The sequence below is a fragment of the Helianthus annuus genome, chromosome 3 (genome assembly GCF_002127325.2).
Source record: "Helianthus annuus cultivar XRQ/B chromosome 3, HanXRQr2.0-SUNRISE, whole genome shotgun sequence".
Taxonomy (NCBI): domain Eukaryota; kingdom Viridiplantae; phylum Streptophyta; class Magnoliopsida; order Asterales; family Asteraceae; genus Helianthus; species Helianthus annuus.
The window spans coordinates 80,369,073-80,513,251 of NC_035435.2; the positions used below are offsets into that span (position 1 = coordinate 80,369,073).

Genomic DNA, 144,179 nt, shown 5'->3' on the forward strand with positions numbered 1-144,179 from the left:
AAAACGTTTTAAAACCAAGTTCACTATAACCAGCGGCTCTGATACCAAACTGTCACACCCCCCAAAATACCACATGCGGAAACACCGCAGGCCGTGTGACGTACCAGGATCTAGCCACCAATCACATTGAACTCATACAAGATTTTTAAACAAACTTTCATTCATTAATATAAAGTATTACAAAATAGTAATTACAAATCATCGTATTCAGCGGAAGCATAAATCATTTGTTAAGTGTTTCATAAACCATGTGTATGATAACCATTAGGCTCGTCTCGCGATTCCATGTTTCTCGACCCATGACCACTCCAATATCCCAGACAACAAGTTCCACATCCACTCATACCTATAACCTGCGAGCATGCACACACGTGTATCAAACAACGCTGGTGAGTTCATAATTTTATGAAAACGTTAGTTACCAAGTGTTTAATTCAGTTCATTGATTACAATTCCGAAAGTAATGTTGATAATATCTCGATACTGAACAAGACGGCTCCTGATGTATGTTTTGCCTGTTCCCCAGTGCTCCTATCAAAGCACTAGGCCTGACTGGGTCATTAGTTCACACCCGCCCTCTCTCAGGAACGGGGTGAGGGTGCCAAACCTAAGTAGTGCTACCAACTAATACCTCGCTACCACCCACGATAGCAAAATATGGGACTTAAGAGATAAAGAGTGAGAATATTATCCAACATCCAGTTTTACCCAAAAGACTTATCCCTTCCCGGGATACCCACTGACTGTCCCAAACCACCAGGACGCATGCTCAAAGTAGTGAACTCACCTTAGATTTGCTCGGTATGTTTAGTTACCCGTTTACCAAGAGTGGTCAACCAAGCCCTATGATGGTTACCAAAGACAGTTAGCAGGTATGCATGTAAATCACGTAGTTCACATTCACCATACAAGTGTCGTACAAGTAGCGCACATACGTCATACAAATCGTAACAAGAAATCATGCGTCACACTGATCATAGCACCCTTTGTAACAATCATTTTCGTATTCATTTACACTACACACTCCAGTAGGTAGGTTGTGCATATTAACACCACCACAAAACGCGTAATATTCATTCGAATCCTTTAAATATTTTCCATGTCATGTTCATGTATCAAACTACCACCCAAATTACTTAGTTTGTTAATCACATACCATACACATAACGCTAGACATTTGGGCCACTTAGAAATTATATCACATACCATTACTATTTACATTTAGTTCTGTGATTCGTAACCCTTCTCACCCAAATGCTTACTGGGCCGACACACCGGGCCTCGTGCCACCCCTTGACTACCCGACCCAATAACAGGTTAACTCGGTGCAATTGAAAATTAGATTGACTGCACTCATATTTGTTTGTCACGTGAAACTTCTATTAGCTCAATAAAGCTGTTTTTGTGACTAGTGTTGCTCGGCCCAAGTTCCTTATACATTAACGTGAATATATGACTAGTACATGGGAACTGTAATGATGAGATGAAATCTCTTATTTTGATACTTATACTGACATCACGTGACATTGTGCTTTTGTCAAGAAAATTTTAGTGGCCCAAGGCTGCACATGAGTCACAGATATTAGGTCCTATAGAAATCATTTGAATTTAATATAGAGGACACTTCACATGATATATAAAGTTGACGGCACCCTTAATTCTTTCACATAAATCACTTAATAAAACAAACAAAATATCAGCTCATGTGATTTTATCATATTAATCGGCCCACTATTAATTGATCCAATCTTCAAACCACCACTCGTTCAACACAACCCAATTACCCAATTACCCAGCCTGCTTGTTGGGCCCAAACAACATATCAACGAAATATAAGGAGGTGTGCTTGGCTGATGACCCGTGGTCATGCAGCAGCCACGTCGCCTTAGGCTATGCCACCCTTCAAACCCCTCGGCCCAATTATCCTACTGTCCATCTAAGTATTCGGCCCCATCTATTGCGCGGTTCATCTAAGTTTGTGCTTTTTATGGTGGGAGTGTGTGAATGTTTTTACATAAGTGATGTGCACATGGGATTTAGGCCATTTATTTGTGTGATTGACTAGGGAATAGCCTGTCAACATGCACATGCCCCATGACTATAGAGCCCTACCCTAATCCCATAATCTACCCGCATCATCTAGTTATTTCCCCTAGCAAGACTCACAATGCACATTTAACCAAGTCTAATTAATCGATTACCCCTTGTAGTTCATGAACTTAAATTAATATATAATACTAATCATAACATTCACATGGCTTACTTTGATATTACCAAATTGAATCTGACAACTCTAATAGAATATGCACATGGCTCACTTTGATGAATGCCATAAACATCTATATTTGGTGTCAATGTCAGGTTTACGTAGCCATGTGTGTATTTGGGCCCCTTTCACCTTCGGCCCACATAATAACAATTAACAATCCAAATCTTATTTATCATTACCATACATTCAGATTACATCCAATTAGTGTTCTATCAAGAATTCATCATACAGTAGTCTTTGTTTGGCAATTCATTATGCGACGGTCATGCTTAATAAATCATCATACCACACCCATATTCTAACAACACACATCAACATATAATTATCAAATTTTAACATGATCTAGTATGGAAGTACATCGTTAATATGGCCAAGTTCCTCACTGTTGTCAATATACCAATATCTTCTAATCCAAAATCATGCAAAACACATTCATGAATAAATAGCTAGCATAGACAGGGATTCACTAACCAGTAACCTAGATCAAATAAAGTGATGTATCGAGAGGGGGGGGGGGGTTCTCCTGTCGCAGCACTTCCAAGGGGTAGGGTTTGTTATGTTGAGATAATGAGTATGGGAAAGTCACGTATACATCAATTATAAAGCCATAATTTCAACCAGTGGGCCGGCCACTTACATATTTGGTTAGATCACAACTGGGTGAGATCACAAGTGGGCCAATATTTGATCAAAATCCACTCGGGATATTTTGGGCTCGGTTCATGTTTGTTCGGGCCGAGGTGAGATGTATTGCAAGGATCACCAATGTTAGCTCCTTAGATTAGTTATTCAACACGTAAAAACGTTTACACACAAGTAGACATACATTATCGTAAGGAATATGAACGAGAAATAACAAGAAACAGGATCGCGCGAATACGACACACTGACCATGAAAGTTCGGGTTGTCACACATTTATTGTAATTGCGAATTACAATTAATGAGGAGAGAGACAAGGATGGACACGGGGCCGTGCCCAGCGGGCACGGGGCCGTGCCCGAGCTTCTGTTTAGCCTATAAATAGGAGTGTTTGGAGCCATTTCAACTCATCCCTTGGCACACCACCTCTCTCACACTTCACCCACCACCCACCACCACCATAACACCATCATCCACCACCATAACACCATCATCCACCACCATCATCCATTGTCCATCATAGAGTGTGTGAGTCGTCTCGGGATCCAAGATTGATCGTAAGAGTTCTTGACTGTTGGTGCATGCATCTGTCGACTTCGTCTTATATCGAGTCTAGAGTAGAATAGGTTAGTTCAAGGCACGAGAATCAAGAATTCATGTAAAGATGATTTCGCTCAAATGACCTGTGGTCATTGGAGCGAAACCCTTAACCCTGATTTCGCCCGAAACCCTTAACCCTGATTTCGCCCGAAACCCTTAACCTTAATTTCGCTCTTGTGTGCAATGCTGATTTCGCTCTTGTGGATCATGTATGTTAGAGCGAAATCATGACAGCTATATATAGCCTGTCATTTGAAGCGAAATCATAGAGTTAGTGTGTGTGTTTTCTTCCGGTGAGCCACGAAGTGCTGCCGAAGTGTTGTCAGGGCTGTAAACGTCATTAGTATCAATATAATCAACAGTTTAAAGGTGAATACTTGCTGAATTGAACCTGATTTGTTTGTTTCCGCCGCTCAAATTAGGAAAAGCTCTTCTGATTGACTCAATTGGGTCAGAACACGATCCTACAAGTGGTATCAGAGCTAAGGAGGAAGAGCTCTTGCCAATTCAGTTGAAATTTCTGATTTTCTACCTTTTTCTTCATTGATTTTTGCAAATTGACTGAGGAAATATGATCGAATTGATCTGATTTTTACACACATTGCTCGGAATTAGTAACTAACAAAGCCTTGAAAGTTTCATCAGATAATTCGAAGTATAACTTGTCAAAATTGTGATTTCGCTCTAAACAAGTTCATATAACATGACGTCATCGCTGATTTCGCTTCAGGGAACATTGGCAATTTCGCTCATAGTTACAAAGTAATTTCGCTTCAGGGAACATTGGTAATTTCGCTCATAGTTACAAAGTAATTTCACTTTTGTGACACTTGGTGATTTCGCTTTTGTGACACTTGGTGATTTCGCTTATGTGACATTTGGTGATTTTGCTCCAAACAGTCATCTCACTTATTGTGTTGATTTCGCTCAAAAGGACAGTTGTGAAATTTTTTTAAAATCTGAAAAATGGACGAGGAATTTTACAACGCATTCGCTACTCCGGTTAGCCCAATCACTATTGCACAGAACGCAATGCTCGAAAACGAAACAGGAACAATGCAAAAACCACCCAAACTCATGAATATAGAAGAATATACAGGTTGGGAAGGTCGTTTCGAAAATTGGGTCCAAGATAACTACCTAGATGCTTGGGAGTGTGTTGAAACGAAATATGTGAGACCATTAAATGATGATGAAGAGGAAGTTGCGATTAAAGATATGAGTGCCGATGACAAGAAGAAATACAAAAATGAGAAAATGATACTAAGTTTGCTTCAACAAGCTGTGAAAGAGGATATTATGGTTTTATTGCAGCATAACGGAAGTTCTTATTCTATCTGGAAAGCTCTTAGATCGAAGTTTGTCGGTAGTCAAGAGATGGTCAAGAACAAGAAATCACTTCTGAAGAAAGAGTTTGATTTGTTTCGAGGGTTAAAGAATGAGAGCACAAAGCAAATCATTGAAAGATATTGCAATTTGTTGGTGAATATGAAGAGGTTAAGCATTAACAAAGACAATGAAGAACTGATAGAAAAGCTAGCAGATGCTTTGCCACACGAAACATGGGGAACATACTTGATGATGCTCAGGAACAAGAAAGGATTTAGCACATTAACTTTGAGCAAATTCATTGAGAAGTTGGAAGCTCAGGAGATGGAGCAAAGAAAGATTGTTCGAATGAAAGATTTGATGGTGAACAGGATATTGGGTTGTACTACAAAGCAGGGGTGAATGAGAAGCCTACAAATTTATCTCCAAAAATAGAAAATGTGTACAATGCCAAAAATTCAACCGGAAGTTCATCAAAAGGATCAAGCAGCAACACAAGTTTCTCATCATTTCCATCTTTCGATCCAAACATTTCAACAACAAAAAATGGGAGAAAACTTCAGTGCAATATTGTTTTAAATCTTGAAAATGATCAAGATTATTCTGAGGAAGTTGCTAAAAACCACATGTCTTTATTGGGAATGGTTTTAGAATCTTAGAGTTGTTTTGTTGCAGGTTGTATCGGGAATCCAATGCTAACAAAGGAAGATAACGACCAGTAGATGCTGAAGAGATGGAACTGATGGACATAAAATGGTGTTTGGCAAGCGTGTTAAGGAGAGCTGAGAAATTCAAGCAGATCACGGGGATAGATGATCTTCGTGAGGCTAATGTTTCTACTTTAGGTTTTGACAAATCTAAAGTCACTTGTTTTCGTTGCAGGGAGAAAGGTCACTTTAAGAGGGAGTGTACCAACCACGAAGCAAGTGGAGCTCAGAATCCTTTCAACAACAACAATGATTACTACCGAAAAGCCATCTATCATCAAGTTGCTCAACAACCATCTCAACAGCATCAACATCAAGCACAAACTGCACATGGAAGAAACATAATTGAAGATTCTGGAAAGAGAGCATGTGTGGTTAATCAGGATGAAAAGAAGCCATTCAACTGGGATAAATATATCTCAGCTGATGGAAAAGCTTGTTTGATCGATCAAGATGATGAAAAGCTACCCGAGGGTTTTAGCTGGGAGAATTTCACTTGGGATAACTATATTCCTGATCAAGCTACAGCTTATACAGCTAACAAAGCTTTCATTGCAAGAGTCGAAGAAGATAGTGATGATGATGGAACTGAATATTATGCTAGAAAAATGGCACAACATTTAAAGATGATGGCGGAAAGCGATAGTGAGGATGAGAAGGCAAAGAAGAAAAAGAAAAAGGTAAAGACACCGGTTAGTAGTGACGATGAAACAGTACCGGTGGTGAGAAGAAAAGTGAAAGAAGTTCCAAAGTTCGAGATTAATGAAGAAGCAATTGCGAAAAAGAGTCCAATAACTTGTGAAAATTGTGAAGTTGTAATGAAACAGAACAGTTCATTGATCCACAATATGAACAGATTGAAAGAATCATATGATGTGTTGAACAAGGCAATGAATATGTACAACGACACAAGTGAAGAGCAGGCTACAGCAATGAAAACACTTCAGGGAGCTTTCATGGTTAAGTAAAAAGTTGTGAACAATTATATCGAGAAGTGTGCTGCTCTTGAACAAAAACTGGAACTTCAAAGGATTGAAACTGAAAGAGTTAATCGTTTGTTGACGAGTTACTCATGTTCGTCTTATGTTATTGACAGGATTTATCCGACAGCTGAAAGCTTAAAGGCATTTGAGAACAATGATGTAACTGAAGAAAAGAAAGTCTCAGAAGAAAAGATTGAAGAAAAGATTCCAGTGAAAAAGACTAAAAAGAAGAAAGGCACTGTAGAGACGACATTTGGTAAGAAACAAGGTGTCAGTTACAAAAAGTGTCCACCCCCTCTGGAAAATGGATATTTGGCTAGAAATCTAAATGATGAAAGAGTCAAAAAGGCAACAAATTTGCAGTGGGAGTCAGAGTCGTCTATCAATTTGCCAGAAAACATTGATGTAGTTTATACATCGTCTGACACTGATCAACAATCTCAATTGATGAAGATAGTGGTGGATCATGTGTTAGATAACGATGACACAGAGGAGTCAAATTCGGAGTCTGTGATAGAGTCAAAGTCTGAGTCAAGCACTCCGAGTCAAACAGAAAAACAGGACAAAATAGTTTATGATAGAAAATTCCTGTTATCAAAATCTAATTTGGATGATGAATCGTTTAAAGTTGCTTACACTTTGAATGATTCTGACAAATTATATTCTGATGAGGAATTTCCAATAAGAGGTGTTAAAACTGAATTAATTAAAAAGGTTTTCAAACTAATAGAAATTAATATTTCTGAAATAAAAGATTTACATCTTATTGAAAAACCTAAAAACTATACCTCAAGAGTACAACAAAGATTAAACAAGAAAACGGGTTACGGTTCTGGTTCTGGTTTCCAAAAGAAATCAAACCATAACGGTAATTTCAAAAAGAAAGGTCTTGGTTTTACTCCAACAGAAAAACAGAAAAATGAAAAATATATTCGAGATTTTAATCAAAGATGACATTTGTTTCAGGTACATCAGCTGAAGAAGAAAAAAAAAGAATTCTGGAGGTAGTCAAACAATGAGTTTCTTGCAAAGAAGCAAGATGAAATGAAGAAGATGACTGAGCAGAAAAGGATACGAGAACCTGTTTTCAATGCAACACTACTGGACATATTGTCAGAGACTGTTCTAAGGCAATAGCACCAAAACAGGGAGTTTCTCATAAACTGAAAGAGAAAGTGGTTGAGTTTGAACCATTAATTGATAGAACTAAATTGTTTAAAAATTTTACTTTTGAAATTGGTGAATGTTCAAACAAGTTTTATCAGAAGAAAGTTAAATCGAACAACCAGAAATGGGTTGTTAAGAAGTCTAGTGGAAGTTCTAGCGATGATTCTGATAGGTCAAAATTAGAGGAGCTATCTTCTGGCAATGAATCTGACTCCACAAAGTCAGATGAGCCACAGGTTATTTCAAAAAGTGAAGCTATTTTAAAAGATGAAAAATTAGTTCCGATTGTGAACGATGAGGATTTTCCATCACTTCGGGCTGAAAATTATAAGAAGAAAATTGGTAAAGTTGAAATTTCTAACCAATTTTATAATGACAAACATGATTTTGATGCTGAGAAGGTCTTTAACCCCAAGGTAAAACATATCTTTGGTAAGATGATTGATCGTAAAGTCAAAGGGGTTAAAGAATTTTATGAGAAGAAGAGTGGAGGTAAGAAACCGAGTGATGGTGACTCGGTGACACCCAAGGCTGGTCAGGCTTGGGTGGATATTTTCTTCGACTAAAAACCTGACTTGCCGGAGCTCCCAGGTTGGTAAGCGAGGAGCAGGTATCGGCATCGTTCTTGAAGAATCTACTACGGTAATGTCTATCATACAAACGGTAACAAGGTTTGTTTGTGTTTTACTTGCAAGTGGTTAGAAGATTTGGTTGTGCATACTTGCATATGGTAAATCAAGGACATTAATTTGTACTTGCATTTTCCCACAAGTGGTTGAAAGAATATATGATGAACCACATCCCCGAACCTATTATTGATATACCTACAAGTGGTAAAATCATCCAAACTTATTTTCCGGAAAAAACATTTTGATTAAAACAAACTTAAGTGTTTTGAAATCTAAATGGGAAAATAGTTTGTTGATAGGAGGAGTTCTGATTGTTTATGTCAAGTGAATGGCGATTTGAGGTGATTTGATGTCGGTTGTCATATTTCTGTACAGTTTGTTTTCAATTTTCTTTAATGTGTTTGCTTTTTAGGGGGAGTAGAAAATTTCAGAAAATCCAAAAACATTAGAAAATTTGAAAAAACCAAAAACATGATAAAATTCAAAAATGAGTTTGTTGTATAAAAGAGGAAATGATAGTACATCAGTGGACTGTCATAACATGCTAAAGAAATGGAAAGTAAAAATGTGATAAACAATCTCACGGCGGATATGCCAGTAGGTTTTTACACACTTAGTAAATTGTGACGAGATATAAACCTAAAAAAATTCAAACTTGCTTATTTTGTGGGTAACAACTTCTTGGATATATAGGTAACCCCTGAAATCTTGTTTGAAAGGTCCCGTATTCTGAGATACTAGGTCTTTATGCTCAGTAATATCTGGGGTATTATCCCGGGACTTCTGCTGTATGGAAGTACTGACCTAGTCCCCGGATAATGCTTTCCTGCAAAAGCTTGAAACATAGCTACGCCCTCAGTATGTCGATGAAACAATAAAATTGATAGTCACTGCTGTTGTAATCAAAAGATCCTCTAAAGGGGACACACCGAAAAGTCGAAGCCGTCATCTCTTTGCGTATACGGAAGTATCGACCTGAGCTCTCACGGCCCTCGCAATTAACCCCTTTACAGATATCATCTGTGGTATATTCACCTGTAAGACTGAATATTGGGATCTGGATACGGGAGTATATTCAAGTAAGTGGGACACGCGAATAAGTTTAAGTATCTAAGACATTAATATCATATCTCGGATCAGTTGAAATTTGTGTGAAAATTTAAGAGGACCAGTATACTGACAATCTACGTGAATTGTTTAAAACTTAAAATGAAATATAGCTTAATGGTGTTGATGATTTGTCTCATAAACTGATATGATCCTCTTACACAAACTCACAAAAATATTATCTGTAAATATTTCTTTACTGCATTTCAGTTTGGTTATTTTACAAAATTCCAAAAAGATTTTAGTGTGTTTTAGCATAATTTTTGAAAAATCCAAAAAGATTTTCGACAACTGATTTTGAAAAGCTGTTTTTCAAAATTCCAAGTGCTAAACATGATGAACAGATGGTTTGGGAGAGTGTGTTATTTTGATAAGAAAAACGATATAGTTGTAAGTGGTTCATCAGAAACGAATTGATATACTTGTTTGTGATAGTTATAAGTGATGTCTGAATGCTTAATTGTTTATCATAAAACTTATGTTTGTGATAGAGAGTTATGCAGGATGAGTCAACATTTGAGGGGGAGTGCATGTTGATAATTATGAATTTAAAGATGTCAACATCTAAGAGAAGAAGTTTGTTGGTGATAAAAGAGAAAGAGAGGAGGTAGAGATTGAGGATGTTTACAGCGTCAAACATTTCAAAGAGAAGCTCAAAGACTGATCAAGACCGAAGATGCAAAGTCATGACATTGTCAAAGACTCGACACGTGCGACTCGTCAACATCTGTGGGGGAGTCTGTTGGTGCATGCATCTGTCGACTTCATCTTGAATCGAGTCTAGAGTAGAATAGGTTAGTTCAGGGCACGAGAATCAAGAATTCATGTAAAGATGATTTCGCTCAAATGACCTGTGGTCATTGGAGCGAAACCCTTAACCCTGATTTCGCCCGAAACCATTAACCTTGATTTCGCTCTTGTGTGCAATGCCGATTTCGCTCTTGTGGATCATGTATGTTAGAGCGAAATCATGACAGCTATATATAGCCTGTCATTTGAAGCGAAATCATAGAGTTAGTGTGTGTGTTTTCTTCCGGTGAGCCACGAAGTGCTGCCGAAGTGTTGTCAGGGCTGTAAACGTCGTTAGTATCAATAGAATCAACAGTTTAAAGGTGAATACTTGCTGAATTGAACCTGATTTGTTTGTTTCTGCCGCTCAAATTAGGAAAAGCTCTTCTGATTGACTTAATTGGGTCAGAACACGATCCTACATTGACAATCAAAGGCCATGTTTGCCTAAGTCTCTTACATCACTTGGTGAAGACAAGTGTTTAGTGTAATACTTTTTATTTTTAATCTTTTGCACTTTTTAATTGGTTTTGTATTAATGACTATAATTACTAGTTTCTTATGTTGAAGGTGATTCTTCCTTATCATTTGTCCGTGGTGTCTTGGCATTATTTTACTGTCTATATAAAATAAAAGATTTTCACCATTCATATCTCCACGGTCTATATGGAGGTATGTTGGCTACCTGGTTGGGGGTTAAGGGAATGGTTTGGTAAGAGTCTTGCCGTTGTTCAGCGTTTAGAGATCCTGCAAGGGACCTGGGTCAAATTTAGTAGGACCTCCTTCAATACCCAAAGGTATTGGATGGCGGGGGTCCAAACTCTTTGATCCCCTCATAAGTTAAACTACTATTAAAACTTTAATCCAGCTACTTAGGACTGTATCCCTGCTGACTCAGACTACTTAGCTGAGGGTAACGTCGCCTTCAAAAGAGGGGCCTGCCATATTATGCATTAATAACTTAATTAATTATCTTTCAATAATCCGACCCTTTAGGATTGTATCCTTGCTGACTCAAACTACTGGGTTGAGGGTAACGTCGCCTTCAAAAGAGGGGCCTACTACAATAACTAAGATAATCTCTTAAACAAGTGCAAAAGTGCGATAATAATCAATGGTTACACTAACACACGAGTCGGATCCAAGTGATTCATCTTGTCTATCTGTTTTTTATTTTTATTTTTATTTTTATTTTATTTTCAGCATATTAGTTAGTTTTATTTTCTTAGTTTAAAATCTTTTTCTAACATTTTTGATTTGATTAGACGTTGAGGATAAACCGGTACTAAAAGCTCTTGTGTCCTTGGACGACCTCGGTATCTTACCAACACTATACTACGTCCACGATGGGTGCACTTGCCCATATGTGTGTTTAGTGTTAGTAATTATCGTGTTTTATAAATTTAAAACTTGGCTAAAAAGTGTAAAAGGGCTTAAAATACATACCTAAAATGTAACACACTTCACGCACATCAGTCACACTTTGAAGTTCATGAGAACCCATGATGACATCCTCCTAGAACATCCCAAATCAGACAGATTTCATGGTGAAAAGTTAAGATTTGATGGTGAAAATGCTAAAGAAGTGTGTGTAGATCATAGAAGTACAAGATTTAAGGTAGAAACTTACAAGAATCACGAGGAATCGAGAGAAATAGAGCCAAAAGTGTGCTGGTCGAACGAGAGTGCTTACTCCAGGATCCGGCAAGTTTGACGGAGCTTTGGTCCAGATCCGACGTGTTCGGTGCGTTTATTACGACTAAGAAAGGAGTAGAAACAGAATATGACACCGATCAATCACTTATAATCTGGTCTCTATGGATTTTTCAACACTTACAGCACCACGAGACCAGTTGGACAGCATTTCCCCTCTAGGAACCAAAAGCTTGTCCAAATGGGAACCCCATGCCCCTATTTATTGAAAACAACATATGGGTCCATCTGATCGGATTGCCATCCGTATGGATGGACCTTGACATATATACTAAACCTGTCCAACTTTCTCATATTCTATACAATATTCAACACGCGCTCTATCTAACTATTTGCACAATGGCAGACGTACGAAATATGCACCAACAGATTCCCCCTCGGATATCACTGTCAAATCGTATTTAACACTTTGAGAACCTTGAGCCATCTTTGAATATTCTGTAATCTTCAACTTTTCTGCAACTTCAATTAGGTAACTTGAAATCTGACTATCCAAATTCCCCCTCGATTGATGATTCGGGTTTGCTTTTGTCAAAGTAAAGTACAAATTCCCCCTGGAATGAATCTTCGGGTCTTTTGCATAGTTTACGACTCTCCTCTGATTTGCTAAACTGCAACCTTCACGAACAATCACCAACTTGAAACTAATCAATGCATCATCCTCTGTTTCAACTTTAACCGCATCCGAGCTCAGTTTTTGACATCACAAGTAAGCACCACGATCTCGCATTCCGCCTTCTCTGCTGGTGTATCCGTCTGTCGACTATGTCTTGTATCGAGTCTTGCGTTGTATAGGATAGAACAGGGCACGAAAATTAAGAAACTTGTATTAGAGGTGATTTCGCCCCAAATGACATGTGGTCATTTGGAGCGAAACCCCATTGTTCTGATTTCACCCGAGTGTCATTCTAGAGCTGATTTCGCTCATGTGGCAACTTCCTGATTTCGCTCCTGTGGACATCATCTGTTGGAGCGAAATCAGAATGCTATATATAGGGTATTAGGAGCGAAATCAAAGCATAGTTCTAGGTGTTGTCTTCGGGTAAGCCACGAAGTGCTGCCGAAGTGTTGTCAGAGCTTGTAATCGTTATCAAGATCAATAATACAACAGTTAAAAGTGAATACGGCTGAAATTGCACCAAGACATTAGTTTCCGCCTCTTGTTTTGGATAGGAATTCTCCCGATCGACTCAATCAGGGCCGAAAACGATCCTACAAGTGGTATCAGAGCTCAGGAGGAAGAGTTCTTGCCATTTCAGCTGCATTTATTCTAATTTTCTACACCTTCTTCAAAATTGAAAATTTTTTCTCGGTAAAATCGGCTTAAATTTTCACATATTGTTCGCAAACATGTATAGATAAACCCTTAAAGGTTTCAGAGCTAAAATCGAACTAAAAACCTGTTTTTTCTTGATTTCGCTCGAAAATACTCGATTACAAGATGACGTCAGCAGTATTTTGTGGTTGATTTCGCTCGAAATCACAGTTTATTCTTGATTTCGCTCGTAATTGACACCTGATTTCGCTCAAACAGTACTTGGGATTTCGCTCCAAATTCAATTTTGCCTAAACATGGAAATTTGTGAACTTTTGGGACATTTGAATTGTTTGACAATCTGAACAATGGACAATGAATTTTACAACGCCTTTGCTAGTCCAATGAACATAACTCAGAGTGCCTTGCTTGAAAATGAAACCGGGACGTCTCAAAAACCACCTAAGCTCATGGATATTGATGATTACAATGCGTGGTCTGAATGGTTTGGAAACTGGGTTGAGGCATATCATTTGGATGCCTGGGAACACACTGAAGAGCCATATGTTAGGCCCACAAGGAATAATAATCAGTTAACAATTAGAGAAATGAGTACTGAAGATAAAAAGAAATATAGAGATGAGAAATTGATGGTGAGTCTGCTTCAGCAAGCGATAAATGAAGATATTTTGATACTGCTTCAACATGATGGAACTGCTTATTCAATTTGGACAGAATTGGAAGCAAAATTTGTTGGAAAGGATGATATGCTCAAAAACAAAATGTCTCTCATGAAGAAAGAATTTGATTTGTTTCGTGGTTTGAAATCTGAGAACACCAAGCAAATTATCGAGAGATATTGTAACTTGGTGAGAAATATGTCGAAACTTGGTATTAAAAAGGATACTGATGAATTGATTGAAAAACTTGCAGATGCGCTAGCTCATGAAATCTGGGGAACTTTTCTAATGATGCTGAGATCCAACAAAAAAGATTATAAAAAGATGACACTGGGAGATTTCATCAAACACCTAGAAGCTCAAGAGATGGAGCAGAGAAAGATCGCCAGGATGAAGAATTATGATGGAGAACAGGACATCAGCTTGTATTACAAGAGTGGTGTTACTGGAACGACAAATCTTTCTCCAAAAGTTGAAACTGCTTTCAGTGTGAAAGACTCTTCTGAAAAGAAATCTCAGGGATCAAACAGCACAAGATTTTCATCATTCGATCCAAACATTTCTGCAGCAAAGAACGGAAGAAAACTTCAATGCAATATTGTATTAAATCTTGAGAGTGATCAAGATTAAATCTTGTGGCCGGAAAGATCGGTAATCCAATGCTCACGAAAGAGGATTACGATCAAATCGATGCCGAGGAAATGGAATTCATGGATATTAAATGGTGCATGGCCAGTGTATTGAGACGAGCCGAATAGTTTAAACAAATTACAGGCCGAGATGATTTTCGTGAGGCTCATGTTTCACCTTTAGGTTTTGATAAGACTAAAGTTACTTGTTTTCGTTGCAGGGAAAAGGGGCATTTCAAGAGAGAGTGCACAAATCGAGAAGTAAGTGGAGCTCAGAACCCTTTCGGAAACAACGACTATCACAAAAAGGCGATTTATCATCAAATCACACCACCAGCACCACATCAGGCACAAACTGCTCATGGAAGAAGTATTAAAGATTCAAAAAGAACATGTCTAGTTAATCAGGGCAAATATGATAATTTTAGCTGGGATAAATATCTTCCAACAAACAGCAAAGTGTGTTTGGCAGAACAAGATGATGAAAAATTGGCTGAAGGTTTCTGTTGGGACAATTTTTTCCCAGACCAAGAATTCATGGCCAAAGAGATGACCAAAGACACTTCAAATGTTAAAGCTTTCATTGCAAATGCTTACGATTAAAAATGGGCTGAAAAGTGCAGAAAAGTAATGGAAGCTGCTGAAGAAAGACAAAGAAAGATTGAAGAAGAGGAAGAAGAAGAAGAAAGGCTAAAAGCTGAGGCTGAAGCTGAGAGAAAGAGAAGAAATGAATTTTTCCAATCAAACAGAACAGTCAAAGACGTTCCAGAATTTGAGATCAAAGTTGATACTGAACCTGTCAAAGTTCCAGAAAAGTGTTTAAATTGTGATTCTTTAATTAAGCAGAACAATGAATTACTACACAACATAAACAGATTAAAAGAATCATATGATACAATGAACAGAGAAATCAATAAGTACACTGATTCCAACTGTGAACAAGCTGTAGCAATGAATACACTGAAAGGAGCTTACATAAGGCAACTTGATGATGTCAATTTCTACATAAAAAAGTGTGCTGAGTTGGAACTGAAGCTGGCAACACAGAAAATAGAAACTGAGAGAGTTAGCAATTTATTGCATAGTTACTCATGTTCTACTTTTGTTGTTGACAGGATTTATCCGATCGTGGAGGAATTGAAGACGTTTGAAGGAGTGAAGATTTCAGAAGAAAAGAAATCCGTGACAGAAGAGGAAGATAAAGTGGAGATTTCTGGTAAGAAACTGAGTGTTATCTATCACAGATGTCCGCCCCCGGTCGAAAATGGATATTCACCTCGAAATCCAAATTCCGAAAGAGTCAAAAAGGCAATAAACTTACAATGGGAGTCTGGGTCGTCGGATAACTTGCCAGAAAATATTGATGTCATGTACACGTCATCCGACACTGATCATGAGTCAAAGTTGATAAAAAGTGTGGTCGATCAGGTGTTAGATAAAGATGACTGTGAGGAGTCAAAACCGGAGTTCAAATCCAAGTTAAAGTCTGAGTCCCATGCGTCAATGTCAACAATCAAAAAGGACAAACGGGTTTATGATAAAGAGTTTTTACTATCAAAATCTAATTTGAATGATGAATCATTCAAAGTGGCATATACTTTGAAAGATTCTGACAAATTATATTCTGATGAAGTTTTTCCAATAAGAAGTGTTAACTTTGAAATGATTAACAAGGTTTTCAAATCATAGAAATTAATATTTCTGAAATAAAAGATTTAAATCTTTCTGGAAAACCTAAACAATACACTTCAAGAGAACAACAAAGAATTAACAAGAAAATGGGTTACAATTCTGGTTATAGTTTCCAAAAGAAACCAAACCATAATCGTAATTTCAAAAAGAAAGGTCTTGGATTTAATCAACCGAAAAATTATAAAAATGAAAAGGTTTATAAACCAAAAACTGTGTTTGTTTCAGGAAAAACATCAGAAGCTGAGAAAGAACAAGCATTCAGAAAGCAGACGAATCAAGAATTCCTTGCCAAGAAGCAAGAAGAGTTGAAGAAGAATGTTGTTCAGAAGAAGATTGAAAAGAGAACTTGTTTTCAGTGTAAAACTGTTGGTCATGTTGCTAGGGACTGTCCGAAGACGTTCAGACCAAAACAGGAAGTCTCTGGTAAACTGAAAGAAAAAGTTGTTGAGAAAACTGAACTTTCAACCCGAAAGTTTACTGGCTTTGAAAATTCAACCTTTGAAAAGGGAGAATGTTCAAAGAGTGCTTTGGAAAGAAAAGAAAATATAAAAAATCTAAAATGGGTTGTGAAAGGTTCAGGTAACAATTCTGGTGATGAATCTGATTCCACAAAATCAAAGGAGCCACGTGTTGAAAGAAAGGTTGAAAGATCAGTTCCAACTATGAATGATGAAAATTTTCCACCTTTGCGTGCTGAAAATTTTATGAAGAAAGTTGGAAAAACAGAAATTTCAAATCAATTTTATTCTGACAAGAAGAAATTTAATGTTGAAAAAACTTTCAATGGAAATCTGAAACGTATCTTTGGACAAATGGTCAATGGTAAGGCCAAAAGTGTCAAAGAATTTTATGCTTCTAAAAGACGTGTTCACAAGTCTGTTGAAAGAAAAGATGAAGAAGAAGTTGTTGTTACACCCAAGGAAGGTCAGGCTTGGGTGGATATATTTTTCAAAGAGTAAAAACCTAACTTGCCGGAGCTCCCAAGTTGGTAATCGCGGAGCATGTATCGGCATCATTCTTTAAAATGCTTATAAAATTTGTTTTGAAAAGCAGGAATTGCCGGAACTCCCAGGTTTGTAAGCGTGGAGTAGGAATCGGCACCTTGAGAATTCAACCAACAGAGGGTAATTGGTTGAAAAACAGGTTTGATGTGTTTTTTTGTTGTTTAAATAAGTGGTTCAGAATTTGAATCAGGTTGATCCTAGAAGTGGTTAATCAAGGTCATTAAATTGAACTTGAATTAACTATCATTCAAAATATTGGCAAACAAAGTGATGATTTGGTCCCCAAACTTTATAAGTTGTAAAATCAACAAAACTTATTTTCCGAAAAAACCATTCTGATTAAATCAAACTTAAGTGTTTTGAAATCTTAATGGGAAAATAGTTTGTTGTGAGGGGGAGTTCTGATTGTTTATGCCAAACGAATGGAGAATTGAGGCGATTCATATCAGTTTTCATGTTCTGTACAGTTTATTTTCAATTTTCTTTAGATGTATTTGTATTTTAGGGGGGGTATATTTTCAGAAAATCCAAAAACATTAGAAAATTCAAAAAGCCAAAAACATGATAAAACTGAAAAATGAGTTTCTGTTGCATAAAAGAGGAGATGATAGTACATCAGTGGACTATCACAACATGCTAAAGAAATGTAAAGTTAAAATGTGATAAACAATCTCACTGTGGATGTGTCAGTAGGTTTTTACACATTTAGTAAACTGTAACGAGATATAAACCTAAATTCAAACTTGCTTGTTCTGTGGGTTAACAACTTCGTGGATATATAGGTAACCCCTGAAATCTTGTTTGAAAGGTCCCTTATTCTGAGATACTAGGTCTTTATGCTCAGTGATATCTGGGGTATTATCCCGGGATTTCTGCTGTATGGAAATACTGACCTAGTCCCCGGATAATGCTTTCCGCAAAAGCTTTGAAATATATGCTACGCCGTCAGCAAGCTGATGAAACAATAAAATTGATAGTCGCTGCTGTTGTAATCAAAAGATCCTCTAAAGGGGACACACAAAAGTCGAAGCCATCATCTCTCTGCGTATACGGAAGTATCGACCTAAGCTCTCACGGCCCTCGCAATTTAACCCCTTTACAAATATCATTTGTGGTATATTCACCTGTAAGACTGAATATTGGGATCTGGATACGGGAGTATATGTGACAACTCGAATTTCCAAGATTTCTATTTCGCATTTATTGCACGTTCATTGTTCGTGTAGTTAATTATTTGCACAATTGATTGCTATGGAATGGTATACGTTTTGATGAAATAAATCGTATTGTGTGATTGTGCATGGTTGTTTGATTAATTGTGATAGACTTGTCAATTATGAAACTGTGAAACTGTGAAATGCTTGTAAGATGGTATGCTTGTGTAAAATATAATTATTCAGGGTGTATTGAGCAAGTAGTGAAAAGTTAATTATACTTAACCCTAATCCTTCACTAAACCACACACACACAAAAATCCAAGCACGTAGTTCACAATTCTCTGGCAATCATCACCAAATCATTGGCAAGACATCACAAGTTTGATTCCTTTCTTTCTCTAGGATCAACACAAGGTAAATGATTATTGTCTATTGATTTCTTGATTATTATCAATTCTTGATTCCTGATTATTGATTATGTGTTCATAGAAACCCTAGTTCTTCATGTGATAGGCTGTTATTTTGATTTGATTCTGAATTATTGATGATGATGATTAGTTGTATGATTGATAGATGGTTCCTGTAATGATTATAGGTTGATTATTGTTGATCATAAGTGGATTGATTATGATTCTGCCGTCACTGGGTATGATATTAGGGTTAGAAACCAAGAGAAACGTAACTGATTTGATTCTTTTGATTCTGTATGGAATTCACGTAGTATTACTGTCAGAGTTTCGTAACCCTAATTCTAGTTGTCTGAGTTTTGTGCATGATTGATTGTCTGAGTTTGTGGATGATAAAAGTCTGAGCTTTTATAACATTATGTTGGATCCGAGTTTTGATATTATACATCATGTCCGAGTTTCTTTTGTAACAATAGACTGTCTGAGTTTTTGTATAACTATGAAATGGTCCGAGGTTGTAACTTATGCTTATGGTCCGATCTTTAAGATGTTAATGCAGTCCGAGTTTTGTAAAGATATGAAGGTCCGAGTTATAAAACAAGCATTGTCCGAGTTTTAATGTAAGATGTGTGGTCCGAAGTATATATAGCACACATGTAGTCCGAGTTTTATTAACAAACACATAAATGTCCGAGTTTAATCCCCCTCTTATGTGTCCGAGCTTTACTAAGGGGAGGAAGTTCTGTCCGAGTTTGTTAAGGGCCACCCTAGTCCGACTTTTGTGCATGTCAGGGATGTCCGAGTTTTGGTGGGAGCTCATGGTCCGACTTCTTATGGTTATACTTGAGGTCCGATCTTTTGGAATGAAACAAGGTGTCCGACCTTTATGTGTGTTATATCTTGTCCAAGTTATTACATGATAACCTAGCCTGAGTTTTATGTTAAATGCATTGTCTGAACTGGTTAATTGATAAATGATCCGACGTTGTTGATGAACTGTCTGAATTAGATTGATTTCATGATCCGGAATGCTTGTTGTGATGCATGCACTGAATTATGTCTAAACTTAAAAGAACTGTATGATTGTATGAAGTTGAATACAACTGTATGATCCCGCATGCGTGAATAATCTATGTGATATCATCATGTACACGATTAACACACAAAACACTGTTGCTTGGATATCAAGGATTTGTAAACCCTAATTGAGTTTATATACTTATGTCAAGTATGTGCAATGTATCCTAGGTCGTGTGTAACGGACTTAGGCAATTGTTAAACCCTAGAGCATAGCATACCGAGCAAACCAAGGTGAGTTCACACCCTTACTAAGGCATGGGATTCCCAAGGGCTTGGGAATGGGATTGAAGGAATAAGGTTGAATAGATTCGTACTGACACTAATACTAGACTACCATACCAGCGTCCTCGGTTGTGCAGGACACATACGTAAACCTACGTATGCTTATACTACTTACTGTCCTCGGTTGTGCAGGACACAGGCGTAAAGCCCACATATGCATATGCTTCTTACTGTCCTCGGTTGTGCAGGACACATACTTATGTTTCTTACTGTCCTCGGTTGTGCAGGACACATACTTATGCTATTCACTGTCCTCGGTTGTGCAGGACACATACTTACAATCTACGTAGACTTATACTTATCACTATCCTCGGTTGTGAAGGATACTCACGTAAAACCTACGTGTATTTATACTTACTACTATCCTCGGTTGTGAAGGATACTTATGGTTACGAATAGTCTAGTGGTTATACAACATGGGAAGCCCCCACCAATAGAACGTACTAACGGCCTAGTAGAGCCACCTGTTACATACGAACTTACTATTACGCATTTACCTTCTGTGAACTCGCTCAACTAGTTGTTGATCCTCTGTTACATGCCTTGCAGGTCGTTAGGTACATGCAGCTTGCACATGGAGGAGCTGGTCGTTGTGGGGTTGGATCGTGATTATCTTATTAAACACTTATGACGTTTCGTACTTAATTATGTTGGGTTTTGATTATACGCTTCCGCTAAACAATGATAACTTACTTATGATTTTGGATCACCTTTCATATGGATTTGGTTTGGTTTAATGGCAATTACTTTTACTATATATATTGTTCTATATGATTGGTGGCTTGATCCTGGTCAGTCACGCTCCCAAGCGGTGATACTCCGCACGTGGATTTTGGGGGTGTGACAGTATATTCAAGTGGTGGGACACAAGGATAAGTTCAAGTGTTTAAAACATTAACATCGTATCTCGGATTAGTTGAACTTTGTGTGAAAATTTAAGAGGACCAGTATACTGACAATCTAGGTGAATTGTTTAGAGCTTATAATGAAATCAAGCTTAACGGTGTTAGTGATTTGTCTCAAAAACTGATATGATCCTCTTGCACGAACTCACTAAAAATATTGTTTGTAAATATTTTGTTCCTGCATTTACTTTCTTTCAGAAAATCCAAAAAGATTTTTGTGTGTTTTAGCATAAATTTTGAAAAATTCATAAAGATTTTCGATAACTGGTGTTGAAAAGCTGATTTTTGAAATTCCAAGTGCTAAACATGAAGAACAGGTTTGGGAGAGAGTATGTGAAGTTGTTAAGTTTACATGATAAGAGCTAGGAAAAGATCCTGAATGTAAAAATCATTATTAAATACTGCTTGCCATAGTTTCTTAAGTTTAAAGGTTTAATCTTTAAAGAAACTTATGTGTTGGGTAGAGATTGTACAGGTAAATTTGAGTTAGGTGACGATCCTGAACAAGATGAGAGCCTGATCACGATCTTGGAATGAATCTTGAAGCTGTGAATTCCAGACTACCATCCCAGCAGATTAAGAGGGGGAGTCTGAAGACAATGTTGATAAAGCAGGGAAAGCCAGTATTGATTCTGGATTTGCTGATGCTGATAAAGTTTAAAGATTCAACATTCAAGGGAGAGGAGTTTGTTGATGAATAAGAGACAGATAATGAGGATTCTTGCAGTGACAAATACTTCAGAGGATGATAGAAGACTGATAAAGACTGAAGGTTGACAATCAAAGACTCGACACTGAAGACTCCGTCAACATCCGAGGGGGAGTTTGTTGGTGCATCCGTCTGTCGACTATGTCTTGTATCGAGTCTTGCGTTGTATAGGATAGAACAGGGCACGAAAATTAAGAACCTTGTATTAGAGGTGATTTCGCCCCAAATGACATGTGGTCATTTGGAGCGAAACCCCATTGTTCTGATTTCGCCCGAGTGTCATTCTAGAGCTGATTTCGCTCATGTGGCAACTTCCTGATTTCGCTCCTGTGGACATCATCTGTTGGAGCGAAATCAGAATGCTATATATAGGGTATTAGGAGCGAAATCAAAGCATAGTTCTAGGTGTTGTCTTCCGGTAAGCCACGAAGTGCTGGCGAAGTGTTGTCAGAGCTTGTAATCGTTATCAAGATCAATAATACAACAGTTAAAAGTGAATACGGCTGAAATTGCACCAAGACATTAGTTTCCGCCTCTTGTTTTGGATAGGAATTCTTCTGATCGACTCAATCAGGGCCGAAAACGATCCTACATTCTCGATCTAAGAATGTACAAAAACTCAACCGGCAATTGATAGAAACTTTAAATACCCCACTGGTTAACTTCAAATCCGTGATTCCCCCTGAAGATCCGATATCCCGTTTACCGTGATCCACGTTAACGCACCATAAGAATGACAGATCCGTGTAAACGGTATTCTCCACAATCAGTAAATCTTCATCGGAAAAACAAATCATCTGGTAATGTAATCCGATCTCTGAAGCATTCGTCCACAATCAGATTCATTTCCTCGGATAATCTAGGTCTCAGAAGCTGTCATCCACGATCACTCTCAGATCTCCGATGCTTTCGTCCACGATCAGATATCAACACCTCGGATCCTCTTGATCTCGGAAGCTTACACTCACGATCAGATTCACATTCGCCCAATCTGAAGCTGAAACTACCTGAATACTGTTGTAGTGTCACAAATTTCAAAAATGCCTGAATTTCAACATACGACGGTGAAATTTTTATTCCCCCTCATTTTTTTCAATTTCTGACATCTCTATCACTGAATTCCCCCTCAAACTGAACTCAGTTTTCAATTCTCTTCTCCGAAAAACTTGACCAGACAAGAATATCATAATATTCACCACAGTTGTCAGTTTTTCGTCTTTGCGGATTTTACAATTTTACCCATAAATAGTCAGATACCCTGAATGACAAACATTCTGCACCAGTATCATGACTACCCCACTAATTTCCACAATCCATGATCTCATCAACAAATATATACACTGAAGCCCCAGACGATGTCCCCAAGTAACCCAGCTTGGTCGTTAAAATCCCGAAAAAATTGTCAATCACCAAATTTCTTCTTGAGACTCTCCTCGTCGTTGCGATCAAAAAATGCCTTTTTTTAGGCATTTGTTCATCTGGTCGAATGTCAAGTGTCGGATAGCACAAGTGTCGAATGGCACAAGTATCAGATAACAAGTATCGAGTGACAAGTGTCGAATAGCAGGTGTCGGATAGCTCAGGTGTCGAATGGCTATCAGATCGAGTGGTGATTCGATCGGATGGTCACTCGATTGAGATGACTTGTGCTTTAAAAATCTAAATTTCAACACCACACCAATCGGATGGTGGTGCGATCGAGTGAGATGATGACCTAGCAAAGGTAATACAACAGAATCTAGGCCAATCTGATCGGATAGCTATCCGATCGGATAGCTATCCGATCGGGTGGATGGCGTCATCTTGTGCGAAGAACACGACATAGTTTTTGCTTGATTTGATTAGGTTTTAGTCCGAATTTTTCAATGAAACTTTGTAGGATTGTTCTATGTTCAATTCCGATTCGTTTGATATGAAATTTAGTCAAATTTGTCCGTGAAATCTTGCTTAATTTTGAGTTTTTCTGGTTTTAAGGTGTGAAAATGTAAAAACTGTAAGAATAGTAGGAGAAGATGAAGAATTTGTCAAAATCTCTGGTGAGATTTGACAGAAATCTGCAAATAATGACTGAAATTCCGGTGAAATGTTGTTGCTATCTCTGATTCGGCTTCCGGTAGCTCTGATACCACTTGTTACTCCAGGATCCGGTGAGTTTGATGGAGCTTTGGTCCAGATCCGACGTGTTCGGTGCGTTTATTACGACTAAGAAAGGAGTAGAAACAGAATACGACACCGATCAGTCACCTATAATTTGGTCTCTATTGATTATTCAATTCTTACAGCACCACGAGACCAGTTGGACAGCATTTCCCCTCTGGGAACCAAAAGCTTGTCCAAATAGGAACCCCATGCCCCTATTTATAGACAACAACATATGGGTCCATCCGATCGGATGGTCATCCGTATGGATGGACCTTGACATATATTAAACCTGTCCAACTTTCTCCTATTCTATACAATATTCAACACACGCTCTATCTAACTATTTGCACAGTGGCAGACGTACGAAATATGCACCAACAGAGAGTTGTCACATCACTTAAACAATGATGTGACAGGTGCTATTTAAAGGTGAAAGGGTGAGAAAGGCGGCGTATCGGTGTGATCGGAGGTCAATCCGATCGGATGGTCATCCAGACGGATGACCATTCGATCGAATGGCCCTTCGATCGGATGGCTCGAGTGCGTTGGGTTTCGATGTTTCGTTTCGTGCGTTGAGCATTGCGATGCGTTTAAGCGAGTGTCGATTAAGCGATGCGATAGATTTAAATAATAGTCACACAATTAACATAACTAACAGACAACAACATAAATAAACTTGCGTTTCTAGTTCGCGATGAGATTGCGGTGTGATAGAGTTGCGATTGCGTTTTCGATTATTCACCACAAACATATAATAACATGCAGAAGTAACACGTAGATAGCACACACATGTAAAACAATATTCAGAACCTGCGATTCAAGTTGCGATGCGATAGCGATGCGATTAGCGATGAATAGATTAGCGATTAACATCGATTAAACTGCGATTATTAGCATTTACTCCACATAATACAACTAAAGTACATGAATTAAAGACATCGATTAACAAGTCAAAGAGTAAAATCAATAATTAAGCAAGGAGTGACAGATCGCATTAGCAATCTTTTCTTCCTTTGACTTTGACTTTGACTTGTACTTTGACTTCAAAGACGCGGGTTGTTACACGTCTCTTAGTCGAAAGTCAAACAATTTGACTTCTACTTTAACTTTCGATTCTGACTCGTGTGGTTAAGTTTAGGGCACGATTAGGATTTGTTATATGACTATAATGTTGTAGGGAATAACCCTATGAGGTTATACCTTCTGGTCATGGTGTTTGATAGGTTTATTGATAAGTCAACAGAAGATACTATAAAATGCCGAAAATACCCTTATGGCATATAAATGGTTTTAAAAGCCTACAACGGATGTAATCTAAGTTGAAACTAATTATATAACATAATAAAGTATGTTTAAACATAACGGACTTTTCATAGACCTATTCTACCACACGATACCGCCTATGCACGTATGGCTAGTTTAAATAATATAAAATATATAAACTAGTCAAATCGGGTCAAATGATTTCAAAACCATTCTAAATCAAAATGCTTGGTTAAATAACCCATATTCAACGAGGCCATGCACTCGGACGGGTATTAACCACATTCTATTCGGTCAACGCTTAATCTAGCGTAATCAAGTGTAATTCTAAGTTGTCGGTCAAAGTCCAAAGGATATATAATGACCTATGAACATTCAATAGGATAATATTTCCATTTATTCTAGACTATAGAAGCCTCTAGTAAATCGCACCTAATTAATAAACTTTGAATTACGAGAACCAAATACACTATGAGAATGCAGCTAGCACAGGTAAATACTCTTAGCCTATTTTCCTTTATAAGGGCTTGGGATACGGCTCTAGCCGCTTGGTCGGGTATTGAATCAGTGACGAATGATGTCCAAAATTTAAATAACCCGTTTTAATCTGTTTTGCTTGATAACTTAAACATTGGGGGTTAATATGACTGTGTCCTTGATATCCCCGACTCATTTAATTGCAAATGGCCACGACCTAAGCGTGGGGTGTAGGCATACACATGACAGACGCCAATGCTATATTTATATGATATTGAAAATGTGGTGTATCAATTAATCATGTACCGGCGTTTAGTTCTGGTCCCCATATGTATTGACAAGCATGTAAAACTTGTAACAAGAAATATTACTTTATCCCAAGTTATTTAAAAATGATATACCAAATGATATCAAATATATTTTGAAAAGATTTTCAAAAGAGTCTGTTAATTGTATTTATTAGTGAAATCTGACGTATTTTTAAAGATTAATCTACAAGTGGCGAATAACGAAATAGGCTGGATAGTGCTTGGTCTTAAACTATGGAATTTGCGACTCCACGAAAAGACCCAAAATAGTCTCAAGTCATTTTATTGGATCCTACCTTTAGGATATCTTTATACTTCCGCTGCAAATTGTGATTACTGCTATCTGACCGTCACGTGACCCCAAGTCCGGGCTCACCGGGAAATCAGGGTGTGATAAAGGGAAATGATATTTTTTACTTGGGATGAACGAGCGAACAAACGTGTGTAATATTTGGATTGCGTATGGTTTCTTGAGTTTAGTCAATGGGAGAGAAAATAACCAACATGTCAACCATATGACATGTCCAAAGTTAGACTTAACGAAGGAATAGTTGTTAGATGTATGGATATAAATGAAACAAGTGATAAAACTTTTGGAGGTAAATTGATAGGAGCAAAACCAAATTTCCCTCTATTAAAAATAATAATAAACAAACATCTTCTTAAAAAGAGTTGAGAATGACTCCATTGATTAATTTATTTCTTTTTTGAAAGGCAAATTTCATCCACAATGTCATCCAAGATAACAAAAACAAAACAATTATATCACATCAAATTTAGATCAACCCGGTCAGGTAACAAACTTGAATATGGATCTAAATACTAAGATATTACACCAGTATATTCTTAAAAGAGCTTGGGAAACCACTTTTAAAATATATAAAAAGTCTTTGGTTCAAATATAACAACTTACAAAAAAAAGTTTAAAGAATTATTAAGCCCATCAAACCAATCAGCCTATTTCCAAATACACTTATCTATACTTACTAATATACTAAAGCTACTCTATCTTATGTATCATTCATACAACAATTCTGCCTATTTTCTTGACATGTAGCATTTCATCCTATAGAGTTTTTTTTACTCTGTAAGTGCGGCAATCAATGGATGAGGAAGCTATTTTTTTATCCGTGCCCGCCTAACCTAATTTGAAGGTATACAAAACATATTCAGACCCTTTATAAAGTGGTTTTTTGTTCATTTGTGAAACCCTAATATTTCAACAACACTCTTCGTCTCCCATAAGCTTCTCTCTACTGCTACTAAATTGATCGATCATAACATTTTCGAGTGTTGGTTTTAACCATCATCATCTTAATCATTGAGATATGAAAGTACATTAATCGAATTACAGTAATCATAGTCTAATACTTTGGATGGTCGTTTTTTTTTTCAACCCATTTAGGGTTTTAATTATCTATTTGTTGACATCCAATTATAGTTGTATAATCGATATCCAATATTTGTTTTTTCGTTTATTTAAAACAATTTAGTGTTTTCGTAATATTTTGTTCTGATAATAGACTTATGGTTTTAGATGAACTACGTTGTGATATTAAAGCCAAAGTAAGAATTTTGATTGAAATCGTTCATCATTACCTTTAAGAATAACACTAACCTTGATGTTAGAACACTAATATTTAATTCAAACCATGATGAAAAGTGATTCTTTTTTTTAGGTTTTTTATCTGTTAGGGCCCAAGTCTCAACTGCTATGGATCCCATATTCTGAGGCGCCTTCTGGATAAATTATCCTTAATATGTAATACGGGACCTCGGAGGATCAAGGATCCTTAATATTTATTACGGTTTCTAATGATTGTTCTCGATGTTTTCTTATGTTTATGTGCAGGGAAGCAACGTGGTGGACGCTGGAATATCGGTGATAAGTTGTTGGAAGCTAACACGTGCCTATTTTTCGAAAGGTTATGAACGAAGACGTGGGTCTAGCGACAATATCACATTTAGTTGTTGTGGTTATATTCAAAGGGGTTGATCAAGTGATTTAGCTAATTCATATTCACATAGACACATACATTAGACAAATAGAACTCATACTCAAACACTCGTTGCAAACATACATTCATTGAACAACACTTGATTACCTTCCGAATTTGTATTGGATTTCAATAGCTAATATACTTGATGGTTGATAGTTTTCACCACCCGAGGTTTTTTGTCGGTGATCAACTAGTGATCAAGGGCTTTTCCTCGTATAAATCATCGTGTACCGTTTACATTTTTAGTTCTACTATCATTTCATTCGAACAAGCACACTACCTCACAAACATATTTGGTTACATTATCCTTAGAGTGTTTTTCGACTAAAACAATTTGGCGCCTACCGTGGGGCAAGTGATGCTTCAATTCTAAAAAAAATTATGTCAGTTTCAGCCTATTTTCATCAATACCATTACACTATGGCCTCCCAAGGAAAATCTATGTCAACTGGTATTACTAGGCAAGGCTCCTTGTGGTATTTCGGAGAAATTTTTGGCTAGTTGGCTTACTTGTTTTTCAATTGTTTTCATGCTAGCCTGTTGGTTCCTAAGTTCGACATCGGTTTGTAGGAACCTCTCCGCGTACCTTTTTCAGATTCGGAGAAAAGATGAGTGCTTAGGGGACACGGCCCCGTGTCCCTTGTCGAACCTTTGTTGGTTCCCCTTGTTACGGTTGGAATCCTTGTTGCTCATTTCGGGGTTGTTGTTGAAAGTTAGATCGTTGATTTTGATTTTGTTGGTTATTACCACCCGATTCCCTCCAACTAAAGTTGGGATGATTTCGCCACTCGGGATGAAAGAGTTACTTGAAGTTTCCGCTGGGCATGGCCGGTTATTTAGGTAATTTACCACTTATGTTTGATTTTCTAAATCTCTCATACAACTCCAGTTTTCATGGGGGCCGCCGCATCCTTCGCAAGCCATAACCAAAACCGTTTTATTTAATTCAAGTTTCTTTATTTTTGAAGTTAAGGATTTGATTTGGCTTGCAAAAAAGTGGTTTCATCCACTTTGTGGGTGCCCGCGGCTATGGATTTTGAACCCCTAGGAGTGTGCCATTGAAAACTATTTTGAGCAATTTCTTCAATTTGATTATAAATTTCCTCGGGGCGCCGATTCCCAAGGAGTCCACCAGAGCCGGAATCAAGGATTTGCCTTATGTGTGGTAAGAGTCCATTGTAGAAAATGGACACTTGTTGCGAACGGTCAAGACCATGATGTGGGCATTTCCTTAATAGCTCCTTGAACTTTTCCCATGTCTCGTACAATTATTCTCCATCGTCTTGAGTGTAGTAGTTAATCTTGGTCATGAGTTTGGCTGTTTTAGCGGGAGGGAAATTTTTTTAGAGAAATTTTTGGGCAAGTTTATCCCAAATGTGCACGGACCCACTTAGGAGGGTGTTTAGCCAAGCTTTTGTTCGGTTTTTTAGGGAAAAGAGAACATACAGAGCCGGATAGTATCGTTGGAGGCTTCGTTGATACGAAAGGTGTCACATATTTCCAAAAAAAAACTGGTAATATGTAAATGGGGATCTTCATCGGGTAGGCCATGAAAGGTGGCGGAATTTTGGAGCATTTGTATTAGGTGTGGTCGAAGCTCAAAGTTATTAGCATCGACATTAGGAGGGTTAATAGCGCCTCCAAGATTACCGACCGTATGCCGTAGGTGTGACAACCCTCATAAATACAGGTATTCGTACAATTAATTAATATTGATTTGTGCTTAATGATTGTGCTTAATTACAACTGGTGACTTAAACTGCTTTCTGATTTCTGTATCATATATACATGTGCATCACATTTCATATTGTCTCATCACTTATTGCATACAAACTTTAGTGACATAAACGATGCATAAAGCACAGTTAGCACCGTTAGTGGATAACTCGGAAACATGCTGACAATGTCAGTACATAGACAGACAATGTTTTGAGACCCCGTAAGGGCCAGAGACAAGGTACCACACTAGTATGGTGTGCAGGGAAGTAAGGACCATAAAACTGCGTCACTAGGTGATAGTTTAAGTGCCAGAAAGTGCCTAAAACCCACTTAAAAAGTGCAGAATTCTGCATTAATCAGCAAAAATCAGCATTTTAACATGCTAGTAACATGCAAAAATATGGTAAAATGGTCCTGTATGCTTTCCTAAGTGTCGGGAATTAAAAGTGACACCAAAGGGTACTTAAAGAACACTAAATGGAATAACTTGATACTTTAACGAACCGGTATCTAACCGAACAACCGGACATTACCCAGAACACTAAAATATTGCTAGAAACATTGTTTTATTTTTTCTGAGCTAGTTATGGTTCCCGAACACCCTAACATACTACATAATGCATCCTACACATAAAACGCTAGACTTTACACTTAACACCCTAGCTAATTACCCACTTATCATTACACGTTACATCTAACCCCCCCTCCCCTTTGATATTAGGGCCCAAGAGTGGCCCCCACACTCAAGATTTTTCCAATCTTCCTAAATCTCACTTGAATCTTCTTAAGATTTGATTATATTATGATGGTACTATTAGGAACATATGAACCAATGGGTAATACTCAAGGTTTAGGTTATAAGAGAACATGTTGGGTCATAAACACTTCATATCCTTCACCATAACTCTCTCCTCCCTCTCTTAAATCTTTCGGCCTAACCCCCTTCCACACACCACCACCATCATCAAGTCTTGTTCCATCCATTTCAAGGTTATCACAAGGTGTAAGGTGCAAGATTAGAAGGCTTGGTGCTTGAAGAACTTGAAGGACCACTCACACAAGCTTTTATCCACTCCATTTTCATCATTGTTCTTCCCTAGCTTAAAGCTAGTAGTAAGACTCTCTTGACCTTTGTTACTTCTATTTTTAGTTGGTTAAAAGATGTATTATGATGCAAATCACAAGAACACTAAAATACATGAACATGAATCTCAAACATAAAGCTTACATATGATGATATATTGGTAAAATAGTGTTGTTTAGTGTATGTTTAATACTTGCTTGTCGATTTCTTGAGATGATGATGTTAATCATCACATGGAGCTTGCTAGATGGTGATTAAACACATAATCTAGCAAGTGGGAGGATGATTATGTAACAATATAGGATGATCATCTTCTTGTGAAAACATGAACTTGATAAATGAAATGGTTTCTTGAAAAATAATAAACAAAGTAAGCTAGTAAACTTATAGATTCAAGATTTATGAATGATTTTCCAAGAAAACCAAGTTCAAAATATGATTTTTGAAAGATCATGGTTTTTAATTAAACTTACACTATTTTTAGTGGAAAAACAAGTGTCGAGATACTAGAGAAACAAGAAGATGTTATAAATAAACATTTTTTATAAAATGTGATTACAAGTTGTAAACACCTAGGTTCTTTAAGAATGAGATTTTTAAAGGGATGAACACACTTTAAAGGGTAACTAAACCCACTAAACACTTTACCAAGTCACTACAAGTTTTTAATAAAAGATCAAGTTCATATTGTTATGTAAAATGTGTAGTTTTTGCACTTGGTAAGTGCAAGATGTGTAGGGTTGATTGTTGATTATTGTGTGTTGATTTTGGAAAATAAAATGATATGCTAAATAGAATGGACACCTCCATTTTCAAAGGAAACTATGGCGAAATTTTCTAAAAGTGCAAATACTTAGAAAATATTTTCTAGACAAGTCTTACAAGTATTGGAGGTTGGTTTTTGTAAATAAAAATGGATAAATATATATTTAGAATATATATTTTATACTAAGACACTTGTGTGAATATATTTGTACACTTTATGGAATAGTTATATTATTTTAGGGTAAAATAATATAATGTTAGTGCATACATCTGTCGACTTCGTCTTGTATCGAGTCTTAGACTTAGAATGTTAGATCAGGGTACGTTGTACGAGAAAATGTCAAAATTTAAGTTGTATAGGTGCTGATTTCGCTCCAAACAGCACATGCATGTGATTCCGCCCGAAATGGTTTCGAGCGAAATCAACATGTTGCTGATTTTGCTCCAAATGTTTCTGGTGTCATTCCGGGCAAAATCAAGACCCTATATATAGGTGTCTCAGGAGCGAAATCAGTGCATGTGTTCTAGTTTCCGGTACCGAATTGCTGCCGAAGTGCCGTATGACTTGTAATAGTTGTGAAATCAATATACAAGGCAATATTTAGTGAAACAAGCTGTTTTCCGTGTCCGTTTCTTGTTTTCCGCACCTGAAACGGATTAGAACACCTCTGATTGACTCATTTGGTTCAGCACGCGATCCTACAAGTGGTATCAGAGCTCAGGACGAGGAGTTCTTGCCAAAACAGCTTCTTTTTCTGAATTCTACACCTTCTTTCATTCATTCAGGAAGATTTTACGGTCAAAACCGGTTCAAATTTTCACAAACTGTGTAAGAGGACATATAAACAAACCCTTGAAAGTTTCATTGCAAAATTCGGACTAAAAATAGCAAAAATGGACTCGTGAAGTGATTTCGCTCGAAAAGACATATTCTGATTTCGCTCGAGGGTGCCTGATTTCACTCAAGATGTTTGTCTGATTCCGCTCCAGTTGTTTGATTTCACTCCAAAGTTCTGTCTGATTTCGCTCCTAGCTACAAATTTGAGATTCCGTTCCAAAACTTGTGTCTGATTTCGCTCCAGTCAAACCAAGCATCTGATTTCGCTCCAAGTTAACTCTGTGATTCCGCTCATAGCTAAATCTGTGATTTCGCTCCTAGAAACTTGTTATTTCGCTCGAAATAGTCTGGTTGTGAAAAACGTACTACTAAATAATGGCTGAAGAGTTTTACAATGCTTTCGCGACACCTGTTGCCCCAGTGACTGCTGCTGAAACATTATATAGTGAGAATGAGACGGGTACTCATCAGAAACCACCAAAGCTGATGTACATTGAGGATTTTCAGGGTTGGAAAAACCGATTTGAGAACTGGGTTCAAGCTTACAAATTTGATGCATGGTGTTCGTTGTTGAAATATTATGAGAAACCAAAGAATGAACGGGGTATTGAAAAGGCTTTTAGTGATTATACAGAGAGTGACAAATTGCAGTTTACAAGTGAGAAAATGATGATAAGTATTCTTCAACAAGTGATTGAAGAAGATATCTTTATTTTGCTTCAACATAATGGGACAGCTAGATCAATTTGGGAGGCTTTGATTCAGAAATTCAGAAGGAGTGCTGATATGATCAAAAACAAAAAGGCGTTATTGAAGAAATCATTCGATATGTTTACAGCTTTCGATCATGAAACTACAAAACAGACCATTGATAGATATTGTCATCTGGTATTGGAAATGGGTAGGTTGGACATCAAGAAAGAGGACGATGAGTGGGTCGATAAACTGGCTGAGGCGTTACCACAGGATAAGTGGGGAACATATTTGATGGTTGTGAAACTCATGAGAAAGTCCGAGAGCATGAATTTGGCACAATTCATCCAGAAGATTGAAGAACAGGAGCTGGATATTCAAAAGACAGCTATCATGACAAATCCAAAAGCGAAACATGATGTCAGTTTGTACTATCGAGGGAACAAGTTTGAGGCCACTCCCAGTCAAAGTCCAAAGACTAGTACTGCATTCAGTGCTGATGGTTCTATAAGTCCAAATGCTAGCACTACAACTCAAAGTGGTGGATACACTTCATCATTCTCAAGCTTTGATCCAAACAACAACACACCTAGCCCTCAGAAGCAAAATTCTACAAATCTGCAGTGCAATGTGACATTGAACATTCAGAATGGTCAAAATCTATCTCCTGAAATGGTTAAGCAACACATGGCATCTCTTGTAGCCATGTTAGAGTCGTATGAGAGCTTGATTGCAGGACGAATTGGTAATCCAATGCTCACAAAAGAAGATTATGACCAAATAGATGCTGAAGAACTTGAGTTGATGGATGTTAAGTGGTGTTTGGCTAGTGCTTGCAGGAGAGCTGAAAAATTTCAACAAATTACTGGCAGAGATGAGTTTCGAGGAATGGCTACCTCTCCTCTGGGTTTTGACAAGTCAAAGGTTACCTGTTTCCGATGTAAAGGAAAAAGGTCATTTTAAACGGGAGTGTAAGAACCAAGAGTCAACTGGAAGTCAAGATAAGAGCAATTATTATCAGAAATCAATCTTTCATCAGATCGATCAACAACCTCAGCAAAAAGATCAGAAAACTGCTCATGGGAAAATGATCGAAGAAGCAAATAAGAAAGCTTATTTTGGTATAATAGATCAAGGTGATGAGTTTGTTGTAGAGGGATAATAGATCAAGGTGATGAGTTTGTTGCAGAGGGATTCAGCTGGGACAATTACATACCCGGTGAGACTATACCTGGTGTGGCTCTTGTTACCAGAATTTTGGGTGAAAACGAAGATTGTCAGAAAAGAATTCCAATATTTCCTGATCTTGGATGTGATGTTGATACTGATGATGAGGAAGAGTATCTTAACAAATGTAGAAAAAGCATTGATCCTGATAGTTTTAATTTTTCCTATGCAGATAAAGTTGAGATGCTGAACCAGAAGAAGATTGCCCGGTTGAAGAGAGAGCTAGAAGCAGCAAAGTTACTCGCTAATGAAAAGGCAAAGACAGAAGATGGAGAAACAAAAGCTGAAGCAGTTATTGAGAAAATGGTAGAGAAAATCGTTGAAGTTGAGAAACTTGTGGAAGTTGAGAAAATTGTTGAAAAATTGTTGAAGTCGAGAAACTTGTTGAAGTTGAAAAGACTGTCGAAGTTGAAAAGATAGTTGAAAAGGTGGTTGAAGTTACTAAGCCTTGTGAGAAATGTTCAGAATCTTGCAAAGTTTCTGAAGAAAAAGACAAAAAGATTGCTGAGTTGGAAAAGATTAAAGAAGATTTATTGTCTGATGTGAAGTATGTGAAAGAGTCCTATGATGTTCTAAACAGGACAGTTGATGGTCTGAAAAGGACGAATGCAGAAATCGAAAAAGCAAATGACAAAATGAGTGCAACTTTAATGACAAAGCAAAGCGTCATCAATGATTATATTGAAGACTGTGCTAATTTGAAGAAGGAGTTAGAACTTGAGAGAATTGAAAGTGAAAGGATTAACCGATTACTTTTGAGTTATACTACTTGTGATTATCTGATTGATTGTGTTTATCCTACTATTGCAGGTCTTGAAGCGTTCAAGAAGAAAGAAAAAGAAGAGGATGCTGGTAAGACACAAAGTGTCAAGTATAACAAGTGTCCGTCCCCGATTTTTGAAAGTTATTCTCCCAGAAATCCAAACGAGGAACGTGTTAACAAGGCTCTCAACATCAAATTAAAGTCTGAAATCACTGATGAATTACCAGACAATATTGATGTCACATTCACAGCGTCTGACACTGATCATGAGTCTGAGTTAGTAAAGAAAGTTGTCGATCAGGTGTTGGATATGGATGAAGAGTCAAAATCGGAGTCTAAGTCAGATAGTTAGAGTTTGTCTGGGAAGAGTCCGAGTTCGCCGGTTAAGAGGGTTTACAATAAAGAATTCATGTTATCAAAATCTAATTTGAATGACGGATCAATCAAAGTAGCATATACGTTGAATGATTCAGACAAATTATATTCTGATGAGGAATTCCCAATAAGAAGTGTTAAAACTGAGAAGATCAAAAAGGTTTTCAAATTAACAGAAATTAATATTTCTGAAATAAAAGATTTAAATCTTTCTGAAAAACCTAAACCTTACACTTCAAGAATTCAACAAAGAATAAACAAGAAAATGGGTTATGGTTGTGGTTATAGTTTCCAAAAGAAACCAAACCATAATGGTAACCTCAAAAAGAAAGGTCTTGGTTTTAATTCGTCAGAAAATTATAAAAATCAGAAAACTTATAAACCAAAAACAAAATTTGTTTCAGGTGGGAGTTCTGAAGATGAGCAAAAGAAACCTTTCTGGAAACAGTCGAATCAAGAGTTTCTTGCTGAAGTGAAGAAGAATGTGAGAAAGTCTGGTCAAAGAGTTGATAGAAGAACTTGCTTCAAATGCCAAGAAGTTGGGCATATTGCTTGGAATTGTAACAAGTTCAACACAAATCAGGGAGTTTCTTCACATTCAAAAATGAAAACAAGTGATGATGTAAAGAAACAACCAATTGAGAAACTTAAAACGAACTCTGGTTTTGAAAAGGGTGAAAGTTCAAAACATTTTTACAAAAGAAAAGGTGATATGAACAAGCAAAAATGGGTGGTTAAAACCGAAATTTTTACAATGAATCTGATTCCATAAAATCAGAGGAGTCTTTGGTTGATAAAAAGATTGTGAATTCCATTCCAGTGGTGAACGATGAGAATTTTCCTTCATTGTCAAAGGAAAATTTGATGAAGAAAGTGGGTAAGGTTGAGATCTCAAATCAATTCTGCGCTGATAAAGGAGAATTTGATGTTGAGAAGGCTTTCAATGGGAAAGTCAAACATATGTTTGGGAAGATGGTAGATAGGAAGGTAAAGGGTGCTAAAGAGTTCTATAAATCAAAATGTTGATGGGGCAGATGTGTTCCAAAGTCACCCAAGGCTGGTGAGGCTTGGGTGGATATTATGTTTAAGTAAAACACCTGACTTGCTGGAGCTCCCAAGTTGGTAATCGTGGAGCATGAATCGGCATCTTTCTTTGTATATGTTTGGTTGGTAACCTTGCAAGTGGTACAGTAGTTAATTCTGTCAATGTGATTACTCAAGGTCATTAAGTTGAACTTGATGTAATCCTCATACAAGTGATTGAATAAACAAGATGATGAACCCTAACCCACAAGTGGTAAAAACAAAACTTATTTTCCGGAAAAACCATTTGATTAAAACAAACTTAAGTGTTTTGAAATCACAATGGGAAAATAGTTTGTTGAGAGGGGGAGTTCTAATTGTTCACACCGAGTGAATGGTGATTTGAAGTGATTTGATATCAGTTGTCAAATTTCTGTACAGTTTGTTTTTCAAATTTCTTTAAATGTGTTTGCATTTTAGGGGGAGTAAAAATTTCTCAGAAAATCCAAAAACATTAGAAAAATTAAAAAAGCCAAAAAACATGATAAAATCAAAAACGAGATTTGTTGTATAAAAGAGGAAATGATAGTACATTAGTGGATTATCACAGCACGCTAAAGATATGGAATGTTTAATGTGATAAACGATCTCACTGATGATGTGTCAGTAGGTTTTTGCACATTTAATAGATTGTGACGATATATAAATCTAAATTTCAAACTTGCTTAATTCGTGGGTAACATCTCTTGGATATATGGGTAACCCCCGAAATCTTGTTTGAAAGGTCCCTCTTTCTGAGATACTAGTTCTTTATGCTTAGTGATATCTGGGGTATTATCCCGGGACTTCTGCTGAATGGAAATTCTGACCTAGTCCCCGTATAATACTTTTCGCAAATACTCGAAAAAGTGCAGCCCTCAGCAAATTGATGAAACAATAAAATTGATAGTCATTGCTGTTGTAACAAAAGATCCTCTAAAGAGGACCCACCAAAAGTCGAAGCCGTCATCTCTCTGTGTATACGGAAGTATCGACCTGAGCTCTCACGGCCCTCGCACCTAACCCCTTACAGATATCATCTAGGTATACTCACCTGTAAGACTGAATATTGGGATCTGGATACGGGAGTATATTCAAGAGGTGGGACACGCAAATAAGTTTAAGTATCTAAAACATTAATCTCGTATCTCGGATCAATTGAACTTTGTGTGAAAATTTAAGTGGACCAGTATACTGACAATCTAAGTGAATCGTTTAAAACTTAAAATGTTTAAAGCTTAACGGTGTTGATGATATGTCTCAGAAACTGATATGATCCTCTCACACAAACTCACAAAGATATTGTATGTAAATATTTTCTTTTACATTTCATGTCATTTCATTCAAAAATCCAAAAAGATTTTCGGTGTATTTTAGCATAAATTTTTGAAAAATCCAAAAAGATTTTCGACAATTGATGTTGATAAGCTGACTTTCAAAATTCCGAGTGCTAAACATGATGAACAGGTTTGGGAGAGTTTGGTTGAAGAGTTTTTCAGAGAAAAGAAATTTATTGTAAAAATGATTTTAAGAATAATCACAGTTTTTCTGAGTGTATTTTGAAAGTAGGGGAGTCAGTGTTGGTGCATACAATTTTAAATCTGTTAATATCTTATTTTTATGAATCTTATGTTTTAGGTAGAGGATGTGCAGGATGACCTGAGCCGGATGAGAGTCAGGTTCCGATGCCTGGATTCTGATTGAGAATAGCGAGCCTGGTTGCAATTCTGTTGCTGTAAAAGTCAGACTACGATCCCAGCATGTTTTGAGGGGGAGTCTGTTAGAGAGAGAATTTGAAGATGGAAGAGATAGATAGAGATTTTGGAAGCCCGAAGACTGATCAAGACTGAAGATGCGAAGACTCAACACGTCAGACTCGTCAACATCTGAGGGGGAGTCTGTTAGTGCATACATCTGTCGACTTCGTCTTGTATCGAGTCTTAGACTTAGAATGTTAGATCAGGGCACGTTGTACGAGAAAATGTCAAAATTTAAGTTGTATAGGTACAAATACCAGGAATTTACAACTCCAAAATAATACCAAAAATCACAAGAAATAAAATATAAGTTACACACTTGATATTGTGAAACCGAACGGTAAAACGTAACTTATAAAATATTCCGGAAAATACTCTTATAAATACGTTTTTGGTAAATATTATTTTGGAAACGAAAGAAGTGAAAATATGATCTTTGTACATATTACCAAGTTATATCATATTTTCCACAAAATAAAATATATTATTTTTGGGAGATAAAAATATATTTTCCTAGTATATTTAGAAGATATATGATTTTTGGGAAAAATATATATTTTCTTGGAATACATTATTTTTGTCAAATAAGTTATATATATTTTCTAAAGTGAGACTTGAAAATATATTGTTTTAAATATATTATTTTGAGAATACAAAAATACATGTATGAGATACCCCATCCTTGGGAAGGAAAAATACGAAATTAAATACTTGAGAAGTATTAATACAAAATATTGATTAAACAATTATTCCAAACTAAATATAATCTAAGTTGAAATATTAATTATTTTGACAAATAATTATACAACTTGGAATAACATTAGAAACGTAACTCCGAAACACGTAAATACAAAAGCAAGGCACGGCCCGTTCGTCTAATAGACCCTAGCACGTTGTAGGTAGTCGGGTTTGCTGAAGAGACTTGGGGTTACGGTTCTGAAGACGCATTACTGTGAGTTCATGTCCCCCTTTTCTTTTAATTGTTTTCAGTTTTATACTTCGGGGGTGAAATACATGTTACAATTATTACAAACGTTTTATACATGGTATTATTAGCTTAAGGAGGGTTTATTGCTTGATCATGTGAAAGGTGGGTACAACACTTAAGGCCATTAATCCTCGTCGTAGAACCGAGGGACATGAGTGATAGATCTATTTGGGTGTAGCGAGCCCACACCCATGGGGACCAGGGTGGCCCATAGGGTGACTATGTCTTCCAGCTGGAGGCCCGGTACAAATTTGTTAGGTTTGAGTCTTCCTGCACCATTTCACACATACCATTGGCTTTGCAACCCATTGGTGATATGTTTTCCTTATTGCTACATACCAGGGACTTTCATACATACATATATACTTTAAAGGTTTACTCATACACATACACATGAACTCGCTCAACTTTTGTTGATGTTTTTCAAACTACATGTATTTCAGGGAACTAGTGGATCTGGCAAGGGTATGCATGTGTCTTCAAGCTGCGTCGTGAATAAAAGATGTTATCCATGGTTGTTGAGTTTAGAGGCTGTATCCTAATCCTGGACGGGATATATGTTTCTAAACTCAGGTTTTATTTAAAGTCTTTTGTGGAGTCTTTATGAACTCAGTTGAACATGTCATGGTTTATAATTTAATTTGGTGTCATTGTTTTCAAGACAAGTATGTTGTGGTAATTTTCTAAACTTAATTAATGGATAAACATCTCATGTTTTTATCATATAGCGTTGTTATGATTGAATGCTATGGTATTAAGAAGTCACACCAAATAACCACGCTTCCGCAAAAGTCAGGGTGTGACAGCTTGGTATCAGAGCTTTGATCGTAGCGAACTAGTATTCTTTCTCGAGTCTAGATTACGATCATTAGGGCTCTCACGAAAACATTTTAAACATGTTTACATTGCATACACAAAATGTCCAGATCCAGGGAACAATCATTTTTACAAACAAAAGGCACAAAAACACATTTCAAGGTTATATTTATAATTCAGTCTTAGAGACTGGGGGGGTTCAGTCTTAGAGACTGGGGAGGCTCAGTCTTAGAGACTGGGAAAATTGAGTCTTAAAGACTGGGAAAGAGTGAGTCTTAGAGACTGGGTAGTCAGTTTGAGAAACTAGGGAGTTTACTCTAAGAGGCTAGGAAGTTCAGTCTGAGAGGCTGGGTGGGATAGTCTGGGGAAGACTAGGATGATTACATGCTTACATTGTTATGACTTACATGCTTATTTGATGATTATTGATATACGTGCATATGTGTGATTGTTTTGTCACAGACACTATGTCATCTTATTCTGAGAGTGGAGTATCCGATACATTAGACCCTATGGCCATAGTCTCAGATGACGAGATAGCCACAAACCCTGAGGTTTTCACTTCAGACACTACGAGCAGCGACGATGATGACTTTCAGCCGTTCGCTTTACCAGATTTTGGAGATGATATACCTATAGCTGATGGTTTTCCTGACGGGGATCTACTTCTTGTTCCGACCCCTGCTCCTTTTCCTCTTGATGCATTTCCTCTAGAGGATCTGCCTCTTGATGCTATGTCTGACGACGACATCGATCTCTTTATCGAGGGTCCCCCTGAGGATGCCCAGGATGGTGGGGCTCCGGTTGATGATGATGATGATGTCGTCCCACTTGCAGAGATTCCAGTCGATGATGACGTTGTTGTACCACTTGTCGAGATTCCAGTTGATGATGATGTTGTTATCCCTCTTGTTGAGATTCCAGTCGCTGATATCATTGATGTTCCGTTGGTCGAGATTCCTGCCGTTGAGATCTCATCTAACCATTCAGGTCCCGATTCATTTGAGTCCGTATCATCTGCTACTTTACACGCACGGGGTGTGCAACGTCATCTCACAGAAACTGATTCTGACACAGCGATGTCTGCCGCACCTATCTTTCCACATGACTTTGACCCTGATCATGAGATTGAGTTTGTCCCTGATGAGCAGCCTTTTGAGGCACCTGTCATTCCTGACGATCAGCTCTTTGATATACCCGCTGATCTTGAGTATGCTCCAGCTGACCTTGAGCCTGAGATTGCACCTGAGCCTATACCGGCGCACGACCCTCTACCTATGCATGACCCTATCCCTGTTGATGTACCTGTTGTTGCACCACCTTTGCCTGACCCTCTACCTGCACCCGCAGACCACGCTCCTTTTGCTACCCATGTAGACCCCAGATATGCTCACACCCGCAATGGGTGGATCGAGGACGACGACGACTATCCTCCTTTTGTTAGACCCGTTACTCCCCCACCTGCATCTACCCAGGCACCTGTTGATATCGCCCCATTTCACCCACATGAGTCTGACATTCACCCCACAGATCTACCGGTCACGTTCCTTTAGGATATCCCTCCTCCCTGTCCAGGGGAAGGACCATAAAGTCAGCAGCCCGGTTAGATACCTTTTGTCAGCAACCGATCATTTCATGCCACAGTTTCCACACACTGCTTCTTTTTCTGCACCCACAGGCGAGCCACTGATTTGGTTTCCGCCCAACGTGATGCCTATATCTGATCCATACCATCCCTTCCACATTGGATACTCGAGGGATGATCTGCTTTTGTCCTTGCAGCTCTAGCAGAAGATGCTGTGTAGGAGAGTCATGGAGTTAGAGAGGATCCCGCGTCCTCCACCTTGCACTTGCTAGTCACCATTTGCGACTCCGCTCCCTCTACCCCTGCCATATCCTGATTTTGATGTCCGTTTCCTCACTATGGAGCAGCAGATAGCTTACCTGCTGCGTATCGTTCATGCACTCGAGGAGGATTTAGCGCATTTGTGCAGGTTGCTTTTTGTTCCTCCACCTCCTCCTCCTCCCCCATCAGCTTAGAGGTTTTTGGTTTGATGCAGATAGCATGTTTTTGATGAGAGTGCAGCTATTGAGCCAGATTGCACAGCTTTTTGAAGACCACATGTTGACTTTTGACTTATTGACGTTTGACTGATGTAGTTTGTTAGACGATTCGGACAGGGGTGATGTGACCCTTAGTCTCTTTTGATGTATGATATATTGTGAAACATGTAAAACTGTACTTGTGGTCTTAATATATGAAAGCTCAATCGCAACATTCTCATTATATACGTTGTTGGAATTACTTGTTTGTGTTATGACATGGGATGTTATGTGCATACTTGTGTTGATAAATGGTATTACAAATGCGTGTTACATACTTACTATACTTATTATGACCTGACCAACGCAACCTTCTTATAGAAGATGCCTCCACGAAGAGCAACTCGTTTGCCCACTACTGAGGCGGAATTACAGGAACGGATTTCACAGGCTATTGTACAGCATGAGGCCCAGCGCTCAGAACATAGAGGGGGTACCTCTGGAAACAACCCACCCCATGGTAATGATAAGTCGCTATAGACACATTACGTTACATTTGGATATTCCATGTGCAATTGCTAATGCTTGTTGTGAATGATGTTACTTGTACAGGCTGTACCTATAAACAGTTCTTAGACTGTAAGCCATTGAATTTTGACGGCATCGGGGGTGCTGTAGCTTTTGTACGATGGACGGAAAAGACGGATTCTGTGATAAGGATGAGCAAGTGCGCTCCTGAACATCAAGTCACCTACATCTCAGGACTCTTTCTAGATGGTGCCTTATCCTGGTGGAATCTTCAAGTCCAAACCCTGGGGGAAGAAGCTACTTACGCCATGTCATGGGATGAATTGAAGGAGCTCATGAGGAAGAAATACTGCTCCAGGGCTGAAATCCAAAAGCTGGAAACTGAATTTTGGCACCACAAGATGGACGGCCCAAAAATTGCTGAATATGTCCAGAGGTTTCACGATCTGTCTCGCGTGGTACCATACATGGTTGATCCAGAATTCAAACGCATTGAACGGTTTATTTGGGGGTTGGCACCTCAGATTATGAGTATGGTGACATCGTCAAAGCCTGCCACAATTACTAAGGCTATCGATTTGAGCGTGTCACTAACTGAGGAAGCTATCAGGTTAAACAAGTTTTCGAATTCCGACCAGAAAAAGAAAGAAAATCATGTTGAGTCCTCAGGAGAGAACAAAAGGAAGTTCTCCAACTTTAAAAAAGCAGCGCAAGCAAGAAAAAGGATGTGAACCCACCAGCGGAAGTTAAAACTGGTGCTGAAGTCAAGGGAAAAGGATACATGGGTGCTCTGCCCGAATGTGATATATGCCAGTACCATCATTCTGGCCAGTGCAGGTTAATGAAATGTGAGTCTTGCAGGAAGACTGGCCATTCAAAGGAAACATGCTGGGCTGGTACTGGTACAGGTCGTGGTGGTCAGAGAGGTTATGAAAATGGCAATGGAAACCGCCCGCAAGGAGGAAATGGCGGAAATGGTAATAGTGGAAATGTTGGGAATCAAGCTGGAAATGGAAACCATGGAGCAAATAACAATCAAGGTGGTAATAGGAACGGTAATGGTCGAGGACCAAGTTGTTTCAATTGTGGAGACATGAGGCATTTCAAGCGAGAATGCCCAAAGCTCAATGAAGGGTTTTCAACATAGGAGCGAGAGAAGCTCGCCAAGATCCAAATGTGGTTACTGGAACGTTCCCTATCAATCAACTCTTTGCATTTGTACTGTTTGATACTGGTACCGATTATAGTTTTCTATCGCTAGAATTTAAGAAAATGCTTGGGTTGGTAGCTAGTAAGTTAGACATTCCATATTCGATAGAACTAGATAATGGAAAGCTAGTAGAAGCAAATGAAGTCATCAGAGGTTGCATGATAGAACTGGGAGAGCACGAGTTTTCACTTGATCTTCTGCCTGTCGAGTTGGGAAGCTTCGACGTGGTAGTCGGGATGGATTGGTTGTCCAGCAACAGAGTAGAGATTGTATGTCACGAGAAGGTCATTCGCATTCCAATGGCGAATGGAGAAACTATTGTGGTACATGGAGAGAAGCACGATAAGCCCTTAAGGATCATCAGTTGTTTGAAGGCTCGAAAGTGTTTGTAGAAGGGATGTGTTGCCTTCTTGGCACACATCGTGGATAAAGAAGCCGATGAGCCAAAGATAGAAGATATTCCAGTCGTGAAGGAGTATCCGGAAGTCTTTCCAGAAGACTTGCCAGGATTGCCGCCGCAAAGACAAGTCGAATTCCGCATTGACTTAGTTCCAGGCGCCGCGCCTGTAGCTAAGGCACCCTATCGACTTGCACCTTCAGAAATGCAAGAACTGTCAACGCAACTTCAGGAGTTATTGGACAAGGGATATATCAGACCAAGCTTCTCGCCTTGGGGAGCTCCAGTTTTGTTCGTTAAAAAGAAGGACGGTAGTTTTCGCATGTGTATCGACTACCGCGAGCTGAATAAGTTGACCATTAAGAATCGATATCCTTTGCCAAGGATTGATGACCTATTCGATCAACTGCAAGGTTCGAGTTTTTACTCCAAGATCAATCTCCGATCAGGTTATCACCAGTTAAGGATTCAAGAAGAGAGCATTCCAAAAACTGCCTTTAGGACTCGCTATGGACATTACGAGTTCCTGGTTATGTCGTTTGGGTTGACAAACGCGCTAGCAGTATTCATGGATTTGATGAACAGATTCTGCAAGCCGTACCTCAATAAGTTTGTGATTGTGTTTGTTGATGACATTTTGATCTACTCAAAGACGAAGGAAGAACATGAGCAACATCTAAGAGCCATCTTAGAGCTGCTTAAGAAAGAGAAATTGTACGCGAAGTTCTCGAAGTGCAAATTCTGGTTACGGGAAGTTCAGTTTCTTGGTCACGTGGTTAACGGAAATGGAATTCATGTGGATCCCACAAAGATCGAGGCGATCAAGAATTGGGAAACCCCGAAGACGCCAACCGAGATTCGACAGTTCTTAGGTTTGGTTGGGTATTATCGCAGGTTCATTGAGGATTTTTCAAAAATCGCTCAACCATTGACCTCCCTCACCCAAAAAGACAAGAAGTATGAATGGGGAGACAAGCAAGAAGAAGCATTTCAGCTGTTGAAGAACAAGCTTTGCGACGCACCGATTTTGTCTCTACCCAAAGGCACTGACGACTTCGTGGTATATTGCGACGCCTCGCGTCAAGGTTTGGGATGCGTATTAATGCAGCGTCAGAAGGTTATAGCCTATGCTTCGCGTTAATTGAAGGTTCACGAGAAAAATTACACCACGCACGATTTGGAATTAGGCGCGGTGGTGTTTGCATTAAAGATCTGGCGACATTACTTATATGGCACGCGATGCACAATCTATACTGATCACAAGAGTCTGCAGCATATATTTGATCAAAAAGAGCTTAACATGAGACAGAGACGATGGGTAGAGTTGTTGAACGACTATGATTGTGAGATTAAGTATCACCCAGGGAAGGCGAATGTGGTCGCCGATGCCCTAAGCCGGAAGGAAAGAATCAAGCCCATAAGGGTTAGGGCTTTGGAAATGATTATTCTAACAGACCTCTCATTGCGCATTCGTGCGGCGCAGAGAGAAGCTCTTAAAAAGGAAAATTTGGTGAATGAATATCTCCGTGGGATGGAGAAACAATTGGTGCCAAATGAGGAAGGAACGTTGTGCTTCATGAAACGAATTTGGGTTCCTCTATTTGGTGGTTTGAGAGACGTTATTTTTGATGAAGCTCACAAGTCACGGTACTCGATCCATCCAGGATCGGATAAGATGTACCAAGATCTAAAGGATTTTTATTGGTGGCTGATGCGTGTTAGTGTATATATGTTTTTAGATATATATATTTAAGCCCTTTTTACACTTTTAGCCAAGTTTTAAATTTATAAAACACGATATTTACTAACACTAAGCACACATATGGGCAAGTGCACCCATCGTGGACGTAGTATAGTGTTGGTAAGATACCGAGGTCGTCCAAGGACACAAGAGCTTTTAATACCGGTTTATCCTCAACGTCTAATCAAATCAAAAAGGTTAGAAAAATGTTTTAAACTAAGAAAAATAAAAACTAACTAAATGCTGAAAATAAAAATAAAGTAAAAACAGATAGACAAGATGAATCACTTGGTTCCGACACGTGTATTAGTATAACCTTTGATTATTTTCGCACTTTTGCACTTGTTTAAGAGATTATCTTAGTTATTGTAGTAGGCCCCTCTTTTGAAGGCGACGTTACCCTCAACCCAGTAGTTTGAGTCAGCAAGGATACAATCCTAAAGGGTCGGATTATTGAAAGATAATGAATTAAGTTATTAATGCAAATTATGGTAGGCCCCGCTTTTGGCGGTGACGTTACCCTCGGCTAAGTAGTCTGAGTCAGCAGGGATACAGTCCTAAATAGCCGGGTTATAGTATTAATAGTAGTTAACTTATGAGGGGGTCAAAGAGTTTGGATCCCCGCCATCCAATACCTATGGGCATTGAAGGAGATCCTACTAAATTTGACCCAGGTCCCAAGCAGGACCTCTAAACGCTGAACAAGGGCAAGACCCTTACCAAACCGTTCCCTTAACCCCCGACCAGGTAGCCAACATACCTCCATATAGACCGTGGAGATATGAATGGTGAAAATCTTTTATTTTATATAGACAGTAAAATAACGCCAAGACACCACGGACAAACGATAAGGAAAGATCACCTTCAACATAAGTAACTAGTTATTAAAGTCATTAATACAAAACCAAATAAAAAGTGCAAAAGATTAAAAATAAAAAGTATTATACTAAACACTTGTCTTCACCAAGTGATGTAAGAGACTTAGGCAAACATGGCCTTGATTGTCAAGAACTCTTACGATCAATCTTGGATCCCGAGACGACTCACACACTCTACGATGGACAATGGATGATGGTGGTGGATGATGGTGTTATGGTGGTGGTGGGTGGTGGATGAAGTGTGAGAGAGGTGGTGTGCCAAGGGATGAGAGAGAATGAAGCCAAGCTCCTCTATTTATAGGCTGAACAGAAGGCTGGACACGGCCCCGTGTCCGCTGGACACGGCCCCGTGCCCGCCTGACACTCTCTCTCTTCATTAATTGTAATTGCGAATTACAATTAATGCGCCTGCTGTACTTTCACCACGCCCCCGTGCTCGCTGGACACGGCCCCGTGGTGGGCAATGGAAGCTTCTACTGGTTTGTCTTTTCTGCTGCTTCCTGGGCACGCCCCCGTGTTCGCTGGACACGGGGCGTGTTCAGACTCTGTTTCCTTCTTTTTGCCTTGGGAGGTGCCGTTGAGGGTCCGGGCAGTCTACTTTTGTTCCTTTTCTTGTATTTATGGTAGAATTAGTGGTCTTTTTGCTTCTTTTGTGATTTTGAGCTCATTTCATCCTGAAAATACAAAAGGAAGACAAAAACACTCTTTTTCCAACATTAGTACTTAAAAAGGGTTAGTTTTATGCCTTAATTGATGTGTTTTATATGTTGCATTTTACACACATCAAATACCCCCACACTTGAACTTTTGCTTGTCCTCAAGCAAAACTCTTTAAATGTGGCTTACACTCCAAATGGAATAGGTAGAAGAGAAGTTTTTTAGCTTGTCCTAGAGTGTCGGGAATCCAAGGTTTTTATAGGTTTTATTTTTAGTTATTTACAATCCTATTCGTTATGATTTATTTTGAACTTTTCACAAGATAAACTACTTAGTTGGGCATAACATGCCTTATTAAAATTCCATTTATATACAAGTTCACATACCTTACGGGAGATCACTCAACACTCGGCCGAAGGTGTATATTTTAGTGAATCATTCGAGAGCGGCACGGAACTTACGTCTTCCATAGGCTTGCCAAGCAATCAATCCTCCTCCTTTTTAACTTTTTACCTTTGTAAATATCAAGAGGACTTTTGGGGTGAAGGCTTGGGTTTAAAGGTGGGTGGTTGGTTAGTGGTTAGTAAAAAGGGCGAAAATCGTAACAAGTGTCGGTTTTCGTAGAATACCTTGTTTTTAGTGACTTATTATTTTTGAAGTATTTCTTCAAACAAGCTTTTGTAGCTTTTGTTTGTTTTTGACTTCATCATCTTTTTTTTTTTTTTTTTTGATATCACTTGAAAGGGCAAGTTGACGAAAAACCGAGCTTGTTACTAAAATAAAGGGGAAAAAAAATGAAAAAGATTTTTGGTGGGTAAAAATGGTTTTTGGGGTAATGAAATGAAAGGTTTAGGCTCAAAGGGGCTATCTAGGGGGATTTTGGGTAGGTAAAAAAAAATGAAAAATAATGGTTTTGAAAGAAAAATGGTTAGTCCTAATGCCTCCATCATTTACTTACTTGGGTTTAAGTTGGTAAGGACCGGGAATGTATCGTCGTGGCAAGTTCTAGATTTGTAAGGACCGAGCGGCTATTCACACAAGAAACGAAAAATGAGCATTTAATCTAAATATGTGTATTTTTATGCTCAATAAAGGCTCAAAACTCACTTTTGTGGGAATGGGTTTTTAATGTGACCAAGCATATATAATCGAATTTTAAACTAGATTTGTTATGCCGTTTCATAATTTTCTTATGTTGGTTCCTTTTTTATCACGACGCTATCGGTTGTAAACTTGTAAAAATATAACCTTTTTAGACTTGTTCTTCCCAACTTAAACTAAGACAAGTAAATAAAAAAAATGAAAAAGTTTTTGAAAAAATTTGGGGTGTTTAGCGGTTCCAATAGAGTTTTGTGTAAGGCTTGTGTTTAGGATTTTGCAAAATTCCAAGGTTTTAGCATCCCCCCCACACTTAAATTACACATTGTCCTCAATGTGTCCAAAAACAATATTTTTTTTTGGGTGATTAAAATGTATAAAAGTGTGTTAAAAAGCAAAGATTTGTGTTACTGGCAGTCTGGACACGGCCCCGTGTCCACTGGACACGGCCCCGTGGTGAACTGCCAGTAACGAAAAACTTACAGAAGGTGAACACGGGGGCGTGTTGGGTGAACACGGCCACGTGTCGGGCAAAAAATTGCAGGTCAGTAGCCAAACAGCAGATCTGGGAGATGGACACGGGGGCGTGTCGGCTGGACACGTCCCCGTGTGGACAGTCTGTTAGCCAGAAAAAATAGGTTTTTCTCCCGGTTTCTTCATCCTAGGGCTGCAAGTGCTAATGTTTAGCACTCTAACCCTCGCATTGCACCTGTTTAATCATTCAATACCATCCAACCAAGCACAAACCATGCTGACTTACCATTGTCAAACATTATCCAAACATAAAATAAAAACAAAATAAAGATAAAAAGTAGTTAAGGAAAGTAAATTGTTCGACAACTGGCACGCAGGCCATAAATTGTTTGATGGATAAGAAGGGCAATCAAACCTGTGGGCTCATCACCAGCCAGCCCCTTGTTCCTCCCAGCCTCCTACTCCATGTCTTCATCACTACCATCACCTCCACCCCCTTGCCTCGCCATGTACTCCCGGATGCTACCGATATCATCTTGTATATCGTTGACGCTGCGCTCGATAGCTCCAACCCGGTGGTATGTGTTGTTGGCGAGGTTGTAGGTGTTCCTGGTGCACATAAGGTTTTCCTGCAAAAGATCATGTAAACTTTGAAAATTAGGAAAACTGCCTCCTTGAGAGGAGGATTGACCCGGATCGCCTTGGGGTGGGTATTGGAAATGTGGAGGTGGTGCATGAAGAACTAGAGCCTCCTGCGGGTTCCATGCGTAGCCTTGCGTCCTCTGAAAGCTCACCGTCCCGTCCTCCGCTTCATAAAGCAAGTTCATGGCTCGGCAAATATGATAATCGACCCGTCCCGACCATGGACTCCTTTCGAAGGACCTTGGGATATTCGTGAAGTGCTTGAAAAGACGGTACACCCATCCCCCGAAGAAGATTGGTGTAGGAGCAGAGGCAAGGCGGTTCAAGTGCATGTTTCGCAGTAGGAAGTAAGGAACATCGAGAGGCTTCTGGTTGTGGATGCAGTGAAGGACAACCAAATCTTTCAACCCAACAACGCCACTACTGTCATGGCGTTGGTTCAGCGAGTACGTGAGGAGCCTGTGGATGTAGCGGTATAGCGGGTCCCTCAGTTTGGTGCTCTTTGTGCTGCTCGGGTTGTAGATTCCTTCACCTATTTGAGCCCATGCGGCTTGGCGTTCGGTTGCATCCAAGTCTCTTAACCCCCCTGTATTTTCTTCATTTCCCGCTTCTTCATCATTGTATAGCCCAATGATGGCTCCAAACTGCACCATGGAGGTTCTATAGGTGGTCCCTCCACATCGAAATTCAACCGCCTCATGATCAAATGGTTCGCGCCTTGAGTTGAAGATGAAGGTGCTATAGAACTCCATCGTGCATTGGTGGACGACCGAAGTCGGGCAGTCAATGCTACGTGCAGTGGACCCCTCACAATGTTGTTGAAGCGGTCCAGTTGGTTTACCATGGTTAGCAAATCAGTACATGCCCGCCTTGGGTATTCTTCGGGTCTTGTTTGTAGGACCTCGTAGCGTGCCCTAGCGTCAAGTTCGTTTGCACCAAACCTTGTGAATTTCGACATCTGAAAAGAATACATAAGAAGTTAGTACGAAACCAGGAAAATCGGATTGGAAACTGCAAACAGTGGGCTGGACACGGCCCCGTGTTCAGCGGACACGGCCCCGTGTCCAGGCGTCTGTAACTCAAAAATTCCATTTTTCGTCCCGGTTTCGAAAACCTGAAAATTTTTAGCCCAATAGTAGCGGTTTCCCCCGAAAATGAAACCCTAAGTGTCATTTTTCCAAAAACAAACCATTTACCCTTTCAATTTCGTGTTTTTCGGTTCAAGAACAAGGGTTTGGGTTTTTAGTTGGAAATCGGACGAATCTATCAACAATACATGTCTATTTACTTCCTACTACTCTATTCTAAACTACTACTAACAATTTTCATCAAAAATTTTGAGTTCGATCCGGATGAACATGAAGAACCCTAGATTTTCCCCCAATTTTTGATGTTTTAACTACATGCAAGTAACTAATCTAACTACTAAGAAGGATAGAATCATACCTTGACGTTGTTAGAATCGGTGGTGACGTTCGAAATCTGCAGAAAATCGCCTCTAACCAGAGAGTTTTCGGTGAAACGGGGCGTGTGGAATGGTGTAACTGATAGGAAAAGAGGGTTTTATCCCGACAGTCGCCTCGACACGGCCCCGTGTCCAGCGGACACGGCCCCGTGCCGGACGAAGTTTTTGAAAAATATTTTTTTTTTTATGTGCTCGTGTGCATGCCCCTTATTTCCGAAAAATGGTTAGATGATTTACTGGTTTTGAACGTACACTTACCTGTAACATGTCGGGTACGAGTTTATTCGTTGACCGTTTGTAGTGCGATTTCCTCTTCCTCATCCTCAATGGATCCTCTGTAGAGTTTCAGCCGTTGGCCATTGACTTTAAATGGTGTCCCATTCCGAGTTTTAATTTCTACTGCACCGTGTGGAAAAACATGGGTAACGGAAAAAGGTCCTGACCACCTAGATTTTAACTTACCAGGAAATAATCGAAGTCGTGAATTAAACAATAGAACTTGGTCTCCAACCCGAAATTCATTAGATTTAATATATTTATCATGCAAATTTTTCATTCTTTCTTTATAAATTTCGGAGTTAGAATATGCATAATTCCTAAGTTCTTCTAATTCGTTTATTTGACAAAATCGATTTTTACCGGCAACTTCTAAATCTAAGTTTACGTTTTTAATTGCCCAGTAGGCTTTGTGAGCGATTTCTACTGGCAAGTGGCAACTTTTTCCATAGACGAGTTTGTATGGGGTTGTGCCTATGGTGGTTTTATAAGCAGTTTGAAAAGCCCATAAAGCGTCGTCTAATTTATCGGCCCATTCTTTTTTATTTATTCCTACGGTTTTTTCAAGTATTCGTTTTAAACCTCGATTAGTCACTTCGGCTTGCCCATTTGTTTGAGGATGATATGCTGTCGAGACCCGGTGATAGACCCCATACCTTGTTAATATTTTTTCGAGTTGATGATTGCAAAAATGGGTACCTCTATCACTTATCAAAGCCTTTGGTGTCCCGAAACGAGAGAACAGCTTTTTCAGAAATTTTACCACCACTCTCCCATCGTTTGTTGGAAGAGCTTCGGCCTCTGCCCATTTAGACAAGTAATCTACTGCCACAAGTATATATTTGTTTCCCTTTGAAGGTGGGAAAGGTCCCATGAAATCGAGTCCCCACGCATCAAAGATCTCACAAACGAGAATGCCATTTTGAGGCATTTCGTTTTTGGAAGAAATATTACCTGATCTCTGGCAGGCATCACATGTCTTTACAAGGTTTTGTGCATCCTTGTAAATGGTTGGCCAGTAAAATCCTGAGTCAAATACCTTTCGTGCGGTACTTGCGGCACCATGATGTCCTCCGTATGGACCTTCGTGACAATGACGGAGTATTCTTCGCGCTTCATTACCATGGACACACCTTCGGATGAGCTGGTCGGCACACATTTTGAAAAGATAGGGGTCTTCCCAAAAGTAATGCTTTACATCAGCAAAGAATTTCTTCCTTTGATGATGTGGCCATCCTTTGGCGACTACACCGCTAGCTAAGAAATTAGCGTAGTCGGCATACCATGGTTCTTGTCTACTTTCCATCATTTCCAGGGACTCCGTGGGAAATTTTTCGTTGATTTGCTCGTCCCTGGTTGTCTCCAAAGCTGGGTCTTCTAAGCGTGAGAGATGATCTGCAGCAGTGTTTTCCGCTCCTCTTTTGTCCTTGATTTCAATGTCGAATTCTTGGAGGAGTAAAATCCACCTTATCAAACGGGGTTTTGCGTCTTGCTTCTTGAAGAGGTACCTGATGGCTGCATGGTCTGTATAAACTATTGTTTTAGAAAGAACAAGATAAGAACGAAATTTATCAAAAGCAAATACCACCGCTAGTAATTCTTTTTCTGTAGTTGTATAATTTTCTTGTGCATCATTAAGAGTTTTACTAGCATAATAAATTGGGTGGAAATGTTTTTCTTTTCTTTGTCCCAAGACTGCTCCAACAGCAAAGTCGCTTGCATCGCACATGATTTCGAATGGAAATTTCCAATCTGGTGCTATCATGATAGGTGCGTTGACTAGCATTTCCTTGAGGGTTAGAAATGCTTGATTGCATTCCTTGTCAAAGATGAAGGGTGCATCTTTTTCAAGCAATTTTGTTAGAGGTCTCGAAATTTTTGAAAAGTCCTTGATAAACCTTCTATAGAATCCGGCATGCCCTAGGAAACTTCTGATTGCTCGTACGGAGGATGGAGGAGGTAATCGAGAAATAGTCTCTATTTTTGCTCGATCAACTTCCATTCCTTCGCTTGAGATCTTGTGACCGAGTACTATTCCCTCTGTTACCATGAAATGGCATTTTTCCCAGTTAAGGGCGAGGTTAGTTTCCTCACATCGGGATAGCATTCGTTCAAGATTATCGAGGCATTGGTCATATGAGTCTCCAAAGATGGAAAAGTCATCCATGAAGACTTCCATTGTCTTTTCGATCATATCATGGAAAATGGCTACCATACAACGTTGGAATGTTGCAGGCGCATTACATAGACCGAATGGCATGCGTCGATATGCAAAAGTTCCGTAGGGACATGTGAAAGTTGTTTTCTCTTGGTCTTCTGGTGCTATCGGTATTTGAAAGTAACCTGAAAAACCATCTAAGAAACAATAAAATTTATGACCGGATAATCTTTCTAACATTTGATCAATGAAGGGCAAAGGAAAGTGGTCTTTCCTAGTTGCTTCATTTAATCTTCTATAATCTATACAGACTCTCCATCCTGTGACGGTTCTCGTTGGTATTAATTCATTTTTCTCGTTAGTTATTACCGTCATACCTCCTTTCTTTGGGACTACTTGGACTGGACTTACCCACGGGCTATCGGAGATAGGGTAGATTAGTCCGGCGTCGAGTAGTTTGATGACTTCATTTTTAACCACTTCTTGAACATTGGGGTTCACTCTTCGTTGTGGTTGAATTACCGTCTTGTAGTCATCATTCATTAAAATTTTGTGCGTACACATGGAAGGGCTTATTCCTTTAATATCTACAAGCTTCCAAGCGATCGCGTTTTTGTGTTTTTTAAGTAAGTTAACTAATTTCTCTTTTTCTATACTACTTAAACTAGACGAAATAATTACTGGTAAACTACCATCTTTGCCTAGAAAAGCATATTCCAAACCTTTAGGAAGTTCTTTGAGCTCAATGGGTGGGTCTTTAGAAGACACCTTATTTTGTGGCTCATCTAGATCAAGAACCTTAAAAGTTTGTTCTATGGCTATCTCTTCTTCGACAAAGTGGTCCTCTTCGTTGGTTGTATCAGGTGGTTCAGCTTCATCTTCAATTAGGGGGTCATTGTTGCCAAAAGGATATTTCATTGAGCGCTCAAGATCTATGCTCCTTTTGAATGCCCCTAATTGAAGAGGTAGATTGTTGTACTTCCGGTTTTTCAAAGCTTTATGAGTTTGTACAAAAGGTTTTCCCAAGACTAAGGGGGCGTCATCTAGGATGACGAAGTCGGTTGGGATTACCATTTGATTTGTTTGAACCAAAACATCTTCAACTACACCGATTGATTTCATTACTTTCCGATTGGATAGAAAAATGGGTATTTGAAGTGGAGTAAAATCACTAACACTTAATTTTTCAAAAATATAGTTAGGCATTATGTTAACACAAAGATCTTTATCAATGGTGATATTACTAATAAATGAATTTTGAAAGAAACATGGAACCGGTGTGATGTTAATTTCAAAAGGGTCTTCTTTTATTAGCGAGGTTTGATCATTAGTTAACTTAACGCTTACTAAGTCTTTGATTTTAGCACTAGTGTTTAACTCTTTTAAAAACTTGGCATGAGGTGTTATTAAACAATGATTTTCGAAAGTAGGTGACAAGAGGTTAATTTCTTCAAAATTAGACTCTTCTTGAATTTTAACATTAACGGACTCACCATTTTCGTTGTTTAACTCATGTGTCGGTTTTTCACTTTCTTGTTCTTCCATTTTTACACTTTCAACTATCTCTACGTTATTATCATTTTTTAGCTCTTCTCCTGCGCGGGATTCCTCTTCCCTTGCGCGAGATTCTTTTATACAACGTTCGATAGTTTTAATGTGTTCTAATATCCTATTAGTCACTTCGGTGAGATTGAAAGAATTTGGATTCTCAAAGCTTGAATCCGGTTGCTCGATCCTAGGTTCCTCATAATACTCATATGAAGTAGATGGTTCACACCATTGTTCTTCATTGTAAGTATATGATGGATAAGGGTCGAAGCTTTGTTCTTCATTGTACTCATATGAGGTGGGTTGTTCACGCCATGGTTCCTCATAATAAGAGTATGAAGGTGGTGGCTCATATGTTGAATCTTCAAAGTATGAGTATGAAGGCTCATACCTTGGTTCATCAAAATATGAGTATGAGGGAGGAGGTTCATACCTTTGGTCTTCATAGGATGTGTATGAAGTTGATGGCTCGTACCTGGGCTCCTCATAATGGTTGTATGAATTGGATGGTTGATATGAGTTACTATATTGAACCGAGCGTGTGTTACGACAATTAGTGCAATAATTACCCCTATAATCATCCTCATCATAGGTGTAGTTGTAACCTCTTGAGTATTGATCCATAAGAATCACTCAACAGATCACAACTGAGTCTCGGGACCAGAAAACAAAAATAAGACGGAGACAGAAGCTGGACACGGCCCCGTGTTGAGTGAACACGGCCCCGTGTTCAGGGACTGTATCTGGGCGTTTTAATTAAAGTTACTGGTCACGTTGGACACGGGGGCGTGTTCAGTGAGCACGGCCCCGTGTTCAGACTCTGTGTCTGGGTATCTACTCTAAAAATATGCAGCACGGGGGCGTGTTCAGTGAGCACGGCCCCGTGTTCAGGCTACTGTAAATGCAAAACTAAACTAAAATGCAGAAAAATGCGCGCGTTTTGAAAAACTGATTAGGCCATCGATTTTAAACTTTCTTAAAATCCTTGTGTCCCCGGCAGCGGCGCCAAAAACTTGATGCGTGTTAGTGTATATATGTTTTTAGATATATATATTTAAGCCCTTTTTACACTTTTAGCCAAGTTTTAAATTTATAAAACACGATATTTACTAACACTAAGCACACATATGGGCAAGTGCACCCATCGTGGACGTAGTATAGTGTTGGTAAGATACCGAGGTCGTCCAAGGACACAAGAGCTTTTAATACCGGTTTATCCTCAACGTCTAATCAAATCAAAAAGGTTAGAAAAATGTTTTAAACTAAGAAAAATAAAAACTAACTAAATGCTGAAAATAAAAATAAAGTAAAAACAGATAGACAAGATGAATCACTTGGTTCCGACACGTGTATTAGTATAACCTTTGATTATTTTCGCACTTTTGCACTTGTAACTCTTAAAATGATTACATAAGTTTATTTGCTTATTCTATTTCTTTGTAATTGTAATGATCACTTGCACACTAAAACATTATCTACTTGTACATTTTAATTCACACGTCAATATTGACCAATACAAACATTGAAACATTGACAAAAATGAGCAAGTCGTCACGGTACCTTCGAATGTTTTTAAAATGTCATAGTTTAAAAGATATTAAAAGAATACATAAAAGAATTATAGTGGAGGAGGAAAAGTGTAATTACTACCTAATTATCCATATTTTTGTTAAAATTGAATGATTAAAGTGTAATAAAGAGAGGATTAAATTGTAATTAGTGTTTAAAATACTAATGTACCCTCATTTTAGGGTTGTACAGAAGAAAAAAATTCTTATTTTTTTGGTATTTTAAATTGTCCTCTCTTCATGCATTATAATATAGTATAGATGATAATAATGATATCAACATATAGACTGTAAACTGGACAAACGTGAACAAGGTACCATCGCTTTAATCACTTGTACTAGTATAGATGATAATAATGATATCAACATATAGAGTGTAAACTGGACAAACGTGAACAAGGTACCATCGCTTTAATCACTTGTACACTAATATATCATCTACTTGTACAATTTAATCCACACAACGATATTGACCAAGACAACTATCGAAACGTTGACAAAAATGAGTAGGTCATCACGGTACCTTTGGATTTTTTTTAAAACATTAAAGTTTATAAGATATGACACGAATATGTAAAATAATTATAAGTTTGTTCTGTAGGGAGAAAAGTGTAACTAATTATCTATAATTTTGGTAAAACAAAGGGATGTAAGTGTAATAAGATGGGGACTAAAATATAATTAGTGTTTAAAGGACCAATTTACCCTCATTTTAGGGGTGTATTTATAAATAAAAGGGGAAGAAGTTCTTGTTTTTTTGGGTATCTTAAAATACCCCTCACTCATTCATTATAATATAGTATAGATTTTTTTTTAAAGGTGAACTTCTAATGGTGACCATTGTCACATCCTCTAGTCGAGGACCCTGCCAAGATCTGTGTCCAGATAGGAGGGCCAGCGCTGGGGTTATCAGACTGGGGTCGAAGGCTTTCCCCCAGAAACCGTTCTGCCTTTACACGAGTTGCCTCGCTGGAGTAACAGCCGAATGAAAACCATGATGACGCTCAGGATCAAACCCCTACTCGATGGATTTTTCATCAACATAACGCACAAGTGTCTTACCCGTCACAGCCGGGGATCGAACCGGCGCCTCTAGGAGACAACCAGCCAATAACCCAGCTGAGCTGGGATCACGGACATAATATAGTATAGATAGATAGGGAGAGACGCCCATCCCGTTTGGCCCCATCCACTACCACTTTCTTTAGTTTTGTCTTGTGTTTCCAATGGAACCCACAATAGCAAAAACGGAAGTAAATGCCACATCACCCTCTAAATCAAGAAAAAAATGAGCTATTGGTGACGCTCAAAGTATTTTCAATTTCAGTCTATACAATGTATATTCTTGTATTTTTAATAAAAGAAATCAACCCATATAAAACCAATTTACTTCATAGGATTATAACATAACAAAATATCAAATTAAAACCATATAAAAATCATTAGATTAGATTGATCACTCATGTGTAAAATCGAGTAAATATGTATACAAACTCCCTCTGGTAATTTATAATGTTGATCAAACCACCTGAGACGAGTCGGACCATGCTTGGATTATACATCCATCATACCTGCAAACCATCAAATCCACATTGTTTGGAAACAAGAGACTGCTTACTCGGGCTTATTACTATCGCACAATCTAACGATACCTGCAAATAAAGACAAGGATTAAATATAAAGTTAAATCCATAACAAGTTGAACATAAAGATCGAAATGTACATCTGGAAAAGATGATTTGAGTTTTTTGTTTTCATTTGATTTTTAATCGTCGTATGGAATGAATTACTCTGGAATGAATTACTCGAACTAATCTAACATAAATTATCAAATGACCGAGAACAACTATTTAGCGAATATTATGTAATGATCTCCACATTCATAAAATACATAGCGTATTCAATTATCAATTGATGTCTATTCAACTATTATAAGTTACTAGAATATAATAATAGAATAGGGGATGGTTCAAATGAAAACCACTTTTATTGTGAAAACTCGAAAACTAACTAAAAAAACCCTAAAAAACACACAAATTTTTTTTTTTCAATTTTTTTTATAAAAATCGCTGGTTTTTATATATGAAAAAAAACTTTTTTTCAAAAAAAAAAAAAAAATTGTAGTACACCTGTGTAATAATACACATGTGTAGTACACATACACATGTGTAGTATTACACACGTGCACTACACAAAAAAAAATTGAATTTTTTTATATAAAAAAAACCTGCGAAAATTATTATGCAAAAAAAAAAATTGGTATGTTTTTTTGGCTTTTTTAGTTAGTTTTCGAGTTTTCACAATAACTAGTGATTTTCATTTAAACCTTCCCCTGATAGAATATTATATCTATTCAACTAAAAAGTTACTATTCAAAATATTAGAAATTCTTAGTTATTTAAAAACTAAATTTCATTAAAAGTTTTAACTTGTGTATGATAATTTCATAAGTAAGCTAGATAATTTATGTCAATAATTATATCTAACATAATGTAGATATAAATATATAATAAATTATATTTTTTAAAAGGGAAGCATCTCCATCTTGATGACATCCCTTTCTATAAACTCCTTCCAAATTTGGACTACTAGAACTTGACACGTCTTGTTGCAACTTTAAGTGCTTCATTTCCAAATACAAGTTGTTTTCTTAATAAAAGCTTTTTTTTTAACGGCAAACAAGGATAACTGACATGACAGATCACTGGGGTATTATCGTGTCACCAGCAGAATCACCCGATCACATCCATCACCACTAGGCTATAATGCCTATACACTAATTCAGGAGGAAACCTAATAAATCTGAGAAAACCCCCCTTTATAAGAATCGAACCCAAAACCTAATGGTCCCAAAACCTTATCCCACCCCTAAAATGTCACTAGGCTATATGCCATGCGCTCTTATGAAAAGCTTTATTTCAATAAACTCAAATAAACTGATTATATATTTAAAAGATGTAGATAAGTGGATAAAAACTCAAAACAAACTAAATAAGTACCTAAACACAAGACTAAATGATAAATAAGTTACTCGTAACCATTTCAGTCCATGTACTTAACAGAATAATGGATTAAAATGGTTATAAAAGTGAAACCACAGAGACTGAAATTGTTACGAAAGTGATACCACAGGGATTGAAATCGCAATTTTTAAACTAATGGACTGAAATATTGATTTTTCACAGACCACAGGGACGAAAACAATAATTAACTCTAATAAAAAATATTTGATATAAATAAATAAAATAAAAACACTAAATTTATAGCAAAAATAAGTCATTTTTACATGCACCGCTTCTTTACCCAGAAAGAAAGAAATGAGATAAGAGCAGGATAGCACCACATGCAACCCCAAGAAAAGCGCAAATTAGCAAACAAAAACATGTGGGCAATGGTAAATGACAGTTGAAGCAACAATGCTAACCTGCACACTGGGCGAAGTGATCCCAATAATCCGGATCTTAGCACTAACATCCCCCATGACCCGAAGCTCAACCCGATCATAAACAGTAACATCTCTAACCAACGCCGCCGCATCCGCCTGCATCAAATTCGTCTGATCCACCGACACCGTCGTCTCAACATTCCTCGCACTATGCGCCGCCTGATAAAACCCCCGCACAACCCCCCTCCCCACCGGAACTCCGCGGTACATGATAGTAAACGTGGAGTCCCTGTACTTGATTCCCGCAATGTTGTTGTTGCGGGCGGTGAAGAGCATGCGGAACACGAGTGTGACAGTGGCGGAATCGGTGGCGGTGAAGTTGATGTAGTTGATGGTGACTTGTTGGAGGGTGAATTGGGGGGTTTTGGGTTTGACAGCGAGGACGAGGATGAGGATGATAGCGAGAGAGAGGAGTAAGAGGAAGGAGAAGAGGAGGACCAGGCAGCAGCAGCAGCCTTTGATGGAGGCGGCGGAGGAGGAGTGATGGCCGGAGGTCATGGTGGTTGTCCGGTGGAAGAGATGAGCTGCTTAACTTAACAAGGACCCACTTTCCTTCCTTTTTGACTTGACTTTTGAGGAGATAATAAAGTGGAGTGTATTTTGAGTTTACCTTCTTTATGTAGAAACATAAACAATGTTTTTTTAAGAATATAAAATTATTTAGTCATGATATGTTAATATTGAATATCGTCGTTACATTGTTGGTTAGATTGGTTAGGCCACTCGGGCCGGTAGCGTGATGGGCCTTCATCTGGTGTACAAATTGGTTAATCGGTTTTTAAAAAACCGGTTAAAAAAAAACCCGGTTTTTTTCACCCAAAATAAAAACCGGTTTTTTTAATAACCGGTTCGGTTAATAACCGGTTTTTGAGGTCCAAAACAATAACCGGTATAACCGGTTGGGACCGGTTTTTAACCGGTTTTTCCCAAAAAAACCGGTTTTTTTCCGGTTTTAACCGGTTTTTTAATAACCGGTTCGGTTAATAACCGGTTTTTGAAATCAAGAATAGTAACCGGTATAAAAACCGGCGGTTAAAAAAAACCGGTTAAAAAAAAAACCGGTTATAAAAAAAACCGGTTAAAAAAAAACCAGTTTCGGTTTTTTTTCCGGTTTCGATTCTAAAACCAGTTTTTTTGTACACCTCTACTTCATCACGCGTGGAAAAGGAACAGAACACCGTCGCCGCTAAACCCACCACGCGTTGTATATGTAACGCGTTAGCTCCACCACGCGTTGAACTTTTGAATTTATACCGTTGCCAAATGACCGTTTGTAATATTTTTTGACCGTTGTTTTTGAATTTGATTGTTTTTTTATATAAATCCAACATATTTCAATACACAAACTCAAAAAACTCTCAACTATTCCACACTCAATACAAAAAATTAAAACACTCTCCAACTCAATCTAAATAATTTTACAAGAAATATGGAAGGTTCAAGCAAGAGAGTTGGCGGATCGAAAAAAAGAGGTTCGGGTACGAAGAAAAATCCCGTAAGGCCCAAGGTTCGAGCGAATCTTGGTGAGCCGGCGCGCTTTAGGTTGCAAGACGAACCCGACCAAGTCCCACCCTTTCAAACCCAACAATATCCACCCTTTCAAACCCAACAATATCCACCCTTTCAATCGCAAACGTACCATAACCAACCGTTCGTTCCACCGTTTCAACCTCACCAATTTCAATCGCAAACGTATTAAACCCAACCCCACACACTCGACCCACTACTAGAAGACAACACCCTCATTCATCATTTTGCAAAAGCGTGGCATGAACCACGTGAACCACAACAAAGTCTTGACGAGGACGAGGAAGAGGAAGAAGAAGCGGAGGAAGAGGAAGAAGAACAAAATGTTGAGGTTCAAGAAATCGCTCCAATCGGCCGACAACCTTGGACGAGCGAGGAGGAGGTGTCGTTGACGAAGGCGTATTTGCACATCTCGGAGAGTAAGAAACACGGGAACGAGCAACGAAAGGATGCGTTTTGGAGACGGGTGATTAATCATTTTAGGCAACTTCCCGGTGCAAGGATACGAAACATGGACCAAATGACGTCGAAGTGGACGGATTTGAACGGGAAAATTAGCAAGTTCAACGCTTGTTTCATTCAAAAGGTATGTTTTTTATTAAAGTTTAAAAAAACAGTTTTTATAAAAAAACAGTTTTATTATAAAAAACAGTTTAAAAAACAGTTTTTATTATAAAAAACAGTTTAAAAAAACAGTATTAATTTAAAAACAGTTTTTAAAAAAAACAGTTTTAATTTAAAAACAGTTTTTATAAAAAAAACAGTTTAAAAAAAACAGTTTTATAAAAAACAGTTTTTATAAAAAAAAACAGTTTTAATAAAAAAAACAGTTTTATAAAAAAACAGTTTTTTTAAAAAAAACAGTTTTTATAAAATTTTATATTTTTTGTATAACCGAAACCCACAAAGTGGAGCGAGCGAGGCGACGATCATGCAACAAGCCATCGCAGAGTATTGCCGAATGTACAAAAAGAGAACTTTTCCACACGTGGCGGCATGGGAAGTTGCGAGACATCACCCGAAGTGGGTCCCCGTTGAGTTGGTTGACACGCATGGTCCTACGGCTCCAAAAAAACGAGGCGGTTCGAAAAGATCAAAGACATCCGAGTCGGGGAACTACACGACTTCCGCGTCGGATAACTTGCCCCAAATGAACTTAAACGACGACCCTCTTGACGAACCCGATCAACCCCTTGACGAGCCCGTTGAGGAAGATACACCCACAAGGCCACGACGCAGACGAGGTGGTGAATCGTCAAGCAAAGGGAAGGAGGCGGTGGCGGGGTCGATCTTTAGAATCGAAGAGGAGAAAATGACCCAATTCAAGAAGGCCGAACAAAGAAAAGAAACAATGATGTCCCTAAAAGTTGAACGGGAGCAGGCGTACAAGGAACACTTGAAAACGATTGAAAGACAAAATGATTTAAAAATCTTGTGTGAGAACCACGCCCATCTCGACGAACCGTTCAAGTCAGTTGTCATTCAACAAAAGCGCGCGATTTGCGCAAAGTGGGGTTGGGAGATGCCACCCGTTTAGTTGTTTTTTTTATTTGCTTATGTAATTTATTTTTAAAGTTTAATGAAATTTATAATTTAGTGTTTTATTTTAATTTCTAATTTTAAAATGAAAATTAAAAAAATTGGGAGTGATAGAATTTCATCACTAGTGATTCCACCCCTCCTACATTTCTATCACTAGTGATAGAAATTTGGTTGATGACATGTCATGATTTGATTGGAGAGTGAGAGTGATAGAATCCATCACTAGTGAACCACCCCTAGTCCCCTTATAATATCGGTACGATACCAGTCTTTCGTATAGCAATCAAAAGAGATACGCCTGAATGTATATGGACACGTGTTTTACATTGGTCAAAAGCTACAAATATGAATACCGGTACCAACGATGTTTAGCTCGTATCGGTTCGATTTGTTACTTAACATTACCGTACCAACACTCGTTATAGCTTATATACTATTACGTCGAGACAACCATAAAAATAAATATGATGGGGTGTTGTTCAGACAATATCAGGTCGGTTCTCACAATAAAGAAAAAAACTACATTTGACCTTTATAGTAGATAAAAATAAGCACCCCACAATTATATATTCAAAATTCATAATACTTTATATTATATCACTAAAATAACAAAAAAGGTAAGTGTGTCATTTTATAAAAGAAAACGAAAAATAAACCATGACGTAGCTTTTAATGACATGTATATGTTTCGATCACTTGTACGTTACTATTCACAACTCGGACATTGGTACAACGTGCATTGATTGTTCACAAGCAATATAAAGTTTACCAGATCAATACAAACAGGAAAACCACGTTTGATGCAACTGTCTAATTATGATCGACCATCCTGCTCCTAAAAGATTTTTAAAAATAAAATTTAAATAGTTATATGTAATCTCGCTCCAACAACAATGCAACATTTACAAAATTATCTATTAACTTAAAGAAGAATGTCGGTGAAATTTACATGTTATATCCTTCCTGCTTATTTTCCTTTGACCCTTCAAGTTTGATTATATTTTCTTGAGTCTCTCTATGCATTGCTTCTCTATGGTTTCTTATTGTTGGTTTCCTCTATATTTCATTTCAAAAGAATCGTCAGGTTCTATGATATTTCCGCAAATTCAACAAACATATACAACTGATCTTTTGCTTTGAATAATCATAACAAGTCTAATACCAAATTAATTTGGGTTTAGGGTGTAGAATAATAATTTTAAATACCCTTTACTGTAATAATCTTTTACTTTGAATAATTTAAAAACTATTAAAGCAAAGTAATAAGGACTTGATTATATAATATACGTTTTTAACCTATGAAGTACTTTTTTTAATTTAATTTTCCTTTAGTAACTTTCGTTTGTTACCCATTAAGTATTTTCTTAATTTAATTTTCCTTTAGTAACTTTTGTTCGTTAACTCTTTTGTTTACCCTTATCATTCCTTTACTTTAAGAAGACTAATATTTTACGTTCATATTTTTATGTAAATGTATGTATAAATTCGAGTTAGTCTACGTTTTAACACAAACTTTTTCTAGGAACGTGTCAGGTCAAATATAGTACATTTTCGTTTAAAAAAACATTTTGCGTGTATATTTTTACGTACGTGTTGGTATAATTTCGAATTGGTCTACGTTTTGACGTAAACTTTTTTGGGAAATGAGTTAGTTCAAATATAATACGTTTCCGTGCTTATCTTATGTACGTTTCGTAAATTTTGTTCCGAATCGAGTTGGGTTAAATTATGGCTTCTTTTTTTCTTTTTCCCTTTTTGATTACACAAGTAAGTTTTTTTTAATACCTGTTACGTCTTCTATGTATGAGTCGAGTCACTTATGATTGTACGGCATAAATTCAATTTACTTTACGTTTTGATCCAATTACAATGGTTATATATGTTACATTAAGTCAAACGGATACGTGACATCTAAACACGTATTTTCATATGATTAACTTATCACATAACGCTTAGACTAATCCATGCGATATAGCCGCGCCGCAACGCACACGGATTCTATTACTAGTGAAGATATGGTTACGCAATGACACAAATGCAAATAATCATTCATGAATAATTTTATGAAAACACATTAATCCTAGTTTTTTAGAAAATAATGAAGATTTTTTTTTAATTCAAGCCTTTTTATAAAAGGCAAATTAGATTTAAATAATCTCAATTTTCTCAATTTAGTCGATAATAATCTCAACTAAGTTATTTACCGATAATAATCCGAAATGGTTCACTTTTGGCCGTTAATAGTTTGTGTTAGCTTAACGGAGGTAAGTTTTTTTCCGAATTACAAACCGATGTTTTAAGGATTTTGATCAGAACGAGGATACGAGTCGATTTGTGTAAGACTTTGTTGGTGCATATTTTGTATTTCCACCACTGTGCGAATAGGCTAGATAGAGCGTGTGTTGAATATTGTATAGATTAGCGTGAAAAAGGGCCGGATTGTATGAATTGAAGCCCTTTCGCACGAAAGAGCCTTTCCTGCGAAAGGAGCCAATTGCTCTTTCGCACGAGAGGAGCCCACTTGTCCCAGGTCTTTCGGACGAAAGGCCTTGTCTATATATATAGGACTTGGGCTCCTCATTTTATTAGTTTGGAGTTCCCATAGGGGAAACGCTGGCGAAATGTCTCCAGAATTTTGCCAGCTTGTAAAAGATTTAAACTCTTTTGGTATGAATGAAGCAAGCATTCAACCTATGATTATTCTGCTTCTACTCCTTTCTTATCAATAATATTCTACCGAATCGGTTCTATCGGGGCCAAAACTTCGTCTAATCCGCCGGATCCTGAACTCTCAATTAGTGTCAGAGCTACGATACCGATTCAGTCGATCTAACGGTTGATTGAATCACCTACGCTCACGAATTTTGAATTTTAAGGGATTTAGACGTAAAACATCAAATCGAAGGTCAATTCACGAATGGATTTTGAAACTGAAGACATCATTAGATTCGTAATTGATTTTCGCACATATCTGTGAAGTTTCATCGTGAAATTCGCAGAAATAATGATTTTGGATCGAAAAATGTGATCGGGAATTTTCGTGAGATTGGATCAGCCCCTGTCGCGCGACAGGATCAGTCCAGTCGTTCAAAATTATTTCGTTTTAAAATCAACCCATTTGCACGAATGGGTCAAATACCTAAAAAATGTTTGGTGATTGAAGATTTTGATCGCAATGATGAGACGAGTGTCCAGAAAAAATTTGGTAATTGAACTTCTTTCGAGTTTTTAACGACCAAGATAGGTTGTTCGGGGACACCGTCCGGAGCTTCAGAGAACAGATATGATGATGCGATCACAAATTGTGGAAAATATTGCGGTAGTCATGATACCTATGCATAATGATTATCATATGGGTTATCTGACTATTAGTGGGTGTTAACAAAAATCCGTATTGATGAAAAACTGACTTTTGGAGGTTAAAATGACGCATTTTCGACATAGTCGAGTTTTTCGGAGATTAGAGAGGACTGAATTGCCAAGTTTGATGGGGAATTCAGTAATAAAAATTTAGAGAAGTCAGAATTTGCAAAAATGTGGGGGAATAAAAATTCATAGAATATATTAAAACTCCAGCATCTTTGAAATTCGTGACATGCAATAGTATTCGGGTGGTTTCGACTTCAGATTGTCTAGGGATGCATAGGATCTGGATTTGTTAGTTCGTGATCATAGGAAGTTCAGACTCTACAGATCAAGGACAGATTAACATCTTAGGGTTTGAGTCTCGGGTCTTTGTCAAGCCAGTCAGCAGGATTAGCGTCAGGAGATGCAACTATATGGTCACACCCCAACCGATGGCGGAAACATCGGGGCGCGGCACTAAGCGAATCAGATTGCTCAAGAGAATCCACAACACTATTTGTTTCGATAATGATTAATCAAATTTCATAGATATGTCTAAAAACGTCAACCACAATTCACAACCAACAGGATGTATCAAAATAACATAACAACTCAAATATTGTTCAAAATTGTCTAATTATCTAAGATGAGTTTCTAAGCATCATCCTAGCTTGTTTTATTGATTCCATCTACTATCAACCTGCAACATGTATTAAAATACGATCAACAAAAATGTTGGCGAGCATACAAGTTTGAATACGTAGTATAATAGTTTAAAAACTCATATCCAACATGAACACATATTATAAGTTTCAACATGCTAGTTTACGTGGTTCATATGATAACCCAAGTTTCCAACGCTTTAACATGCCTTTCCTACTTCGACGCATCGAAGAGGAGGTAAAAGAATTAAACTTAACAAAACTCCCAAGTCTCTGGAGAGGTGCGTTACCCCTATAGCACTACAATTGTTAAGGCGAGCTACACATAAGAATCAAACGTTCACATAGCATAAAAGTCTCAAGTATGACAAGTATCATGTTTTCATGTTTAATATGGATAGAGTATGTTTCAAATAAGTTTCAAGTGTCAAGTATCAAGTGTTTTTGATATAGAATACATGTTGCATCCGAAAAGTGTTAAAGCAAAGAGGGATCGAGTATACTCATAGTGGGTGCTTAAAACCAAATACTGTTAGATTGGATCGAAGGGAGCGTTGGATCAGCCTGCGTGCGATGAACAGAGCATAAGTCCTCTAAGTGCTGACCCGTTTGGGAACAGAGTGTCGAATGGTGCGAAAATCGAGTTAAAGTATCAGACAGACTACCTGAGCGGATGGTCATCCGGACAGATGACCATTCAGACGATGGGCTCCATCCGATCGGATGGTCATCCGAGCAGATGACCATTCGAACGGATGGCCATTTGAACAGTGTGTGTATGTGTGAACTGCTAAAGTTTTCAATGTTGTGTTCATAGTGTCTTGTAAAACAACAAGTGTTATCATAATCAGATCATCTGGACGAATGGTCATCCGATCGGATGGCCATTCGGACAGTTGGTCAGGGAGTGAAGTTTCGTGAAATTTCCTAAGTTCGAGTTTAACAGAGACGGTGTGAAGACGTGTCAAACAAAGGAAACGTACCAAACCCAGCTCGTTCGGTCGGATGGTAACCACCTTTTCGGACCGACGAACTGTTTCTGACGAGGTTTCATGTTTGGATCCGTCAATCGGCCCGTTTTCCGGTGGAATTCAGTTTTCAAGCCGGCTTTCGACTAAGGAATGAGCCGAAAGTCTGTTTGAGTCTGATTTCACCCAAGTTTTGTATAAAGATTGAAGAAAGTCCGAAAATCAGTTGTAAAACATGATGTTCATCAGATCTAAGTCGGAAACATGTGAAATTCCATCAGATCTGGCATAAGAGTGTGAGATTTCTATAGATTTTGCTTAAAAGTCGTGAAAATCCTTTAGATCTGAAGCCGATCTTGGTTAAATGGTGCTCCACAACAGTTTGCATAACCAACTGAGTCGAAACCACCTTCAAGAGGCCCAAACCAGTTGATTTTCGAGAAAATGTTGAAGTATTCGTGTGATTCTGATGAAGAATGTGGTGTAGAAGTGTTAAATGATGAAAGTTGTACAAGGATTTAGGAGAAATACTTACGGATTGGGCTTGAATCTCGATTAAAGTGACTGAGAGTGGGTGTGGTCGAATGGCAGAGAGTAAAGGTGAGAATGAAGAGTCAAAGGTGCTATTTATAGGTGATAATGACAGCTAAGTCGGTGTAAGTGTGCAAGGGATCGAATGGCTTTCCGGTCGAATGGCCATCCGATGGTCATCCGATCGGATGTCCATTCGGACAGCCGAATCTCGTTTGCTAGTTTTCCGACTTCGGTTCGCTTTGCGAGCTAGGTTAAGTGTTGTGTTGCGCATTATTATGGGTAACCATTACATGGTATTAAATAATTAACACAAATTTTCCGTGTTTCAAGTATGCGTTTAAGCTAGTTTCTGTTCAATAAGTATCAAGTTTCTCGTTCAATAAGTATCAAGTTTCTCGTTCAATAAGTATCAAGCATAACAAGCGTCAAGTTTCTAGCATCACAAGAGTCGAGATTCACATCATTCATATATATAAAGCATCAAGATTCACATAGAGTAGAAGTTTCACATAGTTTAACACGATTTAGATTCAAATAGTTTCATTAAGCGTCATGAGTAGGAAGTATGACGAGACTTGCTAGTATTGACTAAGTATCGGAACGCAGGGCGTTACATATATTATGGATACTTATAAGATATCGCAGCCTTGTGATAGTCTAAAGTGTCAGAATGGTTAATCTTCAAGCAGGGGAATTGTTTTTCGGACTAACCGCCGGGGAATGATAATGTATGTTGATTAAGTTATTGTCGGAACAAGCAGAGAAGACTATATATCTGTTATCGTGAATAAAGACGAAGAATGTGAATCTGATCGTGAATGAATGTCTCTGAGATCTGAATGCATTACCAGATGATTTGTTATTCGATGAAGATTTGTTGATTGTGGAGATTACCGTTTACACTGATCAATCATTCAGGAGTATGTTTAAAGATGATTACAGAAAACGGGATTTTTAGATTTTCATGGGTTTTGATAGACTTGAAGTTTACCGATGTGGTGATTCGAAGTTTCTATCAATTGTCGGTTGGGTTTTTGAAGATCAGATGATCGAGTAGGCGGAATGTACGATGGAGTTGAAATGGTAAATAAAAAATTGAACGCGGAGGTGGTTAAAGCCGAAACAGAGAAGCCGCATTGATTAATTTCAAGTTGATGATTATTCGTGGAGATTGCAGTACAGCTGGTCAGAGGAGGTCGACAACTGTGCAAACAAAGACCTGAAGATTCACTTCAGGGGAATTGGTGCATAACGAAGATAATGCAAGCCCGAATCATCAATCAAGGTGGAATAAATTGAAGATTTCAAGATGTCTGATTGAAGTTGCAGAATATTTAAAACATGGCAAACATGGCTCTAGTTTTCAAAGATCAAGATTCGACAGTGATGGCCAAGGGGGAATATGTTGGTGCATATTTTGTATGTCTACCACTGTGCGAATAGGCTAGATAGAGCGTGTGTTGAATATTATATAGATTAGCGTGAAAAAGGGCCAGATTGTATGATTGAAGCCCTTTCACACGAAAGAGCCTTTAGTGCGAAAGGGGCCAATTGCTCTTTCGCACGAGAGGAGCCCACTCGTCCCTGGTGTTTCGGATGAAAGTCCTTGCCTATATATATAGGAATTGGGTTCCTCATTTCATTAGTTTTGAAGTTCCCAGAGGGGAAACGCTGGCGAAATCTCTCCAGAATTTCGCCAGCTTGTAAAAGATATAAACTCTTTCGGTATGAATGAAGCAAGCATTCAACCTATGATTATTTTGCTTCTACTCTGTAAGTCCCAAATACTTAACAGTCGGATATCATACACCAAACAAGTAGCGGAAATACAAGCAAGATGTCGAAGATTGAAAGGCTAATGTATTGATTCAAAGCTAACAAGAACACACGATTACAAGAACCGTCTAGTATCCTTGGTCGCACAAAGTACAAAATTCGAATGAGAATCAACAACCTAATACATACTAGGAACCTCTTATTTATAGTCACATAGGAAGCCCTATTACATTGGGCTAAGCCCACACCCATTTGACTACCAAAACACCTATCTAGCCCATAACCCCAATCGAACCCAAACCAAATAGACAACCCAAGACAAACGCAAACCTACACTAGTTTATACCCTTACAATATCCCCCTAGGTTTGTGTTGTCTTGGCGGCTTCATCTTTACTTGCGCTTCTTGGACTGCTTCTTCTGCTTCCTCTGTAACTCAGGGAGTATAGGCACTCTTCTTCCCACATATGGACTGAACAACTTAGTCTCAACTCTGGTACGTTGCCCTGACCACAACTTGAATCCCATGATCTAAGCTACAGCACATGTCCAGCTCTTTGCACATACTTCATATTGAGGATCGCTTTGAATCTGAGTTCTTGGCAAGAGATTTATGTCGTTTTCACCAAAACACATCAGGTCTCTTGTATCGAAAAACCTATACTCAACATTTTCACAAACAATCATCGCTTGTTCTATGATAGGGTCATATATCCAGAACTGCAGATCCTTCAAACTATTATCAGGAAGCTCTTTAAGCAATGGAAAAGTGTTGGTTTGTTTAGTAGCAGGCCACCTCACAACCTTGTATAGCTTCCTTATAGTAGGATCCACTACATCTTCATCTTCCTCAATTGTAGATTGAGCTAATTTTATATCTTTAAAATTAACCCAAGCCTGTTGTTGCAGACTATTGAAGAAATTAAACCTAATTTTGCAGTTTGGATTTTTGCACTGATCATGATTGCCCGCATTACTCAGCTCCCTCAGATCTACCGCAATCCAAGACTCAAACACCGCAGAATTATCATAATATTCCACATCACCATTCTTCCTCTTCACAATAAACATGCCTTTTTCATCATTATGAGGTAAAATCCAAGGAGAGTGATTTGTAAAACTAGAAAACACCATGACACTCGTTACAAGAAGGAGATGTGTGGGAGGGGGTTCTTCTCGTAATCACCCTCGACGTGAGAATAAGCATTGTTCTTGTAGAGAGAAAGAACAATGTATAGAGCAGAGTAAAGAGAGTTGGATCAGAATCCTTAAGCTTTTGAAGGAGTGTGGTATTTATAGCCAGATAGATGGTGAAGGAGAGAGGCTGATTGGACGAGGTGTTGGTGTCAAGGAATATCCATTAGGTCCCCTCTATCATGGTAGTTAGTGGTTGCAAAGGTTGGAGTACGATCGCACGTATTGATTGACTACACATTGGTATCTGGATATACTTGTCTCGTTTGCCATCAATTGTTAGTGGAGGTTGAGAGAAGGTGAAATAGCGCATACTGATTGGCTACCTGTCAGTGTCGCATGTACGTTTGTCCTCTGCACGATGACACATCATGGGGATCTTATGGTATAGTAGCCGGTGGGCGTTGATTGGATGCAGGTCTCTTTCACCTTGTATTATATGTTTCCTTCGTGTTGGTATAGTGCGCGCTCGCGGGAGTCGCTTGTGGTGGAACGTTGAGACCAGTTGAGTGTTTTTGAATTAAGTGTGGGTATAGTCTTATGCCCGCGGTGGCTTGGTTGCGGCCCACAGGGCATATAGGACCATACCCTTTCAATATCCAAATCTCAGAAATTAACTAGACAATATCAAATTAAAAGACAAGCTCGAGCTACTTGTAAGTTGTAATCAATGTACATTGCTTTGATTTTTGATAAAGAAGAAATATAGATGATCATATATTGGTAAGAGAGAAGTTATCGTTGCAGTATCATGCTTATTGAAAAGTTGTAAACATATGTCTCTACCTGTTTAAAAATAAGATGATATGAAGAAAATTTTATTGAAATTCAAGGATAGATGTAAAGTGGATTTATTAACATATACTAGAGCTACTATCCATCATGGTGTCCTTGAAATGATATATTTCTACAACATATACTAGAGCCATTATCCATGTTGGTGTTCTTGTGATGAAGAAAATTTATAAAATAAGTGTATAGAGTTTGTAATTGTGTAGAGTTTGCACATCACATAAACTAAATGTTATTTTAAATAGATTCCTATGCAAGCATTAAGCAAATAAAGATGAATGTTCCATCTCTTCTACCTCATGAAAAAAATGTTCTTAGTATGGTATGCCATTTGTTTAAAGACGGAACATGTATGAATTATCTCTAGTATGAAGGTCCGGAAGTGTCTGCGGAAGGGTTACTTTGCATTCTTGGCGCATGTGGTTGAGAAGGAGATCGAAGAGACAAAGTTTGAAGATATTCCAATTGTGAAGGATTTTCCAAAAGTCTTCCCTGAGGACTTGTCGGGATTGCCCCCACAACTAGGGTTGGCATTAGATCACCTGTATAAGACACTATTAGACTTGTTTACTTGTAACACCTCGCAAATTTCTATCATATAATAATGGGACACGTGTCCAAACTCTCCGTTTATTTCCGATTTGTGGAAAGAGAATGACCAATTATATCAAAAAGGAAATAGAAATAAAGTCCAAGGACTAAAGTGGCAAAAATGCCAAAATTCCATTTCTGAAGGTCCCTTACGGACCGTAAGGGGTTCAAAACCTGTAAAATCCACAAAAAGAAAATTTATAAAATAAGTGTATAGAGTTTGTAAATGTATAGAGTTTGCACATTGCATAAACTAAATGCTATATGCAAGCATTAAGCAAATAAGGGTGAGTGTTCCACCTCTTCTGCCTCATGAACAAAATCTACTTAGTATGGTATGTCGTTGAATTAATTACCCGGATGGTCCCTGTGGTTTCACATTTTTTACACTAGTAGGGTGCCCGCGCGATGCGGCGGGGGTGACACTTTGCATTACGGCACTCGTTTCTAGTAGTTTTCTTATTCGTATAATATTTATGTTAGTATTATTGTGGTGGATATATGTCATAAGTATTATACATGTCTAGTAATTATTAAATTTAGAATTTAAATTATCAAGTACTTCAAGAAACCATTGACGCAATAAAATAACACACGAATAAAAAAAAAAGTCTTAAACATAAATAAAAGTTATATAAAGTAGTACATGAATAAGGAAATATAAGTCTTAAATATAAAAGTTAAAAACTAAAAGCTCAAGTGTCAAGTACTTTGCATCATGATGAGATCAATTTAGTAATCACACGGCTTAAACATTTCAAGGATGTCATCTATATTGTCACACCACCATTTGTCATCATCGAGATCAACGTCCTCTGAAATTTATTGTATCTCTTCTTGTTTGATTGTTACATCCTTTGGATGATGGGTTTCTTCTCTGTTCTCCTCTTTAACTGATACATTAGTAGTAGCTAGAGTAGTTTGGGGAGCTGAAAAAAATGTTAAGTATTTTAGTTATATATTTTATCATGTTACTGTTAAAAATAATATAAAAACGACGTTCACAGTTAAACATAATATAAAAACAAAAAAAAAAAATCAAACAATATATCATGTTTTAGAAACATACTTACCTGTGTAAAGATCTGAAAGGATGAATATTGAAGCTCCAAAACCACTGAATAATAAATAAGATGAATGTTAGGTGTGAGCATAGAAGAGTAAATCAAAGTTATACACAACAAAAAATTGAAATACATGTAAATCAAAAATTTTAAAGAACAAGAAATTTCTTGAAGTGATAAAAATAATGAATTATACTATATATAGAACGTATAAGCCAACGAATTGAATAGCCTGTAGCTTTTTTCAACTAACTAATATTATCTATAAGAGTATTTTTGTACTTATAATCCCTAAAATAATGCAACAGAATCTGGTATTTAGTTTTTGAAAATTTATTATATTTTGATTACGGAGTTTTTTCTAAAAGTTTGTTGGTAGAAAACTTATTTACCAAACTTCTAAAAAATGTTTTTTATAAAAAAAAGGTTTTATGAAAACGAAAATGCTTCTAAAAACGTTTTTATAATTTTTTATGAAAACTAAAATTCCATTTTATTGAATATGGTATTATATAAAGTTTTTTAATACTAACCAATTAGATAAAACAAGTGAGCTTGTTTGATATCAATTTACTACCTGCTAACCCATCTAACTGTGTGCACCCAACCAAGTAAATACACAAACATACAGAATATGACCAAAGCTCATATCAAACGTATGTGCAATGTTCGAAATTTAATCTAGTCGTCGAAACAAATTGGTGAACAATCTTAATTAAATGAAAATCGGAGTGAAAAAGGTTAGAATATTATCAAACTGATACTAATAACAACAACGTAGAGAGTCTTGAGCATTTAAAATGTGATAGGACACATTGCGTTAATCACTTGTACACTAATGTATCATCTACTTGTACATTTTAATCCGCACAACAATACTAACCAAAACAACTATCGAAATATCGACAAAAATGAGTAGGTAATCACGGTAACTTTTGATTTTTTAAAACATTATAGTTTATAATATATGTCAAGAATATTTAAAATAATTATAAGTTTGTTGTGGGAAGGGATAAGTGTAACTAATTAGCCATAATTTTGTTAAAATAAAGGGATTTAAGTGTAATAATACGAGGGACTAAAATATAATTAGTGTTTAAAAGACCAAGTTATCCTCATTTTAGGGGTGTTTTTATAAATAAAGAGGGAAGAAGTTCTTATTTTTTGGGTATCTTAAAATACCCCTCCCTCATGCATTATAATATAGTATAGATTTAGTCCCCACCTTTTGGAAATAGCATGTATGCTCCCTATGGTTTGTTATTTTGTTACTCGGATAGCCCCTGAGTGAATGTCAGTTAGTTTGGTCAGTTAAGTTGGTGTGAAATTAGTAAATTATCCTTACTAAACATAAAAATCTGATTTATTATTTAAAAGAAATATATATAAATTAAATGATTTAAGTGGGGCCCACCCCCACCATATCCACCATGCTTTTAACACATTACACCCGCCATGTTACCTAATCACTTCCCTAACCCAATGGTTCAAACAGTTACAAAGGGTACACATCTATCAAATGGTTACAAATGGTTCACATCAATCAAATGGTTACAAATGGTTCACATCAATCAAATGGTTACAAATGGTTCACATATATCAAATGATTACCAATGGTTCACATACATCAAATGGTTACAAATGCTTCGAACGGTTCAAAATGTAAAACAATGGGCTAGCATGTTAAGTGAACATACATAGCAAAACATAATGAAATCATGTACTAATAGTGTACTAATGAACATAGCAAGTATATGATATGAAAACATGGAAAGCATGAAAGTAACAAGTAGGCACATGTGTTCCACCCCAAAACAGTTGAAAACAGTAAAAGAGGGGACTATGTACTCACCTGAGGATGCTTAGAAGTCTTGAATAACTACCAAGCAATGCTAGAGGGATCACGAAAATCAAACGACACCTAATATAGGTAACTATGTAAATAAACGGACCTAAATTGGAAGATCGGATAGTATGAGATTTCATAAACCAAACGAGTATTGTAACTCATATGATATGGTTTAACAAAGCCTACATACTAAAATGAAACCTAACCTAAGTGCTTACGACCCATTACAACCCGTTTAGGTAGCTTATGCTACTTTAACGCGTCGTTCGCGTAAAACGCGTTCAGAACGCCTAACTAGTCCTATGACAAGTATTATATGCCTAAACATGTTTAATTATGTTGCATAATCGATTAAGTGATAAAAGTTTGGGTTACATATGCTTAAATATCAATTATGTATAAAAAGGGCATTTTGGTCATTTTCCTAAGGCATATAAACTACCTATCATATAAATACTTAAACGAAGGGACCATAAAGTATAACCTCGGAAGGTCATTCCCTATACAACTATGGTTACAAAACATGTTTGGTCGGATCCTAATGATCGACCAAACGGGTCTAGTTCGAAAGTCTAAGCGGTTGTTTAGACCGCTTGACTTACGACTCTACATAAGCACTAATCTAAAAGTGACGAGCTAAACATGTTTAAAACATGTTTAACAAGGTTTGAAAACAAGTTGGATATCAAAACAAACGGTTTTGATACTCAAGAGTAGTTTGGTTATAAAATACGCATGAACACGCATTTTGGCCGAAACTACGACTCGTCACTACACCTAATCAATGTGGTAATCAGTAGGTATAGTCACTTGGGACTATAACCATCGTGATTGTCACACCCTGGCTTTGCAGAAGCGTGGGTTATTTGGTGTGACTTCTTAATACCATTGCAACAAATCATAACAATTCTATATGATTAAAAACATGAGATATTCATTCATTAATAAATTTTAGAAAAATCCCATTTTATACTTGTCTTAAAACCACAACCACAAAATAAGTTACAACCCTTGACTTGATTTAAATGAGTTCATAAACTCAGCAAAAGACTTTAAACAATACTAGATTTAGAGTTATGTAACCCGTCCAGGAAGAGGTTACACCTTCTAAACCCGGGATGACTTCTTTATTCAAACACAGCTTGAAATATATATGCACACCGTGCCAGATCCATTAGTTTCCTGAAATACATGTAGTTTGAAAAGTCAACATAAAGTTGAGCGAGTTCATGTGTATGTGAGTTGATATAAACCTCTGTAAAATGCCTGTATGTATGAAAGTTCCTGGTATGTAGCAATAAGGAAAAAGAGATCAATTAATGTGTAGCTAATACATTAATAAGTGAAATGGCCTAGGAAGCACTCAAACCTGTAACGCGTATTTCATACCGGTCCTTCCGGCGGAACGACATAGTCACCACATGCAGCCACACGCTGGCTCATGTGTGGGGCTCGCAACACCCGATAGATCTATCACTCATGCCTCTCGGTCCTTATACAAGGATTAATGGTCTTACGATAATAGCCTACCCATTCACATGATCTAGGTAATAACCCTCCTTACGCTATCCATACCATGTAAAAAGTACTTGTAATCATAGTAACATGTATTTCACCCCCGCAGTTTAGAAAACTGAAAACAGTAAAGAGAAAAGGGGGACATGAACTCACCGAAGTGCGTCTCTAAAAAGTATCTCCCAGTCAACCTGCTGTGCGACGACCTACACGTACTAACTTCTATTAAACGGACGGTCGTGCCTTAGCTTAAGGGTTAATGTCTTTGGGAAATAGTTAGGCAACTATTTCGTAATTACACTTCGGAATTATTTGGTAAATATATTCCTTCCCAAGGATGGGGGTTTTAATACATGTGCGTTTATACAATTCCAAGACTTTATTATTAAGTCCCACTTAATAAATATACTCTAATTCTTTTGTCCAAAATATTCTATCTCCAAAATATAAATATCTTTCCCAAAAATATTATATTTTATTTCATTTGTCTAAAATGCTCTACTTCCAAAATATAAATATTTTTCCCAAAAATATTATATTTATTCCATATAATTTTTCCCCAAAATAACACTCGTCAAAATACACACTTATGAGTATTTTTTAAAAATGCGTGAGTTATGTTTAAAGATCGGGTGGTATTAATAATACCGTTGTAACTTAATATTTATTGTGAAGGCGTTCGTATTATTTTGGAGTTGTTAACATTTGGTAATATTATTTTTACTCTAAAAATAATATTTAGATAGTTTACAAAATAATCACAAAAATTTACGCAAGTGTTGTTATGAAAATATATATTCTAAATATATATATTTTAGCAAGTTTATTTTGTGAAAATCCCACCTCCGACACTTAAAAGTTATGTAATAAAAATCATGGCGAAAGTTATTCCGGAAAACAAGTTAAAAATATAGTCATAACACTTGTGATAAAAATATTTACAAGTGTTAGATTTTTGGAAAAATTTCGCCAGAGTTTCCCCTGTAACCGGAGGTGGCCACGCTTTCAAGCGTATCATTTTCTTTTAAAATTCAAATCAACAATTTTCTCAATCAACAATAAACAATATTCAAACCATCAAACTAGTCAAAATAGATATACATCGCAATAATACATGAACTTGTGGTTTATCCAAAATATGTAGTAACTTTCCATTACTTTTAGTGGATCTTTGTATAAATCAACTCGGTTTCTTGAGAGTCTCGTTTTTAAAGAAAATAAATTTCCACAACTTCTTGTCAACATTCACAAAAATAGTTCTTTTGTCAAAACTTTGTGTTACACAAGTGTCTACACACTTGTGTGTTTACAAAAATCACTCTTGTTCATGTAAAACCCGGTTTAGAAAATATGATTTCTTTTGATGCTTGGTCCTTTGAAAATACCACTTGTAGATCCGTAGATCTACTAGTTTACAAGTCTATTTCATAAGAAAGATTGTCTTTACACAAGTTCATGTTTGATATGTAGTAGTGTTCATCATTTAACCTCTTTCATATTTTTAACATATTCTAGGTCATGTTTCATGGACATGATTTAGCCGGGTTAGACGACGATCCGAGCTACTACTAGCATAGATCAACACTAAATAATCACAATAAAACAAGTCTTACAAGTTTTACACAACTCTATTGCTTTTATCCAACATGTTTATCATTTTTGTAAACTTTTAATATGTAATCTTGTATGTTCATGATTTTTAACCGGCAAGGTTCATATTAACCACTTTAGAATAGATCAAGAAGGCGTTTAGAGTCACTTACTACTAGCTCGAGGCTAGGGAAGAAACCAGTCGAAAAATAGGCGGTTAAAAGCAATGTAGTGAGGTCCTTTGCAATCCGAGTGCACCGAGCTTCCTTATCTGTGATCCTTCACACTTGTATATGCTTGAAATAGCTTGTATGAAATTGAAAGGTGGTTGTGGATGGTGCTAAGGTTTCGTCCAAATGGAGCAAGGAGGGAGAGAAGAAGTGAATTTTTTTGTTAAGTGGATGAAAGTGATGGATGGACTAATACTTGTTCTTATAGACAATTCCCTTTCTAATTATCCAAAGGATTTTATGTCATCTAGATCTTAGACACATGGATTATTTTAATCAAAGTTGTAAGATGGTGTCTCCTATGGGGGGGCCGAATTCGGTTACAAGGGAGGGGGTTTGGTTCGATTCCAACTAGCCGGTTAAGCATTAGTTAGTTAGTTAGGAGGTTAATTTAGTTACTAGTGTATTGTAAGTTATAACGGGTGTTAGGGTATTCGGGGACCCTAGCAAGCTTAAACAAGGAAAAATAATGTTAGTGACAATATTTTTATATTCCGGATAAAGTCCGGTTGTTCGGTTGGATAGTGATCCGTTAAAGTGCTTAACAAAGCTTTAAAGTGTCGTTATTATTATTTTTAGTGACACGGTTTATTCCCGACACTTTGTAAAGTGTCTAGTAATATTTTCCTCATGTTTTGGCACTTTATTAGTTAGCTTAATGCTGAATTTTTATTTAAAGTGCTGAATTTTGTACTTAAAGTACGTTTTAGGCACATCCGGTCACTATAATTATCACCTAGTGACGCAGTTCTACAACCCTCTTATCCCTATACTCTCTACTAGTGTAGTAAACTATCTCTGGCTCATACAGGCCTTAGAGGCAGTGTCTGCCTAGTGCTGGCTATATCAGCGTGTTAAGTGGGTTATCCGTTCATTGTGCTACTGTGCTTTTGTGCATCAAGGTTGTCACTAAAGTTCTGTATGTAAATAATAGAGTAACAGCAAATAGAGTATGAGGCATGGTTATGCATATTTCAGAAATCATGTAGAAGTTTATTTACCGCTGTAAGCAAGCACAGTAATTGAGCAGTAACTAAATACTAATTAATTCGTACGGATACCTGGTTTAGTGAGGGTTGTCACATTCTCCCCCCGTTAAAGAAATTTCGTCCCCGAAATTTGTACTACCTTAACTCCTTATGGTCACGTCACACATGTATATATATAAATAACATCGAGGTAGATAATCATCAAACCGAATCAAACCTTACTCACACTTAGTGGGTCCACAAATATTTAACAACCCGTACCCTAGGGTTAAGAAGGTGTGTGCTCATAGCGGTTGATGTCAGAAGTACAAAACGTACTTGACGTATAGCCTATTGTAATCCAGCTAGCAGGGGGGTTCCACAAAGAGGAGCCTTGGCTAAGAAGACTCTCAAACGATCGATCGCAGTGTGCAAACGAGTTTTCACGAAACATAGCACCCGCTATATGAACTCAAAAATTATCAACTTAAATGAAATGGTATATTGATCTGTCAACTCCTGGGTAGGTGAATGGTAAAGTTTAGTGTGTTGTAAATTTTGAATTGCGAGATTACGCCGAGTGAATACAAACGAATCTGGTGTATACTTACCTTGATTTGTAGTTGCATCAGAAATGTTTAAATGGCAGGTCAAACGAAAAGATATGCAGTTTGGTGTGAAACGGTTGACCATGATTAGCACAAGCTGCAAGTTTGTAATGACACCACATGGTATCGCAACGACATGATTCCATAATAGCGGTGATTGAACAAATTCACCGAGTTTGAGACCAGATGAAGGTGTACCGAAACAAGCCGGAAGATGAAACTAAGTACTGCAAGACATTTGATTGATAACGAGAGAATCGTTAGGAGGTACACCATGATATGAGATGAATTTATGTACCTTTGACTCAGCACGCAAGTGTGTTGAGAGTGCTTTAATTGTGGTAAACAAAACGGATTTAGGGCAAGTTGTCAAATAATCAATTAAATCCGTGTACGAAGTGAGTAGTCAGATAAGCGCAAGCTTCAATTCTGAGAAAGTATCACTGTAAGGTGCCGAAATCTATCAACGATTTAGTGGAGTCATAGACCAAACAAGTCTACTACGACTCGAAACAAAAGAATCTGTGCCAAAGTATTAGAATATGATGCTCTCAATACATCATATGGTGTCTCAAATCAAACATGTGAACTGGATAAGTTCAAGCAGTTGAACCTAGTTTCAACGTAACCAAACAATAAACATAAATATCAACAAGGAAATCTTGGCATGATAGCAAACATGTTACTTGAAAGAAGGTGGTTTCAAAAAAAAGTGTGTTGACTTGATAACAACAGAGTCATCAATGACAAAAATGTAGGTTATTCGAATCACAACTAGTAATTAGATTTGACAACGTATTATCTGAACATTCATGAAGCGTTTATTCGAAATGAAACCACATGCGTAGCAAATGGTGCATGGGTTATATATAGGTTTTCAAGTGATGAAGCGGTGCGTTCTTACCAAAACGAAGAAGTGACCAAATATACGAAGCAAACGTGTGTTCGCTCTTAGCGAAGGAAAACAACGTGATGCAACTACTTGAGGGGAGTAGAAATGCAAATTTCCACTTGTTAGAAGTGAAAGTGAAGACTTCAACGGAAGAAAATTTAAGTACTTTCGGTTTCGTTAACTGCAATGACAAGTTGGTCAAGTTAATGATGTTTGATGGAGTTGACAGATATGGTTCCTAGATGTAAGGCTTCTAGTTTCTCCGGATTCTACATCCCTTGTGGATCTGGTTTATACACTATGTAGGAAGCTCCATTTTGGTTATGTCTAAGCACAGTCATTGTCCCACAATTTCATCCTGGTATACTCCCTGAATTTCTCTGCTAACGATGTTCGATCGTCGATCAGTCGTGTAGTAGTAGTTGGGTCCTCATAGCCAGTTATGTAAGAGGTTCGTTAATCCTTAGCAAGAGTCACTGACTCTGGTGGGTTAGCTCGTTCGGCTCCTGGTAGTTGACGTTTACTTGAAAATCATCATCCTTCTTTTTGACGAGCAGAAATGAGGTTACCCAACAGGGAGTCTTGGTCTGTTATCTTCCTTCTCTAGCAACCACTGAGGTTACACTGGCAATCCCTGCATCTCCGAAGGTGTATGTCGCTAAAGTGCATCAACAGCAGACGCTGCGTCTGGAATTAAATCGATGCGAAATTTAACTTGTCGTTGAGGAGATAATTCTGGCTAGTCTTCGAGGAAGACTTCAGGATATTCTCCGATCACAGGGGTATCTTCGAGTTTTGTTTCTTTGGCTCCCTTGTCCCCGACATGAGCCGGAGAACACATATCCTTCCTACAACATCTTTCGTGCCTTCAAACAATTCGTGATCTGTGGAGGTGTATCCTGCTTCTGAGTCCCGATCGTTTCTTTGTTCGTCATTTGGTTGCGAACATCAATCTTTGTTCGATCGCTTGGCAACTAACCCATCCCAGTTACCACGTTGCAGCTTCCCAACTCAACTGGCAATAGATCTAGCGTAAACCTACGCTCTCCAAGTTCTCTCTTGCCAATTCCACCTACTTCGCTGGCTTCCACTAGCTTCCCGTTAACTAGTACTATCGTGTGCGGGTTATTTATCTTACTTGCTACTAAGCTAAGTATACTCTTACTCTAGAGGTACAAAGCTAAAATTTACAGCAGTATCAAGTAGCGCAAATGCATAGCATTGAGTAATATGGGACGTACCGATATCCATGCTTGGATTCCTGGCGTGCTTCCCTAGCCCGGTGTTAGACATCTTTCCCACAATTTTGTTTAATCTCCCTTGGGCAATCTTTTCTATAGTGCCTCATATCCCCGCAGTTGTAACATCCCTTATCTTTTCCTTTTCCTTTCTTTCCACGCTTCGTCTCATGCCAACACGTTTCCCTGTTGTGTCCCACTTTGCCACAGTTGTCACACTTCCCATTTTTACATCGCCCAGTATGATGGCGTCGGCACCTGTCGCATTTAGGTAGTTTACCCATGTACTCTTTTCTCTTTTTGGCCTTGTTGTCGCTACTCATTTGGGTACCCTGTTTGAAATTTGCTAACTTTCTATTGTTATCCCAAAATGACTCTACATGAGTCTCCTTCTTCTCCTCAGAGGTTGAAAAATTGTTCATCCTGATTGCCTCTTCAGTCAAGGCCACATTTAGATTGATGGCCTCAGTGATCGTTGCAGGCTTTGATGTCGTCACCATGCTCATGATTTGAGGTTCCAATCCCTAAATGAAACGCTCAATCTTCTTAAACTCTGGATCTACCATGTATGGAACAATACGCGACAGAACTTGGAACTTCTCCACGTACTCAGCTATTTTTGGACCTTCCATCTTCAAGTTCCAGAACTCAGTTTCCACCTTCTGGCATTCTGTTCTTGAGCAGTACTTTTTATGCATTAGCTCTTTCAGTTCGTCCCATGATAAGGCATATGCAGCAGCCTCGCCCATCGTCTGAACCTGGAGTTTCCACCATGACAGAGCCCCATCCCGGAACAGCCCGGAAATGTACGTGACCTAATCCTCTGAGGCGCATTTGCTCGCACGCAAATCAGAATCCGTCTTCTCAATCCAGCGCATGAAGGCTACGGCACCCCTAGTGCCGTCAAAATGTAGGGGCTGGCAGCCCAAGAACTGCTTGTAGGTGCAGCCGTTGGGTGGTTTATTTCCGGAGGTACCTCCGCTGCGCTCGGAGCGAAAGGCCTCATACTGTGCGATGAACTGTAAGAGGCGTTCTTGAAATTCCGCCTCTGTCGTCGACAGAGGGTTGTTGGTATCGGTGTTCCCTCGAGTCGACATCTTCCTAGAAGAGAGTCGGTTAGGTCGAGTCTTAGTAAGGACACGAGCATACAAGTCCCTATTTAACGAATAAGACCTCAGAGGTATAATACATTTACGTAAATACGTAGTTGTTTAACAATTAATCACATATCATCACAGTTATAGCACAACTTGCAAATAGGAACGTAGCAAGTAAACATGTGGTATTATAGTTATAGCACAAATATGTAGATCATCAACGTGCTTAGTGAGAGCATAGCGACGATATTTTTCGTCAATCATTAGTCATAAGTATTGTCGCATGTTTAAAGATGATCGGGCTTTCATTATCCTCCGGCCACAATCACTGTGTCTTACCAAAATGCATCACATCAGAAGGGACACAGGGTCACCATACCCTTGTCCAACAAGTATATCAGTGCATCACAATTACGTGGTCAGGAGTGATCCTCAAAAGTCTCCGCAATCCCCGCTTATCATTAGCGTCTTTTCCCAAGCGTAATGCAACCCGCTTAATCCAGAAATCAACTATACTGGTGATTGAGGTGGAGGAGGAAAGAAAAGTATACTGTTAACGTGCGTGAGTCCCTCCTCGAGCTTGTATATACGTTGAAGTAATTATTTGCTCTGCCGCTCGATAGCTTAGAAATGAACATCAGAATCCCGGGAATGGTGAAAGAACAAAGGTCAAGAGCACAAAGGAGTCTTGATGTATGCGGCGGATCAAAGCATGCTGGTGATAGACAGGCTGGAGAACGTGGTATTTTGCATAAACTTTTCTGACAATATGTGGTCTTGTGATGTAGACACTCAAGTCATGTTTTCGGTTATGTAATGTTTCGCAATTGAAGTTGCCAATTGTGGTGTCAGCTCAAGCTCCAACATTCTGTGACTCATATCCTTAATTGTAGTTGATGTTACAGGAGCAACTCATCTCGTGTGTGGCCTTTATAATGTAAGGGTCTAACTTCAGCACAGTGTACAATAGGAATCATCGAGATGGCTCGTCCGACGTTGTAGAGGTGAATGTAGCAAATGGTGCGACCTGTGCAGTTGGGAATATGCTGTTGTAGCAGATGAATCGTTATGCGGGTGCTGACCTGAAGTACCTCCCCGAGGTGCGGTTATATTCTGAAAGGAAGCTATAGGCATCTTGGCGCAATGGACGTTGGTCTTCATAGGGGAAAGAAGCAATGTCAGCGGTTGCGGGTGTAAAAATGAAGATCTCACAAATGAGGAGATTGGCCGATGCAGGTAGATATAAGGGGTGCAATGTATGGCAGACCAAAAAAGAACAGGATCGTGATCACGTAAAGGTGTAGGTTCAGCAGGCGCAACATCAAGCTGACCCAAATGGTGTAGCAGCTGGCTCGAGTGCAGGCTCCGGGTCATGTAACGGTGTGGTGAGTATCAGTGGTGAGTGTGGGAACAAAGGTGCTTCCATAGGAACTGAAACAGGGGCTGAAACAGGAGTCACAAGGGGGCGTCACAGGAAACTCGAAAGGTGGGTGACCATTAGCATCGTCTATCCACTCACTTCGGGTGTGCGCGTGTCGATGACCAAAAAGGTGCATGATCGAACTGCACGGGCACAAGGTCAGGAAGAGGGGCGACAACAACAGGCTCAGCGGGAATATCAGCAATGTGAGGGGCATCAACATGAGCATCAACAGCATGCTCATCCTCCAATAGTGGAGCAACAATAGGATGATCATCGATAGGTACATCATCAATCAAAGGATCAACAACGGGTACATCAGCATGAATAAGGTCATGCTCGAATACGGGGTCTGGAGCAACTACTGGCTCGGGGCCACTGCAGGCTCCGGATCGTCAAACATCATCTCAAAAATCTGCGGGATCAGCAAACATGGGGTCAACAGGGTCCCTCATGGGCTGATCTAAGTGAATAAACTCAATGTCATGATCGGGATCAAAGCCCGGTGAGAAAACAGGATCCGAATCGTCATCAACGTCATGACCATACTCAAAGCTAGGGGCAGGGGCAGGTGCAGCGGATGATGCCATATCAGGGTCCGTGTCGTGCGAATGATGTTGCACTCCCTGCGCATGTGAAGGTGCAGATGTCACGGACTCAAAGGAGTCGGGGTCGGTGAGTGGATGGGTGCCTCCTCCGCAGGAGCATCAGCGAGAAGTAGGAGATCACCAGCAGCAATAAGGGCCTCACCCTCCAAGTCATCCTCGAGTGGGTCCTCATCAAACAAGTCGACGTTGTCGTCAGCGATTACGTCAAGGGCATATCAACAATAGGGTAAGCGGCAAGGGGTACAGGGGCAGGGATCACCGCGAGCGGCAACTCCCTAGTGATAGGGCCATCAGCGGGCTCAGCCACGTCATTGGGCAGCGCAAATGGCTGGAAATCATCATTGTCCGTGCTGGTAGTATCTGAGGTATACACCTCGTGCTCTGATGAGACTATGCCATCTCATACTATGGGCATGGGGTCTGTGGTGTCCGACTCTCCAAGGCTGGATGAAGGCAGGTCGTCTGTAATACAAACACGCATATGCACAAATAATCAATCACATAGTCAAATAAACATATTAGTCACCAATACGAAATCAAATAGTTCTCCTAGTCCCACTAGCCTCCCAGCCTCCCAGACTGATCTTCCTAGTCCCACTAGCCTCCCAGCCTCCCAGACTGCTCTTCCTAGTCCCACTAGCCTCCCAGCCTCCCAAACTGCTCTTCCTAGTCCCACTAGCCTCCCAGCCTCCCAGACTGCTCTTCCTAGTCCCACTATCCTCCCAGCCTCCCAGACTGCTCTTCCTAGTCCCACTAGACATCTACCTCGGTTTCCCAGACCGAGCCTCGGCCTCCCAGACCGAGCCTCAGCCTCCCAGACTGAGCCTATAAATAATAAATAAAATGTGCTCAACATTTGTTTGTAAAAACGTTTTGGATCTGGACTTAAGTGGTATGCAATGTAAAAATATTTTTCGTGAGAGCCCTAGTGATCATAGTCTAGACTCTAGAAAGAATCCTAGTTCGCTATGATCAGAGCTCTGATACCAAGCTGTCACACCATGGCTTTGCGGAAGCGTGGGTTATTTGGTGTGACTTCTTAATACCATTGCAACAAATCATAACAATTCTATATGATTAAAAACATGAGATATTCATTCATTAATAAAGTTTAGAAAAATCCCATTTTATACTTGTCTTAAAACCACAACCACAAAATAAGTTACAACCCTTGACTTGATTTAAATGAGTTCATAAACTCAGCAAAAGACTTTAAACAATACTAGATTTAGAGTTATGTAACCCGTCCAGGAAGAGGTTACACCTTCTAAACCCGGGATGACTTCTTTATTCAAACGCAGCTTGAAATATATATGCATACCGTGCCAGATCCATTAGTTTCCTGAAATACATGTAGTTTGAAAAGTCAACATAAAGTTGAGCGAGTTCATGTGTATGTGAGTTGATATAAACCTTTGTAAAATGTATGTATGTATGAAAGTTCCTGGTATGTAGCAATAAGGAAAAAGAGATCAATTAATGTGTAGCTAATACATTAATAAGTGAAATGGCCTAGGAAGCACTCAAACCTGTAACGCGTATTTCATACCGGTCCTTCCGGCGGAACGACATAGTCACCACATGCAGCCACACGCTGGCTCATGTGTGGGGCTCGCAACACCCGAGAGATCTATCACTCATGCTTCTCGGTCCTTATACAAGGATTAATGGTCTTACGATAATAGCCTACCCATTCACATGATCTAGGTAATAACCCTCCTTACGCTATCCATACCATGTAAAAAGTACTTGTAATCATAGTAACATGTATTTCACCCCCGCAGTTTAGAAAACTGAAAACAGTAAAGAGAAAAGGGGGACATGAACTCACCGAAGTGCGTCTCTAAAAAGTATCTCCCAGTCAACCTGCTGTGCGACGACCTACACGTACTAACTTCTATTAGACGGACGGCCGTGCCTTAGCTTAAGGGTTAATGTCTTTGGGAAATAGTTAGGCAACTATTTCGTAATTACACTTCGGAATTATTTGGTAAATATATTCCTTCCCAAGGATGGGGGTTTTAATACATGTGCGTTTATACAATTCCAAGACTTTATTATTAAATCCCACTTAATAAATATACTCTAATTCTTTTGTCCAAAATATTCTATCTCCAAAATATAAATATCTTTCCCAAAAATATTATACTTTATTTCATTTCTCTAAAATACTCTACTTCCAAAATATAAATATTTTTCCCAAAAATATTATATTTATTCCATATAATTTTTCCCCAAAATAACACTCGTCAAAATACACACTTATGAGTATTTTCTAAAAATGCGTTAGTTATGTTTAAAGATCGGGTGGTATTAATAATACCGTTGTAACTTAATATTTACTGTGAAGGCGTTCGTATTATTTTGGAGTTGTTAACATTCGGTAATATTATTTTTACTCTAAAAATAATATTTAGATAGTTTGCAAAATAATCACAAAAATTTACGCAAGTGTTATTATGAAAATATATATTCTAAATATATATATTTTAGCAAGTTTATTTTGTGAAAATCCCACCTCCGACACTTAAAAGTTTTGTAATAAAAATCGTGGAGAAAGTTATTCGGGAAAACAAGTTAAAAATATAGTGATAACACTTGTGATAAAAATATTTACAAGTGTTAGATTTTTGGAAAAATTTCGCCAGAGTTTCCCCTGTTACTGGAGGTGGCCACGCTTTCAAGCGTATCATTTTCTTTTAAAATTCAAATCAACAATTTTCTCAATCAACAATAAACAATATTCAAACCATCAAACTAGTCAAAATAGATATAAATCGCAATAATACATGAACTTGTGGTTTATCCAAAATATGTAGTAACTTTCCATTACTTTTAGTGGATCTTTGTATAAATCAACTCGGTTTCTTGAGAGTCTCGTTTTTAAAGAAAATAAATTTCCACAACTTCTTGTCAACATTCACAAAAATAGTTCTTTTGTCAAAACTTTGTGTTACACAAGTGTCTACACACTTGTGTGTTTACAAAAATCACTCTTGTTCATGTAAAACCCGGTTTAGAAAATATGATTTCTTTTGACGCTTGGTCCTTTGAAAATACCACTTGTAGATCCGTAGATCTACTAGTTTACAAGTCTATTTCATAAGAAAGATTGTCTTTACACAAGTTCATGTTTGATATGTAGTAGTGTTCATCATTTAACCTCTTTCATATTTTTAACATATTCTAGGTCATGTTTCATGGACATGACTTAGCCGGGTTAGACGACGATCCGAGCTACTACTAGCATAGATCAACACTAAATAATCACAATAAAACAAGTCTTACAAGTTTTACACAACTCTATTGCTTTTATCCAACATGTTTATCATTTTTGTAAACTTTTAATATGTAATCTTGTATGTTCATGATTTTTAACCGGCAAGGTTCATATTAACCACTTTAGAATAGATCAAGAAGGCGTTTAGAGTCACTTACTACTAGCTCGAGGCTAGGGAAGAAACCAGTCGAAAAATAGGCGGTTAAAAGCAATGTAGTGAGGTCCTTTGCAATCCGAGTGCACCGAGCTTCCTTATCCGTGATCCTTCACACTTGTATATGCTTGAAATAGCTTGTATGAAATTGAAAGGTGGTTGTGGATGGTGCTAAGGTTTCAGCCGAATGGAGCAAGGAGGGAGAGAAGAAGTGAATTTTTTTGTTAAGTGGATGAAAGTGATGGATGGACTAATACTTGTTCTTATAGACAATTCCCTTTCTAATTATCCAAAGGATTTTATGGCATCTAGATCTTAGAAACATGGATTATTTTAATCAAAGTTTTAAGATGGTGTCTCCTATAGGGGGGGGGGGCGAATTCGGTTACAAGGGAGGGGGTTTGGTTCGATTCCAACTAGCCGGTTAAGCATTAGTTAGTTAGTTAGGAGGTTAATTTAGTTACTAGTGTATTGTAAGTTATAACGGGTGTTAGGGTATTCGGGGACCCTAACAAGCTTAAACAAGGAAAAATAATGTTAATGACAATATTTTTATGTTCCGGATAAAGTCCGGTTGTTCGGTTGGATAGTGATCCGTTAAAGTGCTTAACAAAGCTTTAAAGTGTCGTTATTATTATTTTTTGTGACACGATTTATTCCCGACACTTTGGAAAGTGTCTAGTAATATTTTCCTCATGTTTTGGCACTTTATTAGTTAGCTTAATGCTGAATTTTTATTTAAAGTGCTGAATTTTGTACTTTAAGTACGTTTTAGGCACATCCGGTCACTATAATTATCACCTAGTGACGCAGTTCTACAACCCTCTTATCCCTACACTCTCTACTAGTGTAGTAAACTATCTCTGGCTCATACAGGCCTTAGAGGCAGTGTCTGCCTGGTGCTGGCTATATCAGCGTGTTAAGTGGGTTATCCGTTCATTGTGCTACTGTGCTTTTGTGCATCAAGGTTGTCACTAAAGTTCTGTATGTAAATAATAGAGTAACAGCAAATAGAGTAGAAGGCATGGTTATGCATATTTCAGAAATCATGTAGAAGTTTATTTACCACTGTAAGCAAGCACAGTAATTGAGCAGTAATTAAATACTAATTAATTCGTACGGATACCTGGTTTGGTGAGGGTTGTCACAGTGATTACGCTCACGTTGCGAAGTTCAAACGAACTTCGTGTTGACCATAAACTGGTCAATGCGGAAAGTCAAACAAAGTTTGACTTTCACGCTAAAAACGCGCAAAAGAACAAAAGAATACTTACAAAAGGTCCATGAACGGAAGTTTGATTCCAAATATTCTCAGGTATGAAATGATAAACACATCAACTTAGAGAAATTTCAGAATCAAGTGTGGGTTTTGAAGCAAGAGGGTGGGGGTATTTATAGTTTTTGCACAACCGTTAAGATCGTTCCTCGATAAACGAGCATCAATCTGGACCGTCCAAGTGGGCACAAGGTTTTGGAAAACTAGGGGTGCCCCAAAACCATCAAATGGTATTGCAAATGTTACAAAATAGCCCCTAAACTTCAAGATAAATGCTGAAAATGGACCTGCAATGGCAGAAATTGAGTTTCTGCCCAGATGAGGCTGCGGAATCGTGCCACGGCAAAGCCTCATGGTGGTGGCGCAGCGCCACCATGTGCCAGCTCTAGAAACTTTGCCAAAATGGCAGAAATGGTCCCTGCAACACTTTTAAGCCGTTTTCGATGCGTTTAAACCCCGTTAACCCCATTTCAAGGCTCTAAAATGAAGTTAAAGTATAGGGAACATGAAATATGCTCAAAAATGTCTCGGATGTCGGTTCGTTTGGTCGTACGATTTCGTTGTTCGGTTAATTACGACGAAACACGAACGAACGCGAAAAACGATCCAAATTACGCGACGAATGGATTTTTATCAAGCCAATGACTAAAATAAAATATTTTAATGATTACATAAATTTTCGGATGTCTGGATATATTCAGAACATTAGATATGCGCGAAAATGCAAACTTATGCACTTTTTGACGTTTTTAGTCCCTATTGATCAAGAAAGTTTATTTTTGCACACCAAACACCTCAAAGCCTATTTCTAAGATATGTAAAGGATATTTAGGGCATATTTAACTTATGATCAAGTTCCGGAATGTTCGTTACAGTACAAATCGGCATACTTTCACACTTTGTCGAAATTAGTCCCTGTAAGCGAATAAACTTGATTTCGCCACGCCAAACCCTCCAAAACTTACTTCTAAGTTATGTAAAGGTTATTTAAGGTATTTTAAGCCTATTTCACTATTTCGGAGTGTTCCTTGCATTAAACTGGTTATATTTACGCTAGTGCGCGTATAACCTTCCAGAAAGCAATTTAAAGCTCGAAATCGAACAAGAACTGATATGTGCAAACGATACACATATTTTTACAAATCCCAAGTGTGAAACACAATATTTCATTAATTTGGTATTTGTTTAATGGTCGCAGAGGCACATGTGTCACAGTCTCCCCTACTTTAGGAAATTTCGTCCCGAAATTTATTCGTAGGAGTCTGTCTGTGACCCTGTGTTAAAAATTGCCTTTCATGGAATCCAGGGTGTTTATCTATTTGCGTAGAATATAATCCTGTCATTTCTCTCAACGGACAATCTTTAAAAAAATGAAAGAAAAATCAAGGATATTCATTTCCTTCGATGGATATTCTTCAGAAACGAAAATGAACGGAATGAGTCATTTTCTTCAATGGGTATTCTTCAGAAACGAAAATGAACGAATAATCAAGAATATTCATTTCCCTCGACGGATATTCTTCAGAAACGAAAATGAACGGAATGAGTCATTTTCCTCAATGGGTATTCTTCATAAACGAAAATGAACAAATAATCAAGAATATTCATTTCCCTCGATGGATATTCTTCAGAAACGAAAATGAACGGAATGAGTCATTTTCCTCAATGGGTATTCTTCAGAAATGAAAATGAATGAAAAATCAAGAATATTCATTTCCCTCGATGGATATTCTTCAGAAACGAAAATGAACGGAATGAGTCATTTTCCTCAATGGGTATTCTTCAGAAACGAAAATGAACGAATAATCAAGAATATTCATTTCCTTTGATGGATATTCTTCAGAAACGAAAATAAACGGAATGAGTCATTTTCTTCGATGGGTATTCTTCGGAAACAGAAATGAAGGAAAAAATCAGGGATATTCATTTCCCTCGATGAATATTCTTCAGAAACGAAAATGAACGGAATGAGTCATTTTCCTCAATGGGTATTCTTCAGAAACGGAAATGAACTGAGTCAACTCTAGACACATGACAAAACTTGCTGTGGTTTCTGTGCTCTGAATTCCATAATTATGTATGCATCCATAATTACGTAATTCCTTGCACAGTCCGCACAGTTTGTTTTGTAATGTGAAGGGGAAGAAAATCAAACCTGCGATGAGTGTGACTAGACTATCATAAGGTCCTTTTAATTAGATCGACAAATGATCTTTTTAATTAGACTACCAAGGAGTCTTTTCAGCTATATTATAACATGATATTCCTAACTAGATTTTTGGATCAATCTGTTTAACTAGACCACTCAAGGGGTCTAATTATGGAATAGTACTTTATAATCCAAGGGTCTTAACTATTACGTAGAAGCCCATTAAGGATTTAAGATAGTACCTTTGGATATCCTACTATGAATCCCTTATACGAAGATATGGAAGATTCTACGAGGATTTGGATAAGAAAATTTTGGATTACACAAAAACATAAAAAGGGAACACATATGCACATAATCACATAATTGTTTAACTTGACCTTTAATTTGTTATCTTTGGACATGGATATTTAAAGCACACCAGGAATCCAATCCGTGGATTTCATTTGGCACTTTAATCATTTTCAAGGATCTTTCTATGAAGATAGGAAAATCTTAATAGGGATTCGGCTTTGTCCTTATTGAATCGTAATGTACGTATTGAATTATACAAAGAATTCAATTAAGGGCTCCGATGTACGATACCCATCCACAAGGATCTAATTATGAGGATAGAAAGATCCTATATGGATTTCGGAATTTGTGTAACGAGATGTGTTTCGACACCTCGCACTATGCGTGCTTAAGTCGATACACAAGGTAGAAAGTTCATGAGGTTGAAGCGCTAGATATGCCAAGACGACATATGAAGCAGAATTTGAAGGTTGAGCAGTAGCAGGATTTGTAACAGCTTTGCTTTGGATTGCAAAGCGGCACATGTTAACCAAATGTCCCCATCGTCCACCGTGGGTACATTTGAAACAGGGTATTTGATTCGGATGATGACGGTGACATTGATTGTACCAAGGAGCAGTTCCCTTATACGGCTTCATCCCTGAGGCGAGTCATGGTGATAGCTAAATCAATGGTCCTCTGGAGTACGACGCCTATTCGCTACATAATTGTAGCACCTGGTTTGGACATTTGAGTGTTGTTGCGATGAAGAGGCATCTTGAAGATAATGGAAGGCATAGGAGGAAACAAGCGGAAGATAGTCAAAAGAGAATGACAACGCATGAAGATTGTGACCATTTGTTTGTTACCAAAGGCAAACAAATGAGACGGTGACTAATCATAGTAAATGGGTCAATATAATGTATCGCGAAGACATGCTCGCCTATAAGTGGACACCCACCCCAAGAGTTCCCAGGTAAGAGTGACTGGTCCGATACTGCGTATTTGTACGAACATTCTAGCCTTTGACAGAAGACCCAGGGTACAGGCACCCACCCTTCCAGTTTGCACGTGTTCACATTATTTAGACCAAACTTTGACGACATTTTGAAAACTTAGAGGGTTCAAAACCTAGTAATCAATCATCCTAGAACAAATGATTGGTTTTCAAGGCGGATTCAAAATTTATGTTCTTATTGTGGTTGTCACTTAAGGATAAGTGGTGGGATCATTTTAAAACTAAACACAAGATAACTTGTGTTAGGGTCCTAAGAAGGTTATAGACTAGGTCAAAGCATTACTAATAACCTAATTCCCTATAACCATTGGCTATGGTACCAACTTTTCTGTCACACCCCGACCACGTAAAACAACAAAACGTGGCGAAAACGTCGGGGAGTGTTGTAACAGAATCATTGTTTCACAACCATGGATTAAACAGTTTTGTTTTATTAAATTAAATGTATTACATTACATTGGAATTAGAAACAAAACATGAACAAATAGACTTCCATTGTTATTAAGTCACTAAGGCCTCGTCCATTCCTATGTGAGCGTACACAAAAATTATCATCAAACATCATCAACTATGGTACCTGAAACACATATGAAAATACGCCAGCATAAAAATGCCAGCGAGTACATAGGTTTTATATGAGTGTCAGATTCATGGCTCGTTTTACATGTTGCAATACTTATTTAAAAACCTTGTTTTGAACAGTATAGTATTGCGACATAATTAACCAACTCAAATCAAGTTGAATATAATTTATAAAATCTCGTAGCCATGATTCTTAACTCCAAAACATTTGTTTTATGAAATCAAATTGTAAAATATCTCGTAGAAACTCGTTAATAAAACTCGTATGGTTTATGTTATTCAGAAAACAACATTGTGTGACATCGTTTCAAAATTGTTTACCCAAGTGATCTAGATAACGCAAGATATATAATGTGTTAAAAGCACTTATATATAGGAAGTACCAGCGGCGTATCCACCATGCTTTTAACACATTACACCCGCCCTGTTACCTAATCACTTCCCTAACCCAATGGTTCAAACAGTTACAAAGGGTACACATCTATCAAATGGTTACAAATGGTTCACATCAATCAAATGGTTACAAATGGTTCACATCAATCAAATGGTTACAAATGGTTCACATATATCAAATGATTACCAATGGTTCACATACATCAAATGGTTACAAATGGTTCGAACAGTTCAAAACGTAAAACAATGAGCTAGCATATTAAGTGAACATACATAGCAAAACATAATGAAATCATGTACTAATAGTGTACTAATGAACATAGCAAGTATATGATATGAAAACATGGAAAGCATGAAAGTAACAAGTAGGCACATGTGTTCCACCCCAAAAAAGTTGAAAACAGTAAAAGAGGGGACTATGTACTCAACTGAGGATGCTTAGAAGTCTTGAATAACTACCAAGCAATGCTAGAGGGGTCACGGAAATCAAACGGCACCTAATATAGGTAACTATGTAAATAAACGGACCTAAATTGGAAGATCAGATAGTATGAGGTTTCGTAAACCAAATGAGTATTGGAACTCATATGATATGATTTAACAAAGCCTACATACTAAAATGAAACCTAACCTAAGTGCTTACGACCCGTTTAGGTAGCTTATGCTACTTTAACGCGTCGTTCGCGTAAATCGCGTTCAGAATGCCTAACTAGTCCTATGACAAGTATTATATGCCTAAACATGTTTAATTATGTTGCATAATCGATTCAGTGACAAAAGTTTGGGTTACATATGCTTAAACATCAATTATGCATAAAAAGGGCATTTTGGTCATTTTCCTAAAGCATATAAACTACCTATCATATAACTACTTAAACGAAGGGACCATAAGGTATAACCTCGGAAAGTCATTCCCTATACAACTATGGTTACAAAACATGTTTGGTCGGATCCTAATGATCGACCAAACGGGTCTAGTTCGAAAGTCTAAGCGGTTGTTTAGACCGCTTGACTTACGACTCTACATAAGCACTAATCTAAAAGTGACGAGCTAAACATGTTTAAAACATGTTTAACAAGGTTTGAAAACAAGTTGGATATCAAAACAAACGGTTTTGATACTCAAAAGTAGTTTGGTTACAAAATACGCATGAACACGCATTTTGGCCGAAACAACGACTCGTCATTACACCTAATCAACATGGTAATCAGTAGGTATAGTCACTTGGGACTATAACCATCGTGATTACGCTCGCGTTGCAAAGTTCAAACGAACTTCGTGTTGACCATAAACTGGTCAATGCGGAAAGTCAAACAAAGTTTGACTTTCACGCTAAAAACGCGCAAAAGAACGAAAGAATACTTACAAAAGGTCCAAGAACGGAAGTTTGATTCCAAATATTCTCACGTATGAAGTGATAAACACATCAACTTAGAGAAATTTCAGAATCAAGTGTGGGTTTTGAAGCAAGAGGGTGGGGGTATTTATAGTTTTTGCACAACCGTTAAGATCGTTCCTCGATAAATGAGCACCAATCTGGACCGTCCAAGTGGGCACAAGGTTTTGGAAAACTAGGGGTGCCCCAAAACCATCAAATGGTATTGCAAATGTTACAAAATAGCCCTTAAACTTCAAGATAAATGCTGAAAATGGACCTGCAGTGGCTGAAATTGAGTTTCTGCCCAGATGAGGCCGTGGAGTCGCGCCACAGCAAAGCCTCATGGTGGTGGCGCAGCACCACCATGTGCCAGCTCCAGAAACTTTGCCAAAATGGCTGAAATGGTCCCTGCAACACTTTTAAGCCGTTTTCGATGCGTTTAAACCCCGTTAACCCCATTTCAAGGCTCTAAAATGAAGTTAAAGTATAGGGAACATGATATATGCTCAAAAATGTCTCGGATGTCGGTTTGTTTGGTCGTACGATTGCGTTGTTTGGTTAATTACGACGAAACACGATCGAACGCGAAAAACGATCCAAATTACGCGACGAATGGATTTTTATCATGCCAATCACTAAAATAAAATATTTTAATGATTACATAAATTTTTGGATGTCCGGATATATTCAGAATGTAAGATATGCGTGAAAATGCAAACTTATGCACTTTTTGACGTTTTTAGCCCCTATTGATCAAGAAAGTTTATTTTTGCACACCAAACACCTCAAAGCCTATATCTAAGCTATGTAAAGGATATTTAGGGCATATTTAACTTATGATAAAGTTCCGGAATGTTCGTTACAGTATAAATCGGCATACTTTCGTAGTTTGTCTAAATTAGTCCCTGTAAGCGAATAAACTTGATTTCGCCACACCAAACCCTCCAAAACTTATTTCTAAGTTATGTAAAGGTTATTTAAGGTGTGTTAAGCATATTTCACTATTTCGGAGTGTTCGTTGCATTAAACTAGTTATATTTACGCATCAGTGCGCGTATAACCTTCTAGAAAGCGATTTAAAGCTCGAAATCAACAAGAACTGATATGTGCAAACGATACACATATTTTTACAAATCCCAAGTATGAAACACAATATTTCATTAATTTGGTATTTGTTTGATGGTCACAGAGGCACTTCAGATTCCAAATTAACAAACATTATCAAGCTAAAATCACCAAACATTTACAATCTAACAAACATCAATAATAACAACAATTGTAATTTCATAATTTAACCAAAGGTACTAAGGGACCAGTTGAAGCAAAGCTGAAGATTGCCATCAGTGGGTTCAGTTGTATTGGAAGGAACTTCTTGAGGTGTTGGCACGAACAGAAGGATTCTACTCTTGATGTGATTGCCATCAACGACACCAGAGGTATGAAACAAGTTTCCCACCTTCTGAAGTACGAATCCACCCTCGGCATCTTTGACGCGGAAGTCAAACCTGCCAGTGACAACGACATTTCCGTTGATGGCAAGATATCAAAGTCGTCTCTAACCGTAACCCCTCCAACCTTCCATGGGGGTGTGATTTACATTTTTATGTATTTAGCATGTTCGGTTATAAAAACATTGATGGAATGGAATTGAAATGTTGATAATGAGTGTAGGGAATTGGGGATTGATTTGGTGATTAAAGGCACAGGAGTGTTCGTGGACAAAGAAGGGGTTGGGAAGCGCATTGAGGCAGGAGCCAAGAAGATGTTGATCGCTGCACCTGGGAAAGGAGACATTCCGACTTATTTTGTCGGTGTCAATGCCGAGCTTTACAACCATTCAGAGGCCATCATCAGCAACGCCTTCCGCACCACCAACTGCCTCGCTCCTTTTGTCAAAGTCATTGACCAAAATTTCGGTAATCATTTCGTTAAATTATGAAATTGCAATTGTTGTTGTTATTGATGTTTGTTAGATTGTAAATGTTTGGTGATTTTAGCTTGATAATGTTTGTTAATTTGGAATTTGAAGTGTTTGCAAGTGTACGTTGGGTGGAGGATGAGGCTAAGTGGGTGATGGTGGTGTGGAGAAGAAGGAGGAGGATGGTTGGGTAGTGGTGGGGGTGGGCCCCACTTAAATCATTTAATTTATATATATTTCTTTTAAATAATAAATCAGCTTTGTATGTTTAGTAAGGACAATTTAGTAATTTCACACCAACTTAACTGACCAAACTAACTGACATTCACTCGGGGGACTATCCGAGTAACAAAATAACAAACCATATGAAGCATACCTGCTATTTCCAAAAGGTGGAGACTAAACGTGAAAAAACGTGAAACCACAAATACCATCCGGATAATTAACTTTATGTCTATTGTTTAATAAGCTTGTTATTCTATAGTACAAGTATGTCTCTTTCTTATAGCACAAGATAATGTATTGATTTGACATGTACCTCATGTTCATTAATATTTCATGAGTGTTGAAAAGAGGGATATTTTTATTATAAGTAGAAGTGGTTGTTACTTGTTAAAGAGAGGTTGTGAGCATATAGGCATAGGGTAACTCGCCTTTAATGTTTTGTCATTATTTCTTCCATTCAATGTGCGTTCATCAATATATACCATTAATCAACATATGTAGTAGTCCCATATATAGTGGAATGCTCATGACTTACCTATAGTTTTTTTGAAAAGAAAACTTCATTAAAAAACAACTCGAAGAGCCCTCAAAGCAAGGACCTACGAGCACTCAAACGATACAACATCAACCCAAAGGACAAACACACCAATTTTTCCAATTAACATCTTTACATCTAGACCTATTGCGATACCAAAAAAATGCCATCGATTTAACATTTTCCACAATCTCGGCCAGTCTCCTTCTTTTGTTGTTGAAAGTTCGATCATTACGTTCATTCCACAACACCCACATCGTAGTGTAAACAATGCCTCTTACAATGTACCTCTTGTATTTCGAAGTTAATTGAGTCTTTGGAATGTGAAGAAGATCAAGGACGTCGAAAGCAAAACCATGATTCAGCCGACACCAAGTTCCTATTCTGTACCACACTTCATGCGAAAACACACACCCGGTGAAAAGATGTAAAGATGTTTCCAACTCCCCTTGGCAGAAAACACAATCCGTCTGTTGGATTGTCACTCCACGTTTAATAAGCTCAGCAATTGTAGGAAGCCGATTTCGGGCCACCCTCCAAACCATAATTTTACATTTAAGCGGGACCCAACTCTTCCATTTGATCAACGAAGTATTGTCACCCGAGACGTTGTTGGACAAAAGCTTCTTAGCCGATGAAACTGAGAACATACCATCTTTATCAAACCTCCATTTCCAATAATCTCTACCACCTCTCCAAGAGAAATCATGGATATCACTAAGAAGATGAAATAACTCGGCAACCTCTTCAGGCGATGAAGGTGTTTCACGCCACTCCCACTGCAAAACTTTAGAATTGTTAACCCATCGAATCCGCTGAGAAACCGTGACCCACTTGCTTCTTTCTAAGCTAAAAAGGTTGGGATAAACAACTCGAAGAGGGGCATCTCTTAACCAAATGTCACTCCAAAAGTTTATAGAGTAACCATCACCTAAGTCACCAACAAAGAACGAATTCAGAAGTATACCATCTTGGGTTTTTTTCTCTCCCGCTTTAACTATATATTTCCAACACCCATTTGACGACGCCATGCATGGAAGCGTAGCCCATGGTCTACTCGACCCATGACACCCCAATATAATTTTCTTCCACAAGCTACTACCCTCTTGTTTAAATCTCCAAGTCCATTTTAACAAAAGCGCATCATTCACCTCTTGCAATTTGGACACTCCTAACCCCCCCCCCCCTTATTTTTTGGAGTTGTAACAATATCCCAAGCAACCCACGAGATCTTTTTTTCTTCACTCGCGCCCGCCCATAAAAAAACGCCTCATAATAGCCTCGATCGAGTCAGTCACAGCCTTGGGAGCTTTATAAAGGGACAAATAATAAACGGGTAAGCTTTCAAGAACCGACTTAATGAGCACTAGACGACCGCCTATCGAAAGTGTTCTCGCTTTCCAAGAGACAAGGCGATTTCTAACAACTTCCAAAATCGGATCCCAGCTCCTGATTCGAGTCATCTTTGCCCCCACTTGAATACCAAGGTAGCTAAAAGGGAAACCACCTCTCTTACATCCCAAGAGATCCATCATGTTATCCACCTCGGAATCCTCCACACCCACACCAAAAATATTAGACTTATGCAAATTTATACGGAGACCCGAACAAAGATAAAAAATGCGGAGGATCCTAGCAATACTCGTAATATTTTCTCTAGACCACTCCCCTAAAATGAGGGCATCATCTGCATAAAAAAGGTGGGTTAAATCCGCTTCATTGTCTGCCAACCGAACACCCTTAAAGACTCCAATATCTTTGGCTTTCTTTATTAACCACGACAGAGCTTCCATCACGATCAGAAACAAGAACGGAGACAGCGGATCTCCTTGACGCAGACCTTTTTCACATTTAAAATCAAAAGTAGGATAGCCATTAACCAAGACCGCGGCTCTCGAAGAAATACAAATGTCTCTAACCCATTCACACCACAGAGGATGAAAACCCATTTGAGACATAATAGAAATCAAAAAATTCCAATTGACATTGTCATAGGCCTTTTCGAAATCTATTTTTAACAAAAACGCCTTTCTTTTTCTTTTCTTTAACCACTCCAAGACTTCGTTAAGCATAAGCGGGACATCAAGAATAAAACGATCTGCTAAAAAAGCCGACTGCGCCTCTGAAATAACTTGACCCATCATCTTTTTGAGACGGTTCACAAAGATTTTAAAGATAACCTTACTAACCACCCCAACAAGAGTAATAGGCCTATAATCTCTAAGTCCCAAAGGCGACTATAGTTGGCATGCTATTAATCAGATCCAAAGAACACGCTGTTGGTACTTTTATTCTAATCTAAGTATACAAGTTCTTGTCATCATTAAATAAATCATTAAAAAAAGATTACCTAGCAATTTATTAGAAGGGATGTTCGTTAGTCTTAGTTGTAAGTCATCATCATGCAAAATTTATTAGGGGGACTTGTTAAGCGTAGACAATGAATTGATCTTTTAACACCTAATATAGGGCTCGTATACGTGTCTGGTTAAGATCACGTTACTATGTGTACGGTAAGCCCGTCGTTTTTGCTACTAGCAACACCAAGACGCCACCACCGTCATAGCTGCCATGACGCCTTGACCATCGTCACCGCCGCTTCCCCATGGCCACTAGCTGCCATAAAAAAGTGGGTGAACTCATTTATATACGTTATTCAATATAAAAAAAACTCACTTTAACCCGAGTCTATTTATGTCAAAACTCGTTTTAACTTAATAATATTGGTACTTTTTTAAAAACACACGTTTTAACTGGAACCCATTTTGCTCAGAATCCTGTTTACGTGATTCTAGTTTGACCTGTTGTCGGGCTCAATTAGTTTTATTTAACTAAATGTTGGATTAATGTTGTAATTGCGTGTTTATGTGAGGTTGTAGATTAGGCGTCAAAATTCTAGGTAATTCAATATTAAATACATATTTTTCTCAAACTTACAATCAGTAACTCTCTCCATTTCGATTGGAACAGTTTAGTATACCTAATCCAAATATAGTTAAGAGTAAATTTCTGTTTTACTTCATGTGGTTTGGTCGTTTTAAATGGTTTAAAAATAGTCATTTTACTCCCTGGTCTATGTAACTTATCATCATTTTGTTCCTCACCTCAAACAACGTCCATTTCCATCGTCAAAACCTGGTCACATGACCCTCACATAAGGGGTAATTCTGTCTTTTCCAATCTAAAGCCTTTAGCTTCTGCATTTAAAAACCCACTCGACCATCAACCCAACCCAACCATACCACCTACTTGACTACTTCCACCACCAACCACCACTATCTGCTACCACCACCAGCCACCACCACTCTCTCTTTCTTTCTCTCTCTCCACAAATATTCCTCTGCTCTCTCTAAAACCCTATAAATTCATACCACCAAATCAAAATCAAAATATGACAACATACATTCAACTCCAAGTGAAAATCACATTCAACTCTAAGTGGAAATCAAGAAAAGGTTTCCTGTAAAATCATACATTCAACCTTGGAAGGCATCGGTAGTTGTAACCCACATTCATCGTCGTCAAATCTAGACATATACTTACCACTACCACTACTTGTAGTCAATCTAGTTCCCTTCAAACATCGTCGAAGTACCACCATCACCATCATCCTCTGAACCTTCGCCGAAGAAACGGCTAGACCTACAAACATCACCATCATCATCGACAGTTTAAACCACCACCACCATTAGCTTCGCCATTTTCCGATTAGGGGTAGCAACTAGGTGTTAGGGTTTAATCAACATTCTTGAAAGAAATGGGGTGGCAACAACTTTAGTTTGGTGTGACGATTGAGTTTTTCAAACCCTAAATCCCTTGGTGTGGTGGTGGTCTGGCGGCGATGATGCTAGTCTGGAAGTGATTCCGGTAATCTGGAAGGGAATGCGGTGGTGATCGGTAGGTTGATGGTGGTGGCTTGATGGAGGTGGCTGGTGGGGCTGAGAAGTTAGAGAGAGAGAGAGAGAGTATCTGTTATATAAATACCCTTTATTTTATACATAAAATTACCAAAATACCCTCATGTAAGGGGTACGTGACTAGGTTTTAACGGTGGAAATGGACCCTTTATTTTATACACAAAATTACCAAAATACCCTCATGTGAGGGGTACGTGACTAGGTTTAACGGTGGAAATGGACGTCGTTTGAGACGGGGAGCAAAATGATGATAAGTTACATAGATCAGGGAGTAAAATGGCTATTTTTAAACCATTATATGATAAAACCATTAAAACGACCAAACCACAGGAAATACAACGGAAGTTTACTCAACATAATTACATAAACCCCTCTTCTAAGCCTCCTCATGCTGAATTTCAGTACTATTTTCTACCGCTGACATCACCTACGTGCCACGACACCTCAACCATCTTTGTCTAGCATACGTATAGCACATGAACTTATCTTGATATTTCTTAAACGACTCAATTCAACTTTTTTTTGCCCAGAACTTATCTTGTCCCATTTGTTAGTTTTTTTAAATCAACTTATTTTGCTTAAAACCTATTCATTGTGCTTAAATTATATACAAGAATAACAACCGTAAATCCTGTAAATAGCAAAGCTACTTATAAGGTGTGGAGATAGGATGTAGACAGACCTTGCCTCTATCCCTAAGGATAGAGAGACTGCTTTCAGAGAGACACTCGCTCTAAAACGAACAGCAAACCAACACATCAAATCAAAGAATATAGAAAAAAAAAAAAGAGTCACCTATATCAAGAAAGTGATCAGAGTGACATATGACATAGTATAATGTAAATCATGTATACTAACATAGAACATCATTTGGGCATAAATTATATCATTATCAATATTCAATTCGACCCATTACCCAACTCGTCTATTTTTGGTTAGTTTTAGTTATTTTAATATCGTTATTGCATTTTCAAATGTTCTGGTTACCATAATTCTTCAAGTTTAATGCATCCACTATAACATCCTGTTACAACAAAATTGCAGAAAATAATTTAAAAACATGCACACAATTGTAACATGAAAAGCCAACTAAATTTGGTAAACAAAACCACACTTAAATCACTAACTAATCTAATCTTCTTCGTTAGCCGGAGGTGGCACCTCAAGCTTCACACTTTCTTCGGCTCTTCTGCCACCGTCATCAACATCCAGCACATCATCCATCATGTCATCCTCACCAGCATTGATGTCTTCCACGTCATCATCGTCCTCGTTATCACCGCCACCGGGAATCTTACGTGTCTTGGGCCCGTGTTCAAGCCTATGGGTCTCAAGTTCTTTGTCCATTGTTTCTTGTAAGTTCAAAGTATCATTGTTTGCGTTTCTTTTTTGTCTACCGTTTTGCCACCTTTCAAGCTCTTTTTCAACATTGGCAACATATTGTTCGCCAATCTGTTGTTGGTATTGCGATAATTCCTCTCTCCTTGCAGTCTTCCATTCTTGAAATGTCTAGTAACAAAATAAGTAGTCATATTTACAACCAAAACTCAAAATCTAAAACACACACAATATACACATACATATATATACACATAACAAACACACACAAAGAGAGAGAGAGAGATAGAGAATGATTCGCACGTATAAGAACATAAAATACTTATATCAACTTGTAAAACTTGTATAGGGAGCAAAATGTGTGGGTCGGGCGGGTTAGGTTATGGGTCAAAAGGATAATTTTGTGTATGGGTTGAATTGGGTCGGGTTTATCCGACAGTTTCTTTGAACAAAATTTTGATTTTTTATATTATTTTAATAATGATCTGATTTTCAATCAAATAAACTACTTTTATTAGAGGAAAACTACTTTTCTACACTAATACATTAATATTTTAGAACTTTCGTATATATGATATGCATGTATGAAAATGTTGAATATATAGCATGCAGCCAGAAGCTCACCAGCTCTTTCCTTTGCTCAAGTTCGGTAGAATCTTCTTCAAGCGGTTTGGCAAACGAGTAATAAATAGGGGGCTCTGCTTTTGTCCTGTAAAAATTACAATCCAGCAACAATATGAAATAAGCAATTACGATAACACAATCATATATTTAACCTATAAATTCTGCACGTTGGGAATCCTCGAGCCATCCAGCAGCTTCAAAACATAAGAAGCTTATCGTTGTCTCAATAAAATTGTGAATATGGATACTTTTGGACCAAAATTAGAAATAACCTGCAATATAATTAATCTCAATCAAATTAGAAATCATTAAATAGTTCTTTGTATTGAGATAAAAAAAGCACCAACGCCATTGTATATAAAAAAAAAGTAAACCTTAAAAAATTGCCAAGTTTTTTGTGATGCTCGCTCCACCGAAGAAACAGGAGTTCCAGTTTCTTCTCCTCCGCCTTAGCAGCAACACGTGCTCTAAGCGTCTGTAAGAACGACCAGTTAGTAAAGAACCATATAGCCAAAACATAATTGATGTATTAATTACCTATAAGAAATGTATTAAATGCTTGTAAGAAATAATTCAAAATGTTGTTGTGGGTCAAAAGGGTCAACCCAACCAACCCCTCGGGGTCCAACACTGTACAAATATGACCTATTTCGACCTAATAACCAACCTCTAGTGCTTAGAAAAAGCAAAGAAAGAGGATAAGCTCACTGTTTCAGATCTATAGGCCTGTAAATGAACCGAATGGACACGAACAAAAACATATAATCGAACACATTTTTTAGTTCATGTTTGCTTATTAAAAAAATGTGCATGTTCGTGTTTATTTAAAACCTAAACGAACAAATCACGAAGGTAAACTAACATAAACGAACATAATTTAACAAACAATAAACAACACAAATAAACATAATTGACTAAACATAATCGAACATAAAGTAATTTTTTATATAAACTAGTGATTAATTACGATAAATTCCATTCCAAAACCCTTTTTATTAACAGAAAGCCCAATTACCAATTAGTTATTATATTTATATAAGTAGTTAGAAAGTTCCGTTTATGTTTAATATTCATATAAATATAACTACTTATGTATTTAAATTGAAACGAAAGAAAAACGAACAAAAAACAAATGTAAATAAATGAACAAACATAAACGGACGTTCATGAACATTAGTTAACGAATAAAACATGTGTCCATGTTCGTTCGTTTAATTAAATGAACAAAGAAAATGTGTTCATGTTCGTTTGTTTATTAAATAAACGAACTTCCCGCCGAACAAGTTCACAAACAGTTCATGAACGTTTGGTTCATTTACAAGACTACAGATCTATATTATCAGAACCTCCTAAATCATTTATTTAAAATCATTGTACAAATATTGTGTTTGTAATAGTAAATAACACATTAACAATATTTACACAAATAACTCAAATTTATGGTTGTGGGTCAACCCAGCCAGGACCATTTCAATGTGCACTAATAAATAAACAATTTGACCTATTACCCAACTCGCATCAACCAACCATCTTGCCACGCTAGTATTTAGTTAAGTAAAAGAAGAACATAATAAACAAGTTAACGGCTTCAAATTTTAAAAATAAAAACAAAAAAAAAAAATTGAAGAACAAACCAAGTCTCTTCTTCTCTTTTCTGCAATTTGCTCACGCTCCTGTAGCCTCAATCTTTCACTTTCTTCACGTGCTCTTTGCTCAGCCTATAACAAGTGATCAAATTAAGAAAATTATCTTGGAACAAAATGCTAGAAACTAAAGAGAAAGAAACTTACTTTTTTCAGAGAATCAGATCTCCTCATATATGCCTCTGAGCCAGAGAGTTTCACATCTTCTTTCCTAAATTTCTGAAAATTTACATGTAAAAGTTGTTAACATGTTAATTGTTAATACAATAGGACGTAATGTAAGGCATAAGTACTAACTTACCTTACCATCCATATACACAAATACCATGTGACATTTGAATAAGAACATTTACAACCTATCTCAAGTCCTAAGCAGACCATGTACTCAAACTTCTATATTCCGAATCCGAACTTTTTAAGATTTATAATTCAGCATATCCGCATTGTTGTACAAAATATAGAAAAACAACTGAAACACGATTGGATTCATGAACCAGTATTTTACAAAAAAGCATTGCGGGGTGTCTACTCTTTTGAGTTTTGAACCCTGTTAAGTGATTTTGTATACGAAGCCAAGTGCAGTAGGAAAGAGATTAAGAGAGACCTACTTTTAGTGAGACGGTTACTCAAAGAACACGTATAATACAGCTAGATGTAAACGAAAAAAACCAGATACTATCGTATAACTAATAAGAGACAAACACGATTCAAATATATAAATATGCACAAGAGGGTGAGATCAGTCTTACCTCAAGAGTTCCAAGAAGCTGTCCCAACATTCTTTTATTCCTATTAACCAAGCTGGGATCCTCATCTTTTGGTATTACTCTAGGAACATTCTCAGATGGAGGAACTTCAGATTCCTAATCAACCCACAACAATGAATAAATACAAGTAACAAACAGAAATCCCATTGCTTCAGTTAATGTGTGCATCACATGATGCGCATGTGATGTAGCTGATGCGTGATGCAGCGCCTTATGCAGTTAAACACTATTTAAACAAATTAGACCATCGATTGCAATGGGTCTGAACTTTTGAAATCCGATTTTAGTGTTTAAATATGAACAAGCTAAAATATTGTCTATAAATAATTTTTTAATAATTCTTTTTGATAACACCATCCCGCATAATGTTAAAAAATGTACCATCTTGGAAGATCTATGAACACCATCCCTCCTAGACCAATTTGAAGTCTTTCTATTGTTCTGGTTATCAGCATTGCCACCCCATCCAGTCGTATCTGCAGCCGAATCTTTGTTGCCACCATCAACCTTCGAAGCGCCCGCATCATCCTCAACAATTTCCCCCTCTTCAATCTTCCCAACCCACAAACATCACAAATCAAAAAATTTTAAAACCCCCAAAACAGGCATTCAATTATTCAAACAAATTAACCACGTCATTTATATCTCCCTAACCTTCACAACAGTCGACGAAAGCCGCCGTTTGGGGGCGGGTTGGTCTTCTTCGTTCCTATCCGCCTACACAAAACACCCAATTGCCCCATAAACAAACAGACAACCACTCTAAAGATTAACACACAATGCATATAAAGAAGTCATAGCCTTACAGGTCTAACAAAACCACGTTGACGGGGTGGACCAGTGGCGGTGAAATTACGAGGACCGGACCCGGTCCCACCTCCCCGACGGATCCCTCGAGGGTCTCGAAGCCGTTCTGTAATCTGTGGATGAAGCAATTAATCAAACACTTGGTGTGCATGTATGTAAAATTGAAGTAATACCCATATGGGATCTTTTATGTATACCTCCCATTGTTGACGGTGAAGCTCTTCGATCTCCTTACGAAGCTCCTGCTCAGTCTTCTCGATTTGGGTGGTTCCCATTGGTGACTGTGATGATGATCTTCTTCCTCTTGAAACCCTTGTGTGTTTGCGGAGTCGCAAAACCCTCTTTTTACGATTTCTAGTTCTAGACTTCTACTTCTGTTTTTTTAGGTTGAGCCCATTGATAAAAGCCCAACAATGTATAAAATATAACATAACTACCCGCATGGCATGTCGGGACTCTTCATTAACTAGAAAACAAAATATAAAAACAATGAATCATGCACGCGTATTACGGTATCTTAACTCGTAAAATTTGACCAAAATTTAAAACATTATTATAAAAAATAAGGGTATACGGTGTGGGGCAGTAAAGTTGTTCGGCACCGATCGATGACTACCGCCAACATTTATACCGATCACGTGTTACCGAATTGGTGGCCAAAATCGGTGAAGGTTCACCGAATCGGGGAGAGGGAGGGAAGGGGAGAGAGAGATAGGTGTGTGGTGGGGTCCATGCCTTCTCAACCAATCACACATTTTTCCCTTTTTTTAAATAGTTTATCTAAACCTCATTAGGTAAACCACCGCCAACATTTTTTAGCATTAGATAAACAATTGACATGGTGCTATGTAATTAGGTGAATTGGGAGTTTACCTATTCCATTAGGTAACCACTAACCACTCACTTCACCCTAATGACTGACTAATCATACGAGGAAAACCATATTGATAACTAATACATAGTTAATATGTATAGTGTACATAAGAGTATATATGACATTAGATTATATATGTTTGTAAAATAGAAAAAAAATAAAGCATTTTCCAAGTCCAACTTTCCTAAGATTATTACACTTGTTTTATTATATTAAAGTTAAAGAGTTAGATGCATGGTTGGTCTCTGTGGTTTGTGAAAATTGTAGATTTGGTCCTAAGGGTTCACTAATTACACACTTGGTTTCACTGGTTGCAATTTTTAAATTCGGGTGACCCTTAACACTAACATTTGTTAAATTTTCCAGTTAAGTCTTTGTGAAATAACTAAATTGTCCCTGAACAATTAAAAATAAATAAAAACCAAAAAGAGATAGGCCCACCCCTCATCTTCTTCTCCCACATCACTCTCTCTAACCCACCACTACCACTACCACCACCTCCACCTCCACCTCCACCTTCAACCCACCATCACCACCACCTCCTCTAGCATTCATCAAGATCACCCAGAGCTCTGCCGCCGGTGGAAGAAAATCAACCTACCATCACCACTCCTCATCTTCGTCTCTCCACTATGTGTCTCCGACCAAGTGCAAAAATTGACCCAAACCCACCAGCCTATGCCACTGTTGTAACCACAGATAACCAACTAACCTCATCTTTCGACTTCAACAGAACCAACAACTTCTCCCTGTAATCTCTCTCCGCCAGCCTCCGCCACCGCTGCCACCGCCTAGCATACACCACCACTGTCGCAACCACACCCACCGAAACAATCGACTGAAACCCAATTCTACTCCGAACCCCGTACCCAATCTTCAAAACCCATGAGCTTAAAACCCCATAACCCGCCTTAAACAACGTCTTGTCTTATCTTTCACTTCCGGGGGTTGAGTCAACTCGGTTTCCACTATCTCAGTACTGTATGGGGTTGTTGATGACGAGTACGATGATGGTGGTGACGGTGGTGGTGGTAGTTGGTGGTGAGTGTCTTGTGGGTGTTGGGGGAAAACGGGAAAGTTGTGGTTGGGGGAGAAACTAGGGGATTGGTGGAATTGGTGGTGGTGGGGGAGGGGGTGGTGGTGATGGTGGGTTGAAGGTGGAGGTGGTGGTGGTGGTGGTGGGTTAGAGAGAGAGAGATAGGGGAGAAGAAATGAGGGGTGGGCCATCTCTTTTTGTTTTTTTTAATTGTTCAGGGATAATTTAGTCATTTCACAAAGACTTAATTGGAAAATTTAATAAAGGTTAGTGGTAAGGACCACTCGAGTTTAAAAATTACAACCACTGAGACAGTGAACCCTTGGGACCAAGTCTGTAATTTTCGCAAACCACAGGGACCAACCATGTATTTAACTATATATTAAAAATGCCTTGAAAAGCATAGCATCAATTACTTGTACTATATGAAGAGAAACTTATACAAAATTGAATAGTAAGTTTGACTCACAACCCAAAGTTGTAAATTAATACAGAGGATGTAAATTAATACATAGGAAATAAAGAAAAAAAATCAAATTAGAGTAATCAGGTTGATTCGGTTTGATATTATAGGTTCAAATTCAATTTAAAAAAAGAATTTTGAATTTGGTTCGATAAGGACACGGTTTGAATATTCAAACCCGAATTCGAATTCGGTACGATTTGAGTAACATGTTTTGAAACGCCCTAACACGTAATAACATAAAAACGACGCAGCGGAAAAACGAGCCTTTAATATTTTTCTTACATTACTAAATACATTACTTACGTAAAGACTCAGTCACAAAACGTTAACGCTTACTAATTGAATTAACAACATTCATAATAAAATAATTCTTCAAGTGTAACATAATCCAAACTAGGTGACCGTTCTTTCCCGTACAATCCTCGCTATCAACTCGTTCCATGTCCGCTTTCCTTCGTGCGTAGTAGAAGAAATCCGTATAAAACCTGTGGACATCATTCACAACTTAACCATTAATCATCGTCAACATCATATAACATTATTATCGTACAATTAAAATCTGTATAACATTCAACAATATAAACTTAATCCATTTGATATCTCTTGTTCCGTGTTCTACTTCAATACTTCTTGAACCTGATGTTCTCATACCTGTATTACATTCCAATCTCAAGACAAATCATTAGTATTCGTCAATTACGATACATAATGAACCATTCCTTCGTACATAAATGACATCTCGCCTACACACATGTTCGCATTCCTAAACTCCCACGTGCATACAATCTTATACCCCTACACATATATGTATACATTCTTACTTGCACACATACGTTCAAGCTCTCGCGTTTACCATTTTCATTCATGTAAACCTATACGTCTTGTATTAATCACAACTTTCCATAGCATAGGATTTTATACTCACCATCTTGCACACCCATTCATTCCTAAGTTCGATTACATATAGATTCCTTCACTAACGCGAAGGTAAAAATTCATACTTTCACTATCCGGAGGCTCATAAGATTACTTATATTCTAAATCGGCTCAAAAATAAGTATAGAGACATGAAAATCATTCAGAACATCAAATACGTTTTTAAAACCATCATAAACATAAGTTTTGATAGTTTCATAATATACAAATTTAAGTTCCTTAGGCCTAACATTGGACAAACAACAAAATGCAGCATTTAACCCCGTCGTGCGGCGCGACGGGTAAACCCCTTGGCTGTCGCGCGACGCCAAGGCTCGGTTTCGACAGATTGTCCTTATTCTTGAGCTGCAGTTGCCCAACTCCAAATAATAACCAAATTCCAACTTTAAACTACCATAACAATCGTTCTACTAACCCGTTTTACATAAAATCTATATAGTTAATAGCAAGAGTAAATTACGATTTTGGCCACTGTGGTTATATCACTTTTACCCTTTTAGCCAAAAAATGAATCTTTTAACATCTGAGCCCCCAAAGTGTTTTTTTCTAACCTTTTTGACCCCTAACACTAACCCCATCCATTTACTTTTAAGGGCCAAAAGGATTAGAAAAAAAGACGTTGGGGTCCAAAAGGGTTAAAAAAATAGACGTTGAGGGCTCAGATGTTAAAAAATTCCTTTTTGGGCTAAAGGGGTAAAAGTGATATAATCACAGGGGTCAAAATCGTAATTTTCTCTAATATCAAATTAGATAACTAAGTTTGAATTTGAAGTAAATAGATAAATATAAAAGTAATAATTAAACGAAATAATATTTAGCAGAAGGATTATCTATAATTAATTAGAAGAGATTAAAATAAAACAATAATTATCTATAAGACATTACCTCATATGATGACACGTGTCCCAAAGTTGGTTTCTTTTATTGTAGTAGGTAGATTTGTATTAGATTAGATTAAATATTATTATTAGTATTATTAATAATTTTAATCAATTAAATGAGAAAATGACAAATGTCCCAAAATAAGTTTCTTTTATTATATAGTATAGATGTTACTGAAAGTGGGTATTTTACCTTTGAATTTGTGGTATTGCCTTTTGGCTGGGTTGATCTTTGCTATTGGTGTTGTAGGTGGAAGGTTGGGTGCTGATGTTGTTGTAGGTGATAGAGCAGGTGCTGATGTTGTTGCAGGTGGTGGTAGAGCGGTGATGGGTGGTTCTGCAATGCTATTCACACCGGCCCTTGTGGTAAGGTGTGATTGTCACACTCATGAGTTTTTAGGTGTTGATGACAGAGTACATTTTGTCAGGTATTTCTCGCTTGTCATGGTATTTATGGACGGTGATCGTTTCCTCGCATGTCATGTTGAGCAAGGTTGTCAAAGCCTCATAAAAGAAAACAACATTGGCATCTTCAATATCATCGGTTATGATTGCGTTGACATAGTACCTATGCATAGAATATTGCTTGTAAGTAGGGTACACATATAGTAAACTTTGTAATACAAAAGTGTTTCTATGTATTGTAATAATTTCATTTAAAAGCCGTTTATTTAGTATCTTTTTCGGTAGATTGTATTGTTTGTGGTGTGGGTTACTTACATGACTTTTGGGTGTTCGATGTTATCGTCATCTTCACACACAAATTTTGAATTGGGCTCTGTTAGTATGTGTTTTGAATGTCAAAATTTCGTGATATGTGTGTGTGTGGAGGGGGGGGGGTGGTTCTCTGCATCTCATGAATTGGGGTGGGAGGTAGGGTTGGGTTTTTTTATTTTTATTTTCTAAAATTTAGTAATAAGGGGAGACCATGGGTTCTAGTAATGGGCTTTTTGGATCCCTTGGCCCTTTTCTAATAACATGCATTATTAAATAAAATTACCCAAGTTTTATTTTTTTAAAAATTGACAAATTATAACAAAATACGAAACAAGCAATTACACGTAAAAGCGCGCGATTTCACGAAAGTTTACGTAATTACACACAATGCAAGTAAATATCGAAAAACATATAAATTCGCAAAATTATATTAATATTTCTATGTTTGCAATACTATGTCCATGTTTCACCAACGTTCGGGGTCAGACTCATGTGCGGTTTGGTAATTCGATTAATGAATTATTGTTACGTGAGTGACACACTTAACCAACCAATATGAACTGAAATGCTATAATGAATGTTTTAAATCATGTTAAAGATAACGGAGTTGTGTTAACAGAGTTAAACTGAAAAATCTCAGTTGTGGCATCATCCCCAAGTTGAAAGAATTTTCGTCCCGAAAATTTGACTAGTGTAGCTAACATTTGAACAGAGGTTTTTCCTGTCACATCCCCAAAATCCACACGCGGAGTACCACCGCTTGGAGGCGTGACATGACCAGGATCAAGCCACCAATCATATCGAACATGTAATTAAATACCGAGTAAAAGTAAATGCAAACCAATCATTCAATACGATAGGTGTTCAAAACGTAACTATAGTTTCAAAGTGTAGCGGAAGCATAAGTATGAAAACCCAATGAATAACATAAGTTCAAATGTTTAAATGTCTTAACATGGCATCCACGATCCATGTCCCACAACGACCTGCTCTCCCTTGTGCAAGCTCCATATGTACCTAAGGCCCTGCAAGGCATGCAGCAGAGAGTCAACAACTAGTTGAGCGAGTTCACAGTTAATAGTTCAGTAATAGCAATAGTAAGCATTGTGTTCGTAAATCATACAGAATCATCAACATCAATCACAGAATCATCATACAGTAAAATCATGTAACCATCACAAAACAATATCATGTAATCCATACCCTTTGCATAACCGTTTGTTAGAAAATCATACAGTTCACGATATCAATACATATGCACAACCGATAATCATTCGGCTATGTTGGCTCACAAGGATTATCCGATAAATACATAATCAACCCTATACTAACAACCGCTAATCATGCATAATCCTTGAGAGATTCATGAAACCCTAAGTATTCATCATATGATCGTGACTTTCTAGAATGAACCTATCAATCAAAACAAATGCAAAGACATACATTCACAGCCGTTTCATCGACCAAGTAATCATGCAAGTATGTATTCAGAAATCAACTAACCGACGTATCCAAGATAATGGTTTTGATTCGCTAGAGAGAGAACTGGAGGAACACAGTGCTGCCGTCACACGCAAGAGAGTTCTAGGGTTTTCCTGTTTTTGCTAAAGTGTGACGAATGGGGTGGTTCCGTATGACTTATATGTGCAAAAGTATACTGGGCCCGAACTGGGCTTTGGCAAAACTGGGCTCGGCGAAACACTATTTGTTTCGTCGAGATCGAGTTGGCGAAACAGGCTTTGTTTCGTCGAGTTGTCCTTGGCGAATCACCCAACATGTTTCGTCGAGCCTAGTCATGTGTTTAACAGTTACTGCTTTTCTAAACAATCTTATGTTGAACAACCAAACACATAATCATGCAAACACAATACGTTTCATTATAACACAACATGTATCGTTACAAGTCAAACAAGTCAAACAACTAAACAGTCAAAGTCAACGTGCATTTAATGCGAAAGTGAAAGTCGGAAACTCGAGTTGTCACATTATCCCCAACTTGAAAGAAATTCCGTCCCGAAATTTAGCATGCGGTTAGTGAGGAAGCTAGGTAAGTTGTATCGTTTACTGGTTTTCCTGGGGTGTCACATCATCCCCCCGTTGATTTGGAATTTCGTCCCGAAATTCTACAGTAGTAGCTTCAGCCTCAGTAGTGGTTGCATTGGTTCCGAATAACTGGGGATACTTGAGTTTCATTTGATCTTCACGCTCCCAGGTGAACTCTGGGCCGCGACGGGAGTTCCAACGAACGCGAACAAGAGGGATTCTCGTGTTCTTGAGGACCTTAACATCCTGGTCCGTGATTTCAACAGGTTCCTCGACGAACTGCAACCGCTCGTCGATAGTGAGCTCCTTCAAGGGAACTATGAGGGTCTCATCTGAAAGGCACTTCTTCAGATTCGACACGTGAAAAACATTGTGAACTGCACCGAGTTCAGCTGGTAAGTTCAGTCTGTAGGCCACTTTGCCTATTCTTTCTGCGATTTCGAACGGTCCGACATACCGCGGATTGAGTTTGCCCCGTTTCCCAAAACGAACCACACCCTTCCAGGTTGAGACTTTGAGTAAAACCCGGTCCCCGACCTGAAATTCCAATGGCTTCCTACTTTTATCCGTGTAGCTTTTCTGACGGTCGCGAGCTGCCGCCATGCGTTGTCGTATTTGTGCAATCTTTTCCGTGGTGTCCACTATAAGTTCTGGACCCGTGATTTGACTATCCCCCACCTCTGCCCAACAGAGAGGTGACAGGCATTTACGCCCGTACAATGCCTCAAATGGAGCGGCTTGTATGCTGGTGTGATAACTGTTATTGTATGAAAACTCCACCAAAGGGAGGTGCTTTTCCCAGCTGTTGCCGAAATCGATGACACATGCCTGAAGCATGTCTTCCAGAGTTTGAATCGTGCGCTCAGACTGCCCATCCGTCTGAGGGTGATAAGCCGTGCTCATATCTAACCGAGAGCCAAAAGCCTTATGCATTGCTTGCCACAGTTCTGATGTGAATCGTGCATCGCGATCCGAAATGATAGAGGTGGGCACCCCGTGCCTTGAGACTACTTCTTTCAAGTATATGTCTGCTAGTGTGGAAAACTTGTCTATTTCTTTGATTGCCAGGAAATGAGCAGACTTGGTGAGTCGATCCACGATCACCCAAATAGTATCGTTCCCACGCTGGGATCTAGGTAGGCTTGTAACAAAATCCATGGAAATTTCCTCCCATTTCCACTGTGGTATCTTTGGTTGCTGAAGTAAGCCTGCTGGTTTCTGCTACTCTGCCTTGACTCTTGCATAGGTCAAGCACTTGCCGACATAGGTAGCGATGTGGGCCTTCATGCTAGGCCACCAATACGTAGTTCTGATGTCGTGGTACATTTTATTCGACCCTGGATGTACCGAGTAGCGCGATTTGTGAGCTTCATCCATCACTAGCTCACGCAAGTCGCCGTAAAATGGGACCCAAATACGCCATGTTACATAGTAGGCACCGTCTTCCTTCTGTTCTAATCGTTGTCTTGAGCCGCGTAAGGCTTCAGCCTTGACATTTTCTAGTTTCAATGCTTCTACCTGAGCATCTCTTATCTGTGCTGGAAGATTAGACTGAATGGTGAGTTGCAATGCTCGTACGCGCTTAGGTGTAGTATCTTTCCGACTGAGGGCGTCAGCCACAACATTGGCTTTGCCTGGATGGTACTTGATAGCGCATTCATAATCATTCAAAAGTTCGACCCATCTTCGTTGACGCATGTTCAAATCCTTTTGCTTAAGGATATGCTCGAGACTCCTGTGATCGGTGTAAATTGTGCACTTGGTACCGTACAGGTAGTGTCGCCATATCTTAAGCGTGAAAACAACAACTCCCAGCTCTAAATCGTGCGTCGTGTAGTTCCGTTCATGAACCTTGAGTTGCCGCGAAGCGTAGGCAATAACTTTATCCCGTTGCATCAATACACAACCAAGCCCCTGTATCGACGCGTCACAATAAACCACAAAATCATCCGTGCCCTCTGGCAGTGAGAGAATAGGTGCGCTGCAAAGCCTATCCTTTAGGTACTGAAAAGCGGTTTCCTGGGAATCTCCCCAGCGGTAAGTGACACCCTTCTGTGTCAGTAGTGTAAGCGGTTGTGCGATCTTCGAGAAGTCTTTGATAAACCGTCTGTAGTAACCCGCCAAACCCAAGAATTGGCGTATTTCCGTTGGTGTACGCGGTGCAGGCCAGTTCCTGATCGAATCTACCTTGGATGGATCAACATGAATCCCATCCTTGTTTACCACGTGGCCTAGAAAGTGGACTTCACGAAGCCAGAAGTCGCATTTTGAAAACTTGGTGTACAGTTCTTCCTTTCGAAGAAGTTCCAAGATAAGCCGTAAGTGCTGCTCGTGTTCCTCCTGACTCTTGGAGTAGATCAGAATGTCGTCGATGAATACAATCACAAACTTGTCCAGGTAGGGTTTGCACACCCTGTTCATTAGATCCATAAATACGGCAGACGCGTTCGTTAACCCAAATGGCATGACGAGAAACTCGTAGTGACCGTAGCGAGTTCTGAATGCGGTTTTAGATACGTCCTCATCCCGGACTCTCAGCTGATGATACCCTGACCTCAAGTCTATCTTTGAGTAGTAACTCGACCCTTGCAACTGGTCGAATAAGTCGTCTATACGCGAAAGAGGATAACGGTTCTTCACCGTCACCTTGTTGAGTTCCCGGTAGTCTATGCACATCCTGAAGGTACCGTCCTTCTTTTTCACGAATAACACTGGAGCTCCCCAAGGCGAAGAGCTTGGGCGTATAAAGCCCTTTTCCAAGAGCTCTTGTAGCTGCTTTGACAGTTCTTCCAGTTCAGTTGGAGCTAAGCGGTACGGTGCTCGAGCTATGGGTGCTGCTCCCGGAGCGAGCTCGATTTGAAATTTGACTTGCCGATGAGGAGGTAGACCAGCTAAATCTTCAGGGAACACCTGAGGGTAGTCACATACCACTGGAATATCTTCCAATTTCTTTTCCTTTGCTGATGCATCAGTAACAAGTGCCAGGATGGCAGTGTGCCCCTTTCGTAAACATTTCTGAGCCTTCAAGAAAGAGATGATGCCAACCACAGCACCACTCTTGTCGCCTTGAACTTCGAGAGGTTCCTTGCCAGAACGAGGAATGCGAACTATCTTTTCCTTGCATAGGATCTCTGCGTGATGTCGGGACAACCAATCCATACCAATGACGATATCGAAACTACCCAAAACTATGGGTATGAGATCAATCAAGAAGGTCTGACTAGCTAAGACGATGTTACAACTCTTGACTACATGTGCAGCTTCTACACTTTTACCATTTGCTAACTCTACGACATGTTTGATGTTTAGGGGTGTTGGTGTACGTTTTAACATTTTACTCACTTTTAACGATATATAACTTGTATCAGCACCCGAATCAAATAAGACAGTAACATAAATATCGTCGAGAAGAAACTTACCCATAACCACATTGGGATCATTCATTGAGTCGCCCCGACCCAGCACGAAAGCACGACCCCGAGCTTCGTATTGTTGTTTTTGTTTCCCCCGTTGTTGTTGTTCCCATTGCCCTGATTGTTGTTGTTGCGATTCTGGTTCTGGTTCAATTGAGGGCAATCACGTTTGAAATGACCTTCAGCCCCAAACTGGAAACATCCCCGGTTTCCTCGTTGTGGCTGCTGCTGTTGGTTCTGTGGAGCTGGTAGTTGTAGTTGTTGGTTCTGATTCGCAGGTCGCGCACTCCTGCAGTCTTTAGCTTCATGCCCTAACTTGACGCATCTCTGACAACGTTCCTTGCGACACCGTCCACTGTGGTGTCTGTTGCACCTATTGCATAGTGGGTGAAATCCCCGATATCCACCCTGCCCTTGACTGCCTGATGATTGCTGACTCGGATTCTGGTAGTCATTTGTCTTGCGCTGCTGTGCTTGTGACTGAACAGAAACTGATCCCTTGCTGGAATCCCCATCCCATTTTCTTTTGTTATCGCTGGGTGTAGCAGAAGTAGCAGCTGGAGTGGTAGCACTAATGCGTTTTGGCAGCTTGTTCTGTTCCACTGCTTGATCGGTGAGTCAATGAGCAAGACGCTGGATGTCTTGGATGTTGTTGAGGTTTGCCGATGTAACATGGCTCTGAATCTCTGATGCTAGACCCTTGAGGTACAACTCGATGCGCTTGATTGGGGGGTCCACCATGGTTGGACACAAGATGGCCAGTTCGTTCGACCGTTTCGTGTAAGCTTTGATTTCTGACCCCGTCATTTTCAAATGGTAAAGCTCCACTTCCAACTTGTGGATGTCATCGCGTGTGCAGTATTCCCTTTTGATCAGTTCTTTGAATTCGTTCCAAGGGGTGGCGTTAGCAGCTGCCAGCCCTAGAATCTGAACTTGCGCGTTCCACCAGGTTAGCGCAATCCCTTCCAACGTGCCAGTGGCGTACTTGACCCTGCGAGCCTCAGGGCATTCACACATCTCGAATACTGACTCGAGCTTCTCAAACCAATGGAGTAGTCCCACTGCTCCTTCCGTGCCACTGAACGTGCTTGGACGACAGTCCATGAAGTTCTTGAATGTGCAGACAGGTTGTGGAGCGTTTTGACCTATTGTGCATAGAATAGGACAATATTAAATACAAGAGTTGATTTAGGAATGTAGGATTCAAAGATCCTAGTGTGTATCCCATCCGCAGGGTATACTACCTGCTTGTGCAGCTGCAAGTGCCGCAGCTACTTGTTCGTTGATAAGTGCCGTCAACTGGGCTTGAGTCATGTTAATGCGTCCAGCCATTGATCTTCACATCAAAGGCAGCATAAGTGAGAAAGGTTCGCGAGTAGTGCGATGACAGAAGAGTGTAAGCACATAGGTATTCTCATGTAATGACGTATAATAGGCAATATAATCTAAGCATACTACGAGCAAAGTTCTATGTAGTTCTAGCATGTAGGCAATAAACATAAACCTTATTACCTAGGATGTTGAGTCTTGCACGTGGAGCGAAGCGTCGTTGTGGATCGTTGAGAGCACTGTTCTGGTTATAGTCTGGTTTTAATAAAAACGCTTTCCCTTATTAAAACCGAGTTCTCTATAACCAATGGCTCTGATACCAATCTGTCACACCCCCAAAATCCACACGCGGAGTACCACCGCTTGGAGGCGTGACATGACCAGGATCAAGCCACCAATCATATCGAACATGTAATTAAATACCGAGTAAAAGTAAATGCAAACCAATCATTCAATACGATAGGTGTTCAAAACGTAACTATAGTTTCAAAGTGTAGCGGAAGCATAAGTATGAAAACCCAATGAATAACATAAGTTCAAATGTTTAAATGTCTTAACATGGCATCCACGATCCATGTCCCACAACGACCTGCTCTCCCTTGTGCAAGCTCCATATGTACCTAAGGTCCTGCAAGGCATGCAGCAGAGAGTCAACAACTAGTTGAGCGAGTTCACAGTTAATAGTTCAGTAATAGCAATAGTAAGCATTATGTTCATTCATTAAGTCATGTGTCGTATTAGTTCGTATCGCGGCCCTCTGGGCATGTATGCGAAGATTGGGGAAAGTTCCCAATTATTCTAGACTAGGTATGTTTGTATCGCGGCCACCCGGCATGTATGCGAAGATTAGAGTATAGTTCGCGGCCTTCCTAGGCATGTGTGCGAAGATTAGTCATAATATCGCGGCCAACCCCTGGCGTGTGTGCGAAGATCAGTTCTATGAGCATCACTAGTCTAGTCGTATCATATCAATAACCCCTCCTCTCCCGAGGACCATAACTAAGTTCCATAAGCTAAGTAAGTACGAGTAAATAATCCAAACCCCATTCCCACCCTAGGAACCCATGCCTTGGCTGTGTGAACTCACCTTGGTTTGCTCGGTATGCTAAGTATTCGCTCAAAGTTTATCAATCAAGTCCTAGAGTACGCACGTGTACATGATCAGTTTATATTCCAATGGTTCACGTATAGGTATAATCACAGAAGTACTAAACATGTATTCAATATCATACAAGTCATGCATATCACTTAACAGCAGTTAATCAATCCAGTTAACTTCTAACAGAGTTAAGTCAGGTTACTGTGCAAAGTATTCAAGTCGGCGAAACACAGATTGGCGAAACATACTCTGTTTCGTCAACTACCCTTTGGCTAAACAAGATTCTGTCTCGTCGACTGCCCTTGGCGAAACACTATCCTGTTTCGTCAATTACCCCTTGGCGAAACACAACCTTCTGTTTCGCCAGAAATTCCGTCTCGTGAACCAGTAGCAGTTACGTCAATAATCAGTTACAGTTTCAAAAACCCTAATCATGCTATCAGCCGTCAATAATCATAAAATCATACAATCATCAACATCAATCACAGAATCATCATACAGGATAATCATGTAACCATCACAAAACAATATCATGTAATCCATACCCTTTGCATAACCGTTTGTTAGAAAATCATACAGTTCACGATATCAATACATATGCACAACCGATAATCATTCGGCTATGTTGGCTCACAAGGATTATCCGATAAATACATAATCAACCCTATACTAACAACCGCTAATCATGCATAATCCTTGAGAGATTCATGAAACCCTAAGTATTCATCATATGATCGTGACTTTCTAGAATGAACCTATCAATCAAAACAAATGCAAAGACATACATTCACAGCCGTTTCATCGACCAAGTAATCATGCAAGTATGTATTCAGAAATCAACTAACTGAAGTATCCAAGATAATGGTTTTGATTCGCTAGAGAGAGAACTGGAGGAACACAGTGCTGCCGTCACACGCAAGAGAGTTCTAGGGTTTTCCTGTTTTTGCTAAAGTGTGACGAATGGGGTGGTTCCGTATGACTTATATGTGCAAAAGTATACTGGGCCCGAACTGGGCTTTGGCGAAACTGGGCTCGGCGAAACACTATCTGTTTCGTCGAGATCGAGTTGGCGAAACAGGCTTTGTTTCGTCGAGTTGTCCTTGGCGAATCACCCAACATGTTTCGTCGAGCCTAGTCATGTGTTTAACAGTTACTGCTTTTCTAAACAATCTTATGTTGAACAACCAAACACATAATCATGCAAACACAATACGTTTCATTATAACACAACATGTATCGTTACAAGTCAAACAAGTCAAACAACTAAACAGTCAAAGTCAACGTGCATTTAATGCGAAAGTGAAAGTCGGAAACTCGAGTTGTCACATTTCCCCACGGCTGTCACATCATCCCCAAGTTGGAAGGAATTTCATCCCGAAATTCACTAGTAGGTTCAGCATTTGACGTGGTATTTTTGATCAGTTGAGGGTATTTGCGCATCATTTGATCCCCGCGCTCCCACGTGAACTCTGGTCCACGTTTCGAATTCCAACGAACTCGTACAATAAGGATCTTGATGTGCTTAAGTGTTTTGACTTTCTTATCCATAATTTCAACTAGTTCCTCGATAAAGCGGCGTGGGGGAGAGGGTAGTGGTTTTTCCACTGGCGTGGAGGGCTTTTGTTTAGTGATGTGAAGACTCTTGATTGGTGGGTGTATTTTTAGTTTTGATTGGTTGATATTTATTTTTACATTATTATTTTTTTAATAACGTCACTTTCGTACCCTTTCACTCTGTGTTTTTTTAACCACATCCCTTTGTTGATGTGACTACCACATAACACTTCATGTCCCTCCACTCCGTATGAACTAAGAGGTGTACATCACATGTGTAGCACTTTAGTCCCTAGTAGACACATGGGATGACCGAAAGTGAATAACAAAACAAAAATAACTACAATATTAGCAATTAGCAAGACACAAACCAAATTTAGTTATATATTAATACGTATATGATTCTAATTATAAGTGATATATAATTAACAAGGTTTAAAACTGGTGTATTATATAGTAAAAATAAAATTTTACAAATTACAAACGATATTTTAAGATAAGTTATAACTGAAATTTACCTTTTTAAATTAAAAAATAAAAAGCGAGAAAAAAAATTAGATGACACGTAACGCAACAAAATTTGATTCTTGTTAGGTATATGTGACAGTGCTGATACATTAGCAATAAGATGATTTGATGCTTAGCAGAGCCGGCCCTGAAGGAGGGCGGGGAGGACAACCGAATAGGGCCCGTGATTTCGTAGGGCACGCAATTTTTAAAAAAAAAAATCCAATATTATATATGTAAAAAAAAAATTAATAGGGTGTAACCAAAAAATATTAACATAGGCCCACTTAAAAAAATCATATTGTTTAAACTATTTAGCCCATTAGGTTAATGAGCCCAATACCCAAATATTTTCTAAAAAATAATAAAAAAAAGAATTTTGGGCGGCCCTAAGGGCACGTTTTTTCGAGCTCGAACAGGGTATATGAATTCTCAGGACCGGCCATGCTTAGCAACAAAGATGTCACATGTGTTTTGTTAATCAATCAATCAATAAAGCGGTTGGTTTGTAGAAAAATGTACATAACTATCTAAATATTGGACGTGTCACTTACAATTTGATGTGCTCATATTGATCGGTAAACATGTTTCGCTTTTATCATGGATACCATAAAATGGGGTGTGATAAATATACCCAAGATAAAAATTAATATACCAAAAGTCAAATTTAGTAATAATTTAGTAATGATTAACTACTTTATTATATTATTTTATTATAAAGTTAAAAGGAATATTTATGTTTTTATTATAAAGTCAAAAATAATAATTATGTTTTTTATCTTATAATACTTTTTCATATTTTGTTATACTATTATTAGTATTAATATCAATATTAATAAATAGATAATCAAGACACTTTATTATAAAAACGAAAGTGAAAAAGTTAATCATAAAAAATATATCCTTCGGTTTTCTTAACCAACTTTTTTATACTCATCATAAAAAAAATAAAATAAATAAACGATCAAATGCAACAACAAAAAATAGTAACATGGTTAGTGTTAAAACCGTTATAAAATGCAATCTTAGGGTCTGATATGTTAAAATATTTTTTTCGGACTGAAAGAGTTAAACCGATTAAAACACAGGGGCCAAAATAGTAATTTACTCTTTCAACAATTTGGTTTTGTTTATAATAGTGAAAACTTATTACTAGTGGTTTCATTCACGGTTTGATCTAAAATCCGTCAAAAGAAATTGTGAACGCCTCAAATAAAACCCTAGCGCCATAACAAATTTAGTAATTAAGAAAATAAAAATGCTCTATCAAAAAATTTAAACGAATAAGCGTCTCAAATGAAGACGATTCAAGAATACTCAACAAAACCGATTTTATATTCCGTTTCTCATCTGAGCCGGCTTCAAAAATATTGCTTAATCTCAAACTAATTACTATTAAACACATAATTACTCTAAAATTAATACACCAAATGATCTAATTAAAAAACATCTTCATTTACTAAAAAGACTTTCTTTATGAATTAGGATCATCAAGTTCAAAAATAAAATTTGAACCATCAATTTTTTCCTTTTTACTTTGATTCATAGACTTCTTTCTTTTTTCTCATTTTTATTAACTATTGTTACTGTTACAATTAGTAATTAATATTATGATTTATAAAATTAAAGTTGTGGATATTTTTTTTTTAAATTCAATTGCTAACTAATGCTTTGGGTAATTAATGTAAGCCATTTTCTCTCTTCTGTCCACCCTTTTCTCTCCTTAAAGTTTGACTTTTGGGTATATTTAACAACACCCCATAAAATAATATAATTTATAGAAAACAAATTAAAAATTTTAAAGAGACCACAATTCATCCTAGGAAACAAAACCTTAATTCATCCTAGGAAACAAAACATTATATTTCATAAACCCGATAAAGCAATAGAAAATTCCAAAATTTAAGAGTAGTTTCGTGAAACAATTTGAAATAATGTGTTATTTTGTCAAAAAAATAATGATAGTAATAATAATTAAAAAAGTGTTTTTTTATTGAACATCCTTTGGTAAATAATTAAAAAACAAATATTTTTTTATTGAACATCCTTTGGTAAAGTGTTTTAACTTGTAACCGTGTAAATTAGCGGGCTACGCTGACAAAGCCCAAAGCGTGGCCCAAAGTGTTAAAAAGATTTTGGCTGTTGCCATTTGGCAGTATTCGTAAACACTCTGGGCTCAGCCCTCCAAGTGGCAGCACCTCCTTTATTTGCTTGATTTTTTTGAGAACAAAAACATTAGTCACTTTCAAGCCAGTTGTTTTACCTTAAAAAAACATCATGATTTTCGTGTCAATACAAATTTTCATTCTAATCCTTCCAGATTAACCATGTTGCCATAAATCACCAAATTATTCCAAACTCCAAGTTTTATATTTTTTACACAACACACAACAGTGGTACCATAAACTATCAATATTTTTTTTGTCAAGGCCGATCTCACGGTATAAACATAACATATTTGCACTCGAGTTACACTTAATTTTCACTCAATTTTGCTTACAAGGAATGTATGTTTATATTTGTCACTCATAATCATTTATATGAGCGAAATCAAGTGTTATTTATTATTATACGACTGAGATTACTCTTGATAACGATAGTGAAAGTTACAAGTATCAGCGGTCAAACTACTAGTATAAATCATTATCAGCAACGCCTCATAGTTTGATTGTTGAAAACCATTGCCGACTTTTCAAAAAAGTTCTAATAATAAAGTGATTTTTAGCTTTCTTAAACTATACCTCACAAATTTAAAATAATCATATATATTTTTCTTTTGTATCATTACTTAAGATAAGATATAATATAGTTTTTCTCTGATAAGTTGTATTTACCTCACAAATTTAAAATAATCATATGTTTTCTTTTGTATTCTTACTTAAGATTAGATATAATATAGTTTTACTCTCATGAGTCATATAGTTTAAAATTAACTATAAATCTATATATTTAGTTTTGTTCAAGTTTTCCTAAATCTCAAAATTCAAAACCGAGTTGTAGACGAAATATAAAAAATCCAGGTTTATATTTATATTAAAAACTATTTTAGACAAAACACAATTGCTTCACCACAATGCTAAAAAAAAACATTCACATACAAAGCAGTCACCTGCGGCGGTGGGGCTTGGTTCATCAACATAAATTAAAAATGTTCAGCATCAAACAATCGCAACGATGAGCGAGGAAGAAATAGTGAAGAGATAGTACAAGAAAGTGTGAACCCAATTGAACTATATCATACCAAAATTAAGTATAATATTTTCAATAATAGTAAGTTAGTTTTTAGATTTTTTCACTGTAACACTAAGTTAAAACTAAAATAAATAATGATTATTCGAATAAGCCTACCAACCAACTCACGTCAGCTCAAACTAGACTTCAAATCTATACCAGCCAAGCGGCCACCTTGAATCTAAAAATATTCAAATAAGCTTCGACCTAAAAACTATTTGTCCAATCTTTTTACACTGTTATCGGTTCATCGCATAAATAAATACTCAAAAGAGGGTAGCAAATAGCAATGGTATAAACCTAAGGGGTATTTTTGGTAACTTTTGTTCAAATAAATACACTTTAACGATAATAAAAAAAACGTCAATTATTAACCAACCGCAGACGTTATCCATCTTCGATGTCTCCGCCGTAAACCCCTCACCGGAAAAAAACATAAATATGTTCACAAAGCAAAAACGCTCCGGCCGGAAACTTGACCGGAAAAACGCCTTCAAAAACGTCGATTACGACGCATCCACATCATCATCATCCTCTTCCTTTTCACTATTCGACACCAAACCAACTCACCGAGCTCCATCACTCGACAGTTCTCCGTTCCCCGATCAAATCAGTCACCGGATTGAAGGCACCGCCGGCGAAGTTGAGTCAATTTTCCGGTCGTTAGGCCTCTCCGGACCCGAAGATTTAGCTATCCCAGTAGCCGATTGGGAAGCCCATAAAGCCTGCTGCTCTGTTGTTTCATGTACAAACACTCTGGGTAAGGTTAATGATGACGTAAGCAGAATTGAATTGAGTGGTGTTGAAGTAATTGGGAGAAGTAGAATGAAGGGGGTGAGGCCGCCGCCGGTGTTACCGGTGATTGTGGATAAGCATTGGGAAGATCCGGTTAGGGTTCATGTTGTGAGAGAATCTACTGGTCTTGAGTATTTGGTTTCGCCGAATGGTACGGTGGTCCGGTGCAGTATTAAGAACTGGCAGAAGGGGGATTTTCTTGGCAGTGGGTCATTTGGAACTGTTTATGAAGGCTTCAATGAGTAAGTCATGTTATATACTTTTTCATTAAAGAATTGTTTGTATGTTTGTTTGTTTGTTTTTGCAGATATGGCTTCTTTTTTGCTGTGAAGGAGGTTTCTTTGCTTGATCAAGGAAGCCAAGGAAAGCAGAGCATTCTTCAGCTTGAACAGGTGATTTACGAGCTGCTTTCGTCATCGAGAGTCGTGTTTTTGATTCACATAAAGTTGTTTTCATGTGTGTCCTATTGTTTCAGGAGATATTCTTATTAAGTCAATTTCAACACGATAACATCGTTCGGTATCTTGGGACAGATAAGGTATGGATCTTGTTTCTGTGCAATACACACACACACGCGTGTGCGCGTAACGGGTTTTCATATAAGCTGATGAGAGAATAATGAAATAATGTTTCAGGATGATGGGAAACTATACATCTTTCTTGAGCTTGTGCCCAAAGGTTCATTGGCAAATCTCTATCAGAAGTATCGTTTACGGGACTCCCAAGTCTCCACGTACACAAGGCAGATTTTGAGTGGTTTGAGCTATCTGCATGACCGAAATGTCGTTCATAGGTAAAAGTCCATTCTCACCTTGGTATTAAAAAGCGTATCTCGTGCACATATGTAAACAACCAAAGGTTTGAATACATTATGAATGGCTTACTTGATGATATTAGCTAATATATAGAAGTTAAAAATATTAGTTGGATATTTTTCTAGTCTTCCAAGATTTTAGTGGCGTGATTATGGAGTGTCTTGTGATCGATTCATATTATTCTTTCAGGGATATCAAATGTGCTAATATATTGGTTGATGTGAGCGGGTCTGTGAAGCTTGCAGATTTTGGGTTGGCAAAGGTAGCGGCACATGGTTTCTTTCTTTTTTCTTTTACAATCTAAAAAAACTAACTCCGTTTGTATCGACAGGCAACCAAGTTAAACGACATCAAATCTTGCAAGGGGACTCCATATTGGATGGCACCCGAGGTTAGTGCAATCACCACGTCTATCGTTAATGCATACAATCTCCTAAAACGTGTGTGCCATTTTGACCCGTTACCCAACCCACGCCACCTGAAAATCTTGCTACCTCTACTGTTTTAGTTTTTTTGTTAAATGATTTGTGAGTTTGTTTGCGACTTCTGGTGTTATGAAACTTATAGACTATGCAATTAGTATTATATTGTTTATCGGTCCCCATGTAAAATATCGGGACCGATATTATCGGCAATATTTGACCGATATAAATTGTAGTGTCAAATTGCTATATATATAAATTCTGCATGATATCATAATTACCTATATCCCACCGCAATACCCTATATCTCAAATCTCGGTCCTTGACCGATATCCGATATTTTACGGCATAGCTTATAGACAATGATTGGTATTACATGTTTTATGATAGAAATGTGTCCTCAACACAGTTTTTTGATGTATCCTTAGGTTGTTAATAATAAGAAGAACAAGGGGTATGGACCTGCAGCTGATATTTGGAGCCTTGGTTGCACTGTTTTGGAGATGCTAACCGGTCGAGTTCCATACTCCCACTTGGAAGGGGTACGCATAATGTTTTCTTGTTTTAATTCTGCATTATCCTTCCAAAATAACTAAATCCATGAAGTCCTGTGCATAGTTGATGTTCATAAGTTGCAAATATTTAGCACACGTGCGTGCACACAAACTTATATAGGCTCGTTCAGTATAGAACCATTATTAAGTAGAGATTCGTATAGACACTTGTACATAATGTTGGCTACATTTAGTGGGAGAGAGAAAGAGAGACGGTTATGTGGGTACATAACCACCCTATGTATGTACAAGTGTTTATTCTGTTATCGTAGTTCTCTACTTGAAGCTGCTCTCTCTCTCTACACACACACACACACTAGATTATAACACATTTGAGGAGGACGAGATTGTCTTTTAACATTAATTTTTAAGAGTTTAAGGGGGCAAAATCATCTTTTATAATTTTTACATTAAGAGGGTGTTTGGGGTTGAGTTTTGAAAATAGATTATGCGTTTTGAATAATCAGAATCAGATAATTAACTGTAACAAAACGTGATGTTGAAAGATAGTGTTTGGATTTGATTATGTTGTTTGATATCACAATAATCAGATAATCAACTATTTGAGTGTTTGGTAAATATATATTTAAAAAAATAAACAAGTGAAAATCCTTTTCTAAACGCAAATAATCAATTTTTGGAACACTCTGTTTTGTTGCAGTAGGGGGGAAGCTGCTTTTGGAAAACTGCGTTTTGTAACTTTCTAAACGCAAATAATCAGTTTTTTAATTTTTTTTTACCGAAACACTCAAAACTGATTATTTACGATTTCAAAACTCAATAATCTAAAAATCTCCTTCAAAACTCAACCCCAAACACCCTCTAAGTATAGTCTATTCACATTGTAAGTAAATATTTTGTAGTTCTCATTTGAACCCAACACTATGTGTGTGTGTATTGCTATGACAAATATAATCGTATGTTTGCCAAATTTATGTTTTACCATTTTTTATACTAAGTTGTTCTAACGACGGTCAGCCTTTTGGTTTGATAGATGCAAGCATTATTCAGAATTGGCAATGGTGAACTCCCTTCTATTCCTAAAACATTGTCGGCAGAGGCCCGTGATTTCATACTTAAATGCTTACAAGTTAACCCGAATGACCGGCCTACTGCTGCCCAACTACTGAACCACCCATTTATGCAGACACCGGCCTCCATGAACTCGAGCCCAGTTTCTCCACTGTGTGGCAGCATGCGCGGTCTTAACGGAAGAAGCCCATGACAATGATAATGTAAAGTGACTCGCCATTCGTTACCATTTCTCATGGTATTTTTGTAAGTTTTGTAGTCATAGGTAGTCATTGTTTTCAGATCAACTGTAAATAGCTTTTTTAGTTTTTCATGGTTAGAGGTATGATTTGTTGATTAGGGTCGGTACATTGCTTGCGTCATTTTCAATTAGAATAAAACGAAGATGATCTCTTTATTTGTGGGAAACTCTATAGTACACTACCGCTAACAAAACGAATTATAAATAAATATGAAAGTACATATATAACAAGGTAAGAAGCTTCAAACCATCATCTTCAACGAGAACTTCAGTTGCTAGGATTGAACACACAATAAATATGAAAGTACATATATAACAAGTTAGAATTATTTACGCCATGACATCCACAATAATATCATAAAGAACTAAATCCCAAGATAGGATGTTAGTGCATCCTTATGAACTTGTGCTATAGCAGCAGCCGTTTCTGAAACCGCATTATTTATTTCTGATAATTTGCAAACTGTAAACTCTTTGTACTTTGACACCGAATCAATCAATGCAAACAGCTCGTGTGCACACATCTGAACCTCTTCTTCGCATTGTGTCATTGTTTCCTGTAACTTCGCCTTCGAACTCTTTACATGTATATAGTTAGTTACTTATATTGTGATAGAAACAATCAATTATAACTGATATATCATGTATAAAAAAATGCACATTTATTTACATTTTATCTGCCATGATTGAAAACTTAAAAATATAGGATATTTGCATGCTAGAAATTGTTAATACAAAAAATGACCCAATGTAAATTAACATGTTTGGTAAAAAAAAAATATTTGTATTCAAGAAATTTTATCACAGCATAAAATGACTTGGTAAAATAAATACTTTTAGAAATTCGCAGGAAGCCTGAAAAACATATAGTTTTTTCTTTTTCTTATGAAAACTATGTTTTAACTAATTTATTTACAAAAAAAAAAATAATAATAATAATAATAATAATAATAATAATAATAATAATAATAATTAAATGGAGATTTTAAGAATTTATCCCAGCTCAATCTCAAGCAAATATTACAAAAGTTGACTAAAGCCACCTAAATCATTTGATTCAACAAATGATTAGATGGTTGTTGAAATTATAAAGCATAATATCATAATTGGCACAAGAATTATTTACAAACAAAATTGTATTCTGAACAAGGAAAAGATCATCTGTGTTTTGACCCATTACCCAACCTGACTGAACCTGAACCACCCATCTCGCCACCTCGACTTATATTCATTTGGTTCAAGAACGATGATTTTATTTGCTTTAATATTAAACTTACAAAAAAAGGTTACCTCAACAAATTCGCGAGCTTCTTTTTCAACAAGCTCAACTTTACGAGACTCAACTTCAAAGTTGTTAATCAATTGGTTAGCCTCCATTAGACACCTGGATGTGTAATCTTGTGTTTCATTCTTTATTGTGATCAACTGGTTTTCCACCTAATCAAAAGATCATAGTCAGTTATTTGAGTCTAAAACAGGGCAGAGAAAATGAAAATAGAAGTAGACGGGAGTTACCTCATCAATTCGTGATTGAAGAATGGCAATACGATTCCTTTTTGCATCAATCTTGGCAGCAATGTCACGGGATAGTTGCTGGAGAGACATCAGAGTTTCCAGATTCTCCATTGAGCTTCTCTTTACTTCATCACGTGAAGAAATCAGTACAGGGTCCAGTCTTGATTTATAATCCATTCCAAGCACTTCAGCAGCTGTTTTACCGTTTGCGTTCAGCTCGTACTGAATGTCACTTCCTAGTTTTAACCTTAACAATTGAAATTCTCACATTAGACATGCAACAGGAATCAATCATAAACCAGTATAAGATATACTTGGATTTGCAGGTAGATAAAATCAAACAACAACAATTAAACCCAGAAAATCCCACAACAGATATAACTAAATCCGCATTTTAAAACACGTTCTTGTTCTTGTTCTGGTTCCTACTTGGAATTTATTAAAAAAAATCTGATTCACAGCATGTAGTTGAGTGAATTACATCTTACCAAAGATGAACAGGAACTGATGCATAGTCATAAACAAAACAGCAGAAGATTAGATTATGATAAGCTTCTTGATACGTAACACTAGTTTCACGGTTTCACCAACTCTTACAAAAGCTCCCTATATAACTCATTTTATGCACATAACGGGCGTACATAAGGGATTAGGATCAAATACAAAGGATCCTAATTGTAAGAAGTGTAAGAAGGATTTATAGAGTGACAAGTGTCCAATAACCTAAAAAAACCCACTACACAAAAAAACCCACTACAAAAAAAAAAAAAAAAAAAAAAAAAAAAACTTAAACATCCACCACCACCAAAAACCTAACCCCCCCCCCCCCCACACACACACATCACCCACCTAAAAAAAAAAAAAAATTTTTTTTTTTTTTTTGCGGAGGGGGTGGGGGGTGGGGGTTTAGGTTTTTGGGTGGGGGTGGGTGTTTAGTTTTTTTTAGATTTTTTTTAGGTTTTTGGGGGTGGGGGGGGGGGGGGGGGAGGGGTTAGGTTTTTTTAGGGTTTTTTTTTTTTTTTTTTGGGGGGGGGGGGGGGGGTTAGGTTTTTGGGTGGTGGTGGTGGGTGGGGGGGGGGTGGGGGTGGGTGTTTAGGTTTTTGGTGGTGATGTAGTGGGTTTAGTTTTAGGTTATTAGACACTTGTCACTCTATAAATCCTTCTTACACTTCTTACAATTAGAAGACTTTGTAGAATAACTTGACCCTAATTACCTAATTCCATGTTTCATAATCAACAACATAATAACCATAAGTGAGAATAATACAGATTTGACCATCAGGCTACTCTAAGACCAACACCCACTGAACAACAAATTCTCCGACATGACTTAAGAGGGAACTTTTTTTTAACAGCAATCTAATCTACTACTATTTAATGCATTAACCATTTACTAAAAAAATGGTAAAAAGTGTTTCCGGGTCAACCTCACCGTTATAAACCTATTTTACCCTTTAACCAACCAGCCCAATGCACCCATGTTGCCATCTCAATCCCCTAAATTCAAATAGTCATCCATGTGAACTGAAAGAAACATAACACTTTTAACAAATAAAAACACACAAAGAACAGATATGGTAGGTGCTCGAGAGGTCAATTGATTTTCAAATAATGCCCAATTAAATTATTTTACTCTATGTTATCAATGATGAAGCACAAGGCACACACCTGAGTGAAGAGGCGCAGTGCAGCACTACCACTACACTCAAGCGCGCAGAACATTTTCAGGCGCCTAAATATGTCTGAAACCAGTAAAAGCCCTACAAGTGGTATTGTTATACTATGTGCCTCGCTTAAAAAAGCACCTTAGGCCTAGGCTTCAGGTGAGGTCTCTGCGCCTTTGACAACAAAGATTTCACTTCTTTAATAAGTTAAACAGTACTCGTAATCCTTCTTTATAAAATTCCCCATTGCTCTAGGTTTACATACAACTACGTTGATCTTAGTAAAAGGTGCGTTAGATGCACGTGGTTCCAAGTTAATGCCAGATAAAAAAAGATTTTGGTTATAGTTTTCCGTGCGATGGCCCAGGACAAGGCGGTACTTGTGATATTTCGGCTTGGGACGCATTTTATTTGACAGTTTTTTGGATGTTAAATACCATTGGATGGGTTACTTTTTATTGGCATTGGAAGCACATTACATTAATGAAAAGTTGGAAATACTTACTAAACCAGTCCTCGTAGTATACTTATCTAATAATAACACCACTAACACTAACACTTATCACTAAAAGTAACTTTTATGCCATGCAAAGATCTAACTAACACAAATAAAGATAAAAAGCAACTCAGGCAATCTGCTCATAGCCTCATACATATAAAAGTTCACGTTATTGGACCAATCTATACTGTGATAGTGCTATTGGAGGTTTTATGAAAGCAAGAGCATAGATTTTCTATTATCAAGAGGTTTAGTGACAAAAAAATATTTCCATTGCCTTCCGTCCCAAAAGTGTTGTGAAAAATTACATATAGCTTTTTATCATCTTAAGGTTTAAAATGATGTTGAATCAACATTTATGCATTACTAAAGAAAAGCACATTTCATTTTTCTCCCTAGAAATGCCAAAAAAGATGACTTTATAGTATATGCATAGAATAAAAAGATGAAGTTCATGTAGAATTTGACAAAATGACTTATAAACTATATTCCTTCCTGGTAACCTTTTCGTAATAGGAAAAAGAAGTTACATGAAGGATAATATATTAATTAAGAAGGGAAACTAAAAATGGCGCGTGCAATTCTAGAAACTTTACTAAACAGTTCCATCACACGATAAGAGCAGAATTCAAGTCATTTAAACAGTTTCACCAACTCTTACAAATTCATTTTTTGCACATAACGAAAGATCAAATAATTAATTAATTCCATGTTTCATAATCATAAGTGAGAACCATAAAATTATCAAACAACGTGACATAAATAATAAATTCCAGCAATAACCCTATAAAATTATCACTTATGGTTGTTATATAAAACAGCTCATAGACAACAAACAAAAGGTACCTTCGGATAGCCTGGTTACATTGAGTCTGAAGTGCCTCAAGCTCCTTAAACTTTGTCCCAATGACATTATTCAGATCCCAACACTTCTCTTCCCACTTGATCCGCTCATCCTCAGCATCTCCTATATCCTTCACCACTGACTGTAACTCCCTTTTCATCCTCTCTGCATCCCGCATATTAATACCCTGTTCTTCCACCTTCTTCTTCAACTCCTCATTCTCCTCAAAAATCCTATTCCTCTCCTCTATTTTTATCTTCAGTTCCTTCTCTTTTTCTTCTATTTGCTTCTCGGCATTCCCCTCATGAACCTTCAATTGCTGAATCAAAGCATTAAACTTCTCGATATCTTTTTCACACGTATTCTTTTCCTTCTCCTTTGCTTCCTTCAGCGATGGCCCAGACTTCATAGCCTCCAGTTTTAACTCCAAATCCTTAGCATTTTCTGATAACACATTTGCGTCCTCCAACAACAAATTCTTCTCCTGTTATCAAAATTTAAGGAAATACAATCAGCCTAAAAGTTTTACCGTATAGTTAGTTAGGATAAATCATAGTCATTAAAGGCGGTAGGCGCACTCAAGGCGCATAGGTCTCGCCTGTGGCCTAGGGGCAAGGCGCGGGCCTGAGAAAAAAAGAAGCGCACAACAAAAAAAACTTAAAATATTTTTATATAATAGAAAGTTAATACTATTCTTCAAATTAAATAAACTAAAGCTATTATATAACATTTTGTATCGCCTATTTAGTACCAAAAGTTATAAATGCTTGTTTATAAGTGTAGAAAAATACTTTTCGTTAGATAAAAGTAGGAAATTTAGCTGGAATCTTGCTATGATTTAAAGAATTTGGCCGGAAACTCTCCAGAATCTAGGAATCTCACTGAAATATGCGCATGAACCATCACTTGGATAATTAAAGCGCAATTGCCTTGACTTAAGGCACAATTGCCTTGACTTAAGGCACAATTGCCTCGCCTTGCTAGGAAATTGGGCCTAGGCGCAAGAGGCGATGGCTTTTAACAACTATGGGATAAATAGTAACCAAGTTTTCTAGTGTCCTACTAAAGTCGTTCAAGGTTTCTTGGTTCCTCTAAAGTCATGCAACTTTCATTAGGTGTTCCATTCTTGTGAATGTTTCTTTATAAATGTTAAATGATTTAAAATTAAGCAAGAGAAACTTAATTCTAAATTGTGCGCATCACATGATGGGGTCTCATGCGGCGCCTTGTGCAGTTGGCCAATGTTTGAACAAATTGGACCGTGATTGCAATGGGTCTGAGTTTTTCAAGTATGTTTGAACAAATTGACCATCCATTAAACAAATCTGACTATAAACGATGAGATTAGCGCATATACTAAGGTTTAAAGTTATCATGTTAAAATACTATCTACAAAACCTTTTAGTACTTCTATGAAGTTAATATCCCGATATATCAACCGATATATTAGTGATATATCGGTTACCGGTCCCTGCCGAGATATCAGTACAAAATATCGGTCAGAATATCGGTAACGATAATATCAGCGATATTGACAGATATTGGACCGAGATTTGACCAATATATCACCGATTTTCCCGATATCAATACCTTTCTTCTTAGTTCTACTATCTGTCTTTTTTCGTATTGTTGCTATTAGTGTTTTAAGTCTTAATTGTTAGTTGTTATTGTTAAATGTTAGTGTTTTAAGTCATAGTAAGTTCCTACTTACTACAATTGTTAATGTTTTGCAAGTTGCAAAAGGTTAATTTGTTAATGGTAGGAGAGTATACTGAATTGTTAGTGTTAAATTGCTATATATATAAATTTAGCATGATATTAAAATTATCGATATCCTACAGCGATAACCGATATCTCAAATATCAGTCCTTGACCGATATCCGATATTTTACCGCAATAACTACTTAGGTACTTCTAATAACAAACGCCTCACATTCATGATGAGCACGCTTCACGCATTAAGCATAGTTGTTTCGGATTGGAAAGCCACACATTAGCCAAAACCAAGGACTCAAGGAGGCAAATGAAACATATATAATAAATCTTAGTTACTACAGAATAATTATGTTCTCCAATCAAATAAAGGAACAAGAATACCTGCTGTAATTTCCCCAGGAAATCCTCATCTAGCTTTTCTACAGCATCATCATCTCCCTGTATGTATCTCAAATAACAATCCTTATTATAAACAAACATACCATCTCCAGAAAAGGAGTGCGAATTCCCAAGGTTGTCGTTAAACATTGCAATCTGTACAAGCCAATGAATGACAGCTAAGACATTAGGAAACGAGTGAGGCGTTCCAGGTGCTTTCAAGGCAGATTTGTTCATCTTAATCGGACAATTCAAGCACTTCAAAACCGCAGACAAATCATCCTCTAACTTCTGCCCAACCGGATAATCGAGGCACTTGAGAACGTGTTTTAGGGTTTCAATAATGTTACTGTTGGATGGTAAGGGTTTGAGTTTAAGTGAGACCTGGCAGTTGGTTGTGGAGAGGAAGGAGTTGATGGTGGAAACGGCGTGGAGTTGGTAGGAGCGGTCGGTGATGGCGACGGCGGAGTTGCGGTGGTGATTGGCGCCAGTGGAGGAGGGACGGCTGCTGCAGAAACTGGCGTCGGAGTCGCGGCGGGAGACGGCGGAGAACTGCCATGGATCTGCCGGTGTTGGGGTGGTGGCTTGAGGGCGGCGTCCGGCGGGGCCTCTCATGATTTGGTTTGGTTTCCCGCTCTCAAAATTTTGGAATTGGGGAAAAAGGTTATGGTAGGAGGGAAATAAAATGGTGAATGATTCATAATCATCAAGTACTACAAACTTTACTTTCAAACCAATGGGGGTGTTTGGTCCATTACCGGAGGGAAGGTATTGGATTCAAGTTTCACAAACAACACGTGATTAAAGAAATTAGCCGTTCAAAAAAATGCAATCAATTTTCAAGTGGTTTCCATATCACAAACTCATTTTTTTAATTAACTAGTATTTAGGACCCACATTTTGTGACGGGACCGTTGAACCGAACAAAAAGTAAACATTGAACCACATGTGCACATTGCAGTTGCAGCGTATTAACTTGCAAAAATTAAACCGAAAGTAAAATATAGAGATGAATATGAAAAGTATAGGGGAATAAATCTGAAAGTGGAAAAGTCTTGGGGTTAGAAACGAGAAATTATTGTGACAAATTTTAAAAGATAAAAACTAAAGGGATCGAAAGTGAAAGAAAATTTATATAGGTAATATTCAACGATTTGGATGACATATAAATACTCGTATTCATCTTTTTTTTAATCAATTATATATGTGTCTTAAATTGAAGAACAGCAATAATGTGTTTTGGTGTTTGCTTCCTATCATTTCAAACGTGATAAGGACTCTTGGCTATGGACTAGGGAGGGGGATGGCCACTTCTCTGACAAATTCGTGCAAGAAATGGATTGGGTCAATCAAGGAGCATGGCCGGCTCAATAGTTTGGAGGCCTAAAACGAACTCTAAATGCGGGGCCTTTTATGATTTTTAACTGATTTTTTTTTCCGTTGCTTTATATCAAATATATGGTATATGATGGTAGTGGAGGGTTCAAATGAGAAGATTTTTTTTAAGAAGAAAAAAGAAAAAGTTTCAACCAATAAGAATGATTCAGGGACTGTTTGGTAGCCTTTGAATGGTCATTAAGAGGCTACCTCTTAATGGAACCTTTAAGAATTTTACCAATGAGAAGGTGGAAGAATGTGACATGTGATGATTTACCATTCAGATGTTACCTCTTAACCATTCAGGCTTGAGGTTACCTCTTATTCATTCAAAGGTTTTAAACCATTAAGAGGTAGCATCTCATTAAGAGGCTACCAAACAGCCTCTCATTTTATTTCATTTAATATTCGCATTTAATTTTAATATAAAGGGTATATTGGTAAACTTACATAAATCATTAATTTGTATTCTTCCCCTTTAATAACTAACTAAATTAAATTTGTAACTCCTTTTCAAAATATATACTTTTTCCAAATTAAAAAAAACAACTTAATTTAAAGTGTAGAATAAATTACTAGTTGTGTAGGATAAATTACGAGTTGTGTAGAATATATTTCGAGGTGTGTAGGATAAATTTTGGCTGTGTATGATAAAATTCTATAATGTGTAGGGTATATGTACGAAAATTTTGATATGTGTAGGTTTTGTAGATTATATTTAGAATAATTAATGATTAGTTGAATAATTAATTAAAGAGAGAAAAAAATAATGATATGAGTTATAAATGAAATAGTATTTTACTAATATAACTTTTCTTCTTTTTCTTTTCACATTAAATTTCTTCTCAAATAAACCTTCCCCTATGATGGTATTCTTGTATATTATACTGAGCTAACCTTGGTGATGGAGTAGCTTTATAAACACATAATAGTGTGTGTAATACTCGTGTAAAAAAAACTCTTCAGCTTGTTAAACATTTTCCAGTAATCATTAAATATGAAGTTGGAAGGCCAAAATTCATAAATTCTTTAAATTTAATGACTGAAAACTCATTTCTTTTCGTCATTCCCTCTTCTTAAGCCAATAACAAAAAAACTAGCGTATGACTTTTTTTCCAAATTAGAGGCCTTTGGATAAGTGTGGCCCAAAGCAAAGGATTCTTTTAACTTGCCTTTAAGCCGGCTCTGTCAATGAGACATCCCTGTAATCAAGGTCTCCTGGCTGAAATGGATACCACTAAAGATTAGGTGTTTTATTTTGAGGTTGTCTCTAAATCGTATCCCTGTTTCGAGTTCACTGATTCACAGGGGTTTGCATCTTCCTAATACGGCTTGCACTCTATGTCACGCTGAGTTGGAGGATATAAACCACATTTTCATCCGCTGCCCGGTTGCAGACTCGGTGTGGAGGAAAATTTTGCAATGGTGCGGGTCTGATCTTTCATCCTTCTCTTCTGTCCATGAGTGTAAGATTTCGCATTTTTGTATTTTCCTTATTTAGAAAGTGTATTCATATTTCTATTTTTGGAAACTTGTACTTGTATCGTATTCTTATTTCTTTTCCAAACATTGTAATCCAAGACTTTGCTCATAATGAAAATCCATTATTTTTATACTTATACATGTTACATACTCGTATTATACGTGCAAACTTGAATACATGTTCATACGTGAAAACTCATACTTGGAATGCTTGAAACATCAGTTATACATACTTTATACTTATACCCTACACTCGTATGCTTGGAATACTTAAAACCGGCTGAAATACGCGAAATTGGCCAACCCTAACTCTCCCATGCGAATGAACATCCTTCGTGCATACTAGACCCTCCGTGCGAATAGAACCATCCGTGCGGCCTGACCTCAGTCGCATGAACCATTCCATCCGCACCAAACCTGCTCTGCACCTATTCTCACACTCAACACTTTCCCAACACTTCAACTCTCTCGAGTCCCCACTGTTCTCTCTGAACCATCAGCTCTAGGCAGAAGGATTGCAACATTCTAAGTGAGTTTAGCTCATTTCTTTACTTGCTTTTCTACTGTTTTCTTCCATTTTCATCTATTTCTTCAAACCTTCTTATTTTTGGAAAAAAACTCTAGGATGGTTTTCATCAGTTTGCAAAGGGAAGTTAAGGTGAAACCTCATCACATTGAGGTCCAAAGTAAGATTTAAAATTATGTATTATTAAAATCCTTGTACATTACATTTCTGATTTGAAACTTGGTGGAATCTGGTACCCACCAATTTCACAACTCAGTTCGTAGTTGTGGGTTTGCATTGGGGTTAATTTCCACCAAGAAATGAGCTCAAAACAGAGACTTTCGCATGAACCAGGTGTCACACCCCGATTTCCACGTGTCTCACCAGTGGGCCCGGTGGGGGATTACCGTGACGATGTTGGCAACAATATAGTCAAACCACACAATTATATAATGCACAGCGGAAGCTTAAAGATAAATATATAAACTTCAACCTCTGGTTGTAATATCAAATGTATTACAGAAGTTGAATATATCCACAGCGGATCAAAATAAATAAATATTGTTCATTCAGATACGGCATCAAGTTTGCGAGACTATTCGTGATGCTTAGGCAGCTAATACCAGCCAATTTCGTCTAGTACCTGCACTTAATCTTTTTGGGGAAAATACGTCAGTTTACACTGGTAAATACATTCAACTGACACATTTGAAAATGTTTATTAAAATTGATTTGAATGCACAAGGCACAAACTCTTTTATAACTTGGGAAAATTATTAAAATCTTGTGAACGTTTTACATGTTCTTTTATGCGTTCAGTAGCCCGGGTCGTGCCGGGTTAAAGATTTATAGACACACCACATTGCGTAAAACCGTAGTGTAAAAACCAACGGCTACGTCTTTTAATTTAATGTCGACACTTTATTCCGGGTGTACGCCTACACCGGGATGTCGATGGTCGTGGCCATTTCGTAAAATGATGCCAAGGATATCCGGGACAACGGTCATTAAACCCCCCAAAGGCTTATAAGAAACAAAACTGTTTAAATGAGCCGATCATATTATTTAATTAACCACCTAAGCGATGGAAGAATACAATGCTCAATCAAGCGGTATTAATATACCGTAACCCAAGCCCATATAGGGGAAATAAGTTAAAGTATTTACCTTTGCAAGTATATTTCCTTAATTTGGATTAAATCACCGATAGCTTTTACTGGGGCTCCTAATCTGGAACGAAGGTTTTAATTAACCTCTTAGAATCCTAACGAGTCGTTATAATGGCCGTAGCCTAGACCGGTTGGTTCCGATATATATAGATATGGTTTAATCGCGCTAAAAGGCGAAAACCGAGAATGGAGTGTGATTCTGACCCAACAAGTTCAGAGACTTGTTTTATACGGGTTTATGGTTCACACTCTGGATTTTGGGGTTCAAATAATATAATTTGACCCGTATCGGCTAATTTATGAAAACTAGTTTCATAAGCCGAACCGTGCGCGCAATAGGCGAAACGGTTAACCATGAGAGTCGTACGCTTATTTCCTAAGTCAATATGCCTTAACGAAGTTGTGGTATCAGTAGGATACCTTCCGTGATGCCCGTAACGAGTTTAAGTTAATATTATGCCCCGTAGGGGCTTTTCGGTCATTTTAAAGACTTTTAAAGAGCTTTTCGAGTTCTACAGAAAATCTGAGTTTCCCGAACAGTTTATAAAGTCTAAAATACTTTATTTATTATTTAAAATCAGTAGCAACTGGAATCGGGTCAAAAGACCTTGTAGAACTCATGTTTTGGCCGAAAAGGGCATATTCGGTATTTACCGAACCGTAGCCATAACCGCAGGTTATGAGCGAGGTAAAAATTATTAAAAATCTTTAAAATTCCCAAAATATTATTTTATAACAGTGGGTAAAAGTTTTGGTGACGAAATCTTGGTTTAGATAGGTGTTATGCTAATTGCGCCGTTAATTACTAAAGTTTACTTTAAATGCGCCATTTAGCATAATTCTCATTCTAGACCTCGGATTGACGTGAAACTTTAAGGACATGCTTATAATTTAATAAGCAAGGTTCTGGTCCCTTCACGTGTCCGAAATACTCGTTTTATTTTCAAAATGGCGTTACGGTCAACTTTTAGGCGATTAACGGAAATACGTAAAAGACTCGGATAACTCATGAACCGATCACAGAGGTTTATACCAACATGTGACCTGGTCCTAAGAGAGTCCTAAGGCATATCTATACCTTACTAGGGTCAGAACTGAAGTCAAAGCAAAAGTCAAACTTTTGCGACATTCAGCTCCGAACCGGGTCAATATAGCAAATGATTGATTCAAACGAGCGCAAACAAGTTTATATACTTATTATCATGTTTTATGATTGTCAAAACAGGTTCCATAGCATATACATTACAGATTATGCATAAATCGCTAAAATGGCTTTCTGTTGACTTTTTAACCGCACGTTTGACTCGATATTTGACATAGTTAGAGTGGTGATCAGGGGGAACCCTTTTAGAGGTTTATTACCCACATAAATACCAACTCATAACCACTTTTGATTCGTCATAAGACTGAACCATCACTGAGTTATTTTAAAGTCAAACCGTATTTACGACGGTTTGGTTCTTAGCCATTTACTAAGGAAATGTGAAACCACAAAGGGTTAGATCACTTACAGAAGTTGAGGGAAGACTTAAGAACTCAGAGGGATGCTTGAGAGCTTCTTAGAATGATCAGATAGTGTGTTTTGTGTTGTGTGAATGTTATGAGCCAAACTTGGCTATTTATAGTGTTCAAAAACCTTCAAGATCATTACAACACATGCTACACTTGATCATGGATCATGGGCAGGTGTCCCTAAGTAGTATGGGTCGAGTAGGGGGCACCCATGCTCCATTAATTGGTTGTTTGATCGTTCAAAAGCTCCAAGAGGCAAGAAGTTACAACTTTCTGCATCTGGGCACTTTACGCGACCCGCATGGGAGTTCCATGCTTGTTTAACGCGGGTCGCCTGATATTCAAATATCAGGCGTGTAATTTAGGAGGCTCGCGACCCGCCTACACTTAGGCTATTACTTAACGCGGGTCGCGAGAGGCCTGTTTTTCAGATTTTTAAAATCTTTTGAAATGATTACGAAATCCTGGTAATTAATAACGAAATCTTTCGTAATGATTTACCTGACCTTTCGGGTTCGAAGGGGTAACTTTGCGGTTTGGCCCTCGGTTATTTACCGATAGGGGCCTCGTGTTATTTACCCGCATTATTAAGTCCCCGGTTAGTTTATTAATTATTTGGAAAGCCTTAACTTTCACTGTTGACGCTTTTAACCCTTCTCATACGAATTCGAGTATAACTTTCTCGTTTTAAGACGGAACTTCGCGGAATTTATACAGTATATTCTAGTGAGCGTATAATACTGTTACGAAGCCTTGGGAACGTTAAAGGGTCACTCAGAGGTATAATTAAACATGTTGACACAGTTAACCCCTGTAACTCGTAATCTCTCACTTTCTTCCGCGTTTCGCTTCCGTATGATCTATGATTTATTCGTTTGAAGGTACAAGCGTTATTTAGGGTTACTATACAGTATATTTACCCTTGTTGACATTTATAACCCTCGAATTTATATATACTTTCAAGGTTTGTCAAAATTAGTCCTTTATTTATTATAGATGCCACGTGTAATCAAATGACACGTGTTAACACATCATTGGACACAAAAATTCGAGGTGTTACATCCTCACCCCCTTAAAATAAATCTCGACCCGAGATTTACTCAAATAAATAGGGGTACTTTTCTTTCATCGTAGCTTCGACTTCCCAC

The 144,179-nt window shown here is 37.9% G+C and overlaps 5 protein-coding genes, 1 non-coding gene and 1 pseudogene across 6 annotated transcripts; 4 read left to right on the forward strand and 3 right to left on the reverse strand.

The window, feature by feature from the left end:
- The first annotated feature begins 29,132 nt into the window (after positions 1-29,132).
- LOC118490868 lies at positions 29,133-29,239 on the forward strand. The gene has a single exon (XR_004890093.1). It is a non-coding gene; the product is annotated as a small nucleolar RNA R71 (small nucleolar RNA).
- A 14,123-nt stretch (positions 29,240-43,362) lies between these two features.
- LOC110931444 (N66 matrix protein-like) lies at positions 43,363-43,728 on the forward strand. Its single transcript, XM_022174838.1, has one exon. It carries the CDS (start codon positions 43,363-43,365, stop codon positions 43,726-43,728), a length of 366 nt encoding a protein of 121 aa, XP_022030530.1.
- Positions 43,729-58,089: 14,361 nt separating this feature from the next.
- Positions 58,090-60,737, reverse strand: LOC110927657. Its single transcript, XM_035987531.1, has 2 exons — positions 60,118-60,737; positions 58,090-58,345 (listed from the first exon to the last, which is right to left on the reverse strand). The coding sequence occupies exons 1-2, from the start codon at positions 60,634-60,636 to the stop codon at positions 58,259-58,261; spliced, it is 606 nt and encodes a 201-aa protein (XP_035843424.1). The 5' UTR covers positions 60,637-60,737; the 3' UTR covers positions 58,090-58,258.
- A 10,886-nt stretch (positions 60,738-71,623) lies between these two features.
- LOC110931446 lies at positions 71,624-98,763 on the forward strand (annotated as a pseudogene).
- A 5,466-nt stretch (positions 98,764-104,229) lies between these two features.
- LOC110928947 (pinin) lies at positions 104,230-108,816 on the reverse strand. The gene is made up of 10 exons (XM_022172019.2): positions 108,623-108,816; positions 108,425-108,538; positions 108,273-108,335; positions 108,000-108,170; positions 107,601-107,714; positions 106,999-107,070; positions 106,843-106,926; positions 105,583-105,683; positions 105,209-105,293; positions 104,230-104,755 (listed from the first exon to the last, which is right to left on the reverse strand). The coding sequence occupies exons 1-10, from the start codon at positions 108,698-108,700 to the stop codon at positions 104,378-104,380; spliced, it is 1,260 nt and encodes a 419-aa protein (XP_022027711.1). The 5' UTR covers positions 108,701-108,816; the 3' UTR covers positions 104,230-104,377.
- Positions 108,817-126,864: 18,048 nt separating this feature from the next.
- LOC110928946 (mitogen-activated protein kinase kinase kinase 1) lies at positions 126,865-130,530 on the forward strand. Its single transcript, XM_022172018.2, has 8 exons — positions 126,865-127,548; positions 127,614-127,698; positions 127,782-127,844; positions 127,942-128,099; positions 128,311-128,383; positions 128,453-128,512; positions 128,972-129,085; positions 130,092-130,530. The coding sequence occupies exons 1-8, from the start codon at positions 126,953-126,955 to the stop codon at positions 130,320-130,322; spliced, it is 1,380 nt and encodes a 459-aa protein (XP_022027710.1). The 5' UTR covers positions 126,865-126,952; the 3' UTR covers positions 130,323-130,530.
- A 26-nt stretch (positions 130,531-130,556) lies between these two features.
- Positions 130,557-137,674, reverse strand: LOC110928945 (kinetochore protein NDC80 homolog). The gene is made up of 5 exons (XM_022172017.2): positions 136,990-137,674; positions 134,895-135,376; positions 131,886-132,132; positions 131,661-131,807; positions 130,557-130,948 (listed from the first exon to the last, which is right to left on the reverse strand). The coding sequence occupies exons 1-5, from the start codon at positions 137,599-137,601 to the stop codon at positions 130,736-130,738; spliced, it is 1,701 nt and encodes a 566-aa protein (XP_022027709.1). The 5' UTR covers positions 137,602-137,674; the 3' UTR covers positions 130,557-130,735.
- Between the last annotated feature and the right edge of the window lie 6,505 nt (positions 137,675-144,179).

Excerpts from the sequence above, each read along its gene's own strand:
- LOC110928945 (XM_022172017.2), bottom strand. The coding sequence starts at position 137,601 with ATGAGAGGCCCCGCCGGACGCCGCCCTCAAGCCACCACCCCAACACCG. Across the intron at positions 135,377-136,989 it reads TCCTGGGGAAATTACAGCAG|GAGAAGAATTTGTTGTTGGA; the intron begins GTATTCTTGTTC and ends TTTTGATAACAG. Across the intron at positions 131,808-131,885 it reads TTCAATCACGAATTGATGAG|GTGGAAAACCAGTTGATCAC; the intron begins GTAACTCCCGTC and ends TCTTTTGATTAG.
- LOC110928946 (XM_022172018.2), top strand. The coding sequence starts at position 126,953 with ATGTTCACAAAGCAAAAACGCTCCGGCCGGAAACTTGACCGGAAAAAC. Across the intron at positions 127,699-127,781 it reads GCATTCTTCAGCTTGAACAG|GAGATATTCTTATTAAGTCA; the intron begins GTGATTTACGAG and ends CTATTGTTTCAG. Across the intron at positions 129,086-130,091 it reads CATACTCCCACTTGGAAGGG|ATGCAAGCATTATTCAGAAT; the intron begins GTACGCATAATG and ends TTGGTTTGATAG.
- LOC110927657 (XM_035987531.1), bottom strand. The coding sequence starts at position 60,636 with ATGACCTCCGGCCATCACTCCTCCTCCGCCGCCTCCATCAAAGGCTGC. Across the intron at positions 58,346-60,117 it reads TCACTTCGCCCAGTGTGCAG|GTATCGTTAGATTGTGCGAT; the intron begins GTTAGCATTGTT and ends CTTTATTTGCAG.
- LOC110931444 (XM_022174838.1), top strand. The coding sequence starts at position 43,363 with ATGGGTGCTCTGCCCGAATGTGATATATGCCAGTACCATCATTCTGGC.
- LOC110928947 (XM_022172019.2), bottom strand. The coding sequence starts at position 108,700 with ATGGGAACCACCCAAATCGAGAAGACTGAGCAGGAGCTTCGTAAGGAG. Across the intron at positions 108,171-108,272 it reads TTTCGTCGACTGTTGTGAAG|ATTGAAGAGGGGGAAATTGT; the intron begins GTTAGGGAGATA and ends TGGGTTGGGAAG. Across the intron at positions 105,684-106,842 it reads AAAAGAGAAGAAGAGACTTG|ACGCTTAGAGCACGTGTTGC; the intron begins GTTTGTTCTTCA and ends TCGTTCTTACAG.